The sequence below is a fragment of the Nelumbo lutea genome, chromosome 7 (assembly GCF_056320005.1).
Source record: "Nelumbo lutea isolate HS-2025 chromosome 7, American lotus-T2T, whole genome shotgun sequence".
Lineage (NCBI taxonomy): Eukaryota > Viridiplantae > Streptophyta > Magnoliopsida > Proteales > Nelumbonaceae > Nelumbo > Nelumbo lutea.
In genome coordinates this window covers 11,125,643-11,235,566 of record NC_142690.1, presented here as the reverse complement: position 1 = coordinate 11,235,566, position 109,924 = coordinate 11,125,643, and the positions used below count along the sequence as shown (strand labels likewise).

At 36.8% G+C, this 109,924-nt stretch overlaps 3 protein-coding genes and 1 long non-coding RNA gene across 8 annotated transcripts; 2 read left to right on the top strand and 2 right to left on the bottom strand.

Moving 5' to 3' along the window:
- Nucleotides 1-33,302: 33,302 nt before the first annotated feature.
- On the top strand, nt 33,303-73,150 carry CHR5 (chromatin remodeling 5). Of its 5 annotated transcripts, none has more exons than XM_088955554.1 (31): nt 33,303-33,666; nt 34,565-35,348; nt 35,476-35,543; nt 37,577-38,017; nt 39,549-39,773; nt 39,901-39,984; nt 44,157-44,216; nt 44,323-44,426; nt 44,615-44,666; nt 50,524-50,587; nt 55,503-55,596; nt 55,700-55,787; nt 55,875-56,009; nt 59,884-60,075; nt 60,189-60,256; nt 62,584-62,677; nt 62,808-62,932; nt 63,031-63,094; nt 63,416-63,628; nt 63,975-64,217; nt 64,441-64,551; nt 64,733-64,822; nt 65,051-65,233; nt 65,343-65,423; nt 65,598-65,834; nt 68,364-68,519; nt 69,163-69,340; nt 69,484-69,665; nt 71,352-71,702; nt 71,784-71,874; nt 72,102-73,150. In XM_088955554.1, exons 2-31 carry the CDS (start codon nt 34,616-34,618, stop codon nt 72,578-72,580), a joined length of 5,286 nt encoding a protein of 1,761 aa, XP_088811680.1. In that variant the 5' UTR covers nt 33,303-33,666; nt 34,565-34,615; the 3' UTR covers nt 72,581-73,150. The 5 variants fall into 5 exon arrangements, with proteins under 5 accessions (XP_088811680.1, XP_088811681.1, XP_088811679.1 ...); XM_088955555.1 differs by having other exon boundaries at nt 33,306-33,474; XM_088955553.1 differs by having other exon boundaries at nt 33,306-33,666; nt 34,560-35,348.
- Nucleotides 73,151-75,678: 2,528 nt separating this feature from the next.
- On the top strand, nt 75,679-91,670 carry IMP4 (Ribosomal RNA processing Brix domain protein). Its single transcript, XM_088955657.1, has 9 exons — nt 75,679-76,111; nt 76,256-76,339; nt 80,025-80,134; nt 80,778-80,828; nt 83,231-83,374; nt 83,477-83,566; nt 88,773-88,879; nt 90,336-90,414; nt 91,387-91,670. The coding sequence occupies exons 1-9, from the start codon at nt 76,000-76,002 to the stop codon at nt 91,483-91,485; spliced, it is 876 nt and encodes a 291-aa protein (XP_088811783.1). The 5' UTR covers nt 75,679-75,999; the 3' UTR covers nt 91,486-91,670.
- Nucleotides 91,671-93,692: 2,022 nt separating this feature from the next.
- On the bottom strand, nt 93,693-95,775 carry LOC148845073 (uncharacterized). The gene is made up of 2 exons (XR_016102318.1): nt 95,645-95,775; nt 93,693-95,473 (listed from the first exon to the last, which is right to left on the bottom strand). It is a non-coding gene; the product is annotated as an uncharacterized LOC148845073 (long non-coding RNA).
- Nucleotides 95,776-105,912: 10,137 nt separating this feature from the next.
- LOC148845072 (BTB/POZ domain and ankyrin repeat-containing protein NBCL-like) lies at nt 105,913-108,895 on the bottom strand. Its single transcript, XM_088955284.1, has 2 exons — nt 108,144-108,895; nt 105,913-107,279 (listed from the first exon to the last, which is right to left on the bottom strand). The coding sequence occupies exons 1-2, from the start codon at nt 108,618-108,620 to the stop codon at nt 106,290-106,292; spliced, it is 1,467 nt and encodes a 488-aa protein (XP_088811410.1). The 5' UTR covers nt 108,621-108,895; the 3' UTR covers nt 105,913-106,289.
- Nucleotides 108,896-109,924: the final 1,029 nt, after the last annotated feature.

Genomic DNA, 109,924 nt, shown 5'->3' with positions numbered 1-109,924 from the left:
TACTTTTAATAACTTTTTTATAATACAAAAATAATAATAATTAATTTTAGTTAGGTTTATTCATCAAACTTATGAAACCGACCAACTTGATCAACTCGACCCTAGTTGGTCGGTTTTCTAGTATTTTATATCAATTTTGGTTTAAAAAACTCTCAATTTGACCAACTTGGATCAGTTTCACTTTGGCCATTTGTAAACCGACCAAATTCAAACTATCTAACTATGGATATATATTAATATTTTTATATTTTAAATATAAATTTTAATATAAAAATGTGAGAAAATTCCCATATATATTAGTCTAAAATGTTTCATTTCATAAATCTAATTTTTTAATTTATTTTCTAATAATTGTCGTGAGTGAAGTGGTTAGTTTATGTTCGGGAGTCTCCTTAAAGGATAAAAGAAAGGTGAATGTAGGAGGTGGTTAAAGGTTAGGGCAAATGAGGTGATAGAACTATTATCTCGTTATGAATTGGACCCCTATTTATAAAGAGAGATCCCAAGGTCCCGAAATGAATGAGCTAAAAGTGTTTGGTTCCCATTAGGAAAGAGAATCTTGGATTTGGCGTCAGTTGTTAGGGAACACTGTAAGGATTTCGCCACATGTATTATAAGATATTTCAAGAACGAACTTTCCTTTTGTCTAAGAATTCTCATAATACACATATGCTACTTCCTTTCATGACCCTTTTAAAAATACATGGCATGGGTGATGTTACTATTTAGCTTGCACACTCTCATTATGCTCACAAGGTGTCCCATCACGTGTGTTATTTAACGACACACGTGTTTCTATTATTTGTTTCTGATCTATAGTGAGTATGTGCTCATCACGATTATTTGATGACTTTAAACTCATTGCAAGTCCTCGTGGGTTCGAAGCCTATCACGGTTCTACGATGGATTTAAACTCGTCACAAGTTTGCATGGGTCCAAAATTTATCACAATCTATTTCGGCTATGAATTCATCACAGATGTGTGATGAGTTATGGACTCATTACAGGCATTCGATAATATTAGTTTGACACCTCCTCTGTTTTGATGATTTAAGTGACCACCATGTACCTACAATTGCATTGTAATTTTTAAAATTAAATTTAATTTTTAAGTTTAAATCTTTTGAACCGATTTACCTTTTGTGAAAATTGACCCAAAAACCGATACAATTTGAGTGGGTTGGTTTTCATAAAAGATCAGTTGGCTTTAACTTACGGCTAGTCTGAACCAACTCACGAACACTCATAATTTTAACTAAATTAGTAGTTTTATCTCAAAAAAATTACAGTAGTTTAATCTCCAATAATTATTCAAAATTTATAGCGAAAACACACAATTATTGAAAATATATTGATAATGAAAAAAATACGATAATTACAAAAAAAAATAAGTACTAAAAATATATTAACTTAGTCAATAAATAGTATGATCTCAAATAATAGATTAATTTCTAATAAACATTAATTAATCAATAAGTTATAACAAAAATTTAATAAATACAACAAGTAAAATAAATTAAATTTAAAAATCAATAATAGTAGTTTAATCTCCAATAATTATTTAAAGTTTTCTGTTAAATAACAAAACAAAATAAATTAATACATAATCATTGAAAATACATTTATCACAAAAAACAAAAAATAATTACTGAAATGCAATAAATATTAATTTTAGTATATGTAATTATATAACAAATATAGATTAAGAGTTTAAATTTTTTATTAATAAATATTAATGTTTTTGAAACTTGTTTTCTCGAACTATTACTTGATATAAGTGAAATTAGTTATTTACAATATTATGTAAAATATTAAATTATTATTATTTTAAATATTATGTTATAATTACTTTTCCACTTTTTTATTTTTTAAAACTTATTACATAATTTCTCCATTTTAACTATTTAAAATCTAGTTATGTTAAATATTTTGTTATTTAAAATATTTAGTTATTTAAATACTTAAATAATATGTAAAATATTTAAATTTTAAAATATTAATTATTTATTGAATTTAATTATCCATAAAATTATAATTTATACTATTATTACATAATTTCATATTAACTTTGTAATATATTAAATTATTAGTATTTTCAATATTATGTTAGAATTACTTTTCTACTTAGAAGAAATTATTTAAATTTATTACATAATTCTGTTATTTTAACTATTATAATCTAATTATGATAAATATTTAAACAATCTATAAAATATTTAAAATTTTTTGTTATTTCAATTTCATTTATTTAAAGCTATTACATATTAATAAATATTTGAAAAACATTTAAATTGTAATCCAGAAAAATATTATTTAAATTGTTAGTACGTAATTTCATGATATATTTTGTAAAAATACAAAATTATTTTGTATTTTTAATAAATATCTTAAATTTTTGTATGATTTTGTTAGAATATTTAAATAATTCTTATATTTTTTAATCCAAACATTATTTAGATAGATATAGATAAAAGGTAGGGGAGAGGATAAATAGGAATTAGAGATAATTCAGGAGAGAAACTCTATATTAAATTATATATAATTTTGGATATAAATAAGAATTAGTGATAATTTTGGAGAAAGTGGGGGAGGTAGTTGAGGAGAAATTTTAGGATAAGAGATTATTTAGGTTTTGGGAAAGTGCATCTCATTCATTGTTTCATCTAATCAAGATAAGGAATGATTACTGTTTTGTATTTGTAAAACAAAAGAAAATTCAAAAAATACAAAAAATGGAGAAAATAGATAAATAACTTCTCTCAAAAGAAAGTTATGTTGACATGGCAAGACCAGTTTTAATAACTTCAATGCCTATATAAAGTTGAAGGATGGTGGGGAGAGGACTTAGGTAGGGTCATGATGGTGGGTCCGAGGAAATTAACCCGATGGAGAGCATTGGGAATAGCGGTGCAGGTCAGTGGGGCTACCCGGTAGGAAATCACAAACAACCTACGCCTACCCGATCTCATATAGGACTTTTTATGAGAAGGGGTTCGAGGGATCGGGATTCAGAAGGGACAAGTAGGATGAAGGCAACTACTCTCAACATGGTTTTCAAAACTGAACCGGACAAGGCGGATGGACCGAAAAAACCAGGAACGGTTAGGTGACTGGTTCCGTTTTACCCCAGAACCGTTATTACACCAAAAATAATTGATTTGATCAACGAACCGCTGACCCAGGTGCTCGAACCGTTCAACGGTTTGGCCCATTTTTTAATTTTTAAAACTTTTTTATTTTTTTGTCAGAACGGGTCGCCTGTTTAGTTCAAACAATCGAACCATTTGACCCGGGAAGCAGACCCCTGACTGGTTCGTTGTTCAGTTCAGTTTTAAAAACCTTGACTCCCAAAAGGGAGAAAGGTCAAATGGAGCTCAAGAAAGAGGGGGAGCCAAGTTCGTAGGGAAACAAACATCTTCACGCAGATGTCCATCCTACCAGTATAGTTGAGTGTTCAACGCCTAGGCAACCTTCGGGAGAGGGACAGGGATGAGTGGTGGAAACAGAGAAAGATCTATCCTCAGAAGAGTCTAAACTAGAGGAAATCCCCCCATTGGCGATAATAAAAAAAAGGGAGATGCTACCTCTGGCTGAAGACTCCAGTAAATAGGTATGTAATGCTCAAAGGGGAAGGAAGGGACAAAAGAGGGGTGGGAAAGGAGGTGGATGAAGGGAATTCAAAAGGCGAGGAAGGAGTAAAGGGTAGAAAGGAGGCGAGACCAACCTCTTCATGGGTAAATTCAAAATTGCTAGGGCTGGGAAAATTTCTAGGAATTTCGATAGAAAGAATGGAAGAAGAAACCATTAAATTTTTGGAGGAGATAGAGAAGAAAGTTCTGTTTGAGAGAGGAAGAATGAATGCAAAAAAATGAGGAAGTTCAATGAAGAAAAACAAGGAAATATTTTGTTTGTCTTGGGGTTTAAGTAATAGGGCAGGCAAAGGGGAGGGCGTGGTAAGGGGAGGGGGGAAAAAGGTTAGGAGGAAAGGGAAGGGAAGGGGTTTAGGGAGTTCATTGTGTTATTAGATTATTGAATTTAAAATTTTGTCTTGGAATGTGAGGGACTTGGGATTAGGGAGAAGAAGAATGGTAGTGTGTAATTTGATGAAAAGGTGGAATTTAGATGTGGTGTTCCTTCAAGAATCGAAGTTGGAAGTGGTGGAGGCAGCAATAATTAGAAGTATTTGGGGCCAAGGGGAAGTTAGATGGTTAAGAAAATAGGCAAGAGGAACTATGGGGGCCCTAATAACAATGTGGGATCGATCAAGGTGCAAGTTGGTTGATTATCATGTTGGGGCTTTTTTAGTGCCGGTGGTGTTAGAAATGGACGGAGGGGTAAGGGGCTTGTTCATTAATGTTTGTGGACCCTCAAAAGAAGCGGAGAGAAGTAGACTTTGGGAGGATCTGGTTGGCCAAGAGGTTCTTCTGCCCCACCCTGGGTGCTGGGAGGTGACTTTAATGTCACCAGATTTTTAGAGGAGAGAAATGGGGGCGAAAGAGGGGTAAGATAGATGAAGTGGTTTGCTAATTTTGTCAACCAACACGATCTATTGGATCTACCATTGTCTGGGGCTTTGTTCACTTAGACGAACAATTAAGAATCTCCAACATTGGTTAAGTTGGACGGATTTTTTGTAAATACAGAGTGGGAATCTTTGTTCCAAAATTTAATCCAAGAGGTTTTGCCTAGACCGCTATCAAATCACTCACCTATTCAGCTCCGGTATGGTGTGTTTGGTCATAGAAAATCTCCATTTAAGTTGGAACATGCCTGGTTTGAGGAAGAAGACTTTTTCCCCTTCCTAAAAAGTAAAAAACTACTTGGATGGATACTCAAGTAGAGGGAACAAGTTCTTATGTCTTAGCCAAGAAATTGGGAGCTTTAAAAGTGGCAATAAAAACCTGGAAGGAAGAGAGGTGGAAAAAATCAGAGGCAGAAAAGAAAAGTTGTCTAGAGGTTGTTAAAGAAATTGATTCAGCTGAAGAGAAGGGTCCCATCTCTCAGGTAGAAAATATTAAGAGGTAAGACGCTAAATTACTTTTGGATAAATTGGCCTATAGAGATGAGTTGAAGTGGAGGCAAAGGGCAAAGGTGAAATGGCTTAAGGTTGGGGATAAAAATTCAAGTTTTTTTCATAAGATGGCAAAGGCAAGATCTATAATAAACATAACTGAAAGGCTAGAGTTTGAGGGGGTAAGTGAAGAAACTGGGCCAGGGTTAAAGAAATTGGTAATAGATTTCTTCTCAGGTTTGTTTAAAGAATAGTGCAAAAGAAGATTGTTGCCTATGGGATTAAATTAAAAAAAAAAAGTGTTTGAAGTGCAAAAGAGTTTGTTAGAGGCTACTTTCTTGGAAGAGGAAATCTGGCAAGTAAAAAAAAAAAAACTTGGAGATAGCGAAATCCCCAGGTCTAGACAGGTTCACCAATCTATTCTATAGAAGCTGTTGGCATGTGATAAAGGATGATGTGATGCAGATTTTCCAAGATTTTCATAGGAATGCATCTCTGGAAAGGAGTTTGAAATATGAATGAAACATTCATCTCCTTGGCTCTGGAGATTGAAGGAGCAACTAATATTAAGGATTTCAGGCCAATAAGTTTGTTGAGTAGTTTCTACAAAATCCTAGCCAAAGTATCAACGGAGAGAATTAAAAAGGTCCCTGCTGATGTGAGTAGTTTCTACAAAATCCTAGCCAAAGTATCTTCGGGTGTGATTTATAAGTTGGATTTGGAAAAAGCCTATAACAGTGTTAATTGGAGATGTTTGGACTTTGTTCTAAAGAGGAGAATTTTGGTCAGAAATTGAGGAATTGGATAAAAGTCTGTATTACCTATTCTAAATTTTCTCTTCTGGTTAATGGACAATCAATGGGTTTTTCAAAAGCTCGAAGGGACTTTGGCAAGGAGACCCTCTCCCCCCTATTATTCATGTGTAATGGAAATTTCCACTATTTTCATCAAGTCAGTAGGGGATGAGAAACTATGGAAATGGTTTGAGGTGACTCCAGGTGGGGAAAGGGTGCAAGTTTTACAATTTGCAGATTATACCTTATGTTATGGGCCCGGGTGTAGGATCTTGTCATGGGTCGGTCCACGGGGAGAACCTCTAGTTCCCCCTTGCCCCTCCCTTTTCGTGTAGACCCTATCGTGGAGACCTAAGGGATGACTTGTCTAAGAGATCACCCTAACTCTCCCTTACTCTTCTCCTTGACTGGAATTTTTGGATGTTTTATTCTTTAATCGTAGCTCCTTAAATTGGAGATTACAAGAGGTAAAAGTCCTCCTTGTAGGAAGACTCTTTGTTGAATTCGACTGCTTACAGATAAGCTTCCTAAGATAAATCAAACTCCTACTACTCTTCTACTAGTCCTTATTGGAATAGATAAAGTAAGAAAAGTAAGAAACAGATAAGATAAACTGCTAAAGATAAGATAAGCTGTGGCTGGCTAAATAATCCCACGTGGGGCCCCTCATCATTGCTGCTGCCAGCGGCGATACTTCTTCCCAACGAACGCGTCCACAACACCTTATGTTTTGTAGAAGCAAAGGAGGATCAAATTGAGATTTTGGCCAGGGTGCTTAGTTGGTTTGAAATAGCATCAAGTTTGAAGGTAAATTGGAAGAAAAGCAGTTTGTTTCTGGTGGGAAATGTGGAAATTTTTGAGGATTTAGCATAAAGGCTTACTTGTCAAGTGGGGTACTTACCAACTAAATACTTGGATCTCCCCTTAGGAGCTAAATGTACTACTGCTTTGATATGGGAACCACTTCTGGAGCGTTTGGAAAAGAAATTGGCTTCCTGGAAGGCTAAGTATTTATCATTAAGGGGCTGGATTGCACTTCTAAAAAGTTCTCTGATTAATCTTCCAGCTTTTATCTTTCTCTTTTTCCCATCCCGGGGAAAATAGCCCAAAGAATTGAGAAGTTGCAAAGGGAATTTCTGTGGAGGGGGTGGGAGGATAAGAAGAAAGTTCACTTGGTAAGCTGAGAGCAGGTGTGTTTACCAAAAAATAAAGGAGGATTAGGTATCAAAAAAGTAAGGAACTTCAACACTGCTCTACTTGGGAAATGGATATGGAGGATTGGAATGGAAAGAAAAGAATGGTGGAGGACTCTAATGATAGCCAAATACAATACTGACAATGGGGATTGGATCACTAGCTCTTCTTTCAATTCTCTTGGCTATTCAATTTGGAAAAAAAAAATCCTGGACATTCTTCATGTCTTTAGCAAATGATTGAGACCCAAGCTGGGGAAAAGGGGATAGATTGCTTTTTTGGAAGGATCCTTGGTGTGGGAAATCCACTCTCTCAGATCAATTCCCACAACTTTTCCAGATTGCAGAACCCCAAGATGTGTTTATTTGGGAGTGTTATGAAATGAATGAAGGCTCTGTGATCTGGTGCCCTTCCTTCAGAAGGAATTTTCAAGATGGAGATTCAAAGCTTCACCGAGCTTTTGGAGCTGATTTCCCTTCAGCCCCTGGATATACTTGTGGAGGATAATTGGGTATGGAGTTGGAGTTCGGATGGCCAATTCTCTACCAGATCTTTTGTTAGGCATTTGTCTAACCTCAGTCCAACGAATTTTTCGGCTGCTGAAGTTTGGAATTCTGTAGCCCCCTCAAAGGTTAATGCTTTAGTTTGGACTGCATCTTTAGACAGATGTTTAACTAAAACTCATTTGTTAAAAAGAGGTAATGCAGATCTAGGAATTAGTTTGTGTGCTATGTGGGCAAAAACAAGAAGACAGAAGCCATATGTTCATCCACTACCCTGTCTCAAAAAAAAAAAAAATGGAATCACCTTCTTTCAGCACTGTGTATTAGTTGGGTCGTGCCAAGCACTGTGAAGGAGCTGCTGAATAGCTGGGAGGTGCAAGGACTGTCAAAGGTTGCAAGAAACATCTGGAGACCATTCTGGCTGTGGTTATTAGCTCTATATGGACAGAGTGAAACAAAAGGATTTTCTATAACACATGCAAAGAGTCAGAAGATCTTATTACTTTTGTCTTTGGAAAACTCCTGTCTTGGGTCTCGGATGTCAAGGGGATTCAGACCACCCAATTAGGGGCTAGGTTGGGTTCTGGGATTTTCTAGAATTTGTAATGGCTTGAAATCCATGTTGTTTCGACCCAAAAGATAATGTTGGGGGGACCCTCTTGTATTATTGTCTCTGAATTAATAAAATTTTGCTGGAAACTTTACAGGTTCAGAGCATTGACTATAACCAACATGACCAGTGGATTTGGACTTGGTCCAATGAGGGTAGTTTCTTAGTAAAATCAATGTTCTATAGACTCAGCAGTGGGGGATTTTCCTTCTAAACAGGTTCGGAATTCAATTAGTCCCTCAAAAGTGAATTTCCTTGTCTGGACCATGGCCTTAAATAAATTCCTTTCCAGAACTAAACTAGAAAGAAGAGGCTTGCAGATCCCTGATAATTCTTGTTTTGTGAAACACATCAAGAGTCTACCGACCATCTATGTATTCACTGCCCGATTGCTGCCTGGGTGTGGAACCACTTCTTGAAGGTTGTGGGGATATGTTGGGTCATGCCAAAAACTGTTAAGAATATGCTCTGTATCTGGAAGATCAGTAAAATGAAAAAAAAGAGGGAAGTTGGTCTAGACTTCTATCCCGGCAGCAATGCTCTAGGCTATTTCGTTTGAGATAAACAAAAGCATCTTTAATCATAAAGTGAGAAGGCCAGAGGAAATAGGACAGTTGGTCATTTGTAAATTGATATCCTGGATTTCAGTTACCCCATAATTCGAACATGTATGTAAATGTAGCTCAGTTCAGTCAATTTGGTGTTTTAACCCAAAACACATGATTTCTTCTTGCCCCTTGTTTGGCCACTGCGTCTGCAAATGAATTCACACATCCTTTGACCCACTACAGATGCATTTCCATTCCCTGAGTCCCTCCTTCAACCACTTTAACCTAGACTTCTGCTTCCAATAGACTTCCTCCCTCCTAACTACCTTTTCCCAATCTTTCCTCGGGGCCTCTCTTCTACTTCTACCTTCATTATCCAAATTCCCATTCTACTACTTAGCATCTAATGCCTCCAATTCCTAAATTAACTTGTTTCTTCTTCAATGAAAGCTTTGAATTCCTCCTTGCCCTAGATTTTTAACTTTCTTTTTAGATACTTCACCTTCTGCAAGAAACAAAGCCCAACCCAACCTTCTACCTTACATTCCTCCCACCACCTGGCTATGTTTGTCTTAAAATCCTTATGGAGAGTCCACACCTTCTCCGTCTTGAAAGGGGTTTTTCCTCCACTTAAAACTTCAATTTGTAGATCAATCGACCAATGACTTGAAGTCCATCTAGGCTTGATTTCCTTGAATAAACTTGGGAAATGCTCCTCCTAATCTGCAGATAACAAGAATCTATCAAGTCTATAAGACTACAACTAATTACATTTTCTTGCAAGTTAGATCAGGTATATTTCCCATTGTGGAGGGGAAGGTCTTGAAGATTGTGCCTTGGAATAAACCTAGAAAAATCTCTCATGCTTCTAGTTATCTACCAACTATTAGAGATCTCATGATGGTACATTATAACATTGAAGTCTTCTCCAATACACCAAGGGAAGTCTTCAAATTCACGAGTGGAGTCTAATTCATCCCATAATCTTGCTCTGTCAAAAGGGCAATTGGGCCCATACACCCCTATTAAATTCTAGGTCAATCCATCTGAGATATTTTTAAACAAAACTAATATAGAGAATTCTCCAATATAGACTTATGTACCTAACACCTCTTCCCTCCAAGGCCCAATCTATTAAGATTCCTCCCACTATTATAGTGGCTGGCAAAGCTGCCCACTTTTTTCCCCATACCCCCCAAATAGCTTTTAATAATTTCCTGTCCACCAATGCTTTCTTGATTTCCTGGAGAATAATTATGTCTGGATTTTCCCTCTTAAGGGTTTCTTTCAATTCCCTTCCCAAGCCCCTAAGACCCTGTTTGGCAACATTCCGCATGAGTGTTTCTCCTATTCCCGGCATTCTCACGAACAGAAACGTGTTTAGCAAAATAAAAATGAGAGAAATGAGCCATTCCCTCGTGAGAACAACACATTCTTTGGGAGTGACAAATCAACACTCTCCAAGAACACATTACTAGTGAACGGTGAAGGTAAACACTCTTGTTTTGCACTATTTTTGCTTATTGTCAACAGTAAACTCTGCTTTGCTTGTCTTCCTTATCATCATTTTTTCTTTGTTATTGGATACCCTATTTTGCCTCTCATTGGATTTTCCTCCCTACCAGTATTATTTCAAGGTGAACATTGCAACAACTCTTTGACGTCTGCTTACCGACAACTATCATTTACACGGGTATGGTTTATTCTCCCAACTTCCTAACAATCTGAGCTTCCATCTACCCTAAAATTCCTAATGATATGAGCTTCCATCTACTCCTTTTCCCAACTCCCAACCTGGGTTGCGTGAAATGAAACAATGTTGGTTTTCGTAACTCTAACTACTTCCTTATTTTTATCAATAATAGAAACTATGTTAAGATTTATGAAGACTTAGGTACAATAAGGGGGAGATAAAAAGTCTTAGCTCCCCATCAACAAATTGCAATGAAATAAGATTAAAAATTAGCCCAAAAAATAGCCTCCCTATACACCCGTTGCTTGGCGAACCCATCTGCAAAAGAATTAGCAGTCCTTTTCACCCAGTTGTATTGTATCTCAATGCCCCTACATAGCCATAAAAAATTTTTCTTTCCATTATTGTAACTCCACAAGCCATTGTCCTCTTTCTTCAACCAGCTAATCACCACGTTTGAATCACCTTCCAAAATCAGTCGGCTAGTATTTAGTTCCCTTGCTCTTTGAACCCCCTTCCATGGCTGCAAGGACCTCAGCCCTAAGAGAGTCTCCTTCTCCAATAGGGCCAGAGAAACTCTAACTACTTCCTAACGATCTGAAATTCTGTCTACCCTAAAATTCCTAAAGATCTGAGCTTTCGTATACTTCTTTTCCCAACTCCCAACCTAGGTTCCCCCTAGAATTGATCTTGTAGTTCAGTGTTCCTATTGAATATCCATAATTATTCATTGTTTTATAGCTCAAGTCAAATATAATTAGAAAATGAACACTTATGATTCATGTGACTTGAGACTCACAATGGCACTTGTTTTTTGTTAATTTTAGGCTTAATGACTTGCAACAATGCAAAATATGTTGATAGATTTGCAGAACTAATATTAAGAAATACTTGTGCTATCCCAATGTTATTTCTATTTCTATAGAACAGAAATCTGTTCCCAAAGAACAAATTGCCAAACACCTTTGTTATTCTTGAAGAGCAAGAAACAAAATTCCTGTTCCAGAAGAGGAATTTCCTCAAGAATAGAAACAGATGGGAACGTTGCCAAACAAGGCCTAACATTCTGGCTTAGGATCTTCATTGAAACTCTGGTAGACACTTTCCCTTACTTGTTCTAATTCTTGCACCTGTGGATGACTCCACAACTTGGTCTACAAATCCCCATTGTAATCTTTCCAATTCCCTGTTTGCTCCCGTCATTTTCTCCATCCATGACTTGGTCACAAGGCTCCTACTACCATTTCTTTTGGGATCGTCCTCTTCTCTACTATCTTTCCCATCTCTATTCAAGTACACTATTCCCAATTTCCTAGCCAACTCATCATGGTCCGCCTTTCCTGGGTCAGCACTTCCATTTAGCATCATCTTAGTCTTTTCACTGCTTAACCTCTGTAGCTTTCCACCTTCCTAACTATAAAAGAGCAAAAAGGAACTCGCCTTGGATTGGGATAGTAGTTCACTTGAACCTAGAACACAAGGAGAAGAGGTTTCAGGGAGAAAAACAGAACTCAAAGAATTAGAAAAGCTATAACCAAGCCTAGAGGAAATAGAGAGAGTAGAGCCTAGATTCGAACTCTACATTCACCAACTGCATCGGGTATAGGATTTCAACACTGCCCCAGTCCTCTCTCCCTTCACCTCATATGTGCCTCCTTTGTAAGGCAAGCTGTGAAACTGTTGATCATCTACTAATCTCTTCTAATTTTTTGAGCAACATTTTTTATTTGTAGTAGTGAAAGTTTTATTGATAAATATGAGCAAATGAAGTATGTATAATATGTAAAGTGTCCCTTATGAATAGGCTGCACACTACCCTATCCCATTAACTTGTTATAATATTTATGTTACGTGTGCCCAGTACAATTCTGCCCTATTAAACCTTTCTTTGATTAGCATATCTGCCAGCCCAATTGCTAAACTTCTCTTTATCAGCAACAGAAAAAATTCTTTTATTAATTTAGGAAGAAAATTTACAATATGCATAGCCTTAGCTACCCTCTATTGACCCCATGCTTAGCAAAATGATCAGCTAAACTATTTGCTGATCTAGGTGCCCTCTGCACATTCACCTGCATGTCTTTTGAGAATCTTTTAAACTTCTTAATCTTATTTCTGAAATACCATGGAGTTTCAATGTTATCTTTCAGCCAGCTGATAATCGCCTTCGAATCTCCTTCAATCAACTTCTTGATCCCTATTTCCCATGCCTTTTGGATCCCAAAAACAGCAGCCTTTAGTTCTGCACCCATTGAGTCCCCTTGCCCTATGGGCCTAGAAAACAAGAACACCAATTTTCCTTCACTATTTCTTATCACCCCTCCCATTCCAGCAGCCCCCGGATTACCAAAACAGCTCCCGTCAAAATTCACCTTGAAAAAAACATCACTTGGAGGTTTCCAGATTGCCATTTGCTTCTTCTTAGCTGAGGATGATGCAGCAATTGTGCCCCATTGTCTTAAAATATCATCAAATGTGAAGTCTATAAACAATTTAATTGCCTTCACCCAATGTGTCACCTTTACCATTAAACTTTCAATCAGAGCCTATTTACTTATTTTCTCCTAATAAAAATTTCTCTTATTCCTTTCTTCCCACAATGTCCAGAACTCCAAATCACTGCAGCTCTTGTGCACTTCCAGTAGCCCAGTTTCTAAACTTTGGGTCCACCGAAAGCTTACCACCCTTGACCCTTCCATTTGCAAGCTTCTGCCTAATCCCCCTCATGAAGTATCTATGTTTCCATACCATGTCTATTTTATTCTTTAGCTAGCCTAATACTATCCTAGAATCTCCTTTCACTAAAAGATTCTCCATATTAAGTTCGTTGGCCATCCTCAGCCCTATAGTACCGCATTTGAGTCATCTCTCAAGGAATCACCATGGACTAAAAGAGTTTTTGAGCAACATTTAGGAACGTTTCTCTTTTTGATACTAGGTAATCTCCCAGGGGGGCACCGTTGCATTATTTCAATCAACTTTCTTTTCTCCAAGAAAGGGAAAATTCTATGGATGTGTATGAGAGCAGCTATCATGTGGACAATATGGAAAGAATAGAGTGCTAGGGTTTTCTTGATGGTCTATAATGTTTTGAAAGTTGGAGTGTAATGAGATACAAATGGAAGGGTGATGAACTCCTGTCAGTGGAGGTTATGGGTCCTTGCAACTTGAGTGAAGTGGAGAAAGGACAATGAGCTCCATAGGGAAGTTACAGAGGAGTCGCAGAGTAAGAGGATTTCTTGATGAAGTCCACAAGAGAGTGTATGCTCCAAAGAACTATGGCATCAAGGAGTCTAGATCCAAGAGAATGTGTTGAGTTATTAGTCCCCCTCATTAGGTGTCCGTGTAGACGCATATCCCTCCAGGGTGTCACAAAAATCATGCTTGATTTGAGAATCTTCTTGTTAGAAAAGTGTCTTCATTTGTTATACCAGGTCAACACAAGTGGTTGCAGGAGGGGCATGAGCAAGGTTCAAATTTTCAACAATACGGCCCAAGCCAAATATTAAAATTTTTTATATTTTAACTTTAAAACATTAAAATACATGACGTGATAGGTCAATTGTCACTTTGTTAGATAAAATATAAAATAATAGAGAGAGAGAGATAGAGAAATTTTGCTTAGCCAAACTCTCGATACACAACTTCAACCTTGGGCGTGAAGAACCTCGATACCAAACAGAGTTTCTTTCTTGAGTCCTTACACGTCCTGCCACATGTCACCCCCTTATGGCATTTCTTTGCTTGTTAGGATATTCATAAAGGTTTGCTTTACAGACTTTTTGGAGCAAGAACAACTGCTTCGCAAGGCTTTGGCAACTCAGGTTAACATTTCACAAGGTATTTTTGTCAACCAATGGTGTTAGGGCATGTCCATGCCCTTAAAAATAGTTATCAAACAAAGGATTCTCTGATAGGATTAACTAAAACAAGAAGTATTCATTGGATGAAAACCATGAGGAAACTTTCTGGATTTTCCATAGACGATATTCAAAATAGATGGTCAACAATTGCACCAACCTCAGTGGGAAGGGCACACCTTGGGCATCCCTCCCCATGGAACAGGGTTAAGATATATTTTGATGAGTGTCTTGGGAACAATAGTGAATCAGGTAAAGGGGTGCATTTAAATATGCTAGTGGGGAAATCAAATTGACATTCTCCAGGACAATAGGACACAACAATTCCATTCAAGCAGAATTACAATCTGTGCTTCAAGGACTGAAATGGGCACATTCTTCTTGACTTAGGGATATTATGGTAGAAGAGGATAAAACCATTATATCTTGGTTGGAAGGTGAGTTGGTTGGACCATGGAGATTTCTACTGGATTCCCAAATCTGCTAATACACTAAAGTTAGCAAAATTATTGTATGCAAGATCTATTAGGAGAATAGATGGATAAGTATGTGTAGCTCCATGTGTGTATGTGTGTGTGCGTGTGTTTTGATCTCTAAAATAAATTACTTTTCATTAAAATAATGTTAAATCATTACGTAAGAGACCGGAGCTTTCATCCAATAACCCTATCATGTATAAAGTCCATTACAATTCTTCCTAAACCATTAGTTCCCTATGGACTCCTTCCTTTGCTAGGACATCAACCAGCCCATTTGCCATTCTCTTCACCCATCTGAAAGTAGCTTCCACCTCTGTAGCCAATCTTCTCATCTCCCTTATAGATTACCTAAACATCCAGACACCCAAATTATTGTAGTTCCATGTATTTACACATCATAAAGAGAGTATGGAAATCCTCTTATCACTTACCTTCCCAAAAACTTGAAGAGAGTGCCTTATGTGGTACTCACTTTGGCAAGACAGGTGAAGTCAAATCATCAATTCTTTGTGGATGATATTATGTTGATTTGGAAATGTTCCAGACACAAAATGGATTGTATTAAAGAGCAACTTGAACTTCAGCAAATGGTCAGGACAGGTTATAAACTTCTAGAAGTCTGCTATCTATTTTAGCAAAAACACTCACAAGGTTGAGGCGCAGCTTCTTACTTGGGTCATTGGGTGTCAAAGTTATTTATGATAAGTGAAAAATATCTAGAAGGTTTATTGCTTTTTTGGCAGATCCAAAGTCAAAGATTGGAGGATGATGGTGGAAATAAAGAAAAAGTTAGACAGTTAGAAGCTCAATTTATTGTCCCGAGCTAGCATAATTGTTCTCATAAAATCTTCAATGGAACCAGTGCCTCTCTCTATCACATGAAATCCCATCAGCTCCCCAAGGAGATTTGCAAGCAAATGGATGATATTTGTAGGGATTTTGGGTGGGATAGCACTCATGGTGCAAAGAAGATCCATTAAAAACCATGGAATAGTATGCTTAAATCAAAGGAGGTAATCTTGGTTTCTATGCAGCAGAGAGCAAAAATAAAGCATTATTTGCAAAGTTATGATGGAGGTTTCTATCAGAAAGAGAAAATCTTTGTGCAAGGATTAATTAAGCTAAATATTTGAGGGATAATAATGTTTGGCAGTTGAATACAAGTCCTGGTATTTCTACTATTTGAGCAGGTATGCTTCATTGTAGAAACTTGCTTCATGGGAGAGTGCACTGGTTAAATGGAGACAATTGGAGTGTTGACACCTATAATGACCCCTGGTGTGATTGTGGGATTTTTCTCAATGAGAGATATGATGCCCAAGCTCATTATGGTAAGGTTGCCCAATTAATAGCACACCTCAATGCAGTGGTAGATGGATGCTCTAAATGAAGTGTTCAATTTGAGGAATGTAGCGGTAATCTCTAACATAAAACTCCGTCAGTGTAAGCTTCCATACTCTACTGGTCCCAAGCCCGAAAAAAGGAGGGTTGTGTCAGGTTGGCAGCCAGCACCAAAACTTTTGCCAAACCCTCATGAATATGGATCATGATTTGTCTTTTCGTGCTCATGCTAGGGCATTCTCCAGAAGTGGCGCATTGTAGCATAACCTAAGTGTAGTGTTAAGTGGGCAAAGGTTTGCTAGAATGGTCCCTATTAGTGACCCGCCATAGCAATGCCCAACTATGGTGTCAAATAGGCAGGGGTTCCTACATCATTCTGGATAGGAGCAAGCAAAAAAATCTAGTCCAAGAAATGTAAGAATATTAACATGAAAAATTGTGGAATTAGTAGACACTATGAAGAGGAGAAAGGTTAATGTTGCATGCCTACGATAAACTAAATGGAAGGGTAAAAAAGGTAAAGAAATTGATGGTTACACACTATGAAGAGGAGAAAGGTTAATGTTGCACGCCTACGATAAACTAAATGGAAGGGTAAAAAAGGTAAAGAAATTGATGGTTACAAATTATAGTATACAAGGAGAGGTGAATAATAGAAATAGTTTAGTGATAATAGTAGATAAAGATTTAAAAAATGAAATTGTAAATTTGGGAATGAAGTCATTAATAGTAATTATTAATTAATGCTTGTGAACCTCAAATGGGTTTAGAAGAAAACATTAAAAGACGATTTTGGAAAAACTTGAAAGGATTAGTCCAAGAAATTACAAATGAAATGAAGATTTTTATAGGAAGAGACTTAAATGGGCATGTAGGAAAAAATAAGTATGCAATATGATATGTACATGGAGGATATGGATTTGGGGAAAGGAATGAAATACAAGAATTTCTAGAGGTTATGATATGGAAATTTTGAACACATTTTTCCAAAAGAAGGATGGACACTTAATAACATTTAAAAGTGGATCAAATACAAGTCAAATAGATTTTTTCCTTACTAGGAGAATAGAACGAATGATGTGTAAAGATTGTAAAGTTATTCTGGGAAAAAGCTTAACAACGCAACATAGATTAGTGGTGGTAAATGTGTGCATTAGAAAATAGAAGAGAAATAGGGAAAGGAAAAGTACTGAAGAAATAACATAAAGAAAGTAGCAAATGAGGTCTTAAGAAAATTTAAAAGGGAAAAGGAAAAGTACTAAAGAAACTTGGTGGTGGAATGAAGAGGTTCATAATACAATAGGATTAAAATGAGGATGTTACAAAGAATGTCAAAAATCAAAAAATGCAGAAAATTGGAGAAAACATAAAACCATAAGAATGAAAGTAAAAAAGAAAGTGAATGAAGCTAAATGATGGGATTATGATGAGCTTTACCATAAATTAGGCACTAAAACGGGAGAAAAGGAATGTATAAACTAGCAAAGCTAAGAGAAAGGAAAGATATAAATGTAAACCATGTTAAGTGCATTGAAGACAAAAATCAAGGAATCCTGATAAAAGATAAAGAAATCAAACAAAGAAAAAAAATAAAAATAAATAACTATTTTGAAAAAACATTAAATGAACATTAAGGAGAGGGTGTTGATAGAGGAGAAGTTAGCAATACTAATAATGTTAAAAATAATACACACTTTGGTAGAGTCAGAACTATTGAAGTAAAAGAGGCATTAAATAAGATGAAGAAGGGCAAGTCATTGATGGGATTTCATTAAGTGTCGAAAGGTATGAGAGAAGTAGGTTTGTATGGCTAACTAAGCTATTTAATAAAATAGTAAAAGAAAAGAGGATGCTTAATGAATGAAGAAATAGTAGTGTGGTGCCTATATTTAAGAATAAATGTGATATACAAAGTTATAATAATTATTGAGATATTAAACTCATGAGCCACACTATGAAACCTTGTGAGAGAATAATTAAACAAAGATTACAATTTGAAACAAATGTATCAGAGAACAAAATTGTCTTTATGCCAAGGAGGTAAACTATGAAAGTTATATTTCTTCCGAGATGATTAATAGAAAAGTTTAGAGAGATGAAGAAAGATCTCCATATGGTGTTCATTGATCTAGAGAAAGGCTTATGATAGAGTTCCTAGAGAGATAATAATGATGGATCTTAGAAAACAAAGGGGTTCAAAATACTAAAATAGGTATATAGACCTATTCACCTAATTAAGGATATGTATGAGGATGCAACAATCAATGTTAAAACAACGGTGGAAAAAAAAGTTCCTTGGTGTAGGTTGTTTGCTGATGGCATTGTCTTAATTGATGAAACTAACAAATGATTAAATGCAAAACTAAGTGTATGGATACATATCGTAAACACAAGAGGTTTGAAAATAAGTAGGACTAAAACAAAGTATATAGCATGTAAATTTAGTAATAATAGGAGTGTAAATTAGGACACACTTAGGATTGGAGACCAGACCAAGAGCCCAAGACATAGCTCAACGTGACCATTTTTGTGCCTTCTTCCAATAATTCATAACAAGACATTGAGGAGGATGTCACCCAAAGAATTAAAGCAAGTTGGGCAAAATGCTTGTGGCTAGACAATCAAGAAACACCACTTAGATTAAAAGGAGAATTCTATAAAATAGGCGTTAGACAATTAAGAAACAACATGTACAAAAAATGCTTGTGGTTAGAAATGAGAATATTAAGATGGATGAGTGGAAAAACTATAAAGGATAGGATCAAGAATGAGACCACCCGTAGAAACCTAGACTAAGATGGTTTGGTTACATGCATAGAAGACTACCGACATCTCCAATTAGAAGAAGCCATTCGTTACAAGTGGAAGGGGCTAAAAGAGTTAGGGGTAGACCAAAAAGGGCATGGGTAGTAGTAAAAAATGATATAAGCACTAATAATTTAACAACATATATGGTTTTAAAAAGTGTGGCAAAAAAGGATTCATGTAGCTAATCCCATATAGTTTGGAGTAAGGCAAGGATGATGATGATGATGAGTTGATGTCTAACATAAGGCTTTCTAAGACTGGTGCTAATACTAATTGCTTGCTAGTGTGGACACCAACTCCACATGGTAAATATACAACTATGACGGGTTTAAAAGTTAATTCTGTTTGCATACATAGAGTGGTCCAAATAATTCAAAATTGGGTGGTGGAGAGTAATCGTGGAAAAAACTTTGGAAAATGAGGTTGCATCCTCCATCTTTGAAGTTATTCTTGTATTGGTGTGTGAATAATAACATACCAACAAGATAAACTGTCATTCAAAACCACTATCCAGTTGATAATGTTTGTTTAGTCTGGTACTATGTTGAGGGGGAATCCATTAAGCATTTTCTTTGGGTGTGCCCTTGTTTGAAAGTTGTATGGTTTAGGTCTTGCCTCGATGTTCATACTAATAATTGAAACTTATAAGACATTGTACAAATTCTAATTCATTGGTGGAAGATGGATAAGTCTCTTAATCATTAAGATGGTCACCTCCTTCTCAAAAGTAGAGTTATATTACAACATATTTGTAGAGCAAGGAATTAGTCTCGAGTCCATATTTGACAGTGTGCCTTTTGATCCCCAAAGAACTATCATCAAGGCACATGCATCGATTGAGTTTCTACACTCAAGTATTAAGGCTCAAAGTTCTATGGTGTTGCATGAGTCATCTCAAAGGGGTGTGGGTGTTAGATGGATTACCACCCCTGATGGTGGGGTGAGGTGAAGATTGATGTAGATGTTGCTCTAGGTTTGTCTACTATAGGTGTGGACATTGTGGTTCATGACCATGTTGGAAGATTCCTATTTGCACAAGCTATTCTCATTCCTCTTTGTTCGGCAGCCGTGGCTAAGGCTTCTCCCTTCTATGGAGGCATTTGTTTTGCTTTTGAGCTTCAATTATTATCTAGCATTGAAGGTGAGTCAAGTGATACAAGATCAATAGATGATCTTCTATTGGTAGATGCAATTGAACCACCATGGGGGCTTCATCATGTAATAATCAACTACAAAAGTCTATAAACTCACCTTCCAACTTGCTCAATGTCCTATGTTCCTAAGAAAGCTATAAGTACATGTAGATCATCATCGCAGAGGTTGTGACAAGGACCATGATAACACAAAGGTAACCACAATAGCAACTGCAATGAGCACTATATCCATCACCAGAGATATCGTAAGTGCGATGACACTATTATCAACTAGTCACGCGATCATGGAAAGGATTACACCTTCAACAATTAACCGTAATTACAAGTAAGCCTAAAGGGTCATAGCTATAAGTGTGCCTTGTTGTTTTCTTGTCTCCCCTTATAGCCTCACCCATTCATTTATAAAAAGGGGAGGCACGAAAGCCTCTACATGAGATCATCTCAAGAGTACTAAGAGAGCTCTTACCTCCTTACTTTCTTTACCAGTATTCTTACCCCCTATACTGAAACCCTCCTCTTTCCCTCACACTCCCAATTATCCTTTTGTCTTTTAGGAAGATCATCATTTGTTGCCTTACCACCCAACCTACACAAGCCAATACTGCTACTCATTTAGTTGCTAAAGTTGTGTTATCTCTTATAAGAGCTTAGACTTGGTCTTTAATTCCTAATAGGGGTGGATTTGAGACGAGCCAAGCCAAATATCTAGCTATTCGAGCTCAGCTCGCCAATAAACTATGAGGCTCAAGCTTGATTCGAGATAGAGACTTAAGCTCAAATTTGGCTCGAGTTACCCGTAATATGTGGAAGTATCAACGTAATTTCATAGAGTCATTCGGTCTGAATGCTACATTAAGAACATAAGCTAGATGGGAAGAGATATATTTTACATCCCAGAGGGGCTATAATTTATTCAAATGAACGATTTGAACACCTATTGATTCTAACAACTGATTGCAAAGTTGATCATTACTCAGCTATAGGAATATATAATATAAAAAAAAATTATTTGACATGTAAGAAATTAAGAATTACAAAAACTAGTTATTAATATATTAAAAAAATAAAAATAGTATATATATATTACATTTTTATTTTTATTTTTATATTTACTACATGTATATGTATATGTATATGTATATGTATGTACACACGTACATATGTACATATTTATTTTTATATGTATATACATGTAAAAGCTCGATTAGGCTTGCAAGCCTCACAAATAAAGCTTTATTGGGCTCAAGCTTGGCTCAAAACTTGGTTTAGGCCTAGCCAAATCGAGCTTTTCACGAGCCAAGCTCGAAAAGATCATGAAAAGCTCAGCTCAGGTGGCAACTCAAAAGTTGGAATAAGTTACAAAAGTAGTCAAATTATAAAATAGCAATTACTTGTATACTAAAATGTACTTATAAAACAAGAGTCGTATCAATTCAGTGTCAAATTTGCAGCAATTCCTTAAGTAAAAGATTCCACATTCACACTCCATTAAATCAAAGCAACATAGAAGGGAATCAATAACATGAGAAATTGTTCATCTTGAAGAAAATGCAAGGGAGCTTACAATATGATATCATATTTTCTTCCCATGGAGATCAATGAGCTCTCCATGAAAGTGTGCTTGCTTGTTTCAAACCAAAATATTGGATTTCTTTCAATAGAACTAGACCATGCTGTCGTGCTAATGCTTCTCTACAAAACATCAAATTTCGAAAAGAAATATTTTTATAATCAAATTATAAAAAATGTAAAAAATGAAGCAGAAAAAAAATAAATTTTTATCTCACGAGACTACCCTCATCTGCAACGATAAGTTCCATATAACACACCATCTCCCTAAAAACTCGCCATTATAACAAAATTAAAAGAGGAAAAAGATGAAGAAAAAAAGATATAAAAGAACCAAGGCTCCTTTTGTCGAAGCATGAGCTAGTTATCGACGAATGTGATCGTCTCAGAAGTCGGGTTCACCCGCTGGAAAAATATACAAAACCCTAACCCTAACCAAACCAAACACGGAGCAGGTGGGATCCATCGGAATACAAATGGTTCCAAATAAGACGAATATGCCTCAACCGCACTTCAAAGTGATGCTTTGAGAGCGTTTGGTTCGTACCCGGTTCCTTCGAACTCTTTAGTGCGTTCACCTCTGGCTAAGCGCAAATAGGCATATTCATCATTCACACAAATTCCACCCACACTTTATCATTTTGAATATTGTGCGTTTGAACTTGCCATAATTTTTTGGCATGTCTATACAAGCTTATGCTACCACGTTAAAATTGACTAACTTGCCATTAGCTATGCCACTTCCATCCCGGCAGGTGTGCCCATGTTGGTACCATGGTGTTGCTTGAGAGAGACTGGATCTGCTCCTCACACCGACCACACACACACATCTTACCATTTATTGGGAACATCTCCCATACTTATAAGTTATTACTCACGGGAGATGTTCCTAATGCATGGTTGATATGCCTGTGATGCACCCATGTGTGAGGAGTGTATCTCAATTATGCTTGAGACCAAATTTGCACCTCACATGCACATCCTGCCATGCATCGGGAACATCTCTTGTACTTGTAAGTTATTATTCACGGGAGATGTTCCTAATGCACGGTGGATGTACCCGTAAGGTTCCCCTGTGTGAGGAGTAGGTCTCGTTCTGTGTTGCTTTCGGTTTCACTTCCACGCAATCACTACGTAGACAATTTGACTTGTAATAATGCATAAAAAGCACATTCGGTTACGGAGTTTGGCTTCAGTCAGGGCAAAGTCCGTTCGAATAGCCTTTACTGCCTAGTATTGAGAATATCTCCCAATGACCCATAGCTATACAATACCACATCACCATATCAAAATTTAAATTGACTTCTTCAATATTAGTCGCTCAAATTCTATTGCTGAAGAGTTGATAAGAGTGAATGTGCCAACTAGCCTACTCGTAAATTTTCTATTTGATTGTAGTTGAGACTTGAGATTGCATCTCGCCTTCACTTCAGTTGTGGGTAGTCTAGGGGTTCAGGACAAGGTTGACCCCTTGTTGTGTAGCCCATTGCTTATGGGGGCAAAAGGATTTATAAAAGTATTAGAATTAGGGCATGTTCATTTGCTTTAAAGTCTGACATATGATAGTTCAATAACTACATTAAGAAATATATTGGTATTTGTGAAATTTTCTTTCTTCTAAACTCTAAATGCAAAGAATGTTGTTCTAAATTATGATTTCTAAAAATTATCAAATATCCATTTTGACCCCATATATGAGAGTTTTTGTTTGCCTTTTTGGGGGTATCATTGAAAAACAAAAAGTTGTATAATTGCACTTTAAGAGATAAGAGGAAACAAACAACAATTTTTCTCTTAAAGTTAAAAGATTCCTCTTAAGAGATAAGAGTTAAGAGGAAATGAGCATGCCCTTAATCACTCGAAAGCTGATCAGATCATAGGTCAAACTGATTTGGATTAGCACCTTAACAAAAGGGGCATAAGCCTTAACATAGGCATGAGAAAGCTTATCCCTTAAATACCCATTAGCAAAATGAATACCAATGATTTTATTTGCATATAACTCAATAAATATATTCATAGTCAAGTCTCCCATCTAGTTACAAGTGTTATGGTTAGGGATGGAAACGAATCGAGCTTTTCATGAGCTATTTGAGCTCAACTCATGAAAAGATCGATTTAGTTTGGTTTAAACAGAGCTTAAGCCCAATATATATAGGCTCATTTGTTAACTGGGTCAAGCTCGGCTCAAGTGGTTCATGATAATTTTTACTATATACATACATGCATATATAACAACAATTTTTTTATATATAAATAAAAAATAAAAAATATATTTTATTTGTAGAATTTTTATTTTATATAGGAATTTTGGCTCGTAATCGAGCTTAAGTTGAGTCAAGCTAACCGAGCTTAAACTTGCGAGATTTCGAGTCAAGTCAAATTTGAACTCAAATCTCTAGCTCGAATTGAACTTGAGCCTAGCATTGTTTTGGCAAGTTAAGCTCAAATAACCAAGTATTTAGCTCAGCTCAACTCAAATCCACCCTTAGTTATTGTTAATTAGCATACTAAAACACAGAAAGGGTTATTAATACAAAGTCTAGGCCCTATTACTCCAAAATATTCAACTAAGTCTATGTTTGGTTTGAAGGAAAAGATAGGAAAACCAAGAGAAATATCAGGAAATCTATGCAATGTTTATAAATGGTTCCCAAAATTTCCTTTCATTTCCATACTTTTTCCTTCAAACCAAACACAGTCTAAAAGAATCCATAATTCACCCTAAAAGGATATAACACTCTCCATTATTACCTCTCTACAAATGCTTTTTTGGATAAACTCTAACAAATACCTTTAAAAAGCAATTCTTAACCTATATAAACTTACCTTTCCCTTCAAACTAGACACAACTCATAAATCACCCCGTGGAAAATTCAAATGGAGCTAAAAATGCAAGTTATTATTATGAAAAGCCATTATGATGCCATAACAATATCTATCTTAGATATTAAATATGTGTGTAGCCAATACAAGAAAATTGAGTTTTAGCAATGGTTAAAATTGTTGCCAACAGTAAGAAAATTGTTTCCAAATGTTTTACATACAATTAAACTGATTGTTTCTAGTGATGCCATTATTAAAAGTTTTTTATAATAATCAAGTGTTGCAAAGTATTTTTTAGGAATAATTGGCTTATTTGTTCTCAACAATAGCACTTTGCAACAATCTATTTCGATTATTGCCAAAAAAAATTGTTTTAACATCAATTAATGAAAATTGTTACTTATAAGACTTTTTTCTAATAAATAATATGCCGCCTAACATTACCATAGACAACAATCATGATAATTGTTATTAATTGTAAATTTGCAACTGTTAAATAATTATTTCTAATAATCATCTTAAGCAATAACAATTGTAGACTATTGTTGAATAAGCAACAATCAAATAATTGTTACCCCAAAGTTCTATATACAATAATTATATTAATTGTTGCCAATTTATGGTTAACACCAACTAAACAATTATTTCTTATAATATTTTAGTTAATAACCATTGCAATTGGTTGTTATATTACCAACAATAAAGTAATTATCGTCATAAAATTCCATACACAACAATCAAGTTTATTATTGCCAAATCTACATTAGCAACAATTGAATTCTTGTTTATTATAAATATTTTGGGCAATAACTCTTATAGACCATTGTTAAATTGGTAACAATCAAGTAATTATTGCCAAATGTAAAAAAATAGCAATTTATTACCATTGCTAACAACCATTGATTGTGGTCAATAATCATTTTGATTGTTGCTCTTAATTTAATAAACTATTACAAATATTATAATAGCTATTATTAAAAGACCAATTAACTGTAAAATGAATGATATCAAGAAAGACAAAAGTTACATCTCATATGTAATGTATATACAACCATTTGTTCAAAATATATTATAATTTTCTAATTGTTTTCATATAAATAATACAGTTAACATTTATAAATTTAATTCAATTTCTCCATTTGCGTATCTGAATTCATGCCTTGTATTTAAATATAATGGTAGCTAGTTGGTTGAAATACCACTTACATTGTACCATCAATTATTATATGCATTTTCAAAAGATGATTGTTTTAATTAATACTTGGAATGTTAACTATTAATATAAAAGATCATATATGAACTGTCTATAATATACTAACCAAGGGGGATACACAATTCCATCCACCAAACTATACACCCCCCTTATGAGGGTGGGATTCAACCCCACATATTCACTATAATATTTTTCTTAAATGTTGCAAATTTATTCTATAAAATATATCTTTGGTCATATATTTGGTCACTTATTGAACATTATTTTTTTACTTTGAGAGATGTTGCATTTGGATAACATGTAAATCAAAATCAAGTTTCACTTTCACCAACTGATATATTGGAGAACAAATGACTAAACAACGAATATTAAAACTAGTTTTATTACCAATCTAAAAGAAGAAAACGAAAAACAAAACAAAAAAAAAGTAACAAATTTTTAGTAAACTGAAAATTTCCACAAGATTCAAATCTGTGAGTTGGTCGTCTCTTTGTAGATAAGAAGCATATCAAAATGAAGATATCATTCCATTTGATAATATGTAAAATAGAAATCCAGAGCATCTTTTGAGACTAAAGTGGACACATTTGTATCCTTAAAATAAACTACCAAATATATTAAGATTTATGTGAAGAGAAATAGAGAATAGAGAGGTGATTCCAATTAACAAATAGAGAGATAGATAGAATGAGAGAGAGTGGCAACAATAGACTTGATCAATGAAATTAAACAAAAAAAAAACAACTATCACCTTGTCAAGACATTTATTGAGCTTGCCCCAATGACAAGTTTATCAATAGATTTTTGCACAACAGAATTGACAATGGCTTTTGGTACATCTATGTCATCTCCTTGCACTGTAGTTGAATTGACAAGAAAAAAAATCTCAAATTAGTAAAGATGCTGGAAAAAATTTCCTTATTTGTTTCTGTAAACCGTCAATTCTAAGTATATATAGATGAAAGAAAACCTAAAGTTTTTTATTTTATAATAAAATAAATAAATAAATTTCTAATAACTTATGTTCTTCTTAAGTGTTGTTTAGAGCAATGTTGTAAGAAAAAAAAAACATATATGAATTAGAATCTAACAAGTGTCTAGAAGTCAACACAATATGTTTGAAACTTTAGGTAAAAAATAGTTTTATAAGGAAATTTGTGCAAGGGTTTAATAAACTATTCAACTTTAGCTTCAGCTTTAACCATTGAAGAACCCACAAATTCTTTAAAAACTTATTCACTAAAAGATGAACAATAAGCTTTTTTAGCAAGCCATTTTAATTATTATCAAATAGTAAGTATTGGATTTTCACAATATAGAGGGTTTTTTTTTTCACTCAAGAAATAACTGGGTGGTTGGCCATTCTTTCCTCATTTCCTCAACGTATCTCCCATTTTATGTCGTTATAATATAATTATATGCAATTTAGGTCATAATAAATTTTCAAAAAGCTACTTTTACCATTAATCTTGTTTAATAAGTGAAGTGCTAAATATCAATGCCCACTTGCACTTGCATAGTTCTCTTATTTCAAAAAAAATCAGGGCCTATGTGAAGTGGAATTCATAAAATTCAGACCTTTATGACAAACTCCACATAAAGACATAAGAAAGTTCTATTTCTTACTCGGTGTCTTTTAAACAATGCTAGTCACTAAGTAATGCAAAATAATATTAATCTTTAGTGAGAATTTTGACTTAAAATTCTAAAATACCCCCCAAAAAAATCAACTTTTCATCATTGTGGCTCCTATCAATAACCTCTATTAACATACTTAATTATTTATACAATAATAACGCCATTGTGGTTCCTATCAAATTTTCATTATCTATAGAATAAACTAATTAAATGAAAAAAGTCAAAGGAGATTGGATCTACCCTTTATGTAGAAAATTTTATATTCTAATGTTAGGAAAACAACCCAATATAAGTTTAAAGAAGTTGTAAATCATTTGCAAAATATATAGTAATGGTCTAAGAGTTGGGGTAGGGCAAGGGCTTCACTCCCTATCCCCATCCCCGTCCTTGTCCCCATCAAGAAAATCTTCATCCCCATTGTGATGGTTCAAGGAGGCTAGGTACCCAACAATGATGGAGAAAATTTTCATCCCTATTAAAATCACTTGACATTCTTCTAAAAATGGAGGTGTAGGATCAAAACCCACAAAACCATAAGCTCTCCTTTGTAAAGTTAAGGGTAAATTACACATTTGTAACATATGTTGTGGAGTAGTGGTAAACAGGTAACCCAAACTTTCAAATGCAACACTTAAATACCCCTAAACATTTAGAAAAAAACACCGTGGTCTAATATCATTAACCCATGTTATAGTATGCAATAAATTTATCAAAATGCCCAATATATATAGCTTTAACTAAAGCAACTACAATTAGTGTTTTCAACCTGTTAGTGGTAGGGGCGGAGCCAATTATATTGGGGGGGGCGCTTTTATTAAAACCATTATTTATGCAGTTACTTAATAAAGGATGGGCCAAATTTGTAATAAAGTAGGTCCTTCCCCACCCCCACCCCTCAAAAAGAAAAACTTGAACTAAAATATAAAGGATCACTTTCAAAGGCTCCTCCAACTCCAGAGTTCAAAAAGATATTTATTTTTTTCTTAAAAGCAAACTTTAAAAGATAACCTTACTAGATCATTTTCCCCAAACCCTATTTCTACTTCATATCTCTTTATCTTGTTATACTCCCTCCCCCACCCCCCACGGAGAAAAAGGAAATTCCTGACTCCACCACTATCTAGGGGTGAGCATTGTTATTGAATTAACCAAACATTATTATTTATAACATATAATTCTATATTAATGTTGAGTTTGGAAAGAGTACAAATGCAAATATGTACTATGCAAATGCATACAAAATAATGCAAAATATAAGGTTTTGCACTCTATATAATAGCACTTGTACTCCTTCCAAACTGAGCCAAAAGAAATTGTTTTAACCAAAGACCAAATTGAAAATTTTAGTTTTGGTTATTTTGGTTTTTCATTACTCCAACTTATTTGGCTTGGTTTTGACCCCTAAACCCAACGTTGACTTGGCCAGTTAGACCATTTGAATTATCATTGACCATAATTTTGGGTTCGATTCTCCTAAAACCTTGACTTTGGTAAAAAAATGTTGACTTGGTAAAAAACTAATCAAGTTGGGCAATTAGACCATTTACTTGTTCGACCTAGTGACTAGGTCACAAGTTGCACACTAAACGTGTATGAAAACTTCCAAATGCCATAACTTGCATATATATTTGAAGGAACCTTGCCCTGCTATTTTCACAAAAACTTAAATTTGTGACTTCCTCTTCTTTTTCTTTTGGTATCACCATCGTTGATGGCATCATCCTTGGTGAGTTTAACTGGGGTTGAGTTAGCCCATACCAACTTAAACTCTAGTTAAGATTAACTTGAGTTGAGTTAGGCCATACCACCTTAAAAAATAGTTGGTGAGTTTAAGTTAGGGTTAGGATTGAAGAATATGAACTTAACTTTGGGTTGGTTAGGGTTAAGGTGTTAGGCAACCTAGTCTAACCCAAATTGAGTATGTCTTCATGGTTGTATGTAATCATATAAACATTTATATATATACATGCATCTATATGCACATGGATGTATTATCTATATCGGGATCAACAAATTAAAAGTAACCATTTGTTTGGTTAGAAGAAAAAAAATATGGAAAGGTGGGTTCCCTTTCCTTCCCCTACATTTTTTCTTTCAAACCAAGCACAACCCAAATGAACACCTTTGGATAGGAATATGAGGTGAAGTTTTCTCATAGTTTTTATATGATTCTTTCTTTATAACAAGGGAATAGGGAAGAATACTTATCATTGCTACTGTAGTAGATGCTGCCATCACAAGTAAAACACAAACACCTTATTACACATTTTCATCCTCTTGTATTTTGCAAACTTGCTAGGCCTTGCTCGCTTATTAGTATTTAGTGGGGGGTAAGCTGATCAACCGGTAAATTGACCAAGATCCCCATGCTCATTTGTTGCTATTTTGGGACCTATAGTAACCAAAGATACCAAAGAGTATCAGTTAAATACTGATACACTCCTAAAAGGTGGGTAAGTAACTTACCCATGAACCAATAATGCTCTCTCCTTCCCCCTCTCTCTTGGGTAACTTGTATCGCACAAGAACACTGGAATCTGGGAAAGTGTTCTTAGGTAAAACTTGTCCGGGTAAACGTACTTACCCAGGTAACTAAAAATGAACGGGGCCTTAGAGTCATTGAGATGCCAATTATCTCTACTCATGTTGTTGACACCTTCCTTCCCCTCCCTTCGCTATCTTACTAGAGATGGTAATTTGGCCCATTCTCATTGGGGCTCTAACTCACAATTAGGGTGGGTTTTTGCCCGCTAATTGGGTTCGGGGCAGGTTTTAGACAACCCCAAAAACTTTGGTGAGTAGGGATATGTTTACAAGTAGGAATTGTCGGAGTGGGGCAAGACAAATTCGGGGTCCCTATTCCACATGGGGACAAAGATGGGATTGTGATATCTAGTCTTGTTGGTATATGGGGATGGAGACAAGGTGGGATGTTTGAGTTCGGGGTTGGGGATGGGGTATGTAAAACCCAATCTTTCCATGCCTCTTGTCATTCCTATATCTTACACTTCCTTCTCAATCTCAACTTCAAACTCCTTTGTTTTGTTTCTCAACCACCTTACTATTATTACTTAATATTTAATTTATTTTCATTTGTTTGAATTGAGACATATGAATGGTTTGAATAGGCTATTAATTTAACCATATAAGTCAATAGGTTTGCACTAAAGTAGACGATGCTTTGAATATCACCCAACTTGGGGCAAAACAAACTAGAAATCCTAACTAGGTGATGGATTGAACATTCTAACTAATTGTTAAAAAATTGCACATCCTATGGTTCCATCTCTAAGGGTGATCATTTCATTCCGGCCTACACAAAGCCCAAACTAGCAAATTTCAATTTCAAGCTTGGGCCTAATACTTCAAGCCTGACCTAACACACATATAAATATATGTATCATGTATATATGTTAATCTATGTAATGTTATATATTTTATATATAAATATTATAGTACGACATACGACACTTATAATAGGTAGGAAAAAATTCTTAAACTACCCATAAGGTTTAGGAAATTGACTAATTATACCTCTGCTATTTAAGTATTGTCTTAAAGTACCCCTATTGTTCTTGACAATTGTTGCATAGCTCCCTTCTCGTTAAGTCTCCGTTAATGATTGTTTATACATGACTTCACCCTTTTAGCAAAGATCATTGTATTCTCTACTCAAACCAGCACTGCTAGCCTTCCATCGTCCTCCTCTTAGACCTCTCTTCTCTAGTTTCCACTCCCAAACTGATGCGCACAACAACCTATGAAAGGGGGTTGAGACAATCAACTGAACTCGCTGCTGCAATGATCAAACCTTCTTGCGCCCTTGTATTGTGAAGGGGTTGTCATCGGTGATACCAATGATCAAACCTTCTTGCGCCCTTGTATTGTGAAGGGGTCTTTGGTGTGAGTGGATTGCAACAACAGATCTGGATCTAGAGGAGGTGTGGTTTTTGGATGAGAAGGAATAAGATCACCTACAAGGGGTTTTGAGAATCGTCGTTTGTATGCCTCTACGGGGAAACCACCGTTGCTCAGCAAGCTATGTTCATTTGCCCATGGTTCGCAATGTTCATCTCTCGCTATGTTCCTCTATAGTTCTAGTGGCTTTCCTATGGCATCAGGGAAGGTAATGAGAGGAAGAGGGACCTCGCTTTGATTGCCTCATTTGTCGACTCCGACATGGCCACAACCACATCTACTACCTGAGCCTCTAGTTTCGTGGAAGTAGTAGTTTACTTGATTTAAAAAAAAAAAATAGAGATGGAAAAGCTCCATTGGCGTAATGGGAAAAGCTATGAAGCAAAAAAAAAAAAAAAGCCAGTCCTTCAAGTTGCAATACCTTCACTAGGTTGTCTCTCAGGGATGTTAGTGTTTCCATCGTTGCAGTCACGGTGGTAGCTGCAAGGAACCCATATTTGAAATTTGAGAGATACTTAAATATGCGGTTACTCAATGCACGTAGCCGGTGGTAGTTGCAACAACAATTCTGTCAATTAATGTTTAACACCAGATTGGGCAGATTCAATGGCCAGTCCATCGGTAGATTCTTGAGTGAAAATCTTTTCTCCTTCAAGTCCTCGATCTCATTGGGAACAAGCTCACTAGAAAGATTTCTTATGATCTACCTTTCTGTCATTGCCATTATTAGTCACGACAGAAGCATGTAGGCTTAAAGTGAATCATTTCTTAAGGTTTCCTTTATCTTCGAGTTTCGATTGTTCTTTCTTGTTGTTGTGATTTCCTAAGGTTTTCTTTCTCTTCGAGTTTCGATTGACTTCTTTATTGTTGTTGTGATTTTCCATATGATCTGATTTGGTTTTGTGTTTTCTTGGTCTGACTCTACATTGATAGACGTTACCTTGAGTGATGATTTTACTCAATTGGATGACTATCGCCTAGTCTGAAGGTGGCTACCATCGTCTCTCTGGCAACCAAGCGAGAGAGTCGAAGGAATACATATTCTTAGAAGATGATACTGAAAGGAAATGAAACAAAGCTAAGACACACTCCCTTTATGCCTTTCAACCGTCTTTTCCAAATCCAGTGACTGCAAATAATCTCTAATGTGTCCTTTTTCTAGCTTATTTACCTTGAAGTGTAAGCAGGTCTAGCATTGGACTCCTTTAGTCCTGACTTGACAGTAAGGCCGAGAAAGCCAATGTTATAGAGAAGAAACTTCCTAAGAAGAATGATGGGAAAAATAGTATTTTTAGTCATTCTATTAACAGATACTGACGATAAGGAAGATTTAGTCAATTGTTAGAAAAACAAGGGTACTTTAAGACAATACTGAAACAATAAGAGTATAATTAGTCAATTTCCTAAACCTTAAGAATAGTTTAAGAAAATATATAATATTATATATTTAATAATGCATTAAATAATTGTATATTTTTATGCCTTTCAATATAAAATATTATATAATTGTAATACATTATAGGTAAAAGATATTGGATCAGAATCAAGTCCAGCCCAGCCTAGGTTATAGCCCTTATCATAGTGTTAAGCCCGGCTCGGGCTGGCCTGGCCTGGCCCGACCCATGATCATCCCCACCCCTCTCCCAAACACTTTTCTTAACTCTTGCCTCCCTTCCTAGTTACCTCACCTCCCTTCTATTTGTGACGGCTGAATTGTTGTCATGCTTGGTTGAACCGGCTACCTGTCATTCAGTAAAGGTAGCGGGTCGACCACCAGTCTAGGTTTATACAGACATTTCCCATTCCGCTCGCGCCCCCGCTCCCGCTCTTACACGCCTTGCTCCTATGTAGTGCACAGAACTACCCTTAAAACCTTGAACAAGGCATTACGGAAGAAAGCCCTCGTTACATTAAAACCCTTAATTTCAACCGCACAGCCGCGTCGATACCCCTAAAGGTTCGAATACCCTACACCGTAAATCGGACGACGTTTCAACCCGCCGGAGAGAGCTTTGCCACGTGGACCTATTACATTCGCCACCGCACACTTCCGGCAACCTTTAATCGGACTAACGGCAGACTAAATCTAGAGAGAGAAACTAGAGAGAGAGTGTGTATATAACACGTATCTCCAAACAAAAATAATAAAAGAAATGAAAAACAAATCCCCTGCATCCTCTTGATATCATCTCTCTCTCTCTCTCTCTCTCTCTCTCTCTCTCTCTCCCGTTTCATTTCGTGGACATCGTCGACCGGAAAATCGAATCGTCCCATCGGAGACTCTGAATCGGTTACTCTCTTACCATCCGGCTCAGGTTAGCCGCCACCCCTGTACTAATATTTCAAAATATTTCGTCCGAACCCGAAAATCATTTTTTAATCTCCGTCGGTTCTTGAGTTCCCGACGGCCGTCTCTTCCGTTAACGTGTGCACGATTATTAACCTGCACACACCTTCTTTCTATTCATCTTCTGCGATTATTTCATCTAGTTATCGTGTATCCGGAGGTAAGTTTATCTGATGCTCTATTTGTTATTCTAGTTGTCTGATTATCTCCATTTCCAGTTAAATTTCTCGGCGACTTGAGGTCTCTAATGGTGGATTTAGGGTTTTCTCGAGTTTAAGGTTGGGCGATGGGAGTTCAATAGGGTTTTTGGCTGTCGATTATATCTGCTTTTGTTTTATGGTGACCGATCCGCTGTTTCCTCTATTGGTCTGCTTTGTTTTGGTTGTTCACTAGCATTGATCACTTTTCAAGGTTTCTGGATCGGATTCGATTTGATTTGAGATGTTTTTGGTGTTTGAATTGAATTGTCGGGTGGAGTGTGTGTGGAAATTGTGTGTTGCCATGCCGAAAAATTCTAGCTGCTTTCCAGACTTCATTTGAACTCTCGTAGATACTTATTGTGGCGATGGTTGGATGACTAGAATAACTTTCGATTCCATCAACTCCTTGCCACCTGACTTTTGTTGCTCTTTCCTCGAGTTTCTGTCATTCTCGCTGTCTTGGCGTTCCAAATGACAAAGCATCATATGTAACTTCAGTTTATTGTCATTACTTTTTTAATGCTTTTAGTTGGGTAGAGTATTTTTTTTGTTGCAATTCCAGAGAGAATTCCCGTAAAAACGGTTGTGGATTGAACTGTAAATAGTCTTCATTCAATGTCTGGCTGTTCATGTGTTTTTGCTGAATGAAGTTTGAATGAGCAAGAGTTGCTTGTTTCCTTCATTCCCACTCCAATTGCTTGATTTTGTGTTGTTATTTGAGCATGTCTAATAGTTGACATGGTCTGCTTGTTCTTCATGCTTTTTTTGAAGAAAAATATGAAAGTTTTATATCAAATCTATTTTGTTGTTTCCATGGATTACTTGTCACATTCTGCTTGTATTGGCTTTGCAGCACAGACTTTTTCAGACTATGAGTTTGACATACATTTAGTTCCATGTAAAAGAGAGATGGCATTCTTTAGAAATTACTCAAACGGGAAAGATTCACGCACTGTCCTGGATGATAAAGGCCATGATCACAGTGTTGAAAGAGTTAATAATTCAGTAGGTGATGAAGATTTGGATGCAAGTTCAAGCGAGAAGGATGGTGAGTTGAAGATGGAGGAACACTACCTGAGTGAGGATGAACCAGATGATACCAATAGGCCACTGGATGATAGATCTGGTGAGAATGGAATTGCCGGACAAAAACAGAATTTTCAGCCATCAGGAAGAAGAAATGCTGTGGTTGGAAAATGGGGTTCTTCTTTTTGGAAGGATTGTCAGCCCATGTCTCCTCGGGAAGGATCTGAGTCAGTGCAGGATTCTAAGGACATGGATTCTGATTATAAGAATGAGGAGGGATCTGATCATCATTCCTCAGATGAGAAGGAAGATAGGTCGGAGTCAGAAGATTATGAGGGTCAGAAAGAGGTTCGGCTTCAGCGAGGTCATACTGATGTCCCCACAGATGAGATGTTGTCTGATGATTATTATGAGCAGGATGGAGAAGAGCAGAGTGATTCTTTACATTACAGAGAACTCAACCGGTCAACCACTTCAAGTTTTAGGCCACAATCCACACCTGTTGCTGTCAATAATAACGTGTCAAGGAGTTCAAAGGCTGCAAATGCTCATAAATATGACAATGATGATGATATTGATTATGAAGATGAAGATGAGGATGAGGATGATGAAGATGGTACTTTTTCTTGATGTTAATTACTTAACTTTCTAGACTGACTGAAATTCTAAGTTCAAGAAAGCTTTAATAATTTGTCGGCTGTTTCAGCATTATGATATAACAAATATTAATTTTTTGATTGCAGAAGATGATCCAGATGATGAAGATTTTGATCCTGATTATGGAGGCACAAGCAGCCGCAAAAGGAACAAGGTTAAGTTGTGATGTTTTTTTTTTTTTCCCTGTATCACACTACCATCATACATTTCAGTTGTCATCACAGCTTCTGAAAACCGTGCATAAATAAAAATTGTGAAATCATGGGGGTTGGTTTACAACCTTATTATTGGTATCTCATTACGATCACTTGAAAATATTTTTGGGGAGAATTGTAAAAAACACAAGTTTTTGGCCAGGCATCAGAAAGAATTTAATATAAAGGAACAATCACACATGTACATTTTATAACTTGGTCATTACAAATAGAAGGAACCATTTGTAGTAAGTTAGTTTGGACTTGGTTTAACATATATAATTGCCTTGATTTCTAGATTTAACACCTCATTCTCACAGAATAACCTACAATTTTTTTTCTTATTTTCTTTGTTCGCACTGTTCTCTGTTTGGTGTTTTCTCCTTGTTCCTCTTGTCCTCTCCCTTGTGTTTAATAGTATTTTTTGGTTAATCATGATTAAGGATTAAAATTTTGGTTTTCTGTTTAACATGCATTACTTCTCCCCATTTTCTGTTCTCCCTAATTATTGAAATGTGTAGAATGCTGAATTCATATTACCTATAAAGTATTCCAAGTTTAATGGACATGGGGGGGGGTCTTGATTGGTCTTTGTCACCTACTGATTACATCAAGCTGAACTTTGATGGGTGCACTCTTGGTGATTCTATGAACTTGAGATCTATACCATCGTCTTACATGGAATAGCTTTTTTTATTATTTATTGGGAGTGTTTGACTTGGTTGTGTATCTTGTGTTGCATGGGTATGGAGGCAGGTGTCTGAATCCAACATGTTTGGGGAAAGTTCCATTAGTTAGTAGCCTTCTGAAGCTCAAGATTCGTGTATGCATGAAACAAACTATAGTTATAATTCAAAAAAAAAATCTTTCCATCTAGGTGTAGAAAACTTGTAGCAATGATGTGTGGTGGCTGTTGATTTATGTTTCACTTGTAGGAATCGTATGCTGAAGTGTAGGAATCCATGGTATGTTGGAGTCCAATGCATGTTCAGCATGGATAACCAATTCATATATAGGATTCATGCAATACTTGTCTATTGGTTCTCTATATTTGCTTATTGATTGGCATGTAGGTTATAGTTGTCATTTGTCAATGTGCCAAGAAATGGGTAGGCGACAAGATGTCCACCTAGGCATTACCTAAATGATGGTTTTTCATAAAAAAACTTGGCTAGTTTAAGGTTTTCACCTATACTTTAGAATCATTGGTTTTTGGTAACAAGTATTAAATAATAAAAGTGGTGTAACATTATTCATAAAAAAAGTGGTATAACATGAAAGGATCAACCATTAGAAGTATAATGGAAGCAAACCTACATACTTACAGGGGAAAACAAGAGGATGGAGTCTCAATTTTGTTGATGCCAGAGAAAGATACAAAGAGAATGCAATTTTGTTAGTGTAAACTGGAGAATGGCCTAATGGGAGAATAAGTTAAAAAAGGCATAGAGTGTCGAATATGGCAGTGAAACAAATGGGTGGAGAGACAGTATGTTCATGTGTATGTTAATACTTAGTACTAGAGAAAGTGGGAAAAAAATAAAGGGCCAGAGCCCTTATTCTGCCATGTATATAGAGTGGAATGAAACTCTGTTTGGTTCACAGATTTTTTCTTTCTTTGAGAAGAAATTAACTTTATTCAAAGAGAGAAAAGGTTCACAGAGATATATAGAGAAGGAAGTAGAAATGCCTCTTATGAAATATCATGATGAAAACTGGTAGCTAAAGTATTCATAGAAAAAGCTAGTAGTTGAAGTATTTATTTATTGATTTTTTTAAACCATTTTATTTCATTTCTTGTTAGTTTTGGATGGTTTTTTCACTAACTATAGTTTCTGGTTATAGGTATTTAATTTTGGATACTGAATGATGAGCCTTGCAACTTCGCTCTGTGCTTTCATGCTTCTGAATTCCAATCGTAAACAGCAGATTGAATACTGGCACACTAACCATATGCCAGGTTTTGTCTTTTTTTTTTTTTTAATGATGACAGGATAAAGAGTGGGATAGCTATGACTCAGACGAGGATGACTTTAATGAGGACGACCTTGATATCTCAGATGAAGATGATGCAGATTATATGGGGAAACCCAAGCGCAAGGGCGGATATAAAGGTGGACGTAATTTGAAGTTTGCCAGGGAACAGAAGCCTTCTGCTGCACATAATCGTCAAAGAAGAAGAAGAATGTCTTTTGATGATGATGAATCATCAGCAAAAGACACAGAAGATGACAGTGATGAGGACTTCAAAGGTAGAACAAAGAGGGGTGCACATCTCCGTAAGAACAATGGTGGTCGATCCACAATCTCTGCAAATGCTGGTGTGCGCAGTAGTGAGCTCCGCACTTCAAGTAGGTCAGTGCGGAAAGTATCATATGTTGAAAGTGAAGAAAGTGAAGAAGTTGATGAAGGAAAGACCAAAAAACCCCAAAAGGTCTGTACCATTATCCATGTCCATGATATTGTTTCATTGCAACTATTGATGTATAACAAACCTTTTACATGCTATGTGTTGACATATGCGTCCATATGGATTGGAAATTCTGGAGAATTACAGAAAATAAATTTGAATTTCAAACTTTCAGTTGTGTAAAGTATGTCAATATGGCAGAAATAAGATATCTTTTGAGTTTAAATTTTCAGATCCATGTTTCTTCTGTTTGGTGGAATGAGATATTTAATGGCTGAACAAAGAACTGACCTTTTGTAAATCCAAAATGTGGTTCATGTTCTTTTATACCTTCAGTGTTCAATTCCTGGAAGTGAAAGCTTTACCGCAATTCACATGGGTTAGTTAACATGGGTCAGCCTGCTCTTACTTTTTTCCGCTAAGTTTGTGCTAGATGACTCGCACAGCATAAAAATCTCCAATTGATGCATTTCAGCTACTCAATACTGTTGAATCTTCTTGATTTGGTTACTATTAAATGCTCAATACCATGGTCCTAGTGCCAAGAATATTAATCACTTGGCTCACAGTCGCTCTAATTCTGCACCTTCATCATTTCCATGTGGGGCTATTTAACCATTCTATTCATTCATTACTAATATCTTATAAAATGAAGGTTTCAGGAAGGCTATTATTGTTACTACCTTCTACCATTATATGTATTTTGCCTTTTAGTTTACAAACTTCGCCACATATTAGTGTATAACGCCTAGTTACTTAAACATGCTTAGATGCCCATATTGGCAAATTATGTTATTGACATTGTTACTCTAGTTTGCATGTCAATTTCCAAAATCCTATTGTATTCTATCTATTATTTCAGTTTGCCCCAATCTACCCACTTGTTTTGTAAACAAAAATAAATATTTAAAGGGCATGCGAAAGCAAATATTTCTGTAAGGAACTTATTGGTTCCTTGAACTTGGCAAACATGAATGCTGGAAAAAAGTCAAAAACATAGATAAGGAAGAAGGAAGCATGCTATTTTTTGAGATGGACTTGCTGTATCGAAGGATTGGATTTTGTAAAATAACATGTTCTATTATGTTCATTTCATTTTCAATGTTCACGTTCCTCATGCTATCTCTAAATCAGAATCCTTTTGAATGGATCGGATTCAAATTGGATATACCTAGATCCGTATCAAATCCATTAATTCCATTGGATTCAGATTATTTGTCAGATTGGATTAGGATATTTGCATACCTTTGATAAATTAAATTAGCAGATATTACCACAATATATATTAAAATGAACTAGTAACATATTAAATGCAAAATTAGACCAATTTTATTAATGGATACATACTTAAATGTATCAAATTTGTTTTGCCTTAATTGAATTGGATTCAGATTAGAATTTGAATTTGGAAAAAACAGATAATTTACTACTTATATAAAAAAAGATACAGTTTACAACCCTATGCTTTTTTATTGATCAGATTTACAACCCTATACTTTTTACAAATATCTTTTTCATTTCTGTACATTATCATATATTACTCTTTCTCTAACAGGAGGACCTTGAAGAGGATGATAGCGACTCAATTGAGAAGGTACTGTGGCACCAACCAAAGGGCATGGCTGAAGAAGCCTTGAGGAACAACAAATCGATAGAGCCTACCATTTTAAACCACTTGTCAGACTCTGAAATTGATTGGAATGAGGTGGAGTTTCTTATAAAATGGAAAGGGCAGTCATATTTACACTGCCAGTGGAAATCATTTTTTGATCTCAAAAATGTAAGTCATTAGATCATTTTGGGGGTAGCATTTGGATATAAGTCAAGAATTTACTATAATGTATTCTTTCTCACGTTGTCATTTTTTGATGTTGAATATGTTATTGACTCTTTTTGTAAACTCTCAGGTTAGTGGATTTAAGAAGGTTTTAAATTATACAAAAAGAGCAATGGAAGAATGGAGTTATAGAAGCACACTGTCACGAGAGGAGGTAATATACACTTATTTCCTTCTTTCTTGGTGAGTGATGGATAATTGACATGCTTTAATTTTATAATCTATTAAGACTCCCTTTCTACTTTGAGATTTATCTAACAATAAATTTACATATTATTTGTCCTAACTGTATCTTTTCTTCTTCCAATTGTTTCGTATTTGTGATACAACTTTTGTAATTATTAAGTACTTAAATTTATTGGCGAGTTCAATTCCAAAGTAGGTAAAAATTGAAAATTCTGTTGGTCAATTGGGTTTCTCTCAATAAGTTAATTTGACAGCCATACTGGTTGAGTTATAGTGGCCCCATCTTTTCAGGATAATCAGTAATAGGAGACACCTTCCAGGAAGTTATATCTGGCAACTCAGAACTTTTCAGCTTTCAACAGACGGAGCAGTACATCTTTGTCTTCTGTGACTAAAATAATGACATGGAAATATGTAATATGTACATTTCCAGACAACTTCATGATGAGAGTTGAAGGCTATCCAGTTCATGGCCTATTTTCTCATGGAATGCTTATGGTGTGTAGACAACTATGCAATGAACTTGGACTAAGATACTTCAGTTATCAAAAAAAGGACTACAATTTAAATAGCCCTCTTAGTTTTCCGTCCATGTTCTTGGAACATTTTTATCCATTGTGATTTTCTAGAGTACTATAAACCTGAATAAATGAATTTAAATGTTCTTTTTGATATGTAATAGGTATTGTCTTAATGGAAAAAGGGTTATCTCACTCTAAAACTGATATATTCTAAGGGTACATCCTTGAGACATGATTTAACACTTGTACAAAAATGTAAGAAATTGATGATAGTCTTTTTCAACTAGATGAAAATAATGGGTTATAATCAAAATAAGAGAAGAAAAATGATAGTAGGGGAAGAAATTCCTCGTGGGTATCACTCGACCACTACGATTGGAGTTGCTCTCTGAATGAAGATAGAACTCTGAACCCCACAACTCCTCCCCCCCCCCCCGCCCCCCCATACATTAACTGGGTTCTTGTCTTGGAAGTTACCTTAACTAACTCATCAATGGTACCATCTTGTGTATTCTGTACCAAGGTTCAAAATATTGTTATGTATCGTACAGGGGGTGTATCGGGACAGGCCATGATTCAGAGGGTACCTGGGACTTAAACCGACCCCTCTGAACCGGTTTTGAAAAAAAAATAAAACATAAAAAAAAGCACCGATACAGGTGTATCGGCCTGTATCGATATTTAGAATCTTGTTCTGTACAATTTTGATACTTTTCTAGACCATACTTCACAGTTTCAAAAAATAAAGTTAGTTTTCAATGGGAAATATAGCAATTTCCATAATATCTCATGTCAATACCTATGGAAATAGAATTATGTCATGGGAGTATTGGGAAATATGTCAACATTTTAAAACATGATTACATGCTTTATGCTTATTTAGCGTCAATACATTAAATATGTAGACCCAAAATAGCTGGTTCCTCTATACTCCTTTTCTACCAATGCATCTTCCTTGATTTGATGATATCTGCAGCCAAATAAAAGTCACTCTTAGTTGTCTAACCAGATGCTTCACCTCCATTACAATGTCTCAGCAAGCATGTCTCTTTTTGAAAACTGTATGCTTTAAGTGAAGAAAGAGCTGGAAAATCAGGGCCTCTATCATTTTCCATTGTTCAAAGTTATATATATGAATACATTAATAAACCATTTACTTTTGACTTTCAAGTTGACTCACTAGATTTGCAAGTTTACTCAAATGGGTGGCTTACTTGGGGGGTTTTCACCAATATGTATTATTTTGTTTTTTAAAACCAAAAACAACTGCCATGTCAGTACACCCTTTTAGAGGATGATAGTTGGGGTCCAAGTGTCCAACATGCCAATTGCAAGGACTGTGCTTCTTGTGCAATGGAATCCACCAAGGTATTACCAACAGGGGGGGGTCTGTACTGTAGATATTCTGTGGATTACTTGGTTCTGAAACACACCATACCCATTTGGCGTTCTTTTAGGAGTGTGGCATGTTTAAAATCCATTGAAACACAAAACATTGCAATTTTTCTTCTATGCTGAAATCTTGTGGATCGGTGTGAACCATGGTCAATTTGGATGATTACTATACGTAATGTAATAAATGACTGAAATATTTTAGTATTTAAAATTTTGCTAATAGTACATCCACACCAAGTGCAGAACACCTTATGGAGTGGGATGTGGTCCAAACCATGTAATTTTAATCACTCAACAGTAGGGCCCAGTAGATCTAAGATACCTTATCCGTGCCACAGTGCAGAACACCTTATGGAGTGTGATGTGGTTCAAACCATGTGATTTCAATCACTCAACAGTAGGGCCCAGTAGATGCAATCATCCAGACGCACCACACCTTATTAGAGTCCACAGTACTGAACAAACTGAATTTTAATGGATGCAGCACTGGAACCAGTGTGATCAGGTATAGGTGGAGTGTGTGGGGAGATGAAAATAGGAAAATACTTGCAGTGTACTTTGGACTGGCCAACTTTGGGAACTCTTTTTGAAATGGAAGCTTTGGGAATTCTACAAGGGCATAAGTACCAGCTGTGCTGCAAGTATTAAGAGCTGGAATCACTATAGATTTAAAAAATGTAATACTGGAAGGGGACTCAAGGTAGTGGTAGGCCAGATGAGAGACAGCAATCATGGACTATGGAAGTATGAATGCATTGTCAGGGAGGCAGGAAATTGGCACAGGAGATGGAACCTATTTTTTTCTAAGATTTTGACAAACAATTTGGCTGATGCCTTGTCCTAGCATGGAGCAAATACAGGACACTTATTTTTATTTTTATTTTTATTTTTGTTGAGGGGTGGGCTCGAATGTAGTGAAAATGACATATCAGGTGTGTAGGCTGCTTGCTATGCTAGTTCACAAAAGGATGCTTGGCATATTGTATATTTCTTGTTCTTTTTATAAAATCTAATAAAGTCTAATAGTTACACACATAAAATTAATCTTTTGATTTTTTAACACTGCGTTCACAAGTAATTAGAGAGAAAAACAGCTCTGAGACCCTAACTAATTAGAGACCCTAATCCTTCATTGGTGAGTCCTATGAATGCCATAGGGAAGGGACTATGCCAGTTGAGATTAGAGCTTTTAGTTGGGAGGTATTTCATAACAAACACCTTTGTGAATCCCCAATGGAGAATACCCTTCTGAAATCTATCACCTCGTGTGTGCTCCCTGTGCAAAGCTAATGAGCTCATACTTTCAACCTGCTATCTCATGAAACTTGGTGTTTGCTATATTGGAAGAATTCCCTCTGCCTTTGCTTGCAAGTGGTCTCCTCTAGGTGATTTGAGAAGTTTTTTTCAGACATCTTTCTTCTCACCACCATGGAAGAGAGGCAAGATTATGTGGAGATGCACTTGAATTGGCATTATCATATGTTGTGAGCCACCCTAGTAGTAATGCATTCAATTATTGCTTCTGTATTTCTATCCTTTTACTTAAAAGACATCGAAGTCTGGATGTCTAGTCTTTTTTTTTTTTTGATCAATAACACTTTCATTAATTCATCAGTAGAAAATTTACAAGTGGAAGACAAACACACTTATCTTCCAAGAGTCACAAAGAACTTCAAGAAATGAAAAAAGAAAATACAAAGATACAAGGACACTTGGAATCCAAAAACCCCTTCTAAAACCTAAGTTCCAATCAAAGCCATTTTGAGGAACTGAGGTAATTGCAAACTTTGAGACAGTTTCCCCTTTATAAGCAGACAAAGCATATAGAAAGGGAAATTGGTCTTAAGGAAGAATGCTCAACCCTCTCATGCTCCTCTCATGCTCCCACCCAAAGTTTGACACTGTTACCATAACGAACATCATGCCTGATGCAAGGGAGGATGAAATGGGTAGCCTTCCATGGAGAGGCCCACAAAACCTTAGTAGATAATCCAGCATCTTGTTTGTTGTCCATCTGCCCATAAATACTTGTTACCACTTTGTGATACAGTTTGCCCCCATCTTCAGGCAACCTCCACAAGCACTTCCTCAACCATGTACTATGTCTATTGTGGTCATTTGGTAGTAACTAGTAAGGGAATGTTTCACATATGCACTAAATAAATTTGGTTGTTTTGGTAATTTTTATTCTCAACTCCAACTTATGTCTCTATGTTTTCATCAGGTTGAGGTTCATGACGTGAACAAGGAGATGGACTTGGATCTGATAAAGCAACATAGTCAGGTTTTTGATTTCTTTCATTCTATTTTCAGTTCACTGCTTTCTTTCTATCCTATACTTTCTCTTTCAAATTCTTAATAATTTGTTGACTATGAAATGAAATTACCAGGTGGAAAGAATATTTTCCGACAGAATCAGTAAGGGTGGGTCGGATGATGTGATGCCAGAATATCTAGTCAAGTGGCGAGGACTTTCATATGCAGAAGCAACCTGGTACATTTTTCTGTTGTAGCATGCATAGGTCTTTGTGTGTGTGTGTGTGTGTGTAGGTATGCATGGATGTTTGCATTACTTTCTTTGGTTAGTTGTGCAACATTGTCTTTCATGCTTTGTTGTGGTTGTGCATTTCTTTAAGAGCGGATACTCTGATGATTATGATGGTTACTGTTATGATGTTTCAGGGAAAAGGATGTAGATATTGCATTTGCTCAAGATGCAATTGATGAATACAAGGTAATATATTCTAATGGTTTCCTGTAATACTTATCACATGCCCTCTCCCAAAAGATCTTGTATATAAAATTAGGCCCTTGCATCAGAAGTCAGCTTAGTGAAGGTTGTAGGAGATTGTCCACACTATGTGATGTTAATGCTTAATAGTCCACAAAAAGTCTCAGATCTTATTTACCACATGCATATTTTATAGGAAATACCACAAGAAATGGTCATCACTGTAATACAACGTTTTAAAATGTGGAGGTGTGATGCGAGGCGTTCCACTACCTAGAGGCGTGAGGCGTAGTTCAGAACGCAAGAGGTGTAAGCCTCCTTAAGAGGAGAGGGGTTAGGAGGAGGAAGGGGGGAGGATGAAGAGGAAGGGGGATCTCATTTTTTTTTAATAAAAATCTTTTATATTAAAAAGAATAAAGATGCATAACATTAGTTGAAGGGGGGGGGGTTCTTGTCGAAGCGGAGGGCCCCCCAGTCGAAGGGGCACGGGGCAAACCAATTTCTTTCCCCTTATCTTTTATTCTCTTCCCTTTCCTTTTCTTTTCTTTCCTTTTCTCTTTTTTTCTTTCTCTTTCTTTTTCTTTCCCTTCTCTTTCTTTTCTTTTCCTTTTTTTTTCTTTTTTCTTTTTCTTTTTCTGTGTTTTTATATAAGATGTGCATGCGGCATACGCCTCTAGCATGCCTCATGAAGAAAGCGCATGGTTTGAGGCGTATGCCTCAGAGGTATCAGCGCCTCTGTCATATGCCTCAGGGCGTTTTGGGAGCGCCTCGCCTGGAGGCGCTCTTCCAGGCGTACGCCTCCCACGCCTTTTAAAACACTGCTGTAATAGAATCTCATATTTAAACATTACATGGGAAGTGTTGTTTCTCTTCAAATTTTTTGGATGCCCTATTCGCTAGCTCTAATTCCTTTTCCCCTTCCCCAGTCAATGTATTTCACAAATCCCTTGTTGATTTGTTAAAGAAATGCAACCTTTTACATTTTGAGGGATGGTTTTGTATTAAATTCTTTTATTTGATATATTTTATCACATCTAAACTATACATGTGAAACCTAAATATTCACTATTTTATCAAAATTTTTTTGAGAGAATGTATTGTATTACATTGCAAGTTATAAATTGGGATCATGTACAACAAGATACTATACTCAAGGGCAAAACAAAAGCTGCCCCTGCAGCACTAACCCCCAAAGCCCTGATTTACAAAAAGATTTCCTTGTACAGAAAAAGAAGTAAAACTTTCTTTAGACATGCCACTCCCAGCTAGATTATCTTCCACTGCATTGTATCTTGATAGCAGTTGAATGACATGTTTATTTTAGCAGCCAAGTTTTAGTTCTCTTTGACTTTATTTTTTTTTTTGAAAAAGGTAAGGTAAATATTTATTAAGATGGAACCAGATTACAGAATACAATAGGCCCCTCAAAAAAACAAATCAGAGGCCAATAACCCAGGAATACATTACAAGTTAAACATCACCATCTATCAGCTGGGCTCCCAAAACCCTTGGTTGAACCCCTTTCACAGAAGCAGTCCAGGAGACTAACTTCCCAAAAGTAAAGGGAATTAGTTGATCCACTTCCCTGTGTTTGTTCTGGAAGATTCTGTTGTTTCTTTCAGCCCAAATGGTACTAATTACTGCTGCAGGAATGGAGGACCAAACACTTTTTGCTACCTTGGACAGTCGTTTTTGTTCCCAACACCATAAGAGGTCAAGAAGAGTCGCTGGCATAGCCCAATGGAGATGCCAGGAGGACAAGAAGTGGTTCCAGATTGTAGTGGAAATAGAGCACTACAGAAATAAGTGGTTACTATCTTCTACTTGATTGCAGAACACACAAGACAGGTCCTGGAGCTGGACTCCTCACCAGATTCTTTTTGGTGAGACGCTTATTCAAAGCCACAACCCAGAGCAAGGCATTTAGCTTTGAAGGGACAACCGGATTCCAGACTTTTTCAGCAGGAAAATCAGCTTGAAGACCACTTTCAAGGTTCCTGGCGAATGAGTTAACAGAGAACAAACCATCGCTATTCCAATTCCAGTTCCAGGTGTCATCTTCAAGCAAGTTCAGGTTCTGGTTGGACAACAACCCCAGCAGATATGACACAAGGTCCAGTTTGCAATTCTGAAAATGTCTTCTGAAAGAAGGGCACCAAGCATAGATGTTGTCTTGGACCTCACAGCAGTCAGCCACCATGATATCTTGATTCTCTGCAATTTGGTACAACTGAGGAAACATCTCTGCTAAAGACATGTTACAGCACCGGATATCCTTCCAAAAGCTTACCCTTTGTCCATTTCCCAGCTTAACTGAAAGACCCTTACTTATCAGAGGGAAAACTTCCATGGTTTTCTTCCAGATGGAGCACCCCAGAGAGGTCATAGAAGTAGTGGTCACCCAATCCCCACAGTCTGTGTTCTATTTGGCTGCAAGCAAGCTCCTCCACCAACTACCTCTTTCTCTGCCAAATCTCCATATCCCTTTCCCAGAAGAGCCTTGTTAAAGACCTTCAATTTCCTAACCCCCAGACCTTCTTTTTGTTTAGGGGCACAAAACCTGATCCCAGCTGACCAAGTGAATCTTCTTCTCTTCCCACCATTTCCATAGGAAGTCTCTCTGCAGTTTTTCCACTTTTTGGGCCACTTTCCTTGGCATTGGGAAAAGAGACAGAAAGTAGGACAGATTTGATAAGGAACTTTTTAGAAGTATAATCCTACCACCTAAAGAGAGAGATTTTGTTTTCCAGGAAGCCAACTTCCTTTGACTTATTTAAGCACCAAGTATCATCAGAGTAGTGGACATTTAACAAACTAAGTGCAAAGGAAAATATACAAGAACCTTCTATTCACTGTCATGAATACTCCTCCAAGCTCCAACCTTGAATTTTCAGAATACCTAGAGAATGGCACAAACATTAAGTTTGATGAAACTGGTCGTTGGTGGATCCTACTGATGATTTTTTTTTGATAATTGTATTAGATTTTATTATCAAAAGAAGGAAACTGATTCAAATACCCCAAGGGGGGGGGGGCGAGGTGTAGCTATACCCTTCTGCAACTATATCTCAAAATTGGAAATTACTACACAACCCAAAAAAGAGAATCCCTAAAAGCTGCTTGTTTTGCTAAGAACTCTGCCATTGCTTTAGCCGACCTGCTTACCCATTGTATCCTAGTTGTCACATGCCTTGTTAGCCACTTGACTTCCTTTAGTAGGTCGCCATAGTGCCAAGTAACAGAACCCATATCCGACATCCACCCCACCACCACATTAGAATTGCCCTCTACAGTTGGACTGTTTACACCAAGTTGATTTGCAACCTGAATTCCTTGTACGACAACTAGCAACTCAGCCCTAGTAGAATCTCCTTTACCTATTGGCCTTGAAAACAATGACAAGATAAACCCTTCTTCATTTCCTAGAACCCCACCTACTCTTGACAAACCAGGATTACCCTGACTGCTCCCATCAAAATTCAACTTTATAATCCCTTCCAATGGTGGATTCTAATCTACAAAGGACTTGTTTCTTCAGTACAACTATTGGGCACTACCAACCAATTCCTCCACGGGTCATTGAAAGTAAAAAATTGAAAGGACTTCAGGGTTTTCAGCCAATGTATTACCCTTGTTAGAATGCCCCCCTTTAGTTTTGATAAACTTCTTTCATTCTTTTGGAAAATTTTGGTGTTCCTCTCTTCACAAATTGCCCATAAAGTAGCTGCTCTAATACACTTCCGCATGATTCTCATATGTTAGGTCCATAAATTTTAGTTAATACCCGGATGAATCCGTCCTCCAAATTTCTGAATTTTAAGTAAATTGAAAATCCACCTATTAATTCTTCAATTGGTTCTAAACATCATCATTACTCCATAATGTAACCGGCCTCCCTGAAGCTCCCCAGGAAGGGGGTGAAGTTCAACTTACTCATGTAGTCATCTTGCTCTCCACACACTTCTCACTATCTTCTATCTAGTTCAGCTAGCTTAGTTTCTTGCAACATCACTATATCTAGTCTAGTGTTTTAAAAGCGAAAGGCGCAAAAAAGGTGCAAGGGCCATTTTGTGCCTAAGGCGCAAGGCAAGGCACACGTTTTTTTGAGCCAAGGCGCACAATTTAAAAATAAGCTAAAAATAAAAAAATTCAAAAAATTATAGAACATAATATTAATAAAAATATAAACTTAAGTTTTAAAATAAATGTTTTAAAAAACCTGTTATCTAAAGTTAAAATACATAACATAATATGTGAAGCATATTCAAATGAGAATTTAAAAATGAAATCAAACATATAAAACATTTTCAAGCATATAAAACCCACAATCTCTTTTTTTTTTCTCAATTGCATCAAGTAGCTAATGTGACATATTACATTCCTAATTCTACGAGCCGCCTTTGTGCTACACTCCTCAAGGCACACCCAAACAAGTCCATGTTAGTGTCTTAAAATCTGAGTTTTCACACAAAAAATACTGATTTTATAGTTTTAATTGCTTTTAAGACCATAACATGGACTTGTTTGGGCTTGCCTCGAGGGGCGTGGCACGGGGGTCCGGGGGCGGAGCCCCCAACCCAGCCGCTAGACTCAAAAAAAGGAAAAAGCGGCAAATTTTTAAAAGGCACAACCTGGTGCGCCTTTTGAATGGACTGCGCCTAGGACCTGGGCGAGGTGCCTACCCTAAAATGCGCCTTGCTTGTGCGCCTAGGCACACCTTTTAAATCACTGATCTAGTCTTTCTCTTTTTAGCAAATCCTTGATAGCCCTTCTTTTCCTAGCACTTCCTAAGCCTCTCACACTCCAACTGATACTTTCATTGGGAAAAACTAAATAGTGACCCACCTTTATCAACACTAGCTCCTAGCCTCCTACTTAAGCACCTTCTTCATCTCACCTCTTCTACTAGATTCAATATCTCACCTCTTCTTTTCTCCCCCACTCTTCTTGACACGCTTGTGATTCCTCGAAATTCTAACTTGGTTGACATCTGTCATAATGTTATTATAGGCAGAGATTTAAGTGTTCTTGGAACAAAACTGGACCTAATTTGAGATTGAATAGTGAATATGGTTGAAACTTTGTTGAAATTTGATATTTCATTCTGAACAAGACAAAATTAAAATTCAACATAAAGAGAACTTAAAATTGGCAACCCGATTTGAATTTTACTTGTCACTGATTTTAACACTGACACTAGCAATTTCCTGCATCTTCGCCTATAATTGTTACAGATATTGGTACCTTTGCTAAATGATATTGGCATATACAAGCAGTTACTATTTAAATAAATACATGGCTTCAAAAGCAATTGAATAAATACATGAAAAAATATTAATTTCATGGAGTTTTTTTTTCCGATTTGTTTTAGAATATAATAGAATTTTGTTATTTATCAAATAAAAAAATATAATAGAGCATTGTTAGAATAGAACTGTATCTCTGCAGATCATTGATCCTATTCATAAAGTGAAGCTCTCTTCTGTGAGTTGTAGGCTGTATGTGTTTATAGCATTACATTCATTTAGAATTCAATCATCATCATCTAAGCCTTGTCCCAATTATATGGGACCGTGGTGGTGATATTCATAAAAAAAACTATATAGGACAATGATCTGCAGAGAAATGATTCAGATTAGAAGTTACTTGTTTATTTTAGGTCCTTCTGTTCTCTTGGGGTTATCATTTGTTTGTGTCATTTGGTTTTGGTGTTATTATTTCTTTAATTTTGTGTCATATGCATAATAAACGGGCCATAAACTCAATTTATTAAATATATTATTATAGTAGTGCATGAAGGTTTCACAATTTATGAATAATTGTACCATGTCAAGGTTTCTGATATTCTTTTTATGAGCAGGCTCGGGAGGCTGCAATGACTGTCCAAGGAAAGATGGTTGATTTCCAAAGGAAGAAGATCAAAGGTCTGTATTTTGTGCCTCAACTTTGATTTTATCTCATTTCAGAAATGTCTTTAAAAGCTAGATCTTATATGTGTGTGGAGTTCACAAGAAATGTCAACCAATGGTAAGGTTATGTTGTTTTTCAAATTGTCTGTTAAGGTGTCTTGGCAATTATAGGTGATGGGGGAGTGCCTAGCTGCCTAGGTGACAAGAATTTTATAATATAACAAACTAAATTTTAGGTTAGTTCCCTATTTTATATACCAATGAGCATGCATAATAATTTTAAAAATAGCAATTTTCTTTATTAAGAACATTAAATTTCGTTCAAAACATGGCAAATCATCATATGTAAAAGACAAATAGTATTTTAGACAATGCAAGTTATTTTTCATTGTTACAAGACATTCCTTTTTTTTGAATATAATACACATTTTCTTTCGTAAACAACAGTGTTTTAATTAAAATTGATTTCAATACTTTTAAAAATAATGCTAATATAATTTTTTTAAAAGAAGGTAAAAAAGGAAAAAAATAATGCAACAATTTGAGAATAAATACTAATATAATTACTATTTTAATAGAGTATTTTCATGCCAAATTAGCAACTAATGAATGCAAGAATTTTGTATAAAATTTTAAGATAGAAAGTAAGCTAAAGAGAAAAAGGGGGTGGTTCTGTTGTTTTATTTACTGTAAGATGGGATGTATTTGGTGAGATCTTGGGGCTGGATAGTCAGAGCTTGCTGTTAAGTAGCATATCATTTGAGAATTAATACTTGTGAGCTTCAGAGGAAGTGAACTGAATGGTGTTTGTTGAGGAACATATCATTTGAAAATTACTACTTGTGAGCTTTCTTCATAAGAAGAGAGTTGTATGGTGTTTATCTCCTCAGTGTGTGCTCTTTGCTTCACATGTGAGTAGAGAGTACCTATCACGTGCAAATCTCCTGCCATTTTGTTAGTGGAATTAGGGAATGGTTTTTGCCCATTTTGGCTGCAGGTGAATGGACTTTTCCTCTAGATGTGGTTAGCTTCTTTCATCCTAATTTTTTCCACTTTACTAAGAGGGAAGATGCTTTGGTGATGTATGAGAGCAGCATGCCAATGATCCATTTGTGAGGAAAGGAATCAATGACTTCTTAATGGCAAGGCAAGGTCCATTGGTCCTTAAGTGGAGACAGTCAGTCTCTTTGATCTCTTCTTTGTAGAAGCCATCATTGGAAGTTGCTTTTGGGTGGCAAAATTTTCAGCTGTTAGGTTGCAGATCTTTTTATTTTGGGCACCTCCTGAAGATGGCAGGGTAAAATTGAATTTTGATGGGTGTAATAGCTTAATAGGGGCAATTAGGTATCACTAGGCATTGGTGGGATTTTTAGGGATTGTAAAAAGGGTTCATATTGATCATCTTTTCAGGACAGGTTTGCAGCATTGTGAGGGCTTCACCAATGAAAAAAATTATAACATAGAGATAGAAGGGGATTAAGCAGTAGTGATTAAAAGCTATGGGAAGAGGAGAATCCTGTGACATGAGTGTCATGAAGGAGATGTAATTGTTGAAAAATGATAGGGTTGCAAATGTAAAATGAACACAAAGATTAGCAATTGAGATGGCTGATGCTTTTGCAAAGAAGGGGTAAAACGAAGGGAGTTGTTTTGTGGGAGGGTGGAATGTTGTTGTAATAACAACTTATATAGCATACAGTTTGTTTGGTGGTGTCCTCAGCTATCATAATTGTGGATACTGGGTATATTTGTAATTTTTTTCATTTTTTTTTGATCAATAACACTTTCATTAATTCATCAGTAGAAAATTTACAAGTGGAAGACAAACACACTTATCTTCCAAGAGTCACAAAGAACTTCAAGAAAGGAAAGAAGAAAATACAAAGATACAATGACACTAACATTACAACCTAGCCCAAAACAAGGAATCCCTTTCTGCCCCTTGTTTTGCTAAACCGTTAGCTAGGGAATTAGTTGATCTCTTAATCCAACATGTCTTAATTTCCATCTCCCGCACCAGCCATTTGAAATTCCTCTTCTCATTGTTATACTTCCAAAGATCATTTTGTTCTTTGGTCAGCCACCCTATCACCACCTCCGAATCTCCTTCAATTATAAGTTTCTTGATGTTCAATTCCTTAGCTTTCCGGGCTCCTTCCATAACTGCACATATCTCAGCTCTAAGGGAGTCACCCACTCCAATTGGGCCTGAGAACATAGCAGAGATGACCCCATTTTCATCTCTAAAAACACCCCCGATCCCTGATTGTCCTGGGTTTCCCCTACTGCATCCATCAAAGTTTAATTTCAAGAATCCACTAGGTGGGGGGGTCCAAGCCACACTCATTACTGACTTGGTCTGCGTGCAACTTGCAATTTCACCCCACTTCCTCAACATGTCATCCACAGTGTAATCTGTGAATATTTCCAGAGATTTCAGCCATTGTACTGCCCTAAACTGTATGATAGCCCTCAAATCTGCTGTCCCTCTCTGAGTTTCTGAGAATATCCTGGAGTTCCTTTCTTCCCACAGTGTCCAACATACTGCATCCCTTAGCCCTCTCCAAATTGTCCTTCCCCTTTTTAAATATATTTATTTGATGTTATCTATCAATTGTGGATTTCTTAAAAACGGGAGAACATGCCTTCCCTCTATTTTGGTTGAATCGTTCTAATATTTTTATTTATTTATTTATTTATTATTATTATTATTATTATTTTTTGATTTCTCTGTCCTTAATCATTGTAATGCAGGCCTAAAATGGTGAAATGAAAATTAATTGGTTGCACAGTTATTTTGATGTATTTCTTTTAGAGAACTATCATCTTCTGGCTCAAAACACTTAATCTCTGTCAACGTCCTTTTTTTCTCTGTCAACATCCTTTTAAGGAAATATCTGCCATACAAATAGGAAATGCCAGATGGAAATATTGTAATAATTCTATGAATGGTGGAAAGTGGAAACATTGTGAAATATGTGGAAATATAGAATTATATGTTGTGAAATGTTAAAAGAAGCATAGACTCTTTTATCTATTGTCCAAAAAACTTGGGTTAATAGTTAAAATAATACGCTATGAAGATGTCTTATAAAATTTAGTTAAAACTATATGGAGTAAGTTTAAGCAAAGCTTAAATTGATAAAAAAGTGTAAATGATTCTTATAGGTCAACCAAATGATCAGTTACACAGTGATCATTTCCATTTTGTTGGCAGTATTGCTGCTCCACATATCTACAGTATTGTTGCCAAATCATGTTATAGTACCGCCTCATGTGCTCGACATAGTGCTGGTGGTTTACATTGGGGAATATGTTGGTTCCCGTAATATATCATTGTTGATACCAATGGAAATTGGAAATATGTCGTGGAAATAGGAAATATTTGGACATTGTAAGCCAGAATCTTATTGAGGTAGGCAGATCGGATGAAGAAACAATTTTCAAAGGAATGAGTTTGCACCAGGTTAGATTCATAGGAAATTCCTGATTTTCTTTCCTAGTCATCCTGTTATAAAAGGAGCTCACAGAAAACTGCTTGTTCTTCCCACCCAGCCAAACTCTTTTATCCTCAGTAGTATGGTCGCTATGGGTACTATAAATCTTTTTCAATAAACGAGCAAAACGTTCAATCTCCCAGTCATTTAAAGCTCTTCTAAAGATGGGTTCCAGACACAATTTCTATCGGAAATCTGCACATACTCTGCTACTTTTGCTTCCACACCAGGGAAATCATCTTTCAAAAGACCACCTTCACACCAGCAATCCTTCCAGAACTTGACCTTGGCTCCTTTCCCCACTTCAAAACTGATTTCTGTGCTGAAAAGATTCCAACTTTTCTCTATCCCTTTCCAAATCCAAACCGAGCATCCATATGACTGATTTGCTTCACTTGGACCCCAACTCCCACTTCTTAGGCCATATTTTCTTTTATTATTTTTCTGCACAAGCTGTTTTATTGCTGACCAAATCTCCAATACCATTTGCTGAGGAGAGCAATGTTTAAATCTCTTAAATTTCTGATTCTTAACCCTCCATTTTTCTTATGCTTGCATACCCTTCCCCAGTATACTAGATGAATTTTCTTAGCCTCCTCCCAGCCCTTCCATAAGGACTCCCTTAGTTTCTTTTCTATGGAGGTTGACATCTCAGCTGGAATTGGGCACATGGACAGTAAGTAGACCAGGACAGAAGTCAACACACTTTTAATTAATGTGAATTTACCCCCTTTTGATAAGTATTTGGACTTCCATGATACCAACTTCCATCCCACCTTCTCTACTATAAACTCCCAAATAGATTTTACAATGCATTTTGCCTCTAGAGGCATGCCCAGATATTTGATAGGCAGATTCTCCACCTTGAAACCCCAACAGTCTGAAAGCTTTTTTATTTGCCTGCCTGTTTTGCTATCAGGGACTGGATCTCTCTGTGAATAATATCTGCTGTGTTTTTTCTGCTTTTGCCAGTGGTCCTTATTGGCAAGAGTTATGATCGGTTAGGATCTTACAAATACTGTTATACATACATGTAAATAACATACAAAGAATAATGAATAGCACTGTTGTTCCAATTGTAAATTTTGGTGCATTATTTTTTTACCGTAATACATTTTTTTGATAATTATTTTTTACCATAATACATTCTGCTATTACTTAATGAACTTGTAAAATCATTATAGGATATTGAAAAATAAAAGAAATTGGAAGAAACTTACAACGTTATGAGTGAATGAGTGTCAAATACCACATTGTTGCCTTTGTTATTTGTCATTTGGACATTGCTGAACTTTCAATATCTTGCTAACTCCATTTCTTTCATCTTCTGAATTTTGCCTGGTTTTCCATTTTTTTTTTTGTATTTTCTCATTACTGTTAAATCATTCAGACATTGACTTTATGTAACTTTTGAAAAAAATTTTGCTCTTTAGCTAGTTTGCGGAAGCTTGATGAACAACCAGAATGGTTGAAAGGGGGAAATCTTCGTGATTATCAGCTTGAGGGCTTGAATTTTCTTGTTAACAGGTAAATTGGACTTCTTTTAGTCCAATCTTATTACCATGAAATTTATGTTCGTTGATTCTGCACCCTTGGCAATATTCTAATTGATGGCCTTTTCATGTCACAGTTGGAGAAATGATACAAATGTTATTCTGGCCGATGAGATGGGTCTTGGTAAAACTGTTCAGTCAGTTTCAATGCTTGGTTTTTTACAGGTAATAATGCTTGCTCTTCTTGTTTCTGCTAGGCTCCTAGACCATGATGTTTCCTCATAAGAATTAATTAGCTCATTCTGACTGCAGAATGTTCAACAAATCCATGGGCCATTTCTTGTAGTTGTTCCGTTGTCCACTTTGTCAAACTGGGCAAAAGAATTTAGGAAGTGGCTTCCTGATATGAACATTGTTGTGTATATTGGAAACCGTGCCAGTCGAGAGGTGAGTTATGACCCATATGTGGGGAGGTTAGTTGTTCTTTGTGATGCATGCATTTTTTAGACTAACATTACAAATAACTGTATTGTATTGTTTTCTGAATATAGTTAAGTTGTTATCTTGCCGATACTTATTTTATGTATAAAGGGGTATGCCTTTTGGTTTTTCAATTAACCTGATTGTGAGGGGGTTAAGGAAAAATCTTTTCATATTCGTATTAGATGTACATGCATTTCCACACATAAAACTCTCTCTAGCCATATGGGAAAAATGGTCAAGGTGCTGTGATTCCTACCATGTTGGTTGTTTTCTCTTTGAATTAAAAATATTAACATCTGATATATTATTTGGTGGATAAATTATCAAAAAATATTTTGTTTGGTGGATAACAAGGATATTAACTAATTGTGAAATGGAAAAAGAAATTTACAATTTGAAACTAGGTCAAACAATAGGCTTCCGTGACAAACTTCAAAGGGCCAATCTACCAAAACAAAGGTGAAAAAGAGCTGGTTAGACTAGTGGGGTGTTGCTAGGAAGATAGAAAAATTATGAGGGAGTTCTTGTGGGAGCTGGTTAGACTAAGGAGATTTGATAAAGCGGGAGGTGGTCTCTTGGAGCTAGGAACACGGGGGTTTAGGCAATTGGTAATGTTAGGAAGAGGAATTTAGCTTTATTGGGGAAATAGATTTGGAGGTGGCCCCTTGAGCAGGATAGGCTGAGGCATAAGGTGATAGCAAGTATTTGTGGCAGGGAAGTTATTGGATGGGATGCTGGTCTTGACCCTAGGGCTTTTTGTTTGTCCCCTAGAAAGCTATACACGGGGCTATTCCTTCCCTTTGTTCTTTCCTCAGGTTTAATGCTTGCTTTGGCCTTGTTCTTTTTGGGAGGGGAGAGTTTTGCTAGGAAAGCTTTGGAAGCCTTTGAAAGGAAGAAAAGAAATATGGGATGAGGAAGGAGGTTGGAAAGAGTTTGGAGAAGTTGAAGATTAATTTGAGATTCGTTGGAGCCTATTTGCTTTTGATGTTTTGGTGCAAGTTTGATTTCAATCGAGCTTTTATCTGTAATGTATTTTAGTTTGGCTGGGAGCTTTTCTGTAGTGATTGTGGTGTTATCTTAACACCTGTCATTTTGTTGTATTTAGTTTTTTTGTATCTGTACTAAAGTTTCCTTTTATTTATCAAAAAGAAAAAAAAAAAGAAACCAACACAAGCTTGTAGAGAACAGAAAGAAAATAAAGTCTGATTTTCATTCCGTTCTCCCTATTGGATAATGAGGGTAGCTTGAGTTACACCCAATTAGGAGAAAACACTGTAACTATGCACCTATTGGTCAACGACTTTGGAACTTCAAAACCAACCCTAAAAATGACCTAACTAATAACTTCCAGTGACTGAATCCCACATCAAAAATATATAAAATAGCAATCCCCAACTCAGAATATAGAAAAGAATTCGAGAAATCAGAAAATTCGTAAACTGAACTTTAGAATCACTTGATGGCCACATCACAAATGGTCTTGTAAACTCTGGGGGTTAGGAGATATTTTTTAGAGGGATGGGGGGGGGGGCAACATAAATAAGGTGGTTCTGAGGCCATTTAAACATCGAATACAAAATAAATTTGGCAACCCTTCCACCAGTGAGGCCATTTACCAAGAGAGTCATTAGATCTGGGGATCTATCTAACACTTTAATTGAGGTGTTGGGTGTTTACTCTGGATCTCAATTCTGTTGCATACTTGCATCAATATGGTGGCTCTGACATAAGCTGAACAATTCCATCCCTTATCCAGCCAATAAGTACTTGGGAACTATCCTCTACATCAATATTCTGAAATTCTCTTTGGTGTAGGGAATGGGTTTTTAGGGGTCCCTGAATTATTACCAAGTGCCAACATGAGAATAAGAGACAAACATCCTCAAATTTCATTTCTTTTATTGCTTAATTGACTTTGTTTCACGCCTTCAATTACAATTTCTCATATTCTGTACTCCCAAGGAATATGCTGGTCCTGTAGTCCTATTGAGAATTACAAATCCTGAAAGCAACAAAACAACATAATAGATCAATCTGATATTGCTTGAGAATCATGTAATATATGGTCAACTAGGTGTCTTTCCAAGTTCCACCTTGTCTTTGATCCATGAATTGGGGATTCCTTGGATGCACTTGTTGGCTATAAGTAATACTAGCACTCCTTGAAGGCGTTTTGTACTTCTGGGGGTTTGGATGCTGGTACCCTGCATATTCTTGTTTGATCTAATGTGGTTTCTGTTCAACCCTTTTTCTTTTTTCTTGTTGTCTTATTTACTGTCGTATCCATTTTTCATATAAGATAGGTATGGATGGACTTGACTCATTTGTAGATGGATTTTGGTACGGCTTGCTTCCTGAGGATGAGGTTGTGCAGCACCTTGTAGAGAGGAAGGTAGAGGGAAGAGGTGTTGCAACCAGTTGAAAGATCCTCAAATGTTCAAATTCCATGAGTTACCTTCATTCAAAAGTCAATCTTTCTGTATGTACTCCAGAAGGGAAGATAATAAAACTATTTTAGAAATATTAGAAGATCTGATCCTACTTGCTACCTAGTAATGGGAGGGAGGGAGGTTTGGTACTGACTGGGAAATCCTCCTTAAATATTCAAACTTCGAATGAAAGTAGTACAACTATTTTTAGAAGGACAAGAAGCTCTCCTACTTCCTACTTAATTAAATAACGATAAAACAAAAAGGGTAAATATCTTCTAGCATAATTCTGCTTCCTGTAAGGTTGGACCTGGCTAAGAGGCTCATTAACCTTGAGTGAAGGAACTTCCCCCACTAACTGTGCTCTAGGGGGATTGGATCAGGCTTTCATCAGAATGTTTATAAAAAAGTGTGCTGTCAGTTTTAGAATTTTTTTTTTTGATCAGCAAAGGTGATTTTATTAAGAAAAATGAGATGAGAATTAGTACAGAAATTGAGTAGCTTGGGCTACCCCATTAGACTTTAAAATTTCCACCTAAGATTTTGCTTCACAGCCTTACAACTGAGCCCAAAAACAATGTTCCCTATTAGTCCCTTGCTTCGCTAGCTGGTCCGCAAACCCATTTGCTGCTCTTGGAGTCCACTGAAATAATAACTGCATGTCCTTGGTAATGTGATTAAGTTTCTTGATCTCATTTCTGAACACCCATGGAGTCTTTCCATTCCGCTTTAGCCAGCTTATAATTACTTTGGAATCTTCTTCTACAACCAGCTTTCTCACACCTATTTCCATGGCTTTTTGTATTCCAAAGACCACTGCTTTTAGTTCAGCTGTAATGGAGTCTCCCCATCCAATAGGGCCCAAATACAGCCCCACTACTTTCCCCATGTCATCTCTTATGACCCACCAATTCCAGCCACACCTGTGTTGCCAAAGCTGCTCCCATCAAAGTTTAATTTGAGGAATCGAGATTCAGGAGGATCCCAATTTTTTAAAACCTTCTTTTTTGCTGATGACGAGCATGCTATAGTCCTCCAGTTCCTGATTATATCATCTGCAGTAAAGTCTGAGAATAATCCCATAGATTTTACCAATGAGATCACTTTTATCATAATCCCTTCTATCAGTAATTCCTTGCACCTTTTCTTTCCTTCAAAAATTCTTAGATTTCTTTCCTCCCATAACATCCAAAGCACTGCTGCCCATGTGCATCTCCACAGAGTTATTCCTCTTCTTTTTGGCCACCTGAAAGTGGAGGCGTCAATGAAACTGCTTATCATATTTTTGTTTCCTGTCCTGTTGCTAGCTGCATTTGGGTCTGTTTTAGAATTTTGGTAATATCTGGTTTTGTCATTTTGCTATTTCATATTCTCTTAGATGTAACTTGATCATTGGTGTCCTGCTGCAGGTTTGTCAGCAATATGAATTTTATACTAATAAAAATAGTGGCAGGAGTATAAAATTTAACGCCCTTTTGACAACATATGAAGTAGTACTAAAGGATAAAGCTGTTTTGTCAAAAATCAAGTGGAATTATCTTATGGTTGATGAGGCACATAGGCTAAAGAATAGTGAAGCTGCTCTTTACACAACACTTTTGGTATAGTGCCTTTTCCAATATTTGCTTTTCTTAATTTTTTATGTCAAGCTGTTACAAGTATGGTGCATTAATGCTATAGTTAATGTAGTGACTGTGCAATTTGGTTTAAGCAGGAATTTAGTACCAAAAACAAGTTGCTTATAACTGGTACACCTTTACAGAACAGTGTTGAAGAGCTATGGTAATTGTTTGTTCTTTTCTTAATTTTTTTTTTCAATGTAATATAGATAACTTATGTTCATATCAAAGTAGATCCTTTATAATAGTGATAAAATGCTATTGTTAATATCAACTACACCTTTATTCCCAATTCAGTATTTTACTAGTATGTGATGCTCAGCTGCTGATGCTGCTAATCTTTATGCTATTTGTTGTTTATTATCATTCTGCCATATATCTTATGTCATCTGTTGGGAGTTTATTTCTTTTATTTATATGCCTTTTAAATTCTCAATTATTACTGATTTGTATTCTTTTATATTATTGGACTGACCTGGTGTATATATTATTGGTCTTTGTACGTCCTTTGTTTTCAGATTGATATAAATACCAATGTAAATGGACGGGAAAACAAATTATACCTGTGTACTTGATTACTTGCATAAAAGAAGAGGGTTGTGTCAGGTTGGAAGACGGCATTAAACTTTTGCCAAATTCATATGGTCATGGGTCCTAGTTTGTCTTTTCATGCTAGGATATTTACACTACTCATGATTTAACAATGAATATGACATTAAAAAGAATGAAATAGCAAAAAGGATTCATATGGCTGACCTCTTATAGTTCAGATAAGGCTTAGATGCAGATGGTGGCTGGCATATAATTTTCCTTGTTAATAACCAATAAGAATGATTGATACTGATGAAAAATTTAGTAATCGAGCTAATATGTTATTGCATCTAATGTTTTTTTTTTGAAAGATAAAAAGAAATTCATTAAAAGGAAAAAGAGAATAGAAATAGGATGGTGATAAGGATATAAGGTATCACCTGAGAGAGAGTGAGAAATACACTGAGACACAACTTACAACCAAAGACCTCAAACTATAGAACTCTAACAGAGACAAAGACCGAATAACAACTCCACCTGCTCTCAAGCCAAGCAGCACCATGAATGGCCAACTCACTAATCCTCCTACTTGAACACTTCGTCCTGCCCATCGTCATCCTCATTTCAAATCTCTCCTGCTATTGCAACTTTCTTCATCCTCTCTTCTTTCTTCCTCCTCTTAAATTCCTCAAAAGCCTATTGATCCAAAAAAAATCCCTCATAGGCCTTACTAGTAAACACTCCCCCCCTTCCAAGGCTTTTCCCAAATCCCAACCACTGCATTTTTCTCAGCAATTTGAGAAAATTCTCAACAGGTAGACTTCCAGGAGTCTCCACCTTTTTTCCATGGCTTCTATCCAGATCTCTCACAGCAGACATGAAATAAGTTTCACTGTTCTTTGCCTGCTGAGAAATCCCCAACTGAAATTTTGATTTAGTGATGACCTGAGTCATCCCCACCGTCAACTTTGATTGTTGGCACATTTATCTTCGGGTCCTGCCAGCACCGAACCAAGCTTCAACCAAGAGAAAACTTTAGTAATGTGAATAGTGTGCAGATTCCTAGCTCCATGTGATTTCTTGGAGGCCACCACTTCAGCTGTTTACAAACATTTCTCTACCATCGCCCTACCCAAATTCACACCTATTCTTTCAATTAATACTTCCTCAAATAGACGATGGAACGATGCTCAGCATCATTCACTCAACTTGGGTAGAGTCACAACAATCCACTTCATTGTCACCATTTCCATTTTCACCACCTCTCAGAATGCTTCCAGGATCAACACCCCCTCCCCCTGTCACAACTTCCTTCGGTCTCTCCCCCAACCCAATCTTCTCTACTTTTAGAACTTCCTAGAAGCACTAACCTGAATCTCTTCAGTGTCAAAGATAACACAGCCTGATCTGTTACTATATAAGCCATCTTATGAGTTCCCGCATCAGACACCAAAGCAGGCTCACCCATGTTTCAATCACAATATACCGGGGCAGAATCAACACAACCACAACTTCACTCAGCTTCACAATCAACGTGCACCACCTTATCTTTCGTGATGACCTTCTTTTCTTCATTTCTAATGTAGTTGAAAATCACCTGCTCTCCTTGACCTTTCTTCCCCCTTTGATCCTTACCCAAAATAGGCCTGCTAGAAGTCCCACGCCTTTTCACCCTTGTGGGTTTGAAAAAGTAGGTATTCCCTCTAACAACTGGTTCGGCTTCCTTGGACCATTAAACTTGATTTTCGAAGAGTGGACCCCACTCACGCCAGTAACCAGCCTCTATGCCATTAATAACATTAAAGTAGGATGTGTAGGGGTTCTATATGCTGAGTTACAGAATATTATGCCATAAATTCATGCCTGAGCCTTTATTGTATATGTATATATAAGTTCATGCCTGAGCTTTTATTGTACTTAATGCTTATTTCTTTATTTTTTTCTTCTTTGATAAATCAGGGCTTTGCTTCATTTTCTTGATTCTGAAAAGTTCAACAATAGGGAAGAGTTTGTTTTTCGTTACAAGAATTTAAGCTCCTTTAATGAAACTGAGGTATAGTCCTTGGCTATTTACTACATGTTCACTTCATTTCTGCCTAGTGCCTATTTTGTGAGAGATCAGATCTGGCTGGTCCTTTTGTTTTCTTTTTTAACCACTTAATTCTGGGTTCTTTTTTGTTCAGCTTACTAATCTACATAAGGAACTGAGGCCTCACATTCTAAGAAGAGTTATCAAGGATGTTGAGAAGTCTTTGCCACCAAAAATTGAACGCATCCTTAGGGTTGAAATGTCTCCCCTTCAGAAACAGTAAATACTAAACTTTTAATGCTCCTCTGCTTTTGTTACCATATTGTTCTTGCTAATTTTAAATGACTTTCGGCACGGTGTTCATTATCTTCATTTAGGTATTATAAGTGGATTTTGGAACGTAACTTCCACAGCTTGAACAAAGGAGTCCGTGGGAAACAGGTTTTTTTTTTTTTATTTAAATGTTTTACATAGAATTGTCTGTTTTTTAAATCTTTAGACATAAAGTCCATTAGAAGTCCAACTTACTTGCTTTTTTTACCATTTACCATGCAACATAAGCTGATATGCCACTTTAGGTGGATAAATTTGTGTATTCTTCTCTCTGACTACCAAGCAGAACCAAAATGAAAATTATTAAGTGGAAGAATTTAATTTTGGCATGAAAAGAATACGTTTCCTTTTATTGTACTGCCTGACTTGTTTATTATTGGTCCCTGCTTAACTGTTACTTGATATGGATTATTTCTCCCAAACTTGCAGGTTTCTCTTTTAAATATTGTTGCGGAGTTGAAGAAATGCTGCAATCATCCTTTTCTATTTGAAAGTGCTGACCATGGTTATGGTGGGGACAGCACCATCGATGATAGCAGTAAACTTGAGCGTATCATCTTAAGCAGTGGAAAGCTTGTGATACTTGATAAGTTGTTAGTACGATTGCGTGAGACAAATCATCGTGTTCTAATATTTTCACAGGTTTGTTCAGATTGTTTTTTGGTGAAGGTACCTGGACATGCATTTTTCTGTTAGAGATTGTCATTGTGCTTTATATGCAACCTTATTGCCCACTTTAATTTCCATTTGCTTATGTATGGAGTTAGTCTCCCTTTTGCTTGCCATTGGCCAAGATATCGTGAAGTTCTATTAGGATTTGTTGTCTGTGTAGTAATGCTTGACTGATCTTCTAGTTGGTTTGTTATCTGTATGTTGTTTTGTTAGCTAAAACTAACTTTGGTGACAAGATGATAATCCTTATTTTTCTTCACTGATATTGATCATGTAGAAATCACCAAGTCTTCCTCTCACTAATCATGTTGTGCAGATGGTTAGGATGTTGGATATTCTGGCTGAATATTTGTCGCTAAGAGGTTTCCAGTTTCAAAGACTAGATGGTAGTACAAGAGCTGATCTACGCCACCAGGCTATGGAGCATTTTAATGCTCCGGGAAGTGATGATTTTTGTTTCCTTTTGTCAACTCGTGCTGGTGGGCTAGGAATCAATCTTGCCACAGCAGACACTGTTATAATATTTGATTCAGATTGGAATCCCCAAAATGATTTACAGGTTTGCGATGGGACTCTCCACTCTTTTATATATAGCATGCTTTCAGAAAATTAATTTTGATAAACTATGTGATTCTACTAATCGTTTTAAGTTTAGATTTATAGAAATTGTTGAACTTGGAACTAGCTCAATTTCTGGGATCACGCATAGCTTTATTTTTTGTATTTTGACAATGAAATTATCTTCCATATGTTAGTTACATGGTTCTGCATTTGTTTGCTAGGCGATGAGTAGAGCTCATAGAATTGGACAGCAAGAAGTTGTTAACACTTACCGGTTTGTTACAAGCAAAAGCGTTGAGGAAGATATTCTAGAGCGTGCAAAGAAGAAAATGGTAATTAATATTCATTTTTTGTGTGATGTGAGTGATTTTATCATTTGTAAAAAATAATTAAATATGTTCATCTGACATACATCACACAATACATTAATAAATGTATTTTTTTATGACTTGTATTGTGCTACTACATCCTTATATTGATGCATATTCTTTTGTTTATATACATGTTGTATAGGTTCTAGACCACTTGGTCATTCAGAAATTAAATGCAGAGGGTAGACTGGAGAAGAAAGAAACCAAAAAGGGGAGTTCCATGTTTGACAAGGTAAGGATGATAGGGTATGCTTTTTAGATGATTTTAGCTTTTCTGGATGTGTATTTAATACACATAGGTTGTTTTAAGATTTAATATTATTAGTCAGTATTTTCAGAGTGAAGATGTTCGTTTTTCTTACATCCTCTTTATAACTTTTAATGGGTCCAATTGTTGCATTCTCTTACAGCTATATTATTGACATATTTTGGTTCCTTTGAATGTGTTTCCTACTTCCAGAATGAGCTCTCAGCGATTCTGAGGTTTGGGGCAGAGGAACTCTTTAAGGAAGACAAAAATGATGAAGAAAGTAAGAAGAGACTGTTAAGTATGGATATTGATGAGATTCTTGAGAGAGCTGAGAAGGTTGAAGAGAAGGGGGCTGAAGTGGAGCAAGGAAATGAATTGCTAAGTGCTTTTAAGGCAAGAATATATTACACACATTTTTGATGAATAATATGGTATCATTGATATAGGCATAGCCCAAACTTGTTTCTCTAACATGTTCTTGTGTGCTTGTCATTCCATCCAGGTTGCTAATTTTTGCAGTGCTGAAGATGATGCAACATTTTGGAGTCGTATGATTCAACCAGAAGCAGTAGCACACGCTGAAGTATGGACTCTTTACATTGAATATGATATTCCATAAAAATCCAGGCGCCTATTTATGTTCATGTTTCTTATATTATTTATTTCTTGTTTCTGTTATTAATTCCCAATTTCATGTAAAGGTTTTTTTCCAGTATTTTTTTTTTTACTCAAGTTATCTGCCCCATTTGAAATACAGGAGGCTTTAGCTCCTCGTGCTGCAAGAAATACCAAGAGCTATGCAGAAGCTAACCAACCTGAGAAAAGTACCAAGAGGAAAAAGAGGGGCATTGAATCTCAGGATAGAGTCCAGAAGCGCCGCAAAGCTGATTCATCAGTATATTCTGCACCATTGATTGAGGGGGCAGCAGCTCAAGTAAGGAGATGGACTTGTGGGAACTTGTCAAAGAAAGATGCTGCTCTATTTGCACGTGCGGTAATATAATGTTTTTATCCCTAGCATATTATTTAACGGCATCCTTTGCCCTACACTGTGTTTCTCTAATATAGCCATGCGAGTGCTTTTGAAGTCGAGCAATTAATTTATGAATCATGAAATAGTTTACTTTGATGTCTATTTTTATTTGTTTTCTCCATTTTATATTCTTAAATTTTAGTAGGTGAGGCTGTAAGTGAATCATGAAATAGTTTACTTTGATGTCTATTTTTATTTGTTTTCTCCATTTTATATTCTTAAATTTTAGTAGGTGAGGCTGTAAGCTTATTAACCATATACGAAGTTTGTGGCAACAAGGTTACCTCCTATTACTCTGTTTATGTCATTGATTCTTAAGCTTGGTCCTTTTTCTCCTTGATTGGTTGCTGCTTTTTAGGAAAAGTAAATGATAAACGAGATGGACTAGGTGAGAGGCTGTATGCTTCTGCAATGCATATTAACAGAAAGACAACTTATTTCCTAATCTATGAAATTACTTGTATGGTTTTATCAATAATTTTTTTTTTTTTAATCTGGTTCTCTATTAACCATTTTATCTTGTAACATGTACTTGAGTTGGGATGTTGTTCATACATGTTTAAATGCTTTGGATATGGATAGAGACGGGCAAGCTTTTTATTTGCATGAATTGTGGCATTTCTGTGAAATTTCAATGATTGTTTATGACTGCCATATTTGCTATTATATGATATTAATTACTTTAATGTATTATTTTTCACTGTTTTAGCATATTTTTCATTATCTTATATCTATTGTTCTTTAAACTATGTTCAAAATAAATATGTATATACAGGAGAAAAGGTTCCTTGATTGGGACAAGTATGGGACTTTCCCACAGGACCTGGCTTATTTCTATTGTGCATAGGGTTGATGTGGTTGATCCAAGCCAACCGTTAGATAGGGGACCCTCTAGAGACCCATATTTACTCCCCATTATTAACTTCAGTGCTTGACCTTGTTTTGATATTTAACCTGAACTACATGGATTCTCACGCTAATATTTTTATTTAAAACCTGCCTACAAATTGAGGATTCAACAAGCAAAAGTATTCCCTTATAATAGAGGATTTGCCCACATAAGTTGGGAAATTCTTACAGATGAGTTTCTTTGAGGTTTACAGTTCTATAATGATATGATTAATAAAACCATTCCCATATATATTTGTCTATAACTATTTTATTGAGTTATTTGGTTTTGGTTTCAATGAAACTATGAAAATTTTATTGTAGTTTTGCCTGGTAAATGGTGATTCCTTTCGTTGAATTTTGATAAAGTTTGAAATTGCAGAATTGTATCATAGTTGTAGTGGTGGAGACAATCCAACTACTTTGAAGATAATCCACTTCTTCACTTTTATCTTCGAAATTCTGATAAAAAAGGTGTCTTCATATTGGTAGTAAAAACGGTTCTGATGAGCACGACATTGCACTTATTTAGATCTCAACAAGCAAAGTGTTGTTTTTGTTGGGATTGAAATCCCTTTTTAACAGTGTGCAAATCAATAATGTAATTAACAAATAATAGCCAAAGAGAAAAATAATCAAACACCACAAGAGAGATGGAAAACCAGAATTTAAACATGGAAAACCTTCCAATATGAAGAGTAAAAACCACGGGGCACTAACCCGGAATTTTTCCACTATCAACAAGATTAATGGGAATTACAACTACTCCAATTCCAACTAGAGAATAGCAACTTCAAGAGACAAGAACCTCTCTTGAATATAAGAAAACAGTCATCAAATGAGACATATTTCAATCAACAAAACATGAGAAAGATCTCACCAAACAAGCTGCCCAAATCCTCTCCAAAACCACTGTTGAAGAGCCAAGAAACCCACCAAAATCCTTGGTGAAAAAGAGTAAAACAGCAGCCACAATGGTTGATTGAATATGTTCTTGTTCACGTACCAAGTAGTTTGAATCCCTTCTTCTCTTGTAAAAGATGATTTTTTGCCCACTCTCTTCTCTCTCTTTTTTTTTCAAAGAGGATACCAACTTGAGTGTCTAAAATGCCAAGAAACTCTTCTCACCAAGACAAAATGAGGCTTGTAGAGAAAGCCAAAGGATAGTGGAGAGTGGGTCCCACCATCTACTAACATGAAACAAGACATGGCAATTGTCTCTCTCTTTCCATCTTTCTCAAGTTACGTGTTGGACAAGAAACCCAACAAATCTCCCCCTCCCGACTCATGAGGAGTGTGCAACTCACAAGAAACCCAACATTACGTGTTGGACACGGCAATTTGTCTCTCTCTTTCCATCATATCTGAGCCATTCTTGTCGGTATGGATATTTTCTAGTTGCACTAACGTTTGCTCTAACACATCTCTAATCCAATGGTATCTCACATCAACCACTTGGTTTTGTTTGGTATAGTGAGTATTTTTGCATTATTAGTTCCGATTAATAAGCTGTTGTTAACTGTTGTGTTGTCATCATAACCTTCGAGTACTTTGCATGTACGTACAAAGTATAATTACAGCTCTGACCTTTTTGTAACTTAGGTTAAGAAGTTTGGGAATCAGAGCCAAATTAGCTCAATAGTGGCGGAAGTTGGTGGTACTATTGAAGCAGCTCCTTATGATGCACAGATTGAGCTGTTCGATGCATTTATTGATGGTTGTAGAGATGCAGTTAAAGGAGGGAATCTGGATCCAAAGGTAGGCGCTTTGGCATGGGATTGCATTTCCTACCCATAAGAGCTCAACCCACACTTACCCACATGACATCATGTCCACACAGGGAACATCTCCTGTACTTGTATGTTATTGTGCACAGGGGGATGTTCCCAATTCACAGGTTTAGTGTTTTGTGGGTAGGCACCTTAGCATGAGCTTAGATTTCCTACCCATAAGAGCTCTACCCACACTTACCCACATGACATCACATCCACACATAGGGAACATCTCCTGTACTTGTATGTTATTGTGCACAGGGGGATGTTCCCAATTCACAGGTTTAGTGTTTTGTGGGTAGGCACCTTAGCACGAGCTTAGATTTCCTACCCATAAGAGCTCTACCCACACTTACCCACATGACATCACATCCACACATAGGGAACATCTCCTGTACTTGTATGTTATTGTGCATGGGGGGATGTTCCCAATTCACAGGTGTAGTGTTTTGTGGGTAGGTGTGGGTAGACTTCTTGTGGGTAGGAGATCCGGAGTCCTTTGGCACTTATGGGAAATTGCATTCATGAATACTATATTTGGAAGTTGTTATTCGATGTATTTGTGTCAAGAATTGATCTATTTGGCTCTGTAATTTTGTAAGTTTAAAGTTCCACGTGATTTTGCCTAGGGGACTCTCTTGGATTTTTTTGGTGTTCCTGTAAAGGCACATGAGGTACTAGATCGTGTACAAGAACTTCAGCTCCTAGCAAAGCGCATAAAAAGGTACCAAGATCCAGTTGCACAGTTTCGATTGCTAATGCACTTTAGGGGACCCCAGTGGTCTAAAGCTTGTGCCTGGAATCAAGGTAGAGACTAAAGTCCCTTCTGCTGCTATTATTGTTGTTGTTGTTATGATAGTGTTGATGATATTGTCATTTATTTTTTTCATTTTTGTAGTTATTTTGCTGCTGTTATCTAATGCAATTTTCTTTGGTGGAACTCTTGGTAGTTGATGATGCTAGGTTGCTTTTAGGAATACATTACCATGGATTTGGAAACTGGCAAAAAATAAGGTTGGATCCAAGGCTTGGCCTTACAAAGAAGATTGCACCTCCAGAACTTGGAGATGGTGAAACATTTTTACCGCGTGCACCTAACTTGGACTCGCGTGCTTCTGCACTTTTGAAAAAGGTTTGCTACTTTGTATTATTCACAATCATGTTAAGTTTCTATTTATACTGGTACAGTGCTCTATCTAAATCAAGGCTGGTCAACTTTCCGGTTCTTGGTCTGTATTGTTATTTAAAGTAATGCCAGCATGCAAGATTTTAAGCCTAGCATTGGTTGTCAGAACTGAGAAAGCGATACATATTTACAAGTTACAACTAGTAATGTGGTTTATCATCATATCCCTCAATATCAGTGTCTTTCTTTGTGGGACAGGCAGATGATTAACATGGCTTGTATGTTAGAGTATTGTATGACTTAGTTATCTGAGTTTCTTCACCTAGATTTTAGTGCTCTTGTTATGATCTTGACTAATTTTTTTCATTATCCAAAAAATTATTTACTATGGATGGAATTACCAGATACTTATATATTGGCATAACTACAATTTTATAAAAATAAATAATTTTTGATGCCAAGTAACTTAGAAATAAATGCAATTTGTTTGTTCTATAAACCCTACATGGTTCTTTTCCTTGAAAAAAAGTACAATTTCTTTTAGTAAAAGAAGACAAATCATTCACATGGGCTAATGTACATAACATTTATAAAGAATTTTAGTGAAACTGCATACTGGAACAAAAATTAGGGAGTGCAGAGGCGTTGCTATACAAAAAGACCTTCCTACTCCCCTCTAAGCTAAATTCTTTAATGCCTGAATATGGATACTGATGTGGACACATAACAATGCGGATAAATTATCCCATTCATTATGCGAATGTTGTGCTTTTGTGTCTAGTTTGTGAAGCTGAGTGCCATTTTTGAATTCCTATAGGTTGCCAAATTTGACTGAACTTCTAACGTGTAGAATTTTTGGTATAATTTCTTGAAACATAAAATGTGTTGTATTGAGTATGTTATGTTGAACATTACTATGCTATTAGATGTGCTGTGCAAGCAGGATTAGCATGCTCTGTAAGCAAGATTCAGAAAGTGCTATTTTTTGCACTCTCTTGGTATATCGACATTTTTAATGCCTATGCCTCTTTTGTTTGTACTAGCAATTCTTGGCTCAGTGAGCAAAACCATATTTAAGAGGCTCCATCCTATTAGGACACTGAAACCATATTTTGTCTACTGATACTGAGAACACTGCCAACCAAAGTTGATATTTGGCATGGCAAAGCTATCATATTGAGTAATGTATAAATGTTTGAGAGTCTTAAATGCTTTCAGTATTGGTGGTTTCTTTATGGGCCTTCCAACTTCTGAGGTTCCTCCTTTACATTTGCAAATATCTGATACTAACTCAACTCAGCAAAGTCTTGTTGCTTTGTTGGGTCTGTTATGTAAATTCTGTTCCACCATTCAGAGAGTAAGAAGACAATTAAAAGAGTTTAAAGGCATGGCACGTGGAGACCTCTGCCATCCACATGAAGCTTTACATTTCACAGATACAAAATTGATTAATGTTGGGTCTGTTATGTAAATTCTGTGATTAATGTAAATTTGAAGAATATTTCCTGTTTTTATAGGATTACCAAAAAAGAAATGATTTTTTTGTAGGCAGTTTTATGAAAAAAATTATGTGCATAATAAATAGCCATATTATATATGAGGCTTTGGTGATTATGTCTTTACTTGATATTAGAAGTTTCTACATTGACATGTAGGCACATGTACTGATTATTGAGTTGCTTGTTATACCAGGAATTTGCAGCTGTTGGTGGAAAGAATTCAAAGGCTAAAGCAGGACCTAAGGGTTCCAAAATTGAAGGGGACAATATTCTAAAAATTTCAAAAACTCACTTCAGGGACGTGAAAGGAAAATCAAGTTCACCCAAATCTAACCTCCGTGCAAACAAAGACATACCTCAGAAACATCAAAAAGTTGAACCTATTGCCAAGGAGGAGGGAGAGATGTCTGATACTGAGCTGTATCAGCAGTTCAAGGAAGAAAAATGGATGGAGTGGTGTGCAGATGTCATGATTGATGAGCAAAAGACACTGAAGCGTCTTCAGAGGTTGCAATATACCAGTGCAGATCTTCCCAAGGAAAAGGTTAATTCTTGTTAGTTGCATATTTTATTGTATTACTGTTTTCACATTTTAGCATGATATTAAAACTTTTTATTTGTTCAGGTGCTTTCCAAAATTCGGAATTATCTACAACTTCTTGGCAGAAAGATAGATGAAATTGTACAGGAACATGAGGAGTCATATAAGCAATCTAGTATGTAAATAGTTCTCATACTCTTACGTTCTTTCACAGTTGACTTTGGTGCTAAACGATTTAATCATACATGCTTGTTTACCTTTATCATGGTAGTTTGATTATTATTGTTGATCGAGTTAAAGTGTGCTTTCCATGTCTCTCAGCTCCAACCATTAGTTTTTTGGTCTTCACATTTGAAATCCAAACAAGTAGACCAACTTAATGGAGATTCTTTTTGTTTACAGGGATGACTATGCGATTGTGGAATTATGTTTCCTCCTTTTCTAATTTGTCTGGTGAGAGACTGCATCAGATTTATTCTAAACTTAAACAGGAGCAGAATGCTGTGGCAGCGGTGGGGCCCTCCCACCTCAATGGTTCTGTTTCTGGCCCCATGGACAGAGATAGTGATCCCAGTCAGTGCCCCTCGTTCAGCCACAGTAATGATAAGCCTAGAGGGTACAAGAAGTTTACATCGCACCAACCTTCAGAAGCATTTCACAAAGAGCAGGATACTGGAAAGTCAGAAGCTTGGAAACGGAGAAGAAGAAATGATGTTAATGCCCAGTCCTCGTACCAACCTCTCAGCAATGGTAATCGGTTACATCAATCAAATGCTTCTGGAATTCTTGGGCGGGGCCCGACAGACAGTAGATACTTTGGTGGTGAGAGACGCCAGACTCGTTTCCCTGCTGGGCAAAGTCGACTATCAGATATCAAATAGTCTTACCAAACCTTACACAGCAGTACTGGTCAAAGCAGTGGTGAAGCCAATTGGCTTTCACCAGGGGGCATTTGCCACTTGAGCCATTAATTGCGTTTAGTTGGGAATTCTTTTTTCACCCACAGGAATAAAGTTGGCAGATTCCACTGTGGGATTGGGTGCTGATCTAAAAAAGCTCTTATCCAATGGATGGAAACTGCATTGTTAACAGCGAGCAAGGAAAAAGTGCTGAGATCCTCTAGTAGTGCGGGAAGAGCAGAGTGCATGGATTCTTTCTATATTCTTTTTTTTTGAAAGATGAGATCAGTGTCTTGGTTACATATACAGTGATGAAGTGCCAAAGAATTTACTTCTCACATTGTCAAATACAACCATATAGAGATGCCATATGTAAACAGCTTTTAGGATATCCGGCTTACAATATTCAGCTTCTGGATGGTAGATTTCTTAACCTCTTATTTCCCTCCTTGCATAGTGTCAGCTCTCTCCATTAAAACGCTGTACACTTCTCTGCTGATGTACTTTGTAATTTTGAAAATGAAAAAAAATAGGTTTTATTTTTAATTCCCATTGGAAATATGGCAAGTCAATTTGTAAGACGTATACATCTGTTCATGCTTTCTGTTTTTTAGGCCAGAAGCAGTTTATATTCCTGTATTTGATTTTGATGCAAGACTCCTTCGGAGAGTTGGGTTTTGCAGTATGTGGTCAATGGAAATATGGAGAAAACTCGGTGTTCAAAGACTGGGTCTGGAGTGTCAAAAGTGTTATGATGGTTATGATGGTTCACTCTGTCGTATTTGTATAGTCATCTCGGATGTTGGGTTGGGCTAATGAATGTTTTGAAGATGTTCCCAAATTGTGACATGCTTTGTGGATTTGACTGGAGTTTGTCCAATACAGGGTTCTTTACTGGTGATGTCGTGTGAAGTCTCTTATATACCATGGTATTGAGTATGGGCCTCTAGATACTGTAGTTCCGCCTTTCAATTGTAACCCTAGCAAGGGGGTCAAGTAAGAGAATTGGAATTTTATCTTTTGATTCTTGAGGTTCTCCTATTTCATTACCAGCACCGAAATTCGCTCTTTTATCTTTTATATGTTTTGTTGTTAATATATCCTTTTTGTTTGTCTTTCTATATCTTTTTAATTTCTTATATTATGTCAATAACACTGATTATACGACTTTCCGCAAAATCTTAGCCCTCAAGATGGCCATTTGTCTAACTTTATTTAGTAGCTCGTCGTCACCATGAGTTTCACCATATCTACGAGACAATTAGGGCAAGGTTCAAAATATCGTTACACCCTCTACATCGGTAGAGGCGTATCGGTAGTTTTTTTTTTTTTTCCAAATCCGGTTCAGAGGGGCCTGTTTAAGGTCCGTCCACCCCTTGAACTGGTTAAAACTCCAATACACCCTCTGTATGGGTGTATTAGGAAGCTCTCGATATGATATGTATCGGCTGATATGTATTGATATTTTGAACCTTGAATTAAGGATAGCAACGAGATGGCTTTGGGGATGGTTTTGTAAATTATAGTCCTTACCCGTTTGCAAACCTATACCTTCTCAAAATCTGCAGTGGGTTGGATTTTCGAAATCAAAACCTTCCCTTATGAAAATGCAAAATCCCAAACCTTTGCTGTATATTAAAATTCAAAATCCCTCAACTTTGAGTGTGAGTTGGGTTGGGTTGGTGGGTTTGGTTCAGACCTGTTCACAGGCCGGGTTTCGGACCCGATTTTACACTGTCTCGGGTTTGGGATTCGGGCCGGGCTCATTAGAATTTTGACAATAGTCAAGCCCAAGCCCAAGCCTAAGCCCGGCCCATGAACAGGTCTAGTTTGGTTTATAACTCCATCTAAGTTAATACACCTAAAAATTTCTAATTATTTGATTATAATATATAATAAACTACCAATGATCTTTCTCATAAAATTTAAAATATTATTAAATTTAATAACTAATACATAAGTTCACATTGCCTTTCAACAATATGCAGTTTGGGAGGGTGAAATTTAGCCAAATACCGTACCTTAATTGTACTTGTATAAGCTGTAAAATTCCCAAACCTGTACCCACTCAAAAATCTGTTTTTCAAGCAAAAAACCCTCCACATTGAGGCGGGTAGGTGCAATTACCCATTTGAGTGGGGTGGAAATTGCCATACCTAGAGACAATGGATTCTTGGAGTTCTGTTGCATAGAGCTTTGGTTGCTGGTTGCTACAATCTAGTAGCCCCCTTTCTTTCGGGATAGATGCTTTTGGGATTCAAACTAGGGGAGTTGAATTCCATCGTAAAACATAAGAGTTGAATTAGATCATAAATTGGTAGGGTTGTCAATGGATTGGAGTTCAACCGAATGGACCCAAACCGGTAGGATCGATTCTGGTTCTAAGATATGGTATTAATGGGTCGATTTTGGTTTTTGATTTATTATCTTGATTATTATTGGCTTGAAATCGGTTCTACCAAGTCTTAAATCGATTCAGATCCGATCCAAACCATATAGTTATATATATATATATATATATATATTAAACGTATAATATTTTCAATAGATTTATTATGATTAAGTTCATTGGATCAGAACTAATTGTCTTGAGAATCGATTGATTCGATTTTGAATCTAAAATTATAAACCCTCTAAGATTTGTTTCCGTTCCGATTCCCTAATATTTAGATTGGATTTGATTTTATCTAAACCTGACCTATTGACGGCCTTTTATTTATAGGTTTATGGATGGATCCCACCTCGAAACGCTATAATCTGCTGCCCAAACCCTCCCAAATAGGCATTCACACAGGATGCTTTTTTGGGGGTCTTCCCTTCTTTTTTTTGGTAATCTCTTTTACGACCATCAATAGGGGTGTCAATGTGTCCAACTGTCAATTTAAATGGTAAACCTAGCTTGATTTGACCCTATAGATTGGGTTCGGGGCTAATCAGTTGGGTTAGGGTTTTAGAAGTCTGATTTGGTTCAATCTATTAGGTCATAATACCTTATTATTACCTCCTACTTGTAGAGGGTATCGTTGTAATTTTGTACGGTGTAACCCCATAATCCAGGTAGAGACAGATCCGTGTCGAACACGACGGATTGACATCCCTACCCACACCAACCCAAAATCCTAAGCCAGATTCTTGGCGGGTTTTCCTTGTTGACTTGACCCGCCAATCCGGTCCGCTCTTATTACGTTTTTATTTTCTTTTAATCTCTGTTATTACTTCAACCAATACTCAGAAGTTGGAAGGCAGAGACATATAGAAGGCGCCGGCGCCGCAGATGCTTCATCGTAAGTAATGTATGAAAGCTTTGTTCAGCTCTGACTCTGATAGGTTTTGCTTCACCGGTTCGAGCTTCTCAAGTGGTCAGAGGAAGTTGTTTCACGGTTTCAGAGGAGTTTGCGAGTATGTTGCGTAGAAATATACGACTGAGGAGAGAGTACCTCTACAGGAAGAGCTTGGAAGGGAAAGAGCGACTGTTGTATGAGAAGAAGCGAAAGATAAAAGAAGCTTTAGAAGGTTTGATTTCCCATCTTCTTGTCCCCCCCCTCTCTTCCTCCCTGGCTTCTTTCTTTCTTTTCTTTTTTTTTATTTTATGTCTATTTTTTTTTTGTTTATATACAGCATTTCGTTAACAAATGTTATCTTATTTTGGTTTGGCAGAGGGAAAGCCTATCCCTACTGAGCTCAGAAACGAAGAGGCTGCATTGCGCCAAGAGATTGATCTTGAGGATGAACAGACTGCAGGTCAGTCTTTTCTTTCCTCCCTTTTCTAGGATTTAAAATTAATATGTTTGCTTGTAACTTTTCGATTTGCTTCATGTGTGAGGATAATGCAATCCATATACCTATTCCTTTTTTTTTTTTTTAATCAATAACTGTGAATTGTATTAATATTGTTAAAAGTTACATTGCAAGGGAGCTAAACATTCTTAGCTCCCAAGAGCAACCATTGAACACCTAAAAACGATTACAATACAGCCCAAAATATAGAATTTCTGTTCACCCCTTGTCTAGCTAGACCATCTGCCAATGAGTACTCGCTTCTTTTTACCCATTTGTATTGAATTTCCATGTCCTTAGCCAGTCATTTAAATTTCCTCTTCTCATTGCTGTAATTCCAAAGTCTAGAGTTATCATCTTTTAGCCAGTTTACCACCACTTCAGAATCTCCTTCTGTGATCAGCTTGTTAATATGCATATCCTTGATCCTTTGTACCCCTTCAAGAGCTGCAGGTATCTCAGCCCTCAAAGAATCTCCCACCCCTACTGGTCCAGAAAACATAGCTAACAAATTCCCTTGTTCATCTCTTATTACTCCCCATATTCTGGATGGCCTTGGGATATCCATGCTGCTGCCATCAAAGTTCAGTTTAGTAAAGCCATGAGGTGGAGGGAGCCAACAAGAGTTTGAAGCCTTCTTTATTGGAACAAGTTCTGTTATCTCTTTCCATTTTCTTTGCAACTCATTAACTGAGAATTCTGCAAACAAAGTCAAGGTTTTCCACCAGTGTATAACCCTAATATGGATGACCTCCCATATTGCTTCCAAACTTCTCTCCTTATCTGAGAAGATCCGTGAATTTCTCTCCTCCCAAATAGTCCAACAGACTGCAGCCCTCATACACTTCCACATAATCTTGGCCCTTTTTGTTGGCCAATTCAGCATAGAAGTGAATAAGCTTTGCACATTTGAAGGGGGGGGTCCACCTGCACCCAAACAAAGAAGTACACCGTTCCCAAATGACTTTAGTAAACCGACAGGAAATTAGTAAATGATATCTAGACTCACCATCAGCTTTACAGAAAACACATCAGTGAGGACAGAAACAACTATTGGGTCTTTTTCTTTGAAGTAAATTTGATGTATTAACTCTTTTCAGAAAGGCTTCCCAACAGAAGCTCCCAACCTTAGGAGGTATAGGATGACACCAAACCTCTTTAACAGGGAATGACAAACCAGAAGAAGGGGATTGTGTTAGAGCTTTAAAGAAAGAGGCACAAGTGAAAGAACCCAAGGGAGTGAGTGTCCAAATCCTATTGTCTGCTTTTGTTGGCTCTAGGAAAACCCCTTCAAGAATGGATAATAAGGATAAAATACAATCAAGCTCTGTGTCCTTGATATCTCTTATCAAGCCCAAGTTCCAGTCGACCCCAAAAGCAGAATTTGAAGGAACAAGGAATGAGGGAACCGATTCATTTTTAAAAGTGGAAAGAGCAAAAAGGCTCAGGAGTTGGTCTTTTAAGGAAGAATCCCCAATCCAAACATGTTCCCAAAAATTAATGAGATTGCCTATGTGCAAGTCATACATGATCCATGGAGAGAACAATGGTAGAATAGTTTGAATAGCTTTCTAGGGAGATGCTCTTGTAGTCCTTGCCAGAATCCCAGAATCCCATCCATTGTTTGCAACCCCATAAATACTACCCACTCTCTTCACCCAAAGTTTGTCCTCCAATGAGAATCTCCAATAGCCATTTCCCTAGTAGTGCCAAGTTCCTATTCCTTATGTTCCCAATACCCAAACCTCCCTCCCTCTTGCTCCTACAAACCATCTCCCACCTCACCCTATGGTCCTTCTCTCCCCTGGCTCCCAGAGAAAGTCTCTCATTAGTTTTTCTAATCTGCTAGCCACCCTAACCGGAATCTTAGTTGTGCTAATTGTTCTGGTAGGATCCTTTTCTGAACTTGTAGGTTATAATGGTATGCCCTGCCTTGTAAATATACCTATAAGGTTTACATGCAGCTGATGTCAAACTTCCACTTTGCATATATACATAACTTATGCCTAAGTTTGTCCACTTATCAAATATATACATGTGCATAAATTTGTTGTTTGTCAAATTTATACATTAACACAAACAATTATTTTACATGTTTACAAAAACTGGTACTAACATGCATGTGTTGGAGTAATCTGGCAAGACATTTTGGAGAACTAGTTCCTCTATTCTGGCTGTTGCCTTATATGTAGCATTATTAACGCTTAATTGTCTCATTAGCCGAAAAGAGGCTTTTCTTGGAATCTTATCATTGTCATTATTATCCATGCCTTATCCCAACTATATGGGGTAGGGTTTGCTCATATCATGAGAGTCCGGCAAAAGTTTTAGTGCTGGCTGCCGACCTGACACACCCTCCTCCTTTATCTGGGCTTGGGACCGGCAGTGTAAGACAAGTTGACATTGACGGAGTTGGCTTTTCTTGGAATCTATCTTATGTATTTAGTGGAACCTATCTTATACTCTTACTGAAATCTGAATAGCCAAGAATTTAGACATCTCGAATTTGACCATTGAAGGGGACTCTGTAAATGCAATAAACTGGTTAGGAACAAAAGAAAGTGGGCCTTGGAGGTTGGCTCATTTTCTGAACGAGGCTAGAGACATCTTAGAAAATTTAATTTTGGTAACATAGGTGCCACCTTTCTCAGAATGCAAAATCCACTTGTTTTTGTGTGCTTTCCATTGCTAGACCAAGTCGAATGGGAAGCTAGTTTTGTTTTTTTTTTTTGATTTTTTTTTTCTTTTCTGTGACTACCTTTGGTTGTGTAATTTCTCTTCTCTGTGTTGTTTTTCAGTTTATTAAACACTGTACATGTTATTGTCTTCTTTATTTTTTCAGTTAGGGGGATTGAATTTTTCTCTTTGCTAACTTTTATAGTTTTATCTTATAAAATATAAAAGAAAAATAAAATAGAAAGGAAAGCCAGGTATGATTAGAAAGTATACTAGGCTATGCTGAACTTATGTTGCATGACATTAGGTTCTTTTATGTAGTTCTTTGTTGCAGAATCTGCATAGTATTGGAGATTCTGTTTCTAATGTAATATGGTAGACTTAATAAAAATGCTGTTAGATGCAGCACAATCTGTGGTCTTATATGTATTAATCAATTGAACTTATTGGGCTGTCCATACTTCTCAATTAGAAACTTGATCGTGACATGTTTGGAAAATTTTACTTCAAAGAGTCTAAGATGATGACACAATAGAAAATTCCTAGCATCATTCAATTATGTTGAGCCTTTTTTTTTTGAGTGGTCCAATTATGTTGAGCTTTTACTAGAGGGCAACTATCAATTAGAAACTTGTTGGATGGAATTTTAACTTACCAATTGGTGCATATGCAAGTTTGCCATATTACTAGCAATATGCCAAATTTAAGTAATAATCATATATTATCTTTCCCAAACTTCTTGGCAGTGCTGCAGAGATTATTTGGTTGCATCATATAATTTTTTTTTTGATAAATACACATCATATAATTTTTTTCCTATATCTATTAATTGCTAGTTTTCAACAAGAATATGATTCATGTTATATGGTTAGTTTAAAATGATTGAAGGCTTATTTTATTCCTTTGTATAAGTATTTTATGCCTTCTTGGAGTCCTTTCTGATATGTTATTGATTTATGTTGAACAAGTGTAGTACCAAGAACACACATTGATGATGAGTACGCGAATGCATCACAAACTGATCCTAAAATTTTGATAACCACATCTCGTAATCCGAGTGCCCCTCTTACGCAGTTTGTGAAGGTTGGTCTGATCTTTCTTTTCATTGGCTTGGATTTTTTTCTTCTTTTTTCTTTTTTTGGTAAGTAATAGGAATACATTATTTGAGAAAATGTAGGTTTGATGTTAGGTGGTGGACAAAAGATGACATGAACATGGTAGTTGACTGGTCCATAATATTCTGCCATTGGACTCCCTTTTGCTGCATGGTTCATGGTGACCTTTCAGCCTCTTCTCAGCAGCCAAAATTTGATCTTAAAGGATAAAGATAGGTGGCTGGTACAGATCCAAATAATGCCCCAAAGACCTAGCAAATCTCCCACTAGATTCTAATGGCCACCCTCAGATCACCTCTAACTACAGAGATGTAATCATCCTAGATTATATTAATAAGGAAAAAGGTTGCTGGCATCTTTTTCCCCTAAGCCCCTATGAAATCAGTGATCTCAATAAGATTTGATTGAGTCTAAACTCTAAAGGCCATTGCTGGAAATAAGAGAATTTTGTTAGTAGGCACTTATAAAGATGATGGCACATGTTCCTTAATGTTTCTTTAACCATCCAAAAATCTTCATAAATTTTAATCAAGATCCTCTGAGATCATGTGCATTGCATATGTTTTATATTTTGTTTTGAACATTGATTTAATCAAAATTATCTTTTTCAGGAACTTAAGTTTGTCTTTCCCAATGCCCAGAGAATGAATCGTGGTGGACAGGTAAGTCTTTTTGTCTTTTACCCTGTTCTTCCCTTGCGTCTTTCAAAAAGGCTTGTTGATTATATGTCTTCTCTCATGATAATAAAGCTATTTGTTACCATTAGAAGGGTACCACAAATTTGAAGTATTAATAATGGGAAAATGTTTCTTTTCTTCCTATAACTTCATATGGGCATGCAGATTAGCTGACGCTATGGCTGGCTCCATAGCAAAGGAAGGTGTTAACAGGAACAACTTTGCACCCTGGGGGGGGGGGTAGAGGGGATCAATAAGCTGTATATGTTTAATGCCTTCAATTTGTAATGGTTCTTCTAAAAGAATATGTAAGGGTTAGGTGGTAGTGACCAGCCTAAATTGAGGGGAATCACCATTGTACATAGCATGTTTTTTAACTTTCATAACCAATAAAGTTGACAACAGTACCAATAAAAATGCTACTTTCTTCACAGGCCTTTGTAAGGATCATATTGTTACAATATTGGGTAAATTTCTTAAAACTACCCTTATGGTTTAGCTAATTGACTAAGTATGCCCCTACTGTTTGATTATTGTCTAGAGCTACCCCTACTCTTTCTGACAATTGTCAAAAACCTCCTTGCCATTAATGTCTGTTAATGGAGAAATGAAAAGGACTATTTTACCCATTATTTTCTAACTCCGATAAAAGGCGAGAAAATTAAACCCCCGCAACCCAGCGCCGTTAACTCTGGGGAGGAAGTCTTCCTCTCCGGTTCTGCCCATCCCATCTTTTTCACTCAACAAATTCGAGGCAAACCCTAGCTTTGAATCCAACATTACTCTCTGCAAAACCTAGTCAGATCTGAAATACTCAGGCTCCAAAATTTTCTTATCTCCAAAAACCAATGCTCATCTGATAATTTTCTGTGAATACTGTTCATCTTCTTAGCTCCAACAATCAAGAACCATAGGTTTAGCTCCAACAATCAAGAATCACCCAAATTACTGAAGAACTGTTCATCGTCTTCATCCTTAAGGCGGGAACACAGCGGCGCTAGCCTCCGTTTTTCCAATTCCTTCCCCCTCTTCTTTCATTCATCTTCTCCATTCGTTCTTACCCTCTTTTCCTCCCTATCTTCTTTTCTTGCTTCTTCCCCATCCCAATACTCTGGTTATGGAAAGTAGCTTGCAGCGGTGATGTTTGCTCAGTTCCCAGTCAGATTTTGGTGGTTTGTTATTGTTTTCTGGATTACATCCTGATCTAAAGTGCTTCACCGGCTTCCTCTGTTGTTTTTGGCTCCTCAGATGCATCGTTAATCCTCTGTTCTTTGCCAGCGTGGCAGAGGAGTTAGTAGCAGCAGTGATCCAGGTTTCTGTTCCTCTAGTGATATCGAGTAGCATTCTTGACTATAGATCAATCCCTCTTCATCGTCTTTGGTCATTTTTTGGTGGAAGTCTCTCTCTAAAGACAAACAATCGAAACAGAGCCAACTGAATCTATCTCTTTTGCAGCATTGACAAAGTTCATGCCGAAACTTAATTAGGAAGGTTCCGTTCACTTTATTTTCCTCCGGTTTGTCTCCTCTCACCTTGTGTCCCTCCCTTGATTTTTCTCAATGGAATGACGGGTGCTCGGGGACGTTAGCGGAGCTGGTGATGAGGTCATCACTGAACCAGTTCCTGCAGAATCCTCAAATGGATGAAATGCACCTCCACTTTTCTTTGTCTCAAGACTCTCAATGAATGGCTTCAGGTTTGGTTTTTGTTTCATATCACCTTTGTTTTGTTTTTGACTTCTCCCTCTTATTTTCTCTCTGATTTGAAGAGAGAGGGAGGGAGGGAGGGAGGGAGGGAGAGGGATCCGCTGCTGCAACTCATTGCAGCAGAGAGAACGAAGGGGAAGGAGAGGTAGGGAGGGGTTGGAGGTGGAGGGAGAGGGAGAGGGATGAGGGGTAAAATTGGGTTTTAAAAAATTTCTGTCACGTGGTGTCACATGTACATTCCTGGCTGTCAGCCAAGGACTCTTTTAAGCATTTCCCCCATCATCAGTATTTTGAGCTGGGTTTTTTGTTTACTTGATTTAGTTGGGGGTCTCTTGTATATTTCCGGAGAGACCAGTTTTTGTTGGCTTTTCTGTATAGTTTCTGGCTGTACATGGAGCTTTTGTGAACTATGAATGTTTACAGTTATACTCATTAGTACAATTACCTTTTTCTCAAAAAAAAGTCAGAAACTGTAGGGGTAGCGTTAGACAATAATCAAACAGTAGGGATATACTTAGTCAATTAGCTAAACCATAAGGACATTTTCTAGGTTGCTCTCACACCTTAGATCAATATGTTTTGGTATTTTACACATTGCCAGTTGTGCTCAATTATAACTTTACTAGGTACTGAAGGAAAATTATGAGTTTATGACACAGTTCCTGTTTTGCTCCTTTGTAGGTCATCTCAGAAATTATTGAGACTTGCCGTGCACATGATTTTACAGATGTTGTGTTGGTTCATGAGCATCGTGGAAAGCCAGATGGATTAATTATTTGTCATTTACCATTTGGTCCAACAGCATACTTTGGATTACTCAATGTGGTATGTCTTTGAATATCTTCTCCTTAACTTTTTTTTTTCTGTACTTATTTTTCTTGTATCTGGTTGACATTAAGGTTCTTCTTATATGTTATTCATCTGGAGGTAACAAGACATGACATCAAAGATAAGAAGTCCATGGGAACAATGTCTGAGGCTTACCCCCATTTAATTCTACACAACTTCTCTACAAAGGTATAGTTCGATATATATCCATCTCTTTGAGGGCAAGTTTTACTTTTTATCTTGACAGTTGTGAGTTATTCTAATTGGTTTGGTGTAGTACTAGATGTTGGTCTCTTAGGTTAACTAAAATCTTTGGGATGACTTGCTTGGGCTACTTCCCCAGAATGGATTCTTTTTTTTTTGATAAATGCAATTTTATTAATCAAAGAAATAGTGTACAGTCAGCCTAGGAGGAGGCACGAGGTGTTACCTCTCCCTAGGACTGAACCATATGCAAATAAACACACACAGGATTGAATTACAATTTCAAGGTAGCCCAAAACAGGTCTCCCCTTGATATCCCTTGTTTAGCCAAAGAATTAGCCATTGCATTTGCCAATCTGCCAACCCGCTGAACCCTAACTGTCATATTTCTTGTCAGCCAATTAACTTTCTTTAACAGATCCCTGTAACCCCAACAAATTGTTTCTGGATTTGTCAGCCAGCCCACTACTAACTTGGAGTCCCCCTCAACTATCAAGTTTTCCACTCCAAGTTGACTGGCCAGCTGTGCCTGTGTGCCTTGTACTGCTGCCAGTATCTCAGCCCTTATAGAAACACCAACACCCACTGGTCCTGAAAATAAAGAAAGGATCTGCTGTCTTTATCTCTCAAAATCCCTCCTATGCCCGATGGCCCTGGGTTACCTTGACAGATTTCATCAAAATTCAATTTTACCATTCCTTCCGGTGGGGGTTTCCAGTCTGCTTGTGGTCTGTTCTTTGTGGAGGCTGTGGATGCCATTGCTGCCCAATTTCTTCTTAAATAATCAACGGAGTAATCCACCAAGTCTGAAGGTTTCAGCCAAGAGGTTATCCTTGTCATTATACACTCCTTGACTTCAGCAAGACTTCTTTCATTTTCTTGAAAAATTCTAGCATTTCTCTCCTCCCATAACGTCCACAAGCTAGCAGCTCCAATTCACTTCCATGTTAGCTTCCCTCTCTTTGTCAATCTCCTAATGGTAGACGGAGTAAACCAGTGTTTTAAAAGCGCAAGGGCCAATTTGCACCTGAGGCGCAAGGCGAGGCGCGTGCCTTTTTAAGAAAGGCGCAAAATTACAAAAAAAGCTAAAAAATAAAAAAGTCAGAAAATTAAAAAAAATGCCAAAAAATTTTAAAAAATTGCAAAAGATATTAAACATAATGTTAATAAAAGATATAAACTTAAGTTTTTAAAATAAATGATTTAAAAAACCTATTATCTAAAATTAAAATACATAAACATAACATGTAAAGTGTATTCAAATGAAAATTAAAAAAAAAAGCCAACATATAAAGCATTTTCTAGCATGTAAAACCCACAATCTCTTTTTTTTCCTTAATTACATTGCTTCAAGTAGTTAATGTGATGTAAAACATATTGCATCCTTGAGGCAAGCCCGAACAAGTCTATGTTAGGGTCTGAAATTCTTATTTCTCACATAAAAAATAATGATTTTATAACTTTCATTGCCTTTTAAAAAGATATTTTATTGCAGTGAATGAATGAACAACATTAGCAAATAGGGGGTTCTCAGAGTTGAGGCGCACACCTTGGGTGAGGCGCATCAGGTGCACCAGGCGTGTGCCTTTTGAAAGGGGTGTGCCTAGGACCTAGGCGAGGCGCATACCCCAAAATGCGCCTTGCCTATGTGCCTAGGCGCGCCTTTTAAATCACTGGAGTAAACAATAACTTTACTTTAAAGGGCAAGTTCCACCTGCACCCAAATAATCATAGTTGTCAACTATATCTCAAAATTGGAAGTTACAACACAACCCTAAAAAGAGAATCCCTAAAAGCTGCTTGTTTTGCTAAGAACTCTGCCATTGCTTTAGCCGACCTGCTTACCCATTGTATCCTAGTTGTCACATGCCTTGTTAGCCACTTGACTTCCTTTAGTAGGTCGCCATAGTGCCAAGTAACAGAATCCGTATCCGACATCCACCCCACCACCACATTAGAATTGCCCTCTACAATTGGACTGTTTATACCAAGTTGATTTGCAATCTGAATTCCTTGTAGACAACAAGCAACTCAGCCCTAGTAGAATCTCCTTTACCTATTGGCCTTGAAAACAATGACAAGATAAACCCTTCTTCATTTCCTAGAACCCCACCTACTCTTGACAAACCAGGATTACCCTGACTGCTCCCATCAAAATTCAACTTTATAATCCCTTCCAATGGTGGAGTCTAATCTACAAAGGACGTGTTTCTTCTAGTACAACTATTGGGCACTACCAACCAATTCCTCCTTAGGTCATTGAAATGACTTCAGGGTTTTCAGCCAATGTATTACCCTTGTTAGAATGCCCCCCTTTAGTTTTGATAAACTTCTTTCATTCTTTTGGAAAATTCTGGTATTCCTCTCTTCACAAATTGCCCATAAAGTAGCTGCTCTAATACTCTTCCGCATGATTCTCCCCCCTTTTGTGGGCTAGACAAAAGTGGCCGGATCATTTAGTAAACTAATTTCTGTTCGCAAATTCCTCCTGCACCCAAATGAAGCAAAAATCCAACTTCAAATAACTACAACAACCAGGTAGGAAATTAATAGATGGTAATAGACCTTCCATTAGCTTTGCAAAGAAGATACTTGTTAGGGGACAAACACAAGAAATGTTTCCTCTTTTGCAGGTTTTTCAAAGCATTAATCTTTCCATAAAAAAATTTCCCAACAAAAAACCCAATTCCAAATATTGGCAGCAAAAGAGCAAGATATCAGCAAATGGTTACAATCCTCATCCTTTACTTTACACATAAAGCACCAATTTGGGGACAGGCACATATAAGGGGTGGAACATAAAACTTTGGGGACAGCACACATAAAACTTTTGCAAGTTTTCCATGGTATTGATCTTACCATAATAGGCTTTCCAATAGAACACAACTATTTTAGGAGGTATTGGCATTGACCAGACTTCTCTAACAAGGAAGACCTGAGAGGAAGGGGTGGAACAGAGGGATTTAAAGAACGATGCACAAGTTAAAGAGCCAACTAGGGTTAGAGACCAAATCCTTTTATCAGGTCTAGGGGGGTCCAAACACACAGCCTGGAAGCAACAAGAGCTCTGAAACATAAGCAAATTCATCATCCCTTAAACCTCTTTGAAACCCAAAATCCCAGTTTAAAGCCAAAGGGAGAACCGAGGGGAAAGGAACCTTGAAATCGGTTTCTTTTTAAAGAGGGAGATAGAATAGAGGGAAGGGAAACAATCTTTTAGGGGTTGATGGCGAACCCAAATGTCTTCCCAAAAAAAGAACTGGCTTTCTAGAACAAGCATCATACCTTACAAACCTGAGGAATTTGGGGAGAATGCCAAAAATTTCTTTCCAGGGTGTTGTGAGCAAAGCCCTTTGAGATACCTCCACGTCCTAACCTGATTCAGAACAGCCATGGATACTCTTCACCACTTCATGCCATAACCTCTCTCTCTCTCTCTCTCTCTCTCTCTCTCCAGGGGGCACCTCCAAAGCCACTTACCTAAAAGAGCTTCATTCATACTCACTACATTCCATAACCCTAGACCTCTTTTTTTGCTTCGACTCACCACCTCCCTCCTAATCAGGTAATCTTTTTTCTCTTCCCTAGTCTTCCATAAGAAGTCCCTCATCAATTCTTCCAACCTCTTTGCCTCTTTTTTAGGAATTCTAAACACTGGCAGGAAGTATATTGCCAAGTTGGCTAGAGTTGCGTTGATCAAAGTTACTGTACCCCTGAAGGATATATAGTTTCTCTTCCGGGCTGCCAATCATTTTTCAAAATTTTCCACCACAGTGTTCCAAAACCTACTTTCTTTGGATTAACACCTAGGGGAAGCCCTAAGTAGGATAAAGGCCACGATGACCAAGTGCATTCTAAACAGGCTGCTATAGACTCCATCTCCCCTCTGTTCAGAGGTGGTGTCTCTCCTCTGTCTCGTATCCTTCAGTGAGAAAATGGTTTGAAGGTTGGGGAGGTATGCCTTAACAAGAGTCATTAAATGGAGCCCCGTCTCAATATTCTTTTGATAAGGAGTCAGCTTCAGTTTTGGCCATTTCCAAATTTCTATTTCAATCAAAGCTTTGAGGAGTTCTATACATACATGCAAATCTGTCTAGAACAACAGAATTGAATGAATGAATTTTTTGTTCTTCTCTACCATCGTTCTTTTTCTCTTGAAATCAGTTTTGGAGAAGCATGTGCTTTCTTCTTGTCTATGTCTTCTAGTGGTTCTTTGCTACTAGAAGAAAACCAGCGACTATTCTCTGGATTTTCTCTTGGATTTTGTGTACTGTTGGATTTTGGAGCACTCGTCAACCTTGCCCATCCACAAGCCCCTACATTATACCCCTCCTAACAAGGAAAGAAGGATGGGCTCTCTATTGAAATATATCTTGACCTTATGGCCTTGTTGAATGTGCCTCTCTTAGTAACTGCTCCTCTCTCTCTCTCTCTCTCTCTCTCTCTCTCTCTCTCTCCCCATTAACCTGTTTTAAGCCTGTACCTCTTATTGCCTTCCTATCACTATTTGCTCACAGCTGCAAGAAAGGCTGCTGAGTTCAGCAGTGGTCCTACCTACCTCATGTCTCACAGGCTAACCTAGTTAATGTGCCAGGTCCAGACAAAGCCAAATGGTTTAAAAGGAAAAGCTTGCAATAAAAGGTTTGATTGATAAAGATATCTAAACAAGAAAGCACAAGAGAAAAAGACATCTTGAGTTACAATCCCAAAATCTGCAGTCCATCCATGCTATCTTTTTCTGTCCTGTATCAGCATAATATTATTTTATATAACCTCTTTATTCAATTTGAGTGCAGAACATGGTTATGGGTTTATTAATTATTGAATTGTCTTCTGTTTCATTTAGTTGTTTCTACACAATGCTTTTACTGGTTGAAGTTCTCAACTATCTATGATACTGCAGAAGCATGTGAGATTTGCATAGTATGAATGTCTACGATATATGCATTTTTTGGTTAATTACATTATATTTCATGTATTTTTCCAACACAATTTTCTTTAATCATGTCTTAGAAAATAATTTTCTTTGACTAGTTACAATCTGTGGATGTTTGTTCTGGATATGTTAATCAATTGTTGCTAAGTAAAAGAGAGCTAACATTCTTAAGCATCTGTTCCCAGTAGGCCAGTACTGAAGCTAGATCAATTACATAACCTGCATTCTAATTCTGGGTATACTGATTAATGATAGCTAGGGGAAAGGACAGCAAATATTCTGAAATATCTGTTTCCGGTACCCAAGCCAGATTCAAAACGCATCATCACTTTTGCCAACCAGTCTGATTATATCTCATTTAGGTAAGTTGCTTTATGCATATTATATACCTTATTCAACTGATGAGTCTTATACTCTTATTCTTGTTTGTAATTTGTTTAGTGCTTTAAGAATTCATTCCTCAGTTTTCAGTGACCATCTGGATATATTTGTTTCTGCCTCTATTGAGAAACATACATGTTCTATATGTGGTGACATTACAGAAATCACATCTATATTTGTTGTTAGGTGCACTGTTTTAAAAGGCATGCCTTGGGGTATTATGCTTAGGCACACAGGTGAGGCACATTTCAAGGTATGTGCCTAACCTTGGTCCAGGCACTTCCCCTTTGAAAAGGGGCATGCTTGATGTGCCTTCTGCCTGAGCCCAGGCATGTGCCTCAGCCCAATTTTGTGTTTTTTCAAGCATAGTGGCTGGGCAGGGGCTCCGACAACCCCTTTCTAAAATCATATTTCAAGACATGAACTTATTTGGTCTGGCTCAACTAAAATTACAAAACCAATCTATTTATAAGTTTGTATATGGACAGGGAATTTAGGACCGTCTCGTGAACTTGTTTGGGCTTGAAGTTATGCGATTTGGAGAGAACTAAGCAGATTGAAGGCAGTGTTTTAAAAGGTGTGGGAGGCATATGCATGGAGGCATGCCTCCAGGTGAGGTGCCCTCAAAATGCCCGAAGGCCTATGCCAGAGGTGTTGATGCCGGCATATGCCTCATGCACCTTATACAAAAGGACTACGAGAAAGAAAAAAGAAAATAAAGGAAAGAAAAGGATAGGGAAAAAAAGAGAAAGGAAGAAAAGAAGAGGGAAGGGAAGGAAAGAGAAACAAGATGAGATCCTCTTCCTATTCTTTTTTCAGCTAGTGTTATGAATCTTCATTCTTCTTAAAAATGAAATCTTTAAATGTTTCTGTTGAAGTTTATAAGTTTGGTCCACATTGTTAAAATAAATAAATAATTATTAGTTTTGTTAGAAATTTCCAAGGAAAAAGAAATATGGCAAAAATTATGGCTGAAAATGCAATGTCAGCCATGATGTCTGGTTCTTATGGAGTTGTTATTTTTTCTTTAATTTTCTGGAATACTCTAATTGACTGTCATAAGTGCAATAGTAAAAACTTATCTGGTTGTAGTGAGCCCCTAATTTTGACATGGGATTTGGTTAAGGCTGGTCTCAGGAAAAGAAATGCAAGTATCTGGTTCAGTACATGTAATGATGTAAATATCACAAATTACTCATCTTAACCATTCTACTTGTTTCCTTCTGATTTCTGTTTATGATAGGAAAATAGTTATTGAGGAACTCTCTCTCTCTCTCTCTCTCTCTCTCTCGCTTGCTCTCTCTCAAGCAGTAAACATGTCTTCTAGATTCATTGTAGCCGTAAAGTTTTATGGCATTTCCTTGACATGTCTTCTTAGATGCAAAGCAGCTGTATGCTATTTTGATTTCTGGTGTTAATACTTTGTTGAAAATACAGGCATCATGTGTATGAGAAGCATGGTAAATCTATTGAACTCAAGGAAGTGGGTCCTCGTTTTGAATTGCGTCTTTATCAGGTGATTAGCTTTTATCCTTTTCTTTTTTCTTTCCCTTTTGGTTTACCTGAAGGACACACTAATCGTTTTTTGGATTGGTAAAAGACATGAGTCATATATGCAATGCATGCGTATATGTATGTATGTATCAAAGGTTGGTTTGGGGTTGATCCAAGCTGGTATCATGACTTGGTGATGGTTCGAACAGTCTGACCGGCCTGGTTAACAATGGGTTGAAAACACTGATTGATACTTGCAGATGTTTGTGATAGTTATCAGTAATGTGCAGAGATAAGATGGTTGCTTTTTTTGTATATTTATCTATTTATCTTCATTAATTTCATGCTTTTTTGTGGATGTGAAGTTGCCAACTCTTGGATTAGTCTTGCTATTAATTTTTTATTTTTTATTAGTAATACCTAGAGATAAGATGGGATGCCAAATTGCCAATTGGAATTCCAAATTTAAGTATCTATATACCGAACACTTGGAAGTGGAATTTGGAGCTTCAATTTGGAACTGGGACCAAATCCAATTAGAACTCCACCTGAAACCCATGAAACAAGTGCAACCTCAAGTCTTTTTCTTTTCCTCTCTACTTTTGAGTTAATTATCGAAAACAAGGTTATTGGAATGCCATACGTGGAGACAGCTTGGTCATAATTGTTCGTGATTCATATACAACAATTTATCGTGGATGCAATTATTTTTTCTTCGTATACAAAATTGTAAAAGTTCTATGCATGTTGTACATAAAATTCATATATTTTCTCTCGCATATGTTCTAGTGAATAGAAAATGCCACCAAGTGCACAATGATTTAGCTTATGCTGCCCATAAGGTGATCAGATGAATGCTTTTATTTGTTTAAGCACGGTAAACAAGTTTTGATATCTTTCTCTTCTTCATGCCACTCATCATGTAGAACTAAATTCAAGCCATTATGCATATGTTGTCTTTTACTTTTTCACCCTCTTGCTTCTTGTATGTCAGATTAAATTAGGAACAGTTGACCAGAGTGAAGCCCAGAATGAGTGGGTCATCAGACCGTACATGAACACAGCCAAGAAACAGAAGATTCTTGGAGATTAACCCAGTCTCAACGTTCAATTTTATGGTTTTGATACTGATCATCCTTCGGCTAATGTATTTATGGTGATATTGCCTACTGAATTTATTTTTTATTTTTTGGTTTAATATTCAACTTATTTAGATTTTTAAAATTTTCTGTTGTAGTACATAAAGTTTTGGCAGTTCCAAATTCCAATACCCTTAAATTTGTGGGTCGGCATCGCCCTAACGGTGAGTGAGCCATAGATGATAGGTATCAAATTTGCAAGTTATGTATTTGATATTTTGATCCTTCTTTGATAAATGTCATGGGTTGGTCTCACAGTTGGGTCCTTCCTGTTTTATAAAAAAATAAAATGATTCATCATGCAATGCCACACTTGCTCAAAGTAGTTTTGCCCGCCCGAACCGAAGATGACTGCTGTTGTGTTATACATATTACAGTGGTCTATTCAACAAAGCCTTGTCCCGACTATGACACGCCTATGCTAATAGACTAATTCCATTTGCCATTGCTGTTTGTTAAGGTTAAAGTCCTGTCGAAGATGGTTGCCGTTTGTTTCAGAGTGGACTTTAACTTTGATCCAGCAGTGGGCTTTTACTGTAAATACTGGAGCTAGGTTTCACCCAGGGTAATAATGGCCGTGAGCTTTGATGAAATTCAGTGGTTTATGCTGCCGTTACCACTAGACCCAAAATAAGATTGCTTTTTCTTTGATGTGGTCGGTATCTTTCCTTGATGGTTAAGACCTTGTCACTCACTTTAGCTGCCACACTTGTGGCTAGGAGTAGGACTCTTCATAAGAAAACCCAACCCGATCAAACCGATCAACCTGGACCGACCCAGCCCGAACCGATTTAGTAGTTAATAGTTAGTTCTTAGTTAGTATTTACAATCTACTTAGTTCCTACTTAACTAAGTTGTCTCTATCTTAATTACAGTCTAATTTAATTTCTAGTCTTTTAGTTAGGAATGACATTAATGGCATGTATTGTAAAACAATTAGACTAGGAATTTTTTTGGAAGAGTTCAAAGAAAAGAATCAAAGGATCATAGTTTTTATGGTCTTTTACACCAAATAGGCAACTAATTACAATTAGAATTAGGTGTCATTTTTTACTTAGATTAGAAGGTTTCTTGAAATATACAAATTTCAGTTTTCTTTCTCCAATCTACCAATTTATTACCATGGTTGAACTTAGAGCTAAAGTCGACTCAAACTGACCAAGTCGGTTTTGCTTAACACAGGGTCAGTTTCGGTTTCAATTTCAGGTAACCCGATCAGGTTGGGTCAGTTGAAAAAATCTCAGTAAACTGACCCAACCCGACCCGTGAACAGCCCTAACTAGGAGTTGTGTCACCTTGTCCGCCGACTTACTTGGCATTAGCGGAAGCGTGGAACTAACAATCCCAACGATGAATTTGTATTGATCAAGATTCTCTTGTGAACAGTTGTTAATCAAATTCTTTCCGGTTTAGTTTTTAGGTTTGGAATTGATGATGCTTCAAGCAGGAATCAGAAGTTGTTACCAAACTTTAGGCCCAATGCAAATGGCACTACAGGTTTCAAATTTCCTTCTTTATCTTCAACTTGAGGCTCTAAGTTCCAACCCAACTTATTCATAAGATTGGGTTGGCTAGAGAGAGAGAGAGAGGATATACAATTCCAAGTTTCATACATATGATTTTCAGGTTGGTTGAGGCAAAAACCATAACCGAGCACGTCTGCAACTTACAATATCTTCCTCTTAATTTTACAAATGAAAGGATTCATTTCAAATTACATGTTAAAACTTAAAAGTTTAGCTGTCAAGCATAAGCGGGTCTTATCAGGTCAGACCTGACAGTCCCAATTATTAATTGGGTCCATTCCAGGTGTGCTTAGTTGGTTCGGAACTGGTTCTACAAGCTTCTTTTTCTTGGCCAGGCTCGGTGAGCCCTGTAGTGAACCTTTTTCCCCTCTTTTCCGTACAATCACCGTTTACTACCCATAAATTTTCTGCAACGACACATTTAGTACTTATTTTTGAAAACAAATCACCATTAATGGACCTTCTTGTATATTGAAGTTGTCAGCAAGGTCCATTAAGTTGAAAGACATTTAATTATTTATCAACTCAATCAAATACACCCCCTAAATAAATTGCATAGGCAGGGGGATGTAGAGCCACACCACACTGATCCCAACCTTCAATTTTCAATTGGTAGCAGCAGGGACAATCCCAACTTTTTATGGGTAAAATAAAAGGTGCATTAACTAAAACAAGAGAAAATTTACAACTGTTCAAACCCACGAAGGAGGTGAATTTCACCGGATACAAGATTTATAAAAAAAAATTATCTCTACTGTTTACCTTAATACCTGGTATTCCTACTGTTTAGCTTTAATACCTACTACGTTTAAGTTTTGTGACAATTGACTACCTCTACTCCTCTCGTTAATATTCATTAATTTTTTATGAAATTCATGTACACGTGATATGTGACACGTAGTACGTGTCATTAAATTTTTTTAAAACTCAATTTTACTCTTTGTCCCTCTTTCCTCTTCTTTACTATCCCTCTCGCCGGTAGCACCTACAGTGAACCACTCTATAACCATTCCACTCTACTCTCTGTTTTTCCGTCGCCATCACCACCACCATCGTCGTCCGTACCTAACGACTTTCAAAATAAAACAGAGAAAAAGGAAAGAGATGATGATTCATCACAACCCTAACCTTTCAAACCCAGAAGTTCCACTCTGTGGTGCGGTGAAGACAATGCAGAGAAGCAAAATCAGAGGAACCCTTGAAATGGAGGTAGAAATGTTCTTTTTCGCCATTGTTGAGCTCAGCTAAAAGTTCATCTGAGCTCAACTTCCCTTGAGTCCAAAAGGGTCTAAGAAGGAAAGCATAAATAATGTTCGGCAAGCCCAGATCTAAACAGCAAGCCTAGATCCCAGAAGGAACCCAGATATGAGTATCTCTCAAATTCGGCAAGCCCAGATCCTTCCCAGATCTGAGATCTAAGAAATACTCATATCTGAGTTCCGGTTGTCATCCGCCGTTTTGATGTAGGTACTCAGATCCGGTTGTCATCCAGTGAGGAAGTTGCTACCGCTGCTGGTTCGAGTTGCAGCGGCGGTGGCGGAACAAGGGAGAAAGAAAAAGAAAAAGAAGAGGAAGGAGGGAGAAAGAAAAAGAAAAAGAAGAGGAAGGAGGGAGAAAGGAAGTTGCTACCGACGCTGGTTCGAGTTGTAGCGGCGGTGGCGAAACAGGGGAGAAAGAAAAAGAAGAGGAAGGAGGGAGAAAGGAGGTTGCTACCGCCACTGCAACTTGAACCAGCGGCGGTGGCGTTGTAGCGGCGGTTGCGTATCCCCGATACCCATACTGGAGAGGAGTCTGAAGCATACATCCGATATCAGGCCTCCACGGCTTTGATCACGTTCCTCGCAAAGGGCACCACTTCCATTAAGATGAATAGCTCTGCCATAAATGCCCGATGCGAGTTCTGGTTCTTTAGTATTTCTGCGATGCCCTCGAGCTATGATCGCCCTTTCCAGTCCGGTCTAGGTGGAGCTCCGCCGCCTGTGTTTAGATCTGCCACTGCAAGTGACGGCGATTGAAATAGGGGAGGTATGTAGGTGGTGGCACAACTCCTCCCCGTTTTTGTGATGCATTCATCATTTACAGTCTGTGCAGTTGTTCTTCTCTCATGTCTGTGCATGAATACGGTATTGCGTCCCATAGATGTCACCACAGCCAGCGCTGCCGTTGCCGGTACCGGCACCGATCTCGGTGGAAATGAAACAGACCTGCTGGCCTTGCTAGCCTTCGATTGCCTTGCCTGACGGTGAAACTGGAAACCTCAAGCCTCTGGGGAAGAATTGGCTTCCCATTCCTTGATATTTTGCACCATTGAAGAGGAAGAAGAGTCCCAATTTCCCCTGAGACCTTGCTCCATTGAAGAGGCATTTGGTTTCCTTCCGTTAGCAGTGCTAACCGCAATAACTAAACAGTAGGGGTACTGCATATCATTACGCCAAACAGTAAGGGTAGTTTTAAGAGATTTATCTAAAAAAAATGTATTCTGTTTTATGAGAATCTCAAATTTCTTTTTTTTTTTTTTTGTCTGATAAGAAAAGATGAATTTAACAGAATAAAAAAGAATATACTAGATTGTATTATGCACACCAACCATTCTGAATAAAATCAGGAGAGAGAGCTTTTGACACAGAAGGCTTGAATGACATTCTTGGCGTCAGACAAAGCAACAACAGATTCCCTTCCTTGAGTCTTAGCAAAGGAGACAGCAGCAAAAACAACCCCAACTTTGAGCCATACATGATACATTCTTATATGTTGTCAGATATGTTTACTGTTCACTTCCCTTTTTAGTGCAAATTAATTTCAATTGGAAGAATTTTTATTTTTAACATGGGAAATTGTCAACTTGGAATGAGCTCTACCACCGGTTTTGGTTTGTCTTGTGATTCTGGCTCTAATGGAAAGGTCTCTCACCTTAGAGATCTCCTATACCATAAAATTAGCATCATCAGATCATTTCCAACCAGTTGATCTTTAAAGAACCTTTTCCATGCATCCTCATCAACAATCTTTCATTATCAGTGCGAGGCTCAAGAGGAGAGAAGACATCTGGGTTGTTAGTAAAATGAGTTTGCACATGGCTAATAATCTATTCTGGATCATCATGAGCATAAGCTATAGGGGCAATTAGGGTTTGATATGTACAAAATAAAACCGTTATGGTAAAATAAACCCAAGATCTAAAAAACGATTGATAAAAGAAGAGAGAACAGAGGAAAGAATAAGTGGAAAACTTAAAATAGAGGAATCCAAGAAAAACATACATAGAATTACATGGTTCAGAGTTTATAGCCTACATTCACTAAGAAATCTGTAATGAAAAATACAAAATTGTACAATCTCTCTCTCTCTCTTGAAAACCCTAAACCCCAGTACATCAGACTATCAAACACAATACTTATTACATGCCTTCTTTTGCAAGTCAAAGAGATACATAAAAGAGAAAAGCTCCAACAATATAATGGGTCAGACCCAAAATCTGAAAATGGAGAGTTCGCGGGAGCGGCCTCCACTTCCACTATAAACCACCATGAAATGATACGATACCTTTGGATTTTTCTCCAATAATACAGGGTAGGACATGTAATGAGCCACAACAAAGAACTCAAGACACAACTCAACAAGAGCGGTACAAAAAACCAAAAGCGGAGTTACCCTCTTGCTACAAAGCTATACTTACATAGAGAATCAGACAAATTGGAGTTTTTTGCTGAATTTATTAAGTGCAGCTGATTCATAACAGGTATATCGATACATCTTTGGTTGTTTATCAACACTTAGATTTCCGTGATTAAATAAATAAATATCCTTCATTGAGCCCCTTGTTTTTATTCTTCCTTGCTTTGATTCCGACGTTTGTGCGTTCGAGACTGACTCATTACTGATTATTCTATTCTCACGGCGAGAAGATGAAAAAGAGTTGTTGTGGAATGCATGTGATGTAGAGCAGAGAAGAGGTGCCCAAATGGATGATACTCTTTGCTTCCCTCTCCATGACTCCATGGTTTGTTCATGGGTTGAAATTCAGCCCCTAACACCCCAAAATAAGTCCTTTTCCGGGGAACATTTATCTTAGGAAAACAGTATTAATGTTGCAAAAAGCTCGACCTAACTTTCAACCCCTGAAAAAGTTATTTTCTTGACTTACATTATTCAACAGCCTAATACGTATGCTTGGTCAATTATTCGAGTCCTGCCGTCAACCATTTCTGTGGCTCCTTTGACGATTCCCGGACCAAAGTTCTGACTGTTTGAAGTTTTCACTTTTTCTTATGCTTTCAAATTTGAATTCTTTCCATCAACTGTTCTGAGAACCCATTGTATAACTATAGAGAGAATAAACGGGTATAGAAATGGAAAGAATTCTAAATGGGATTATTACTCGTTTTAGAATCTTACTCTACATCACTTTAGTAAAGGTCTTTTGAAAATTAATGAAATAAAAAAGTGTTTGAAAAGAATCCAAAATTTTGAGCTTAAGCAAAACGGGCTTTTCTTTTTTCTTTTTTTTTTTTTTGAAAAAACACATATATGAACTTATTTTTCAAATGCATATAAGTGCTTATTGGTGTAATGTAATCCCGGAATAAAATAAAACCTTTTTCTATTCGGTGCTTAAAAATAAACACTCCCAAACGGGGGCTTAATAGAGTTTGAATAGATTAATTAATTGAAGGAATTTTTAAACTGCACTCCACCTCAGAATTCTGATTTATCCAGCATGGTTTGGGGCCACAGACTATTGATGGGGCTCAGGCTTTTGACAGACCATGGTAAGCAAAGTCCAATGTTGGGCTTTGTCTCATCTTGGTTCAGTTCATTCAACTCCACTTTTAATATTAAGTCATTCAAGTCCAATACTTGTACATATTTAGAGACAATTAAAAGCCCACATAGAACACACAAAGGTACACAAACAAGACGTATTTAAAAGAAGATGGGCCCACCCAAACTCGGTTTGGGCTAAAATATCTAGACATGCGCAGAACTGTGCCTGGGCTTTTCTTGCACGCCTGAAATTGAATCCATTTTAACTTGTTTGTGACCTTACCACCTAAAATAGTTGAGTTTGGCTTGCCATTAAGCAATAGTCCAAGATTAAATTATAAAGCTTACAACTTTTTTACTTATTACCTTTTTGGTTAATCAATTCTGCTTCCACTTTCTCTTTACAAGGTTTCATTTCATTTTTCCCTAGATGATATACATATCACAATGCAAATGGAAAAAAAAAAAAAAATGAACATAAAGCATAGGCTAACCCCATTAAGACCCGTTTGTGAGTGCTTACTTTTAAGCTGTTATTGGAAAAAGGGCTTATTTTAGGTTGGAACCACATCAATAAACACTTATATATCCATTTGAGAAATAAAGTCTGAATAAGCTCTTTTTCAGGAAATAAGCCTGTTTTTAATAAGCTAAAAAATTTGTTACTTTTTTTTTTTCAAGTGTTTTTTGAAGAAACATTTATTGCGTTTTTGGCCCATTTTGGCCCACCACATAATTTTCAAAATACCTATACTCTCATCCCGTTCGACAGAAGTACTTTTTCACCCAATACTCATATGACCACTAACAACTGAAATCAGATCCACGCTTCAGCTCTCGTCTGAAGTCTGATCCCCATTAGCAATGGCATATTAAGAAATAAGAATACAATGAGCTGCAGAGTTCAAGTGCAGAACTATGGATTAGGGGAAGCATTGAGTGGTTCTTTATCAGGCGATGAGGTGCTTGATTCGCCATGGTGGATCTGACAATAAAACCCCCAACAGATGTTTTGCAATCTGTGATGCATCTCCTAATCTCCTTCAATAAAGCCATGTTCGGTTTGAAGGAAAAGGTAGGTAAAGGAAGGGAAAGACAGGAAAATCAATATAAGATTTGTAAAGGTTTCCCTGCCTTTCCCTTCTTTTCCCTACATTTTCCTTCAAACCAAACATAGCATAATAGTCTTGGATAACTCAATTTCAGCACCCAGTTTTCAGTTCATTCAAGTATGCGAAGACCTCCTCTTTGATAGCTGAACATGGTCTGATTGTCGTGGCTTGGCTGTTATCAGTTTTTCCATTCGAATCCTGACCTGAATGATAACCCCTGTAGCCGCACTTTCCCTTTCAACAAAGCATTCAACTGTCATTCAGAATAAAGATAATTTTTGAATGTATAAATTAGGAGTTTTCAAAGAAATTCTTTTCAAAAGAGATGGTTCTAAATCTTAATGTACATATAATAGAAAACTTTTTTTTTTAATTGCTTCTCTCTCTCTCCACCCATCCCCCAAATGGGCTACCAGCTAGAGACATTACCAGCAAGCCCCACAATTCATATCAAACTTCTAAGTTCTATCATGGAACCAACTCTTACACTTCTCAGTTAATTGAATTCCTTGCGTTCAATGCATGCAGTTGTCTTTACTATATTATTGGGTTTTGATTTGTTACCTTTTTATTCTCAATGTACTTTTCTCTTCTTTCCTATGTGAAATGCTAGAGCGAAACCAAGTCCTATATGAAAGGTTCTCTTATACTCTGCCTTGCCATGAGCCCTAAACTGTCTATAGCAGGCTTTTGCAGGGGATCCTTACCCTGATTAATTCCAAAGATAATCTCCACCATAAATAATTTTACTATTTTCCTTTTTGATAAATATTTTAATTGTTTTGCTTTATTTCCTCTTAAAATGCATTTTAATCATTCACTAATAAAAATTTGTTTCAAATTCCAGTAAATGCAATTATTATGATGATGTTTTGTTGCAGAAGTTTAGGTATGTTTGGTTCAATTCTCATTCTTTCTCATTTTTATTCAAGATGAAATCCTAAAATGGACAAGAATTGGTAAAAATAGGTAAAATGAGAAAATATTGCTATGAACCAAACATTTTTTTTAAATGAATTATTTTCAAACTGACAAGTGTCCTATGTTGCTCATTTTCATTCTTCAAAAAAAAAAAAAAAAAACTATGCCAGTATTCATAAACCGCCGACCTAGGTCTCCAAAATTGTTGGCATAAATGTTTTGTAAAAGTGCTTTCATAAAAAGTTTTTTTTAAGTGCTTTTGTAAAAAGTATTTCCATAAAAGTGCTTTCGTAAAAAATATTTCTGTAAAAATTCTTTTACAGTACTTTTGTAAAAATACTTTGGTAAAAGTACTTTCACAAAAATGTTTTTATTAAAGTGCTTTTATAAAAGTGTTTTTATAAAATTACTTTGTTAAAGTGCTTTCATATATGTGCTTTAATGTAAAAACGCTTTTGCAAAAGTACTCTTCTAAATATGCTTTTGTAAAAGTGCTTTCGTAGTAGATAAAGTTCCCTCAAAAAATAAAAATGAGCAAGATGAGATATGATTAATTTTCATGCTGTAGCTAGACTACTCAATTTTTATGATGTTTCATTCTAAAAAGAATATGATTCATGACAAGAATTTTGTAACCAAACATTCTAATGTTATTCATTTTTTTTCCTTAAAATAAACAAAAATTAAAAAAAAAGGCCGAAAACAGTGAACCAAACATGACGTTATCTGTTAGTGAGTGGAAATTAAATAAATACACTCTTGCTCTATGTTTTTGCAGGATTCCGTTAAAGTGAACCAAAGCACCCTCCAATTCTCAATTTGAGGGTTTAAAAGAATAAAAAAGATATTCATTATGGATGTATGTGTAGCACAACGAGAGGACATGTCTATTCCTACACATGCTAGTAGTGTTAGCACTCAAATAAGGAAGGAACTCTTTCAGTCTTTATCCAAACCACACAGAATGGAAATCACTTCACGTGTACAAGTGAGAGAGAGAGAGAGAGAGAGAGAAAGAGAGAGTCTGTGTGACTGTCTAGGGTCTAGACAGACAAGCATAGAACAACTTTGAGAAGTGTCCTCCACACATCTCTTATTAGGTATTAGCCAAGTATTCGACAAAAGGCAAGTCAGACAGAACCGGAGAATACCATATGCCATGTCAGCCTGACATGTGGAAATCACGTGTACAGGTGACGTGGTGTATAATGAGTAGGCTAGCATCAGCAATAAGAGTAGAACTGTAGACGATCGAACTGGACAGAAGGCCCTCTTTCCCATGTCACCAGAGACGTAGCCAACTTGTTGTACTAAAGTGATTAATCTAAATCGGCCCTCCCCCCCTCATCAACAACTGTAGACGACTCGAACTCAGATGGATGGACAGACTGCTTCTGCTTCTGTCATGTCAATCCTCCAAAAGTCAGGAAACGTCTTTCTTCGTTGCAGGATCCGGAGCCTGCATTGCCAATAAGAGCGTACATGATTACGTAAAGAATGGTGTTTTGCATCACTTTGTTCTGATTTTCGAGCCAATGACTGATCGATTAACACAACACCGTAGCAAATTCATGGTTCACTCAGAACGCACTCATGAATCATCACTTACACGTAAAAAGTTGACACTAAACCAATCTCTCTCTCTCTCTCTCTCCACTTCGATTTAGTGCCTCAATGAGTTTATGAACGAGACGAGTTTCTGGCAATTTTAATGGCGTCGGAAGATATAACTTCAGAAATCACAGTTAATATATGAGCAAAGAGACTTTTGTAACTGGAAGCCCAACATCGTCCAGACTTTATCAACTCCTTTAACAGATGCGCGTGAGTGGTTGAAACTAGAAAGAGCCTCCTAGCCTGTAGCCAAGCCCTACGTGATCTCAGGCTCCATAACTCGAACTGGGTAGAAGAGCTGAAAGCCAGATTTTCGGGGCCTCAAGACAGCTTGTTTCCAGCATGAGACGTTTGAAACTGTTCTTGCTCGGATGTGGAGTAAGGCTGTTTTTGTGTCAGACAAGGCTGTTTTCTTTGTCATGCATGCATATAAATCCTGATTCCTGTATAGTTTTTCTTCTTTTTTCTTTTTGTTAATCACCTTTATCCTCATCTCACGTGTGTATATGTATGTATGTCTTGTTATTAACTGTTACCAATATAAAGTTACTATTCGATATTAATGCAGAAAGCAGATTTCCTGTTTCAAAGAAAACAAGTATACAACGAGTGTTGACACATATATAATAGAAAGAACAACTACCTCTAAGCTACCAAGGAAGCAAGTTCCAGTCTGAGTAAGAGACGTTTCATTCTCCAAAGTTTATATGCAAAAGAAGATGGTTCCTATCACATTCATGAATTCTATTAACCCTCGTCCAAAAAATGGCTCGGAAATTAAAGAAATCGATCGAGTTTTACTTTCAAATTTGTGTGCTCTCTATTGCATATTCATTTTAACTTTTATGTCTTGCTATCTATGAATTATATATAAGAAGTTAAGAACACACAAACACAGAAGTAGAAGTTGTCTTTTTAATCCATTGTATTGTTACTATTTAATAGATTTTGCCCAGAAAGTACTACTTGTCCTAGAAAATGTTGTCCATCATGAATCATGTGGGACAAGTTCGTGAATAAAATAACTTGTACCAGTGTACAACCTAATTAGCACCAAAAAATACAGAAAAAAAAGAAAAGAAAAGAAAGGAAGTAAACAACAAATATATCCTCCAATATAGTAATATTACACCACTGAATTCATGGACAAGGAATCAACAGAATGGTATGGAAATTTGAAAAACATGCATGGGGGGAATTAATAATTCTGCTGATTCTGAAAGATGAGCTTAACTTTAGAATTGACATAGACATCTTTTTACAAGAGTTGGATACAATTAGCAAAAACCATCCACACTTTTTTTTTTTATTATTTCTGATTCTTTTTTCATGTCGTAGTACTACTATCTGAAACATTTTAAAGATAAACTATATATAATTGTAGCATGTTCATGAAGGTGATATGTGCACTGCTTAGAGTAACTTTTGTCATCTTGTCTCTTAGACGTCACATTGGCTTCAGCACATACCTTGGACTAATTACACATACAAACTAGAATGAATAAATAAATCCTTATTCGTGGTCATATTTACGCTGGTAAATATGAGAAGTTACATATCCACATGGATGAACTGAAGCCTATTAATGGACGGGCGTATCTAGTAGGAAGAATCATGGGACTTGAAGCATGAATATCAATCATCTAATGCTATGTCTACAGTACCTTCATTGGCACTGAAACAATTAAAATGCTTTTTGAAGTTAAGGTATGAGAGAGAGAGAGTAAGCCAACTGCTTTGCTCTCCTACTTTTGTTTGGTACAAAATGCTCTTTCCTTTTTGTCCTCATACTTCTACAAGATTTTCTCATTTAGATTATTATAGCGCCAGTTAGTGTAGCTATATATGTACATTTTCTGTTACTGTTAAAGGTTTCATGCACCTACATGAAACTTACTCACCAAAAGATACCAATCAATGAGAAAATCCAGAATGCAAAAATAGAAAACCTCTCTAATATTGCTTTCTAATACAATAGGATCAAGGGTACTATCTGTTCTGCCATTAACTGATTTTGTGAGGATCTAGTGCAAAAAATGCCTTTCCATGACAACAACTTGAAGTATATAAACTCCCAATCTTTTCTTCCCACTTTCAAGTCAATATGCTTTCTTTATAGTCACTCCATATATTTTTCATAAAGGTTAAGCTGAAAAAATAACATTAGGTTCAAACAAGTGGAGTCTTTTATTTATAATTCAGAGTTTTGCAATTAATATTTTTATATTAATGACCATTAGAATTCTTCCCTAGATAATACAAAAGGAGAGTCTAAATTATCACCCACTATAAACTTCATTCCATATTAAAATCATCACCCACATACTCCAATATACCACAGACATGCCATAAATGTATGCGAACATGTAATTACTCTCCAAAACTAACTGAGATTATCAAGGAAAGAAGATGCTTGTAAACAGTGTTCACAAAAGCATCTGAAGTGACCCCAATAATTTTCAACCATTGCATGAATATGTCAATCAACCTAGCTTACTGCACAGTCCAGAAACGCAAGTCATATAAATATATCTCCCCAACAGCCACATCAGAAACAGGTGCATATTATAGATACATGAGTGTACTACAAACCGCCAATTTGCTGGTACTAAATATTATAGTGTTTGTCTATAGATTTTCTTGATTGCATTTGCATACATTATGACTCATACCTAATTCTGTTCCTAGAACACATTCTATTTAAGTACATGCCCTCGGCCCTATTTTAAAGCTCCCCCTTTTCAAATTTAATAATTTATGGTGTAATGACAGAGAATGGGAAATCATGAAATTCATTCTATTTTAATATATTTTACATTGCATATAATTCCACTAGAATATATTTTCTGTAAATGGAAGCAAGCAAACAAGCAAATCACCGACAAATGACAAGTCATCCAAAAATTTTTACCCATTAAGTCACCAGTAGAAATCGTTTAATTAATTATAGCTAGTCGATTAAGTTGCTTAAAAATTTATCAAAAAGAAGCAAGTTCAATGAACACCATTGCAAGGGGAATGATCTCACGTATTAACAGAACCCTTGATCTTGAGCTAGGAAAGGCTAAGTTTACTGCATGTGAAGTGTGAAGATTATTGGATATATAGCCATGATTCAATGTAGATGGCTGAACTCGCTTATAACCAACCACAGCCGCATTTATCAATACTAACAAAATAGGGGACAAAGCAAATTACATCCTAGAGTGCTAAAGTGAATTTCTGGTTTCCTTGGTTATAGAAAAGAAATTGTCGGTGATGTATGGGTACTTTTGGCATCTTTTGTCACTATTCCTCTTCTGGTCTTTATAAATCATCATCAACACCTTGATATAATTGAGAGAACTTTGTCGAACAATTATATTAGACACAAGTCATGCCAACCGGCAATCCAATCAATGAGTTTGCATGCACGGAGAGGGGATGGTGATAATGCTAAAATATTGTTATAAATGACAGAGTTGTCCATTGCATAATACACATTTACAGAGTTGCATATATATCTTGTTATCAGTACATCTGTGTGTGAAGCAATGTAGCTAGGAGGAAATGACAAAGCTCTCAAACTGAATAACTGAGAAAAGTAACACCTAAGAATATATAGTATATCCACGTAAAGGAAAAGAACATTTGCGCTCATCTATACATGCTTTAATTTGTTCTATATACATACATATAAATCAATTCTAGAGTTGTAATGTCAAAGACATTTACTCAGTTTGTTTTAGACTACTCATTCTGTTGCTTTAGTGTAAATAATTAAAGGAGTTAACCGTTTTGGATGTAGAACAAGAGAGTAGAGAAAATTGAAGCATCTAGATGTGTAGCAATGGTTATGGAGCTCAAGGATTAGACCAATAGGGGTAGAAGTTAAATATTCAAAACCTAGGGTTTAAGCTATAAACTGTTGCAGGTATAAATATAAGAAGCCAAAAAGGCAAAGGGGGACAAAAAAGAGGATTACATGGAGGGAATCCAGATTTAGATATTATCAATACGTTGGTGTGTCGTGTGTAGTCACCCTCAGTGTTGGATTCATGCAAGACAACATATTGATTTGTCCATAGCTCGAATGATTTCTTTTAATAAAATCAGACCAAAAGCCAATCAAGTTTCTTGTGAAGCCATGTTAAGTAAAGAAGAGAAAGGGAAGAGACAGCTCATTTCCCTTAGTAGGATATGTAATATCCATATCCAAACAAAACCTTAAAAAAAATAACAAGGAACCCCACTCCACAAAAGAAATCAAAACAACATCAGACCCACCATCTCCTATAGGTTTGATTTTCACTGCTAAAATTAGTAGAAATAGCAGTTGTTCGTACCATAGATGGAAAATATTTATATATGACCGACTATTTATACAGAAATATTTTATACATTAACAATATTATATTCATTTTCTATATATATAAAGGGGAGGTTGGTGGGGAGACAAGAAAAATAAAAAGTCACAATAAATAGCCCATGATATAATAGATAATAATAAATACAAAAGGAGTTGACAGGCCGGGTTGAAAAGATTGACCTGCATCTCCTCCCATTACTCAGAGCAAACTTGGATTCCCATTGTCTTCTCCCACGAGAAAAATCCATGTCCAGAGGCACTGCACTGCATATGATCACCAAAACCCTACAAAAATGAAAGACACCCACAGGCCACAGAGAAGAGAAAAAGAGCAGAGAGAGAGAGAGAGATAGAAGATTAAGAGGAGGGAGAGACAGAGAAATGGCAAAGAGAGGATAGTAATCTCTAATAATCTCCATAAGTTTTAATTGACTTGGATTGTCTTGCCGATTCACGGATGCTTATATAATTTGCTAGAAGTCATGAGAGTGATACATTGATGGGTCACAGCCAGCTTGTGACCCATGTCGGTTCATGGCTTCTCTCTGGTTATTGTGTCCATTATCTTCCCCGTCCATTCTACAACCCAACTGGCCAGCGGCCGCGGCTCCGAGATTGAGATAAACCATCCTCGAATCAAGACTTAGGCTAACCATGTTGTTATTGCTGTTGTTGCTATTAGGATCGTTATTCATCGGTGGATAAATGGGAGTGGAGGAGGGAGGATTTCCACTGCCTTCTTCCCGGGAGAGTACGAGAGCCGCCGATTGAACAAGCTCCAGACAGAGTCTCAGTTTGTTGGGCTCTACGTGGGCTAACCCAGGGACTGCCCCTTTGAAGAGGAAGTCAGAAGTGAGTTGCCGGAGAACGTCGAGCGGCGTCACCCCATCCACTGTTCGAACATTGGGATCGGCATGGTGGTCGAGTAAGACGGCTACCATATCTGGGCACACCATTTCAGCTGCAACGTGAAGCGGAGTCTTTCCGGCTGGGCCAGCTGGGTAGTTGACATCAGCCGCACCAAGCTCTAACAAGGCTTTGACAACCTCACGGCTACAATTCTCCACTGCGTAGTGCAAGGCGAGGGCTTCATCAAGATTCAGACCTTCCCCCATGACCATGAGCTTGACTAGCTCGACATCGGATGAGTCGAGGGCACGGCGCATGCGTCGGATCTTCTGGTCTTCGAGATCGGCTGCAGCTCCAAGGTCGTGGTGGTGGTGGTGATGGTGGTGAGGAATGAGAGAGCGGCGATGGAAGGAAGATTTGAGGCGGAGCTCTTCAATCTTGGCTACAACATCAATTGGTAGGTGCTTGGCAAGTACTTCAGGTGGAAGACCAGATTTTGCAACGAGGTGGGAACAAGTAGTCCAGAGCTGGTGCATGTCTTGTTTTCTTGAAGCTATTAGAACTTTCATTACGTCCTCTATTGATGCCTTCTCTACCATGCTTGCCAATTGCTTCTGCAACCCCCAAAGCAAGATTAGTAGAAAATTATCTTCAATGACATAAAATGAAACCCTATTCGGGAGAAATCTACTTCAGAGCCACTTTAAATCCATAAATAATGTGTTTTTGAGGCGAGGCTTAGCTAATTATGATCCATATCCATAACAGTCTTTCTGTTCATCTAAATGAGGAAAGTAGAATAGAGAAAGATTTGCTGTTCTCTACTCTCCCACAGAGAGAGAGAGAGAGAGAGAGAGAGAGAGAGAGAGAGAGAGAGAGAGAGAGAGAGAGAGAGAGTTGGTGTGTCTAGTCGTTACTGTACGAGACTATAGCTAGATGAGATCAAAACCCCAATTTAGAAAGTGATGGGTGTTTAGCAGAAAGTTGAGAGGAACCCAATTGAAGAAACTCGAAAAAAAAGAGAGTTACATGAAATCGAGGCCAATTGATCATGTAATATGATTAAAAGAAGTTAAAAAAAAACCGAAAAATGCCGAATCTGGAGTATTATAAGAAGAGACGCATCTATCACAGAAAATGTTAAATATGAATTTAAAACCAGGATCTCTTTCTTCTGAAAATGAAAAAACCCAGTTGAGAAAAAGCTCCGAACATATATGAGATCAAATCTATTTGCTATAGATGGAAGAAAAGGATGGCTAGAAGCATACAAAAGCTTAGATTGCTGACCAAAATCCAACCCACCCACTTTATCAAAACAAATAAAATTTCGAAGACAAACAGATCAGAAAAATAAAATAAGTACCCACTTGAAACATTTTAATCTCTTGCCAAAAATCAATCCCAAGATTTCTCCCGTAATCAGAGTTCAGGAGAGAGAGAGAGAGAGAGAGAGAGTACTGATCACAATAATTCACCTGAGTGAGCAATGCGAGCTGCTCGACTCCGAAATATCGAGCGGCAGCGAGCGTATCAAGAGCAAGATCAACGGCTGAGGTGCAATGGGTGTGCCAGCAACCCCTCTCCCCACAATTAGGCCTTGGTTCATGCTTCTGAGGCACAATTGAGACCTGTCCACTGTATAAGAACTGCAACAACAACAAGAACACCTCATAACCAACGGAACTCACAGGGATCACCTGAGAATTCCCTCCTCTGGGTGAGGTGGCCAACGATGCGGAGTTCATTCGTGATCCTACCGAGTCGAGACCTGCCGGCGGGTCAGGCCCGCAGAAGAACTTGCGAAAGAAGAGGCTCCTGGCTGCCAAGATGCACCGATGTGCATGAACAAGACGACCCTCAACGCTGAAGGTTACATCACTGAAGGCTTGGCCGTTGATGAGGAGGTTGAGGTAATCAAGCGAGAGAGACTTGAAAGAGTCCTCTAGGTTCATGGTTTGGGGTAGCTGAAAAAAAAAAAAGAAAAGGTTTTTGGGAGATGGGTTTGGAGTAGCTTTTATTGGCTGCTTACTGGGTGTAGATTAGGAAGAAGCGGCTGAGGATAATATAGAGATGAAGAAGTGGGAGGAGAGGAAAGCGTCTCTTCATCTTTCTTCTTCTTTCTTCTCTCACGAACGGTTGTTTCTTCTGAGAATCTCTCGATGGTGTAGTGGTGTTTTTGAGATTTTTTCTGTGCGAGAGAGAGAGAGAGAGAGAGAGCAATTTGGGTGGCTGTGCTGGGCGGCTGTGCTATTTAAATAATGAGGGAAGGAAAAGAAATGATGAGAGAGAAAAAAGATAAAAAAAAAGATTTCAGTGGCTTTTGATGCTTAATTATTTAACCAACAACCTTTTTCACTTAATCACTTGTATAGACGAATAAATTGTTAATATGAGGTGAAAAATATTAATCAGCTAGCTATTACAATGCTATAGTACAGTATTAGTAATACTTGCATACATTTCTCTCGCTCTCTCTCTCTCTCCTTATAACCAATTTCCAAGGCAAGAAAAGTGACTATAGTTCAAGTATTTAGGGTTGCAGAGTTGAATGAACAAATTTAAATTTTTAATAAGGAAATGTTTTTAATTTAACCATTTATAGTTTATAGGAGTTCTCTTGTGTACTTGGATTTCTAAAGAGTATGCCTTCTATCCCTCAATCTTTATGACAAATAAAATCTACAGGTGGCAACCCCTCCACTTTGGATAAAGTTTGGGGTGAAAAAATTCTTACCTTCAAAATAATTATGTAATATATATATATATATATATATAGTATACTAATTATTTTGTTAATTGTAATTAGTAATTATTAGCCATTAAAATTCGATTGATAAGACATTTGAACTCTATAATTAATAATTAATGATGTTAATTCCTTCTTGCAAAAATCCAAGCTTCTCAACTGGTTGCATGTGAATGCGCTTTTTTGTGTTACTATTCGTGGTACAAAATGAGTTCATGTTAGATTTACAATGAGAAGTCATAATTGTTAGAACCATTCGATCCTTGAATTGGGAAAAGCACTTATCTGGTTCCATATGGCCAAACCGACAAAACTAACACAAATAATATCATTGAAGTTCCATACAAGAATTTTAGCTGGTCTAATAATAATAATACCATGAGACAATATTGTTTAAAAACCCTCTAAAAAAAAGAAACATTTGAAGAAAAAGAGAGAGATGTCTGATTAAAATGGACAATCAGGTTCACTTGCCTATATCAGTTGGTTAACACACAAACCATTAGGTTC

What these genes read in the sequence shown, in the direction of transcription:
- LOC148845072 (XM_088955284.1), bottom strand. Translation starts at nt 108,620, where the DNA reads ATGAACCTAGAGGACTCTTTCAAGTCTCTCTCGCTTGATTACCTCAAC. An exon ending in AGCTCGCATTGCTCACTCAG is followed by an intron (nt 107,280 to 108,143) that starts GTGAATTATTGT and finishes TGGGGGTTGCAG; the next exon opens with AAGCAATTGGCAAGCATGGT.
- IMP4 (XM_088955657.1), top strand. Translation starts at nt 76,000, where the DNA reads ATGTTGCGTAGAAATATACGACTGAGGAGAGAGTACCTCTACAGGAAG. An exon ending in GATAAAAGAAGCTTTAGAAG is followed by an intron (nt 76,112 to 76,255) that starts GTTTGATTTCCC and finishes TTGGTTTGGCAG; the next exon opens with AGGGAAAGCCTATCCCTACT. An exon ending in TGAGGATGAACAGACTGCAG is followed by an intron (nt 76,340 to 80,024) that starts GTCAGTCTTTTC and finishes GAACAAGTGTAG; the next exon opens with TACCAAGAACACACATTGAT.
- CHR5 (XM_088955554.1), top strand. Translation starts at nt 34,616, where the DNA reads ATGGCATTCTTTAGAAATTACTCAAACGGGAAAGATTCACGCACTGTC. An exon ending in GAAACCGTGCCAGTCGAGAG is followed by an intron (nt 56,010 to 59,883) that starts GTGAGTTATGAC and finishes GTCCTGCTGCAG; the next exon opens with GTTTGTCAGCAATATGAATT. An exon ending in AGCGTGCAAAGAAGAAAATG is followed by an intron (nt 64,552 to 64,732) that starts GTAATTAATATT and finishes CATGTTGTATAG; the next exon opens with GTTCTAGACCACTTGGTCAT.